The sequence below is a fragment of the Zalophus californianus genome, chromosome 1, assembly GCF_009762305.2.
Source record: "Zalophus californianus isolate mZalCal1 chromosome 1, mZalCal1.pri.v2, whole genome shotgun sequence".
NCBI lineage: Eukaryota > Metazoa > Chordata > Mammalia > Carnivora > Otariidae > Zalophus > Zalophus californianus.
The window spans coordinates 143,783,263-143,927,441 of record NC_045595.1 but is presented as its reverse complement, the minus strand read 5'-3'; the positions used below and the strand labels follow the sequence as shown (position 1 = coordinate 143,927,441).

Here is a 144,179-nt window from a genome sequence, read left to right as displayed (position 1 = left end):
CACGAGGAGCCTGCAGTACGGTGGGTGCTTTCTGTCCTCAGCAGAGGATCAGGCCACCAGGTCCTGCTGATGGGAGTTTTTGAACGCTGGTGAGGTCTGGAGCCGACAGCCAAGAAAGAATTCTTAGGATGGGGGCGCCTGGGTGGCTCAGCCGTTAAGCGTCTGCCTTCGGCTCAGGTCATGATCCCGGGATCCTGGGATCAAGCCCAGCGTCGGGCTCCCTGCCCGGCGGGAGGCCTGCTTCTCCCTCTCCCACTCCCCCTGCTTGTGTTCCCTCTCTCGCTGTCTCTCTCTGTCAAATAAATAAATAAAATCTTAAAAAAAAAAAAATAAAAAAAGATAGAGGCAGCAAAAAAGCAGCCCTTCACGGGGTCCCTTCAGTTTCCCTACCTCAAGAACCTCAACACACTTGGACCCCAGCAAGGCGCTGTCCTGCCAGGAGGGCCTGGAAAGCCAGTTGTATTTTGCTCTTTCTCTGCTCAGTCAGTGGACTTTATTGCAGGAACTGCTTTCCTCTCTAGCCAGGCACAGATTTTTCAGAATGTCGGAAAATAATCGTTTCCTTTTGTACTTAACTTGCTATTGACAGTGACTCTGCATATAGTCACTTGCTGTCTCCAGCTCCCACCCTTAAGGAAAGAAACAATGTCCTGGAAGCACCTCTGCTTCCTTTTACATCATGAAATGCATCACCTTCCTTTACAGAAAAGTATATGCACAGTTTAATAAATAATAAAATAAGCACCTGTTACCCACTAATGTCGGAAGCCCAGATGGGCGCCTCTCCCCAGTCTCTGCCTCTTCTGACCGCCCCCATCAACCCAGGAAGCACTGTCCCGATTTTATGTTAATCATTCTAGTTTCCTTTACAGTTCTGCTCCCCAGGTTACCTGGCCCTAAACTATCTGTCTCTCAGATCTGAATAACACAAAGCCAGCTGTGTAAAGAACAAGCACCCTTGCCAGTGTGAGATGAGATGGTCCCCAAAAAACAAGCTGAAGAGAGCCACTGGGTTAAGCTGCAGCTTTCCTGAGTTTTCAAAAGCCTCTTCTGGGGAATTGAGAAGGCAGTTATGAGTAGAAGCAGATCTAGGATTTGCGGGGCCTAACCATTATGTAACCGGGGGGACTCTTTAAGAAGATTATGAGTTCAGGGGCACCTGGAGCATGCGACTCTTGATCTCAGGGTCAAGAGTTCGAGCCCCACGTTGGGTGTGGAGATCACTTAAAAAAGAAGTTACGAGTTCAAAATTACAAGTACTGGGGCGCCCGGGTGGCTCGGTCTGTTGAGGTCGGCCTTTGGCTCAGGTCATGATCACAGGTACCTGGGATCGAGTCCCGCATCGGGCTCCCTGCACAGCGGGGAGTCTGTTTCCTCCCTCTCCCTCTGCCCCTCCCCCTTGCTCCTGCATGTGAGTTCTCTCTCTCAAATGAATAAATAAATAAATAAAATCTTAAAAAAAAATTACAAGTACTGAACTGGGTACAGGGCCTTGGGTGGGGCAATTATAAGTAAGGAACTTAAGTTTATAAGGTAAGTCAGTTTCTAGCAATGAGGGCTCACCTGTGTCTGGGCATCTGGGAGATCTGCAGTACGGGCTAGGTGCTGAACACCTTAGAGAAATAGAGGCAGAGGGAGAGCGATGCTTTGTATTATCTGCTTCTAAGCGTACCATAGCCTATTTGCAGCTCTCAAGGGTAGGTCAAAGCAGAACACTTCAGAAGTGGGGATTTTTTTGAAAATTAGTGTTCTCAGCTAATACTAGCAGCGAGGCATAAAGAGATGGGCAGGAATTTCCTTAATACATGGTGAAGCCATGATAAACCCAGATAAACCTGTCCTCAAGTTTAAATGAGGGTATAATGTTAGTGGGGATTTTGGTGGTGAGAGTTCCTACAAGATTTGTTTCTTGAGCCACACGTCTCCAAATGCAACTGGTTGCTCTCTACATCTGGTACACAGCTATTATGGGATTTTCCCTTCACCATCCTCCTGGGAAATCTCTTTTTCTCTCTCCTGTTTTGGATCTTTCTCCTTGATTTACTTTATTTTTTGTCCAGTAGCTTTTTGAGAAAGGGTGCACAATAGGAAAAATTGGGACTTTATATACTTGAAAAACATTGATTTTACTCTCATACTTGTGCAAATTCAGCCTCTTTTTCTTTTTTTTTTTTTACAATTTGGGTAGTTTTTTTTTAAATTTAAATTCAATTCATTAACATATAATATATTATTTGTTTCAGGGGTATAGGTCTGTGATTCATCAGTCTTATATAATACCCAGTGCTCGTTACAACACATACCCTCCCCAATGTCCATCACCCAGTTACCCCATCCCCCCACTCGCCTCCCTTCCAGCAACCCTCAGTTTGTTTCCTGAGATTAAGAGTCTCTTATGGCGGGGCGCCTGGGTGGCTCAGTCGTTAAGCATCTGCCCTCGGCTCAGGTCATGATCCCGGGGTCCTGGGGTCGAGTCCCGCCCTGGGCTCCCTGCTCTGCGGGAAGCCTACTTCTCCCTCTCCCACTCCCCCTGCTTGTGTTCCCTCTCTCACTGTGTCTCTCTCTGTCAAATAAATAAAATCTTAAAAAAAAAAAAAGAGTCTCTTATGGCTTGTCTCCCTCTCTGGTTTCATCTTGTTTCATTTCTTCCTCTCTTCCCCTATGATCCTCTGCCTTGTTTCTTAAATTCCACATATCAGTGAGATTATATGATAATTGTCTTTCTCTGATTGACTTATTTCACTTAGCATAATACCCTCTAGTTCCATCCACATCGTTGCAAATGGCAAGATTTCATTTTTTTGACGGCTACATAGTATTCCTATACACACACACACACACACACACACACAGACAGACACCACATCTTCTTTATCTATTTATCTGTCAATGGGCATCTGGGCTCTTTCCATAGTTTGGCTATTGTGGACATTGTTGCTATAAACATTGGGGTGCAGTTGTCCCTTCAGATCACTACTTTTGAATCTTTGGGGTAAACATCCGGTAGTGCAATTGCTGGGTCGTAGGGTAGCTCTATTTTCAACTTTTTGAGGAACCTCCATACTGTTTTCCAGAGCGGCTGGACCGGTTTGCATTCCCACCAACAGCGTAGGAGGGTTCCACTTTCTCCGCACCCGCATCAACATCTGTCATTTCCTAGCTTATTAATTTTAGCCCTTCCGACTGGTGTGAGGTGGTATCTCACTGTGGTTTTGATTTGTATTTCCCTGATGCCAAGTGATGTGGAGCAATTTTTCATGTGTCGGTTGGCCATTTGGATGTGTTCTTTGCAGAAATATCTGTTCATGTCTTCTGCCCATTTCTTGATTGGATTATTTGTTCTTTGGGTGTTGAATTGGTAAGTTCTTCATAGATTTTGGATACTAGCCCTTTATCGGATATGTCATTTGCAAATATCTTCTCCCATTCTGTCGGTTGTCTTTTGGTTTTGTTGGCTTCATACTTGATTGAAAGTGTGGCTGTGTATAGATTTCTAGATTGGAAATGACATCCTTCAGAATTTCAAAGGCTTCATTGTATTTTGGTTTCTAGTGTTGCGGATGAGAAATCAGAAGCCATTCTGGTTCCTAAACTTTGTATACAACCCACTTTTTTGATCCTCTCTGGAAGCAGTGAAATCTCTTGGTCCCTAAAATGGTACTGGCCACTTAGGAGTCCTTTAATCTGGCAGTCCTTCATTCTGTTTCTGAATTATACCATTGATAGTCCTCCCCCACCCCCTTTTTCCTCTTCTCTCCTTCTGAAAACACTGCAATTTGGATGCAAGAACTTCCAAACTAATACTCGAATTTCTTACCTTTTCTCTCCTTTTTTTCTACCTCTTGCTCTATTTGCTGGAAAATTTCCCCAATATTATATTCCAACCATTATGTTAGTTTTTTATTTCTACCTAGGCAGATAATATTCCTTTCAAAATCCTTATGGGTTTTTTTACTGACTACAGAGGTATTATGTGTGCATTATTTAAAAATTAACTATTACAAAAATATTTTCCATAGAAAATACAAGGTTTCTAGAGTTCCATCTAGTAGATCATGGAATAGACTAGAGTCCAGAAATAGACCCATGCATATGTAGCTTAAGCCTTTGTATACGAACCATGTTGTCTATCTATTTTTGACAAAGATGCTGTGTAGTAAGAAATGTGCCTTCACAAAAGAGGTCTGGCTTTTGTCCCAGTTCTGTGAAGCAACCTCTAAACCCTTGGAATTTTCTGAGCAATAAGGGTGTCTTTGTTATTCATGGCGACCCCTGGAACTACACCTACTATTTTATGCCAATAAGATGATTTGGAGTAAGGGCTGGCCATGCAAGAAAGGCCAACTATGTGATTAGAGGTTTGGGATTTTGGGTGCTGTGATATCAGGCCAACCTCCAGGGAGGGCAGAGCTAGAGATTGAGTTCAACCACATGGACAATGATTCCATCAATTGTGCCTGCCTAATGAAACCTAACTAAAATCTCTGGATATAAAGCTCAGGTGAGTTTCCGTGGTTGGCAATGTTCTGTGCATATCAATGCCAGTACGGTAACACATTCCTCATGATGACAGAAGCTTCATATTTGGAACCTTCCCAGATTTGCCTGTGTGTCTCTTGTTTTGGCTGGTTCTACTTTGTATGCTTTCACTATAATAAATCTGTAATTGTAGGAATAGAGCTTTCCTGAGTTCTGTAAGTCATTCGAGTGAAGTATCAAAACTGAAGATGGTTTTGGGAAACCCCTAAACTCGAAGTTGGTGTCTGAAGTGAAGGCAGTAGGGACTGACTGTTCCTATTGACCGTGCAGTTTGGCAAAGTCCTTAGAGTTTAGAAAATGGCACTCTCCCACAAGTGGTGCTCTAATCATTGATACCATATGTAAACAAACAAACCTCAACGCTTACCTCTTAGTATATACAAAAATTAACTTGAGGGCGCCTGGGTGGCTCAGTCGTTAGGCGTCTGCCTTCGGCTCAGGTCATGGTCCCAGCGTCCTGGGATCGAGTCCCACATCAGGCTCCCTGCTCGGCGGGAAGCCTGCTCTCCCTCTCCCGCTCCTGCTGCTTGTGTTCCTGCTCCTGCTATCTCTGTCTCTGTCAAATAAATAAATAAAATCTTAAAAAAAAATAAAAATAAAAATGCCTTTAAAAAAAAATTAACTTGAAGTGGATCATAGACCTGAATGTAAGAGTTGGAAATAAGACATTTCTAGAATAAAAAATAAGTATTTTTGTGACCTTGGGTTGAACCTATATTAATATATTAAATAAACCACAGAAAACAGGAAAAACGATGAATTGTACTTCATCAAAATTAAAAACTTCTCATCTTCAAAAGACGGTTGAGACAAAGAAAAAGTAAGCCACAGACTGGGGTAAAATATTGGCAAAACATACATCTGTCAAAGGGCTTGTATCCAGAATATATAAAGAATTCTTACAACAACCAGTTACAGTATAACCAGTTTAAAAAGTGGGCTGAAGATTTGAATAGACAATTCACCAAAGAAAACATATGGGGAGCAAATAAGCACATGAGAAGATGCTCAACCTCATCAATCATTAGGGAAATGCAAATTAAAAATACACTGAGATACCACCATGCATCCACTAGAATGGCTGAGTTTTAAAAGACTAGCCATGACAAGTGTTGGCAAGGATGTGGGGCAACTGGAACTTTTGTACTTGGTTGACAGGAATGGGAAATGGTACAGTCACCTTGGAAAGCAGTTCAGGAGTTTAAAAAATAATGTTAAGTATACACTTACCATATGACCCAGCAATTTTGCTCCGAGGTTTTTATCCAAGATAAATGAAAATATATTTTAAAAATCTGTACATAAGTTATAAAAGGAAAAATTGATAAATTGGACTTCTTCAAAATTAAACAATTTGTTCCGTGAAAGTTGCTGTTAAGGGGATGAAAATACAATCTAACAATTGAAGACTATTTACAAGCCACATGTCTGACAAAGAATTAGTTTCTAGAATACATGAAGAACTCTCAAACCTCAACTGTTAAAACAATCCAGTTAGAAAATGGGCAGCGACATGAACAGACACCCTAAAGAGGATATACAGATGGTAAATAAGCACATGAGAAAGGTCATCGTCATTAGCTGTTAGGGAAATACAAACTAAACTAAAATGAGATATCACTACACGCCTAGCAGAATGGCCAGAATAAAAATGACAACACCCAATAAATGCTAGAGAGGGTGCAGAGAAACGGAATCACTCATAAGTTGCTGGAGAGAATGTAAAATGGTACAGCCGTTCTGGAAACCAATATGGCAGTTTCTTTTAAAACTAAACACATAGGGCAACTGGGTGGCTTAGTAGGTTAAGCCTCCGACTCTCGGTTTCAGCTCAGGTGATGATCTCGAGGTTGCAGGATCAAGCCCTGTGTCGGGCTCCAAGCTCAGGGCAGAATCTGCATCAGATTCTCTCTCCTGGGGCGCTTGGGTGGCTCAGTCAGTTAAGCGTCTGCCTTCAGCTCAGGTCGCGGTCCCAGAATCCTGGGATCAAGCCCCTCTCTCCTCCCCGGGGAGCCTGCTCCTCCCTTTCCTGCTCCCCCTGCTTGTGCTCTCTCTCTCATTCTGTCGCAAATAAATAAATGAAATCTTTAAAAAAAAAAAAGATAAATCTTAAAAAAAAATCTTTTAAAAAAGGATTTTATTTATTTATTTGTGACAGAATGAGAGAGCACAAGTGGATGGGAGGGGCAGAGGGAGAGGGAGAAGCAGACTCCCATTTGAACAGGGATCCGGATGCGGGGCTCGATCCCACCTGAAACAAAGGCAGATGTTTGACTGAGCCACCCAGGCACCCCAATAAGTAAAATCTTAAAAAATAGAAAAAGATTCTCTCTCCCTCTCTCTGCCCCTCCCCCCACTCATACTCATGCTGTCTCAAATAAATAAATAAGTAAATCTTAAAAAAAAAACACCTAAACACACACACACACAAAAACAAACAAAAAACTAAACATACAACTATCATACAACCCAGCAACTGCTCTCTTGGGCACTTATCCCAGAGAAAAGAAAGCTCATGTTCACATAAAAACCTGTGCACAAAGATTCATAGCAACATTATTTATAGTAACCCCAAACTGAAAACAAACCAGATGCCTCTCCAAGGTGAATGGCTGAATACACTGTGGTACACCCACGCCATGGAACACTCCAGTAAATAAAAGGGAACAAACTATTGATATTTGCAAAGACTTGAATGGTTCTCCAGAGAATTATGCAGTGTGAAAAAAGTCAATTCCCCCCACATTATATATTGTATGATTCTATTATATGACAGTACTGAAATGACAAAATTATGGAAATGGAGAAGAAATTAGTGGTTGCCAAGGGCTGGGGAGTGGAAAGGGAGGTAAGTATGTCTATAACAGAGCAACACGAGAGGCCTTTTATTGTCTTACACCTCAACAGAGTTGACCACTTTAATTATGTATTATGGACTTCTAGCTTCCGGGCATATAGCTTTACCTTCTTTTCACAATAGTTTAATAGTATTTCGTTGTATGGATGCCCATAATCCCACAACGAATTTAATTAGTTCCCTTTTGGTGAGCATTTGGGCTATTTTCAATTTTTTTATTTTACAAATAATGTTGGGATGGTCAACCTTATCATATATCTTTGCACACTTGCATAAGTGTCTTATTGAATGGATTCCTAAAAGGGATATTGCTTGGTCAAAGGGTATACACACTTAAAATTTTAGCTGTAGGAATCAAATTGCCCTGCAAAATAAGGTTGTGTCAACTTGTACTCTCACCAATGGTGAATAAGAGTCCTGTGGTTGGTCTTTTTAAGCTTATTTATTTGTTCCTTTTCCCACAGCCTTTTCATCCAGTTGATGTTTACCTTTTCACAACTCCCAGAAGATTTCTGTAGCTCTGAGTTTTGATTGTTGATGCTTCGCCAGGGCTGGCAGAGTGACCTAGTTACTTGAGGACCATTCAATCAACAAGGAACTCATATGGTAGTGGGGAGACCCACATGAAAAGCAATACTGCATGGCATGATAAATGGCATGATACATATATAAGTATCGTATACTAATAATGATGAAAGAGAAGATGATGTTAGTGCTAATATTTATAATAATAGCTAAAAATTATCAAACACTTACTATAGTCCAGGAAGTAGTTGTCCCACAGCAACCCTCTGAGGTAGAAACTATTACAACTGTTCCCATTTCATAGATTCCTAGGCTGGGCATTGAAGGATGAATAGGAGTTAACTAGGTGAAGAAAGGTGGTGGCAGATTCAGTGGAATCCAGGCAGAATGAAAAGTGCACACAAAGACACTGAGGCAGAAGAAAGTGAGGTCTATTCAGGAGTCCTGTGAGTAATTTCAGATGGCTGCCCCCTGAAGAGGACTAGGGGAAAAGAGGAAGCTGGAGAGAGCTCATGAATGGGTGGATGTGGCTATTTCTCATTTGCTCTTGTCAAACACGCACACAGATGCTGCATTTGGTTACCCCCACCTTACTGATGTGTGGTTTCGTTGGAGTCTAGGAAGCGATGCCTGGGTTAAAACTCAAAGGTTGGGTAAGAGTCACCCAGACACAAAAGAGGAACTGAGTGTCCAGGCAGAGGAAGTGGCAAGAAATGTCTTGGCTGGCGTGCTTAATCCTGGAGGTGGCGAGCTATAAAGTACTAAGGGAAAGGAGGCATGAATGAGGCCAAAGAAGGTTAACTCATATAGGGCCTGTAGGCCATGTTAAGGAGTTCAAACCTCATGGTGATTACAAAATCAATCCATAGAAAAGAAATAATCAAGTATCCACTCCAGGCAGGCCCTGTAGATAGGGGCCCAGGGAGGTACAACAATGTGCACAGCCTCTAAGGAGTTCACAGAGTAGCTGAGAAAGTAAAACCTGAGTGAATATAAGGGAGCTAATCAAGGGTAAAAGGCCACATATAACAAGGAATACATATGCGGCGTTGAAGTATACGGGCGGGCGGGAGTGACAATTGGCTGGGGCAGCAGGGTTAGTCAGAGTGGGGAAAGGAATGGGGCCTTGAAGGATGGGTACCGTTTGGGAAGGAGACAGGGAGACAGCTTTCTGGATAGGACAGCCCAAGCATGAATAAATGGATCCATCAGACATATTCCGACAAGACTGAGTAAGCCCTCCTGGCCAGAGGGTGGGTACGTGCAGGGAATATGAAAGAACCTTAGAAAGGGTGCATAAGGTCAAATCGTGAAGCGTCCCACATGCAAGGCTAAGGAATTTGAATTTATTTACTTTTTATTTTATTTATTTTTTTAAAAAGATTTTTTATTTTTTTATTTGAGAGAGAGAGAGACAGAGCCAGCACAAGCAGGGAGAGGAACAGACGGAGAGGGAGAAGCAGGCTCCCCACTGAGCAGGGAGCCCGACACGGGGCTCAATCCCAGAACCCCGAGGTCACAACCCAAGCCAAAGGCAGACGCTTAACCGACTGAGCCACCCAGGCGCCCCGAGGAATTTGAATTTAAATCTCTGTGGGCAAAGAAGGGCCATCCTACCTTTTTCAGTGAGGAGCAACTGGATTAAGGTGATCTTGTTTGGTGATTAATCTGGAATAAAAGAGATAGCCAAATCAGGGCGACAATTTAGGGGAGTGCTCATGTGCAAGTTCTGAACAAGGTTGGCCATGTTAAAGAGGAAATGAGAGGTTAGAGGAAAGAAAGTGTGGCCTGCCATTTTCACCTTCGTGCAGGAAACTTGGGTCCTCCTCATCATACAGCTGGCTCTTGCCGGACACGTTTTCAAGGCAGTACAAATTTTTTGAGGAACTACAATGTGCCTGACATGGAGCTGGGCATGTGGGAGAGAAAAGAAAGATCATGAAGACTGCCTTGTAGGAAGTTTGTAGCCTGAAAGAAAGGAGGATGGAGGAGGAACAGATGTATATTAAAAAAAAAAAAAAAATCACACTCATAAACAACATCAACCATGTGTTAAAATAGACTGTGGGAAAGCTGTGGAAAAGGGAGGGGTACTAATTTTGCCTGGAGGCAGAACTTGAAAGGGGCCCTGAAGAATGGGAAGGAAGTTTTCTCCCCCCCACCACCATTTTCGCCATAGGAAGAGAGAATTCCTGGGTCCCTCTCCCCACCTCCACTAGTCTTATCACTTGGACTCCCTACCAGCTATTCCAAAAAGAGGAAGGTCAAAGTGTGTACAACCTTCTCTTCAGTAATGAATGGAAAGGGCTAATATGTGCCAAATGTTTTCCAACTGTCATCTCTAATTCTGATAACAACAATGTGCTGGTGAGCATTATCTCCATTTTACTGAGGAACGTAGGTTCACAGCTAGAAAGTGGCTACACCAGAAAAAAAACAAAGAAAAGAAAAGAAAGTGGCTACGCCAGGACTGAAGCTGAGTCCATTTTTTTTTTTTTTAAAGATTTTACTTATTTATCTGAGAGAGAGAAAGATCATGAGCAGGAGGGAAGGGTAGAGGGAGAGGGAGAAGCAGACTCCCCACTGAGCAGGGAGCCACTGAAGCTGTGTCCTTCTAACTTCAAAATCTACCTTCTTCCCTCTATGCTGCATGGCTGCTGTGGGCCTGTATTAAGGCTTTAGGATGGGACACCTGGGTGGCTCAGTCGGTTAAGCATCTGCCTTAGGCTCAGGTCATGATCCCAGGGTCCTAGGATCGAATCCTGCATCGGGCTCCTTGCTCAGTGGGGAGCCTGCTTCTCCCTCTGCTTGCTGCTCCCCCTGCTTGTGCTCTCTCACTCTCTCTCTCTCTCTGACAAATAAATAAAACCTTTTTTAAAAAGGCTTTATGATGTCATGTGGTACCCTCAAACACACATATATAGCAGACACTTAATACTTGTGTGGTGAACTGGGTATTTACCCAAAAAATACAAGAACACTAATAACTCAAAGGGATACATGCACCCTTATGTTTATGGTAGCATTATTTACAATAGCCAAATTACAGCAGCCCAAGTGTCCATTGATAGATGAATGGATAAAGAAGATGTGGTATACACAGACACACACACAGGAATATTACTCCACTATAAAAAAAGAATGAAATCTTACCTTTACAACAACATGGATGGAGCTAAAGAGTATAATGCTAGGCAAAATAAGTCAGAGAAAGACAAATACCAAAGACAAATATGATCTCACTTATGTGGAATTTAAGAAGCAAAACAAATGAGCAAAGAAAAAAAGAGAGAGAGAGGAGACAAACACTTTTACCTATAGAGAACAAACCGATGGTCACCACCGGGAAGGTGTGTGTGTGTGGGGGGGGGTGAAATAGGTGATAGGGTTTAAAGAGTACACTTACCCTAATGAGCACTGAGTGATGTGTGGAATTGTTGTCACCATGTTGTATACCTGAAACTAATATAACACTCTGTTAACTATACTGGAAATAAAATAAAAAACTTAAAAAAAGTTGTGCAGTGAATAAATGGATAAGAAAAAAGACTAAGCTTCCCAGGACGGGCAGCCACTAGGAAGTGAGTCCTGCATCCTGCAGAATGAATTTACCTTCCTTGCTGTGGCGGTCAGAGTCCAGGGCGCTGGGAGACACGCCCCAAACCAGAGAGAAACAGCACCTCTCAACGGGAAGCCAAACCTCCAAACTGCGTGAGTTCCTCAAATGGTTATGGAGGGCAGCCCGTACTTGGTGCTGCCGTTGAGCAGGAAGAATACTTTTCCTGAGTTTCAAGATCATTGACAGAGCTCCTCGCTGTGTATGTATGCCACCAATTCGATAGAACAAGTTCACTTGTTTGGTTTTGTCAAATTTGTTCAGTCCAAATTTTGTTTTATGATTTTCTCATATATTTACAAACATCCAAAAGAAATCCACCAAATGAGATACATTTAGAAAATGCTACCTTCCATCTAGTCCTCACTCTGGTCCCTGTCTCCTACGTATAACCTTAAAAAAAAATTGTTACGGTCTTTTTCTTTTCGTGTAACTGAATAAGCATATCTAATATATTCATGTATCCTTCCCTGGGGACAGCACGCCAGAATAAATTTCTTACCCTGGCTTTTTCCACGTAGCCATGGGCCCTGGCAATTCCTCCCCCGCAGGGTAGGAATGCAGCTCATCTCCCCGCCTGCCGAACCCTAGCGGATGCTCGGCGGCCCGTTCTGCACAGGGTGGGCGGTTTTCAGTCCTCTGCTACCGCCAGTAGCGCTGCAGTGAGTAGCCTGTGTGCATTGCTTAATTTCTGAATTTTTGCCTCTGTGTCTTTAGGACGGATTCCAAGGAGGGGTATTTCCGAGTCAGAGTAAAGGCCCTGGTAAAACTGTGGGCTATTGCCAGCCTCCCCGAGACACTGATTTCTATGGTGCAGCGAATTACAGCTGTGACAGTACAATGACAGGATGGTGAGGTGGAGGAGCCCCAAGGGCGATCCCACGCTCTCTGCAGCAGGGACCCCACCGTGACTCGTGGTTTGTTCGCGCTGCCGCTCCTTGCAGGCGGGGGCCCCTTGCAAGCCCTTGCCAGAGACCCGGTGCCACCTGCAGTCCGGGCCCTCTGCTCGGCTGCCCCACCCGCCCCGTGGAAGGAAGGCAGAGGACATGTGAAAGCAAAATCGGCCCCATTCAACTAAAAAGCTCAAGATAATGTAGCAATTTATTATCACCAAAGTTCAATCAGCTTTCTCAAGAAAACCGAGTCGAGGTCAGGAGACGGTGCCATGTGGACTTCATGTGCACTTGGAAGAGGACACCACAGGGCCGAGCTGGTCACCTCCCCTCGCTGGGAAGAGAGCAGTCCCAGTTTCTCTCAGGGTCGCTCTTTTGGCTGCTGGTGACATCAAGGATCTCCTGGTGGGGTCCTGACAGCTGGAGAGCGAGCAGCTCTTGTGTCTGACAGCCTCCCTTCAGCGGGGGTGTGTAAGCGCTCCCCCCTCTGCCCCCCAGCATCGCCCGGTGACACGTGGATCTGCCCAGCCGGAATCCTGGCCCGTGCCTGAAAGGTGATGGCACCAGCTGCCATCCGCTCTGCCCGGCCTTGCCATTGTCTGCCCTGGACGGTCACCCCATGTGGCGAGAACAAGGCTGTAGGCTTCCTGAAGATAGGCTCCCACCTGCATCACCACCCTGCTGCCCATGGTCCCTGGGACTGAGGACGCTGGTCGTCCCAGGCTTTCCCAAAGATTTATAGAGGCCGACTTGTGACTTGAAGCCCTTTGTAAAATCTAATGTGAGATAAAATTATTATTATTAGATAGGCACTTGATAAATGTTTAACAAGTGAGTAAACAAAGGGTGGTGTGGAGAGCGAGGATGTGGTGGGAGTAAGTGTTTCAGAAATTCAGATCAACGTGGGGGGAGGGGCCGCTGAAGAAGGGCAGCTGGGGTGGGCATATGGGAATGGGGACAATCTCTAGCCTGGAAACATTACGCCAGCACTCAGTTCAGCAACAAGCACCATTAGTCTGCAGGAACATCCTGATCAGAGGGGCCATGAAGAAGTTGTGAGAAAGAGGGCCCCAAAATAACTCGGTGATGGCTAACATTGATCAAGTGTCACTTTGTGCGAGGTAAGTGCTCTACCTTACCTAGCTCAGTCCTCACACAGCCCCAAGATATGGTTACCAGATCATCCTCAACCAATAGAGCAGGTAACTGAGACCCAGAGAAGTTAACTAACTTCCCTGAAGGCTAGTGAGAGCCCAGTCATTTGGTGCTTTGAATGCCAAATTAGGACTCTGAATTCCAGCTGTGGCAGAGGGGAGCCACTGAAGGTTCTTAAGCAGAGGAGTGACATGGTGCCTCAGAAAAAAGCAATAAGGCATTAGCAGTTAGGAATGTGGACTTTGACACCAATCTGGTTTTTTTTTTTAAATCCCAGTGCTGCCAGTTGCTAGCTGTATAATCTTGGACACATTATCTGACTGCCTGGTGCTTTGGTTTCCTTATCTATAAAATGCGGGTAATAAAAGCGTCCAGGTGTTAGGATTTTATGACAGCATATGAGATAGTAAAAGTAGAGCCCTTAGAGCAATGATAACACGTATGTGTATGACAATTGTCAGCCATTATCAGTGTGTTAGCTGTCTACTGGACTGGCTAGAGAGAGGTCAGAGGCAGGGAGGCCAGCAGGACGTAGGACTGAGGCATTGCTGCCAAGGGTGATAGCAACTGGAATAGAGAACGAGGTATTCTGAAGTAAGATCCAGTAGGGTTCACTCGCTGGAAATGTGGGATAAAGAAGAAAAGTTAGGGGCGCCTGGGTGGCTCAGTTGGTTGGGCATCTGCCTTCGGCTCTGGTCATGATGCCGGGGGCCTGGGATTGAGCCCCAGTTCAGGCTCCTTGCTCAGCGGGGAGTCTGCCTCTCCCTCTCCATCTGCCTCTCCCCACTGCTCATGAGTGCTCTCTCTCTCAAATAACTAAATAAAATCTTAGAAAAAAAAAGAATAGTTAATAAGGACTCTCAGGGGCGCCTGGGTGGCTCAGTTGGTTAAACGACTGCCTTCGGCTCAGGTCATGATCCTGGAGTCCCGGGATCGAGTCCCACATCGGGCTTCCTGCTCAGCGGGGAGTCTGCTTCTCCCTCTGACCCTCTTCCCTCTTGTGCTTTCTATCTCTCATTCTCTCTCTCTCTCAAATAAATAAATAAAATCTTTAAAAAAAAATAAGGACTGTCAGGTTCCCATTCTCATTAACTGGGAGAAAAAGGACTTCTGAGAGCAATAGAAAAACTAGGAAGAGAACTAGTACTTGGAAGGCAAGACACAATTTGGGAAGCATGGGAGTGATGTCAAGGGGACCTTGGGTTCCATGGTTAGCTCTGCCACCAGCTGGGCCATCACCTTGGCAAACGCCTCCTTCTCCCTCCGGGCCTCAGTTTTCTCATCAGTAAAATGAAACTTTTGCACTTGAGGTCTCAAAAATCTCTCCCAACTCAGGTATTTTCCATCCTCACCTGGGAATGCTCTAACGGGAGAATGATACTGATGACCTGGCTCTTAGGCTCTTTGAAGTTCAGGGTTAGGTGATAGGAGGAAGGCAGTAACATAAGAGGACGCCCCCTTTACTTCACACCCCCTTAACTGTTGTACCTCAGGCCCTGTGATAGCCCCCTCATCCAGGCTCTCCAACGCCGCCTGTCCCATAGATCCTTGCACCCGTCAAGGGTTCTAGGCACTGGTATCAGAGAAAGTGAAGTTCAATGTTTATTTGATTTAGCCGCACTCTCTTCCACTTGATTGGCTCCTGACTTGGGCTTTGTTTATCTACCAGATTAGAGAAGAAAGGGGAGGTTGTTTTTAAAAGTTCACTGTCCTTAGCGCTGGCGTCAGACTCACAGCCACGGTGAAACTGAACCATTGGTGGTGGCGGCTGACCAGGAGCTTGTGTTTATGAGTGGACGCCCCTGAGGGGGTGGAGCACCACCTGCCCAACTCGTGCCTGCAGCTGGTCTCCGGCAGGTGCGCGCAGAGCGACTTCCATTCAGGATGGCCCTGGGAAAATGAACAGCACTCTTCTGAGAAAAGCTGCATTTTGAAATAAGAGTTTCACATAAAATAGAATGACAAAACCAAGGCCAAATAATGGAAATGTTGAATGCGTGTCAATCCACTCAGATAGAAACAAACACCTGGGGAGACTTTTTTTTACCCCAGTGTAGGTGCCCACCCCCCATTTTAGCTGGCAACTGTGCCTAGATCTCTTTCCTCATGTTGTGACAATTTTTAGGAAATAAACTTAGGAATTAAAATTAAGTCTAACATCTGGTGATTGATAGTCACTTATGAAACCTTGAATTGGCTCTTAAACTTAGTAATTAGAGGGAACTTTGACATTAAGTAGGCTTCTTTTGGGTCACACAGAATCATCACTGTCGTTTGTGTCGGCAAATATTTACTGGGCATTTTTGTATTTAAAAAAATCTGGGGCGCTTGGGTGGGTCAATCATTAGGCATCTGCCTTCGGTTCAGGTCATGATCCCAGGGTCCTGGGATCGAGCCCCGCATCGAGCCCCGCATCGGGCTCCCTGCTCAGCGGGGGAGCCTGCTTCTTCCTCTCCCACTCTCCCTGCTTGTGTTCCCTCTCTCGCTGTGTCTTTCTCTGTCAAATAAATAAATAAAATCTTTAAAAAAAATCCTGTCTGTCAAAAGTATTTTATACAGTTTAAAGCACTATGCAAAGATGTTAGTGTGTTTGGCAGATTCACAGACTCCAGAATATCATGCCCTATGTCTTACAGGTAGGGAACCAGAGGTCCTAGGAAGCAAAAAGAATCACGAAACACCTTTCTCGGTTTTAAGTGATAGCACCAGGCTCTCATGAGTCAAAGAGACAAGACATGCAAATAACTGATGATCCAGCTCAAGAGAGAGGACACTGAGAAATTCAACCCACAGTGTTTGATTCTTCTTTTGTACTTCATTCGAATGGTGCACCCTCATTCCTCTGGGGGCGAATGGACCAACTGGGAGCCCAAGTGTTCCAAACAAGGTTGGAGAGACAGTAGAGAAACCGAAAAGAGAAGTGGGCGTAGACGTGACTAGATAATGGAAGCATATCCACAGCTCCCTGGAGAGAGAGTGCTGCTGCAGACAGCGGTGACGGACACCTGACACGAGTGCCGGCTCTCTAGGGGACAGCCAGGGAATTTATTTTAACCAGCACCTGCAGGGACTTCTATGATCTGCTAAGTGTCAACCTGGAAAACACAGGGGAAGGGTGAGGGGGGTGTGGGGAGAACCCTCCTTTGGCCAAGCCGTTCCATTGAGGTCAATCTCAGTGAAATAATCCGAAGTATGGACAAAAGGGGGGGGGTGCCTGGGTGAATCAGGGAGCTGGGCGTCGGACCCTTGATTTTGGCTCAGGTTGTGATCTCAGTGTCATGAGATTGAGCCCCACCTCAGGCTCTGCACTCAGTGGGGAGTCTGCTTGAGATTCTCTCTCTCTCTCTCCCTTTCCCTCTACCCCTCCCCTGCCATGCTCTCTCTCTTTCACTCTCTCAAATAAATATATCCTAAAAAAAAATGTATGTACAAAGGTTTATACACTCCAGAATGATTTATAACAGCCTCTGTTCTCCCCCATTTCTCTCTCCACCCCTTGTCCTGGTCATACTCTAATATTTGTGCTTCCCCTAAATGTGCTATAACCTCTCTCTTGTTGCTAGACCTTTATATATATGTGGCATCCTTCTATCTCCTTTCATTTTCCATTCTTCCCCATCCTTCTAGAATCAGCTAAGTGTCACCTCCATGAAACATTTTCTGTCACTAAATGTTTTGGGCTGAATTGAATTTATGTGAATTGCATTATATGTTGAGGCCCTGAACTCAAGGCCTTTGAATGTCACTGTGTTTGGAGATCAGGCCTTTATTTTTTATTTTATTTTTTAAATTGTGTATTTATTTAAGTAATCTCTACACCCAACATGGGGCTCGAACTCACGATCCCAAGATCAAGAGTCACATGCTCTCTGGACTGAGTCAGCCAGGCGCCCCTGGGGACCTCGGGCCTTCAAAGGGATGATTTAAGGTGAGTTCAGATGAGATGGTTAAGGTGGGCCCTAATCCATTCTGGGGGTGGTGTCCTTGTAAGAAGAAGACGTTTGGATGCACAGACACCAGGGATGCAAGCACAAAGAGGACGGACTGTCTGAGGCCACAGCCAGAAGGTGACCTTCTGTGAGTCAGCAGGAGAGACCTCAGAAGAAACAGACCTGCTGACATCTTCGTCTTCCAGACTCCAGAACTATGAGAAAATACACATCTGTTCTCTCTCTCTCTTTTTTTGGGGGGGGAGGGGCGGAGGAAGAGGGAGAATCTTAAGCAGGCTCCACATCCAGCATGGAGTTGGATGCAGGGCTCAATCTCACAACCCTGAGATCATGACCTGAGAGGCAATCAGAAGTCAGACGCTTAACCGACTGAACCACCCAACTACACATCTGTTCTTTGAGCCATTCAGCCTGTGCTACTTTGTGCGCTGTTTCCTCTTTAGATTACTGAAACCCCTTGAGCCTCCTTTTGTCATATTAATTGTAGAGGTCTGCCTGCCAGTCACTTTGCTTCCACCTTGGGAGCTCCTAGAGGCCCAGACGTACTCATTTCTATATTGTCAAACCCAGTACCCAATTCTTGAAAAGCAAGAGCTCAATAAATGCAGAATGAATTAATATGAATGAAAACAACGTGCAATGTAAACAATGAGCAATGGGGGACTGGATAAGGAGATTACGGCATATTGATATGGCTAAAACAATGCTCACAACCAATTTTTACTAATGTGGGGAAATGTTCATATCTTTTTAAAAAGATTTTATTTATTTATTTGAGAGAGAGAGAGAGTGCAGAGCAAGAGAGCGAGATAGCACAAGCCGGGGGGAGTGGTAGAGGCAAAGGGGGCAGCAGGCTCCCCGCCCAGCAGGGAGCTCAAGGTGGGACTCCATCCCAGGACCCTCGGACCATGACCTGAGCTGAAAGGCAGACCCTTAATCAACTGAGCCCCCCAGGTGCCCCTGAAGGCAGATGTTTAAACACACTAAACCACCCAGGTGTCCCGAAATGTTCATATTCTTGTATTAAGTGGAAAAAAAAGTCAGATGAAATATTACATCTTCAGGATAAGTACAACCATATGAAAACAAGTGAAAGTGACTGAAAGGAAATGTGCACAATGTGTACATGCCTCACCTAGGTCATGCCATTATAGATGTTTGTCTTCATTCTTAATTCCTATTTCAGAGATTTGTACCATGCTGTTTCTTATCGAAAGTCTCCCGTATGTAACCAGGAAGTTTCCACAACCATCTGTACTTAACTTCTTTGCTACATCTCTCTTTCTGTGTTTCAATTTCCTTGTTCCTTATTTCTCTGATTTACTACCCTAGACTACCAACCCCTAGGGATGGGAGCACTGTTTTGTACTATTGTTTCTCCAAGGCTTGGTACATTCTAAAACACATGGTAGTCATTCATGAAATAATTTTTCAACGAATGATGGCAACAACCACCACAAACAGAAGGTGGGTTTTTTTAATTTTTTTTTAAAGTTCTCATTAAACCTCTTTTCCCTATGTCTTATAATCCAGAAATAAGTGAGCAGAGGCGATGGTTTGTCACTGTGAATGAAGGCCCATAATGATTTGAGTAATCTTGCATGAAAAAAAAAGGGATGAGGGGTGCCTGGGTGGCTCAGTCAGTTAAACCTTGGCTCAGGTCATGATCTCAGGGTCCTGGGATTGAGTCCCACGTTGGGATCCCTGCTCAGTGGGGAGTATGCTTCTCCCTCTCCCTCTGCCTCTGTACGCGCTCACTCTCTCTCTCTCTCTCGCTCTCAAATAAATAAATAAATAAATAAATAAATAAATAAATAAATAAAAATTATTTTAAAAAAGGACGAGATTGGTCCATAGGGAAGAGAAGGATTTTGTGATTTGAGAAAACTGAGAGGTCGAGGTGTACAATATGCTGAAGGTGGGGAAAGAAAACCTGTCCCCATTTTGTCAGAGCTTTTCAAAATCCCTTACCAATTCGTCCATTTGCTCATCTGTAAATTGAGGTCTTGGTCAGATAACACATACATGTTTGCAATGAAAAGTTACTAGCAAAATATATGGAGTGTTTAGGTGCTACAAGCAAATACTTTTTCCTCTGACGTTGAGCCTCAACTTCTGGTGAAATTTAGCCATGAACACCTACATCTATCTGCACTTGCAGATGAGAGGGAACCTGTCTCCATAAATGTTAGGTCAGGGTCTCCTCCCAATGCTTGAAAACTGCTGTGACTGTTTGTGGGACCCACCACAGAGTCCCATCATGAGAGCAGCACTTGGGGTTCATCTGAGTTCTGCTCACAGACTCAGAAGAAGGTGAAGCCCAGGGGGCCCGAAGCAAAGGTGAGGATCTTAGAAAAACACAGCTGCAAGTCTGAGCTTGTGTGTCAGTGTTTCCCTGCATCATACACATGCTCTTCTCTGATTTGCTTGGCTCTGAAAGCTAAGTTTTCAGACTTTAAATTTAATCCCAACAGACCTGAATTGATGCCTCTTAATTATGCCTATGATGTAGTAAATCAACACCCTATTAGGGAGTCATTCAAGTATTAAATATTTAGGAACTTATTACAAGAGAATTGCAACATGTAAGCCCTCAGGCAGGAAGAGATGCTGCTAATCTCTTTCCCGTATACAGCTAGCTGACATTGTGCAAGACAGCACTGAGCTACTGCTCCAATACCCCTTCATGTATTTCATCAACCCCAAAGCCTACAGCCCATCTTTTAAATAATGAAAACATTCAGTATAACCCCTGTCCTCCATATTTCCTACCTTTTTTTCCCCTTGCCTCTTTGTGGTCCCTTCTAAGTGGAAATTAAATCCTGATTTGCAGAGAGAGAATATTCATTCAGCCCATGTTTCCAGTATTGAGTGCCTTCTTTGTACCGCTCCCTGCTCTAAGCACTTGGGATTTATCAGCAGATAAAACAAAGATCTCTCCTCCTGTGGAGCTTATTTTCTAATGGGGAAAATGGACCATAAACAAAAAGCATAATAAATAAGAAAGCTGAATAAGGTGTTAGGAGACGAGTGCTATGGGAAACATAAGCAGTTGGTCCAAGTATTGTTGGGAGTGGTGTGGGAGGAGGGGCTGCAGTATTTAACAGGTGGTTAGCCACAGGGAGTGTCTGAGCAGAGGTGGGGAAGGTGAGACTGTTAGGCAATCAAACATTTGGAGGATAGGCTGCAAGAAGAAGGAGCAGCCAGAGCAAAGCCCTAAGGCCGTGTGTGCCTCTTGTGTCAGAAGAACCCCAAAAAGACCATGTGGCTGGTGAAGAGTGAGCCAGGGTAGGATAGCCCAGGAGGGTGGGCGGAAGCAGGCCAGGAAGGCCTGTCCACGGATGTTTGTCGGCTTTTCTAGTCTACACAGAGAATGGAAGAGGTCAAGTGAGTGAACAAATGCTGGTTCTTGGAGCAAGCAGAGTGGAAACCTGGGGATCAGATTTATTTTTTTATTTTTTATTTTTTTTTAAAGATTTTATTTATTTGACAGAGAGAGACACAGCGAGAGAGGGAACACAAGCAGGGGGAGAGGGAGAGGGAGAAGCAGGCTTCCTGCTGAGCAGGGAGCCCGATGCGGGGCTCGATCCCAGGACCCTGGGATCATGACCTGAGCCCAAGGCAGACGCTTAACGACTGAACCACCCAGGTGCCCCTGGGGATCAGATTTAGACTTTGCTTCCCTTTCTACCACCAAGTTAATTCAGCTTGGGCAAGGCCTCTTTCAGAGCTGCCGTCACCAGGGTTGAATGAGATCATCCCTAAGGCTCCTTTCAGTTCAAAGATCCTGTGCCTTTGGGCAGCCATTTCCAACATGTGCCTTGAGCAGCCAGAAAATGTCTCCAAGTCCAAGAATCTCACACTGCAGCCACGAGACCTAAAATCCCCAGACAAGCCTCAAGGCCTTTCTGGAGTCTTGGGTCCCCTTTGAAAAAGATCAAATAGGAGCTATAGAATGTCTCCCTAGAGAAAGGTAGAGCCCCATCTGTACAAAAAATGTTGTTCACAGCTATAGGGGGTTCATGAGGTTCTTGAAGCATCATCATGTGCACCCCACCGAAAGTGATGTGTGGGTTACTCTAAAATCAGTGCATCAAGGAGCCTTGTTAATGTCCCTTTGACTTTCTATTATGAAAATATTTCATACATTCAGAGAAATGGAAAGAATAGTACAACAAACTCCTTCATGGCTTCCATTTACATTTATTTATTTATTTATAAAAAGATTTTATTTATCTATTTGACAGAGAGAGAGACAGCGAGAGAGGGAACACAAGCAGGGGAAGTGGGAGAGGGAGAAGCAGGCTTCCCGCCGAGCAGGGAGCCCAATGCGGGGCTCCATCCCAGGACCCTCGGATCATGACCTGAGCTGAAGGCAGATGCTTAACAACTGAGCCACCCAGGCGCCCCTTCCATTTACATTTTTAAAATGTTAATATTTTACTGTATTTTCTCTATCTATCTATCTATCATCTATCTTGTTTTGCTATCATCAACCCATTTAAAAATTGCAGATATCATGGCACTTTATCCCAAAATACTTTCCACATGTATCTCTTAAAAATAAGAACAACACCGTTATCGCATCTAAGAAAACTAAAACTGATTCCACAATCTTATATCTAGTCCAAACTCAAAATTCTCTTCATTCTAAGAATTCCTTTTATATATTACCAGGATTCCAATCAAAGTTCACACATTGCATTGGATTGTTATGTTTTGTTGGTCTATTTTATTCTAAAACACTCCCTCCATGGTTTTGTTTTTTGATTGTTTATTTTCAAGATACTGACTTTTTGAAAGAGTTCAGACCAGTTGTCTTATAGAATGTTCCCACTTCTGGATTTGATTGATCGTTCCCTACCAGTGTCTAACTCATTCCTCCATCCCCTGCGTTCTCTGTAAACAGGAAGTTGGATCTAATGGAAATTTGTGAGTTTTAATTAAAGTATGACATCATCTGGGAAGGGGTAATCTGTTTTCTCAGCATTGACTGGATTAAACGTTATTTTAATTGTTGGCACTTTGTAAACCCATCTTTAACCTTATAGAACTCCATCCCTGATGTTTATCCACCTAGAGCAGGATAGCAGTGATATGTGGACAGAAAGGGAGAGAGGGGCACCTTTTCCTAGCAGTGAGGGGAGCAGCATAAATTTGGAGTTTGGCCCTGAAGGTGATCATTTTCACTCTTCAGTTTCCTCCTCAAAAAATTGGAATAATAATAATTTCCTTTTTAATGGATCATTGGGCTCAAATGACATAATAGATCAGAAAATTATTTCCTTGTAAAATGGAAGCAGATCTGCTTTAGGAATTCACCCCAAGTGAAGAGATGTCCTAGATTTATCTCAAGTAAGTGATCAAAGTATGAATCTATGTATCTATCTGTGTATGTATCTATGTATCTATGTAACTGTCTATTTATCATCTATCCATCTGGAGTGATGAATTTCTGATACTTCTCAAGAGTTACTGGAAAGAGTGGTGGGGTCAGTTTTTTCCAATGATGGTTTAATGGCAGTAGTTCTCAGTTGAGAGCAATTTTGCACTCCAGAGGACATCTGGCAATGTGTCAATACATTTTGGCTGCTGACATTTAGTGGTTGGAGGCCGAAGGTGACCCTACATATCCTATAATGCACACAGCAACCTCCCACCCAACCCCCCCCTTCCAAATTGTCTAGCTCAAAATGTCAGTAGTGCCAATATAGAAAAACCCTGATTTAATGTGAGGCACAATTAAATATTGAACCTTAGTCCAAAATCCTGGACGAATCCTTCAAATAAATATTGGGATTTGAGGTGACTTACACCAAAATTCCATGCAATCAAATCGCAAATTATGAATAGAAGAAGAAAAAAATGGAGATAAAAATGTTAATTATTTCAATCAACATAATTGCTATGGTTCAACTGAGTTTCCTTCGAAGCTAAAAAGAAATTAAAATCAGTTGTGTAGTTTTGATTATTAGAAAAGATAATTCCTAAGGGACATTCCTTTTCCTAAAATAAGCTATAACATCAAATTTTCAAGGAAAAATAGTGGTGTGATGGTGGGATGGGCAATGTTCTCATTATTTGTGCAAAAAAGTGCAGAAGTAAGTTCTATGTGGCTATTATAAACTACAGGCAAAATATTCAGATGAAACTTTGTGAGGGTGATTGTGGGCAGTAAATTAATATGATTCCACTTGGAGCCTTCTGATGGTCTAATTCAACGAAAGAATTGAATTATGCTACCTGGGGGAATATAAGCTTTACGTAAAGTGCTGCTGAACCATGGCCTGTAGCCCTTATTATGTTATTTAAAACTCCGTAAATATACTATTTCTTTTGACATAACATCTTTATTAAGATATTACTCACATGCCATAAAAATCACCCTTTTAAAGTATACAGGCCAGTGGTTTATAGCATATTCAGAGTGGTAAAACCATCACCACTATATGACCGCGGAATATTTTTATGATCCCCAAAGGAAACCCTGTAGGCATCAGCAGTCACTCCCTATTTACCCTTTCCCTTGGTCCTGGCAACCCACCGTTGGTCTACTTTTTATCTCTATGGACTTGCCTGCACTGGATATATCATAGACAAGGAATTGGGGGCATCTAGATGGCTCAGTCTGTTAAGTGACTGACTCTTGGTTTTGGCTCAGGTAGTGATCTCAGGGTTGTGGGATGAGCCCTGGGTAGGGCTCTGGGCTCTGTGCTCAGGGCAGAGTCTGCTGGAGATTATCTTTCCCTCCCTCCCCCACCGTTGCTCCCCTCCCTGGCACCCCAAAGCACTCTTTCTCTTAAATAAATACAATGTTTAAAAAAAAAAGAAAAAAGAAAAGGAATCATATGATATGTGGCCTTTTGTGACTGACTTCTTTTACTTAGCATGATGTTTTCAAGGTTCATCCATGTTGCAACATGTATCCATATTTCATTTTTTTAATTGCCAAATAATACTCCATTGTATGGATATAATATATTTTATTTATCAGTTGATGAACATTTGGATTGTTTTCACTTTTTGGTTATTATAAATAATGCTGCTATGAACTTTGGCACGAATGTTTTTATCATGAAAAGGTATTGAATTTTGTCAAATATCTTCTCTGCGTCTATTGTGGTGATCATGTGGTTTTTGTCCTTTATCCTACTAACATGGTATATTACATTTACTGATTTTCCTATTTTTTTAAGATTTTATTTATTTATTTGACACATAGAGAGACAGTGAGAGCAGGAACACAAGCAGAGGGAGTGGGAGAGGGAGAAGCAGCCTTCCTGCTGAGCAGGGAGCCCGATGTGGGACTCGATCCCAGGACCCTGGGATCATGACCTGAGCCGAAGGCAGATGCTTAACGACTGAGCCACCCCGGCGCCCCCTATTTTTTTTTTTTGAGTGACAACTTGGTTAAGCTATATCTCCAGTTATTCAATAAAACACTAATCTAGGTGTTGCTATGAAGGTATTTTGTAGATGTTATTAATTCCAGAATCCATTGACTTTAAGTAAAGGAGATTTATCATAAAGAATATGGGTGGGCCTAATTCAGCCATTTGAAAGGCCTTAAGAGTAGAGCTGAGGCTTCCCTATAGAAGAAAGTCCATCTAAAAGTGCCCGTCTGTCGGTGCTGGGGACTAGCCCTGCAGATTTCAGCCTTGCCAGCCAGCCCCCACAATCATGTCAGCAAAATGCTTGCAATAAATCTTTCAATGTATGTCAATATATTCTTCTTCTACTGACTCTAATTCTCTGATTGATTCCTGACTCTTACAAGGAGGTCTGAATTTATTGAAAAATATGTTCAGAATTTTAAACCTCCTTCTCCTGCTTTTAAGGGTATAGGATAATTTATTTGATATTTATTGAGTGGTACTACCTCTTGGTTATTGTTCTAGTTTCTGGGGCTATAGGAAGGAATAGGATCAAGAAATTTCCTATCTTCAAGAAGGTTACATACCAACAATAGCAATTACTGACCACCTACTACTCTGGCCACATGTTGTGGGTAATAAAAAGGTGTATATGACTTTGCCTTCTCTCTTGGGGCTTGTAAATTAGTCTGTGAATATTTAGATTGGTATGGAGGAAGGTGGAGCTGGGCATGATTTTTATTTGTAGGAACACATACTTTCTTTTTTTAAATTAATTAATTTATTTCGGTGGGGGACGGGCAGACGGAGAGGGAGAGAGAGAGTCTCAAGCAAACATTGAGCTGAGCGTGGAGCCCAACGTGGGGCTCGATCTCAGGACCCTGAGTTGATCTCAAGACCTGAGCTGAAATCAAGACTCGGACTCTCAACTGACTGAGCCACCCAGGTGCCCCCTGAGTCTTCTTTAAATGTATGTATATACAAAAAAATGAAATTAAGTTTATAAATTTATTTAAATATACCTTAAAGAAATCACACAGCTTACAAAATTATAAAGGGAATGTTTAGTAAAGCCCCAAGAGGTTTTGCTTTGGTTGTCTTTACTGGTAATAATGAGTGACTTAAATGTATTTAAGGAGTGTAGTGACAAAGAACAGTGTGGAAATAGCGACACGTTTCTGGTGTTCTCCACCTTGAAGTCTTCCTCTCTCTCATTTTGTGCAGCTGTGTGGAGTTTGCAGAACTTCGAGCTGTTTGGACTGTGCTTCCTAGGCTGTATTAGATTACAGGTGACCTCATAGGGGAGGCGTGTTTTGGATCAACTCACTTTTGGAAATGTTTATGAAAGAAATTCTTTGGCAATGGGACTTTCACACAGGAGCTCAACCAGTGTCTCCTTAATTTACCCATTCCAGTGACGCATCTCTGCTTTGAGGAAAAAAAAAAACCTCAACCAGATGAGCACATGGGTTCTTTTTCTCTCTGACTATAAGGAAGCAACTGTTTTTTCAGCAGACAGAAGGTAACAGACAGCCTTCTGGTGATCTTGAGGTATTGACCCAAGGTTTATAGTGAAATGAAAATTTACCGACCCGAGTGGGGCAATCAGGCGCCCGTCTGACCTACAGTCCTTTCACTGAACAATTCTTTTTTGGTGCCAGGAGCCCAAAGGAAACAGTCGACCAAATGTAGCTGGGCTTGTTCCTCATTTACTCTGGTAGCCAGAACTATTAGCCCAAAACAGGTCACAAGTCACTAGCAGTCCCTGAGAGACTCATAGGAAGTAGCTGCAAAGGTCAGGGGAAGTTTTTAATGACTGTCCAGGAGGCCGGTGTGATAGGCTTTGAGAAACTTCTCTGCTTGGCATTTGGAAAGGACCATGTGGTGGAGATCCTTGGAGACAGAAAAACAGGTGTGGAGTTGTGAGCCTGAGGCTGGATCCTGTAAAAGAGGTGCCTTTGCTCTTCTGTACAAAAAGCCCAGGTCAGGGCACCTGGGTGGCTCAGTTGGTTATGCGTCTGCCTTTGGCTTGGGTCATGATCCTAGGGTCCTGGGATCGAGCCCCACATCGGGCTGCCTGCTTGGCAGGGAACCTGCTTCTCCCTCCTCTCCCTCTGCCTGCCGCTCCCCCTGCTTGTGCTCTCTCTCTCTTTCTGTCAAATAAATAAATAAAATCTTTAAAAAACAACACCCCCCCCCCAAGCCCATGTCTATAGAGGGGAATCATCTTGCAAGACTCAAGGGATGATCATGAGGGATTTCCAGCATTAACTTTGGAAACCTGAAACAATATCCCCAAGTGAAGAGTTGGGGTTGGGTTGAACAATCTGTGAAGTAATTCCAACCCTGAGATGCTGGGTTCTCATGAAGTCAGGTACATGTTTTTATAATACACATTTTCATGGATCATTTGTTACTGAAGCTTATATTTTAATGGGACTTCACTGATACAATTGTTATAGTACAAATGTTCAGGTGCAGTTACAGTCTTGACATGATTTTTCTACTTGTCTTATTGGCCCAGAACACAATTTCAGAACCAGCTTGACCCTGGGGACCACAGTCTCACCCCATTCAAACAGGCAGGATGCTATAGAGCAGGGGTCAGACTACTTTTTTTTTCTTTAATTATTATGTTATGCTAATCACCATACATTACATCATTAGTTTTTGATGTGGTGTTCCATGATTCGTTATTGGCATATAGCACCCAGTGCTCCATGCAGAATGTGCCCTCTTTAATACCCATCACCAGGCTAACCCATCCTCCCACCCCCCTCCCCTCTAGAACCCTCAGTTTGCTTGTCAGAGTCCATCGAGGTCAGACAACTTTTTTTGTAAAGGGCCAGATAGTAAATATTTTGGGCTTTGCAGGTCATATGGGCTTTGTCATGACTAGTCAACTCTCCTATTGTATCACAAAAGCAGCCACAGATAATATGTAAATGAATGAGCATGGCTATGTTCCAATAAAACTATTTATAAAAACAGGCTGGCTTTGACTTGGCATTCTAGAGGGTAAAAGCACGGACTCTGGAGCAGATTCAGATCCCACCTCTATTACTTGCTAGTTCTGTGACCTTAGAGAACTTAGTTAACTTCTCTGTACTTTGGTCTTTTCATCTCTAAATTCATCATAGTATTTACCCCACAAAGATTAAATGAGTATATTTAAAGTACTAAACAGTGTCTAGCAGATAGTAAATGCTGTTTAAATGTTTGTTAGATAATCAACCATCCTGTGAGGTGGGTAATGTTATTCCCATTAAAATTGAAATTCCAAGAAATAAATACATTACTGCTGAGAAGGCTAAGCCTTGAACACAGTTTTCCCATCTCCGATACAATTGCTCTTTTGTCATCAGAGATGAGATGGTTACATCTAAACACAGGGAAATTCCCTGTAATAGCAGATGAGGCAGGTCTTGTCCCTAAAGGGCTGTTTGTATTTTTCCTCTCTCCCCATCCACATGAGAAGTTCCTGTAAGCAGCAATGTGCTAGAGCTGGTTTGTGTTGGCTCATTAGAGCAGATTGCTAAGTTTTCAGGAATTTTGTGAGCAGCTTAAACTGTTGATAGCCTGAAACTGGCCATAGTGGGAGTATTTACACCAGGAAATTGGGAGGTGCTACAAATCCGGGCTTTTTTCCTCTTGGAGGACTGGTTTGCTAGCACATGACTGACTATATGCCATCAGTGAGCACTCTCCAGCAAGGGCCCTATGTTCCAAACAGTGAGTTAGTAAATAATATTCAGTGTCATGGTGACCTACTAGATCCTAGGGCAACATGGCCTGAGAAAAATGTGGGGCCCCTGGCTTTTGCTTCATGGCAGAGGCAAAAAAGATTATATACTCTGCTTAGCAATAGTAACAAGTCAGTAGGGATGCCTGGGTGGCTCAGTTGGTTAAGCGTCTGTCTTTGGCTCAGGTCATGATCCCAGGGTCCTGGGATTAAGTCCCACATCGGGCTCCCTGCTCAGCAGGGAGCCTGCTTCTCCCTCTACCTGCTGTTCCCCCTGCTTGTGCTCTCTCTCTCTCTGACGAATAAATAAAATCTTAAAAAAAAAAAAAAAGAAACAAGTCAGTGGTAGCCCCTGGACTCTGATTTCTAGACACTTGACTCACAGCTCTGTTCCCTGTTCCTGTTCCAACACACACACACACACACACACACACACACACACACACACACACACACACATGCCTGCATGGTTCCAGCTAAATGGGGACAGAATAGCTTAGGTGGAGCTTGTTAGGCAAACATCATAATCAAATAACTTTTTTTTTTTGAAGTAGGCTCCACGTCCACCATGGAGCCCAATGCCAGGGCCTGAACTCAGAACCCTAAGATTAAGACCTGAGCTAAGATCAAGTGTCAGACGCTCAGTTGACTGAACCACTCAGGCGCCGCATTGAAGAACTTTTAATGGACACTTTTTCTAGGAAAGTCAGTGAGTGCTGTGGTATTTTGTTTCAGTCTTTCTTAAGGTGAAATCTTCCTAATCTAAACATGTGTCCTCTAACCTTTTGGGGAAGCATCAGAGGAGATACAAAAGAGAGCTGGAGTCAGTCAGAAGGACAATTAGACAAGTCACTTCCTCTTGTGAAGTTGTGAAGCTAATTTTTCATCTCTATAAAATGGGAATCATAACCATTCCACTGCTAGTCTGACAGTGGTTGTGAAAAGCAAGAATCATTTGCTATCTATTACCTGGAATTTTTGTCACTGAATACCGTCATGTGCTGGGGCCTCGGCTAAGGGCTGAGGATCCAGAGATGGGTTAGTTAGGTCCTTGCTTACAAGGAAGTCAGAGTCTGGGTGCTTAATCAGAAAATCCAAAGTGTCTGGATCTTAGAGGATGAATCACTATGGTTTCATTTGGTCTTATTGGCAAAAAGTTTGGCCCATATCGGGAGCCAAGTTGCCTGGGTGGAATCCTGGCTGTCCTGTTGTTTCCTAGCTCTGTGAACCTGAGTGAGTTATTTCACACCTTTTCCTATTCTGTAAAATGTGATTTTATGCTTTCCTCAATTTCATTTGTAACCATAGAGATGATACTAGTACCTACTTCCTGGGATTGCTCTAAAGATTAAATGAGATAATCCATGTAAAATTTCCCCAGTTCCTTCACCTATAAAAAATACAGATAATAGTAACTACGACGTTTAGTATTGGCAATGTTGTTATGATCAAATCACACATGAAAATGTTTAGAAGCATAGAAACAAAAATATGAATACAACATAAACAAACAGAAGATAGAAACACTGAACAGATACTTATTCAAGGTTGTAAATGTGATTAAAAAAAAAAAAAGAAAAAGAAAAAGATGCACAGAAGAGGGATTCTTAGCCTGGGATTCAGGAAAGGCATTTGAGAGAGATGATTTTTTTTTTAAAGATTTATTTATTTATTTATTTGAGAGAACGAGAATGAGAGAGGGAGAGAGTACATGAGGGGGGGAGGGTCAGAGGGAGAAGCAGACTCCCCGCTGAGCAGGGAGCCCGATGCGAGACTCGATCCCGGCACTCCAGGATCATGGCCTGAGCTGAAGGCAGTCGCCCAACCAACTGAGCCACCCAGGCGCCCCTAGAGAGATGATTTTTTTTTTATTTTTAAAGATTTTTATTTATTTATTTAACAGAGAGAGAGAGAGAGAGAGAGAGAGCTCAAGTAGGCAGAGCAGCAGACAGAGGGAGAGGGAGAAGCAGGTTCTCCACCGAGCAGGGAGCCTGATGCGGGGCTCAACCCCAGGACCCTGGGATCATGACCTGAACCGAAGGCAGCCGCTTAACCGACTGAGCCACCCAGGCGCCCCTGGAGAGATGATTTTTGAGATTGTGAATTCATCCACTCATTCATTCATTCATTCATTCATTCATCTGACTATAAAATTTGATTACCATATGCCAGGCTTCAGCTACTGCGGGGTATGTAGTGATAAATGAAATCAACTCAGTCTCCGCCGGTAGCGGCACCAAGAGATGGCTTGGGAGGGATATTTTATGTACCCCTTCCCCATAATTCCCAATGTCCTCTCCCCCATTTACAAAAACGGACAGCTAATACTCTGTCACTCTTAATTAAGTGCCACACAAACATAGTCTTGGGACAAACCCTCATTTCCTCTTCCAAAAAGATTGCCACTTTTAAGCTCCTTCTAGCAAAATTCTGGAGCTACAGCTGGTCCTCATCTTCACAGAACTTGAAGTCTGGTAAGAGAGACGGTGTTAAATACATACATAAACTCACATGTAATTACATTGTGTAATTAACGCTATTAATTAACATTGTGATAATGGTTATAAAGAAAATAAATGGAGGTCATCAGAACATAAAGAATGAGTAGCCAGGGAAGACCTTTTTCAAGAACTGATGTATACCTAAGCCAAGAGCGGAATTTGTAAGAGCTAGCGAGATGAGGGAAAAAGGGAAGAGAAAGAAAGAACAGGTTTTGCAAAGGCCCTGAGGCAGGAAAGGGTTTGGACTGTTTGGGGAACTGAAAGAAGGCATACTGTGGTTGGAATGAGGTAAGGTGGGGAAGCAGATGTGGGGTAAGAGGAGGGTAGAGGAGTGCCAGTGAAGGACGAGCAATAGGCAGACCACATGCAACACTGGACCTTGTAGGTCAAGGAAATTCGCATTTTATTCTCTGTGAAACGGGAAGCAATTGGAAGCCTTCATCAAGAGCTGTGCTCCGAGTCACACACAGTAATAAACTCTGGCTGCTGTGTGAGAAGGGGTTGGAAAGGAGTGAAGGGTGAAAGTAGGGAAACTGGCTGGCGGCTAAGGCAGTATCCCACGTGAGAGATGGAGGTGGCTCTTGGGTTATTCTAAGAGCAGTAGAAATGGAGAGATATGGAAGACTTTGAAATGGACTTGGTATTGGATTGGAAAGAATGACTCCCAGGTTTCTGGTTTGAGCACTGGATGGGTAACTGTCTTTTGCTACGGTTGAGAAACCTGGGAAAAAGGCTGGTTTGGGGAATAAGGGCAAGAGTTGAGTTTTGGATAAGTGGCTTTATGAGGTAGGAGTGAGACATCGTGTGAGGATGATAGGACGTATAGCCCAGGGACTCTGAAGAGAGCCGTGGGTTACAGGTATATGGTTGAGAATTATTAAGGTGCACGCAGATGTTAGCTACAGCCATGAGGGAGAGGCCACAAAGGGAGTTGCATGTGGATCAGTGTTCTTTTCCTTTTTTGGGTCCCAGACACCTTTAAGAAGCTGATGAAAGCTATACTTACTTCTTCCTTTAAAAGTTTTTGCATTGAAATTTAAGGAATTTATAGACTCCTTGAAGCCCATTAACAACTCTTGTGAAGTTGATAGATGACAAATTAAACAAAGAGACGATAAAACTTGTGTAGAGACATGCACCCAGACTGAGCCCGGGGGACCAGCACCATTTAGAGGTAGGTTAGAGGAAGCACCCACTCACTATAGGTTGACAGGGGGTAACCAAAAGGGAGGGGTGATTCCAGAAGGGAGTTAGGGAAACTAAGAGAAAAACGTTTCAAGAATAGGAGTTAGGGGTGCCTGGGTGGCTCAGTCGTTAAGCGTCTGCCTTCGGCTCAGGTCGTGATCCCAGGGTCCTGGGATCGAGCCCCTCATTGGGCTCCCTGCTCTGCGGGAAGCCTGCTTCTCCCTCTCCCACTCCCCCTGCTCGTGTTCCCTCTCTCGCTACGTCTTTCTCTGTCAAATAAATAAAATCTTAAAAAAAAAAAAAAGAATAGGAGATAAATCCTGAAGATAAGGTCTGAAAAGCGTCAGCTAGAGTTGGCAACAGGACTATACGTGTGAAGGGTGAGCTCTCTTGGGAGCAGGCACTGGCCCTCTGCCAAAACTGGAGTGAGGGAGAGCCACTGGATGCGGTTAACGTGTGGGTGTTTCCTCTTGGTGGTCCGAATGGTGAGGTAACGGTAATTGGGGGAGGCAAGCAGGATCGGGTTTGGAGGGTGGAGGAGATGCCTCATAGTCCTTGTGGAAGGTGAAGTTAGAGCTTACAGGGACGCTGTGATCGTGGGCTGGGTCTTAGCAGGATCAGAGGAGGGAGCGGCTGGGCCCCGTGTGAGCGGCTGCTGGGCCCAGAATCATCATACGTGGAGAATCAGCAAGCCTCCCAGTACTTCTCAGGACTTGCTCCACTCTTTTTCTACTCTACTTGGCCTTCTCCTCCTTTCCTGGCTCTCTTTTCTCTCAGCCCATAAACATGCTCAAGCCTTTCCTAGTGACTCAGCATCTCCTCCAGTCAGTGTCCAAATTCTCTTCTTTCATCCCCAGGACATCTGTAGCAGAGAATTTCTTGAAACGTTCAATTGCTTTTTGTCTTCTTATAGTTTTCCCGTGCCCGGCTGTGTGTTGCCTTGCCCTGGGAATTTTGGCTGCTTCTTGAGGTCCATGATGGGGTCTTTGAAAAGCCTCAGTGCATTGACAGGTTCATGCCAGATGCCTTGGAGGTACACAGGCAGCCAGAAGCCAGGGGAACTTCTGCAGCATTTTCTTTTTTAAAAGATTTTATTTATTTATTTGACAGAGAGAGACACAGCAAAAGAGGGAACATAAGCAGGGGGAGTGGGAGAGGGAGAAGCAGGCTCCCCGCCAAGCAGGGAGCCCAATGCGGGGCTCGATCCCAGGACCCTGAGATCATGACCTGAGCCTAAGGCAGACGCTTAACCGACTGAGCCACCCAGGCGCCCCTTCTGCAGCATTTTCAATGAGAGCACGTTTCAGGTAGTTCACTCTGGAGGCTGAGTGCAGGGTGAGTTTGTGTGAAGTCCGCTGTCAGGAGGCTGCTACAAAGGATGGCTGGAACCGTGCTGGTGGGAATGGAGGTAGGGATTGGAGGCTTATTGAGGAGGTGAAATAGATACGACTGGGTTACTGGATAAGGCAAAGGGCTGAATCAAGATTTCCAACTTTCTCGTTCTGATGACAGTAGGTGGTTGTAGGGATAGCTTAGGGAGAGGCCACTATGGAGCTAGTGGATGTGCTCAGTCTCTCCAACATGCTGAGTCTGGGGTACTTGTGTGATGTATCTAGATAGAGCTGCCAGGCAGGCAGGCAGGCGGGGATTTGGGTCTAATTTTTGTGAAAGAGGTCTGGGCTGGACATGGCTGACCCGGTAGTTGAAAACGTGAGGATGGAGGCAATCCCAGGAGAGTGGAGTGAGAGGAGCTATGGGGCTTATAGGGAATCTTGCATGTAAGGTGCTGACTCACGGTTGGTGTCACTTAAGGATGTCACCAGAGGAGGCACGGGCCTTACTTACGGAGACATGAAGAATTGGGAGAGTGCACTCCTTTGGAATCCAAGATAGTATTGAGATTCCAGAAGGTGAGAGTGATCTGGAGGTGTCAAAAGTAGCAGAGAGATCCGGAGAGATAGGCCAGAAGAGTACCAGCCCACTTTGGGAAAATGAAGGTCAGAGGTTACTCTTGCCTGAGCAGGGTTAGGGAAGGGTGTGTGTGTCGCGGCGGGGGGGGGGGGGGGGGGGGGGGCGGGGGGGAAGAAGCCAGACTGCCAAATGTTGAGAAATGAGGATGCGGGGGAGGTGGCAGGGGGTGCTGTGGGACAGGAGGACACACACACACCGTTGGAGAGGCCTGCAACCTGCATGAGAGGCAGAGAAGCACTTGGAAGCTAACAAGAGAGGGCAGGAGAGGAGGGCTGGCACCAGAGTTTGGTTTTCAGACTTGGGAGACCTGAACTCGTTTAAAGGCCAAGGGGAGTGCTCGCTTCTGCAGCACATACACTAAAGGTTGAGGGGACACAGCCTGGAGCCAAAGAGCCAGGAGAGGTGGGGGGAGGAGGCGTTGAGGGCTCAATCTCACCAAGTTAGCTTCTTAGAATTTGACAAACAGTGAGACTGTGCCCAGGGGTTGTGAAGAGAGATGTGGATCCGCTAGGAGCAGTGTGCTGTCTACACCACGAGAGGAAAAATGCGTGGAAACTGTTCAGCTCCACACAGCTTAGGGGGCCAGAAGCAGCGTGTTCCTGGCTCCCAGTGAGGTGACATCTGCGCCATGGACCAGATGAGGTTTCAGCATATGTCCCGGACCCGGGGCAGTAGCCCCAGGAAAGTGTCACCATGTGCTAGAACCAGAGCCTAAATGCTTTCCCGCTTCCTGGGAGGTGTCTCTTAAGTGAGGCGGACCAGGGGTGGGGCAGGGGTGCTACCTTCCCTTTCTCATGTTTAAGCAGTTAAGAGTTCTGTTAGCCGCAAGGTGTAACAATAATAACCCTGATGGCCGAGCTTCAAGGGCGCGGGCGCGGCAGGCTCTGGCAGAGCACGAGGCAGCAGGTGGCACCTCCAGTGCGCGTCGCTGAAGGGACACCGCGAAAACCAAACGCGCGATTTGTATATCCCGCCGGGGCCCTGCGCCGAGATAAAGATTCTTGCGGGTGGGGGAAGTATTTAATCTGCCTCCAGCGCCATCGGAAGAAACTCCTTTAGGCCAGAGACAGTGGGGTGGGCGCCTGGAAGCTTTCTCTCGCGTATGCTTCCCAGTCCTCCGCCCGAGGCCGGGTGAGCTGAGCTCGTTGTCAAAGGCGAATTACAGTTTTTTGTTTGTTTTTGGATGGGGGTGGTGCTGCTGTTAAGGAATGAAGGACACCTGGATTAAAGCTGGGATCTGGCTTCCTCTCCGTTGTAGCACAAGTTTCCTCCTTGATCTTGACTCTGGGCAAGTCTGTTCTAGGTCCCTCACTGGTCCTCAGTTTCCCTGTTCATTAAATGGGGATTTGTACCATGATCTTGTTTTTGCACGGCCAGGGTGGCAAATTCAACCTCCTCCAGGCCAAAAAAAACCACCGTGCTCCGTTGGTAACCTCCCCTCCCCAGCACCCAGCTATTTTGAAAGGTCCTCTCCTGCCCTTTCTTTCCTTCGCGGGTCTAAGGGGCTAAAGGCGAGGTGGGCAGGGCCTGCCCCATGGCCCCGCCCGTCTCCGCTGGACCCGCCCCCCGACGTCCCCTCTGCGCCCCTTCGCGCTCGGCGCTGGGATGAGGCAACCACGTGACCTCACATCCGGGCGCGGGAGTCCTGAGCTTGCAGCGCGCGCTCCCCCGCCCGCCGGCTCTCCCCGCAGCGTGATCCGGGCGCCACGGCGGAGGGGAGGGGGGTTCGCTTCGTCGCTGGCGGCGGGAGGCCGTTTAGGAGTGCACACCGCCCCCCTCCCCTGCCCGCCCACCCCCGCCACCCTCCCTTGTTCTCGCTGTGTCCCGGCTGTACGCCGCCGCCGCCGCGGGCGCTGAGAAGGAGAGCGCGGACGCCCCTGTGCCCGGCTCGGCCGGGGCCTGGCCGCGGCGCCTCCCTCCCCTCACCCCGAACGCAGCGCGCGGCGGCGGCGGCGGCGCCTCGAATCCGAGCGACCCGCGGCCGCCGGCGCCCGCCGAGGGCGATGGGGCTGGGCTGAGGCGAGGCGGCGGCGGCGACAGCGGCGGGCCCGGGCCCCGGCCCCCCGCGGTCCCTCGGCTGCTCCGGCCCGGAGGCCGCCAAGGAGACGGCGCAGCGGCGGCGGGTGAGTGGTCGGGTTTTCCCGCGGCGCCGGGGGGACCGGGTGAGCGGGGCGTGGAGTAGGTGGGTCGTGGTGGTGATGGTGGGGGGTTGAAGGAGGTGAAGGGTGTTGTCAGGTACCAGCTGAGCTTCTGGTCGGCTCCTTGGGCCAGAATCCCGCATCACTTCCCGGGGGAGGTGCGTGGAGTGGGGAGGGGAGCGCTTAAGACCGCGGAATGTCTGCCTGGGACAGGTGAGGCGAGAAAAAGGGATCCACGTTGTGGGTGCGAAGCTGGTTTGGACACACTGCTTGCGTTGGGAGTGGGATAGTGGTCCAGCCCTTTTGGAAAGTCCGGGAGATGGTGTGGTCGAAGGGCAGGACGCTTGATGTGTTTCTGCGGATGCTGCCTAAAGGCATCTTGAGTTCGTCCTTAACCTCGGGAGTAGTAAGAGCTTCTTGACATCACCGCATTTTATGGATGACTAAGTGAGGCCCAGAGAGGAAAAGTCACTTCTTTTAATTGGTTAAGGCCTCTTGACTCTGTTAAGTGAGGACTAGGAAAACCCCGGGGTCCTCTCCTCCAATACTTGAGTGCCACTCTCTTTATGGCCTTTACTTCTCCCCATTGCCTTCACAGGTTTAGTGGATGTATATTTAGCGGAGTTGTGGCCAGGGGAATGGATTGGGGATTGACAGTAACTCAGTTCGGGGCTTCCCAGTTTGGAAAGCTTTTGTGACAGGTGTTTATCATTTCCTCTTCCCATAGATCTGACAGAAACATCCTTGGATCTTGGTGTCTGGACATAGGAGGTATGAATCACTCACGCAATTAACTCCTTTTAATCGTCAGTGTCTTAGAGCTATATTTAGTGGTTACATTAGTGCAAAATGAATGGGTATGGAGTCGTAAAACTAGAAACAGAAACCTAGGTTCCCTATGTACGATTCTGAACTAAATAAGTAGAACATTTGTGTAATGACTATTTTAGTTCTGTGAGTCAGGAAGTTAGAATTTTTTTTTTAAATCCAAGAAATGCAGGAACGTTAAAGATGATTGCAAAATGAATACTGTTTTCTAAAGGCTTTGTTGCTAAAGGGAAGGTGTTCTGATTTCCTTGTCTTTTAAGGGGTGATTTCAGAGTTCAAAGTGCTCTGCCTTAGGTTAGATCTCAGCCTCCTACCAGGGCACATACATTTTGTTACACAGGAGTATGCGTGGAATTCTTTTCTCAAGAGGATTGTTGCTTTGCCCAATAGGCTACAGTTGCCAGAATAAGTGTATGTGGATATCCCATTCTGGTTTAGCAACCCTTTCTTAAATGCAGATCAGTTCCTGGAAGTTCCAAATAGTACCTATTATTAATAATTGTTATGAAAGTTTACATTTGCTACTGTCCTTTTGCATTATCCACTGCTAGATCAGGTGAGCCTGAGACAGCTAAGTGAGATTTTTGAACATTGTTAGAAGCACAGCAAAGCTTGTATTTGCTCAGGACATCGGGTAGGAAAAGCGATGATGCTGGTTGCCTCAGTTTATAAGTAGTATAGTTATAAATGAAAATATGAAGTAGCCGTTTATTTTGAAAATACAGTTGACAGGCTTCAATTTGATGCAGTGTTCAAATTATGTAGTAGGAGGGCTGATTTCTTTGCCCGGGTCAACCAGAATGCTTTATTTGGGGTATGCTTGGTAATTAAAAATTTAATTTATAACTGATTTGAGATAAATATAATAAATTCCTACATAGAGAGGAAAATAGTTTTACGGTAATTAGAACAAAGCTTTGTTAAGCCTGAATATCTAAACATTGTCTTCTGATAAGTTTCTGTGTGGTTTTGCTTATTAGATTTTGGAGCTAAAATACTTTTCTTCGTTTAGTTAGCCCTTAATAGTTCTCTTATTTAGGTAACATCAGTTTCCCACCTATGTCATATTTCAAATATGGATTCTTATATGGATAATAATTGTGTGTTGGTAGCTACAACATAATGTATTAGAAAAAGCGTGGACTTGGGAAATCAGACTGGAGTTTGATTTTTGACTTTTCGTAACTAGCTGTTTGACTTTGACCAGTGCTAATAGTTATTGAGTAAGCTTATTACATAGTAGGCTTTGGATTAAACACTTAACATGGATTATCTCATTTAAACCATATTTTACAGATGAGGAAACTTGAGGTTCAGAGATGTTAAGTTGCCCAGAGTCATACACAGCTGACTTGGTAAACCTAGAAATAGAAACTGCTTGTCACGTACAGTAACAGAGAGCTAAGATTTGGGCTGTCTTCAAAGTCCCTTATGTTGTAAGTTGCTTAACTTCCCTGATCATCAGCGTCATCATCTTCTAATTCTTTTTTATTGAAAATGAATACTAATACTTATCTCAGAGAGTTTTGAGGATTAGCTGAGAACTTATGTCCTCCCTTTCCCCCTTCTATTCCATATACTAAATCAAGCTCTGCTTGTATAACATGGTGGTCTTGTAACCACTGTGAATATGAGGTTTTAAAATGTGAGTATATTTTATTCCCAAGATTAATAGTCCTAGGAGATGGGCCATGATCAGTGATATGGGGGCATCCTGTGAGACTTTGTCTTTATTCTGTATTTTTTCCCAGTGGTCTGGGTGATGGTGGAAATAAGAACTTTATACTTGAATGACAGTGTGATGGTTGTAATTAGTAAAAATCTGGGAAGACAGAAGTAGAATTTTAAAATGATCCTGATTACTTGGTTTATCTAATGCTGGATTCTGTCCACTGGTATACTTGGTAACCTAAACTAACTATATACTTAGTAAGTGGAAGACTTTGTGAATGGAACATAAGTTGAATAGGAGTTAGCAGCTTATCACTTAATGAAAGATAACACTCTTAAAACAATTTATAGTGGTATGCTAAAAGAGGATACATCTGGTGCTTGACATCTACCTGATACATCAGCAGAAGGTTTGTTCCAGTGATGAAATGCATTCTGAATGTGCTGTATAGCCATCTGGTTAAATCTCCAACCCAGAGATAGCTGATGGGATTTAATCTTTGGTTTTGTGACATAGTTTGTGTGAAATGAAGGTAAGTGAATTATGGAGAGAATAAATCTGTAGTCACTAAAACCATGTTCTAATTATTAACCCATCTAACTAGTCCGGGAAACATGCAAGAAGCAAGGAAATAATTGTTAGAGTCTTACTTGAATTTTGTTGACTTGATATTTTGAGATAGAGAAATAAGAGGGCATTGGAATTAGAACACATCTTTTAAGAGGGGTGCCTGGGTGGCTCAGTCGTTAAGAGTCTGCCTTCGGCTCAGGTCATGATCCCAGGGTCCTGGGATGGAGCCCTGTATCGGGCTCCCTGCTCCGCGGGAAGCCTGCTTCTCCCTCTCCCACTCCCCCTGCTTGTGTTCCCTCTCTCCCTGTCTCTCTCTCTGTCAAATGGATAAAATCTTTAAAAAAAAAAGGACACATCTTTTAAGATTTATGTAAAAAAGCTAAAGGTTCTGGGTTTATTTAATCTGGAGAAAAGTAGGTAATATCTGCATGGTAGAATGTCCTGGACCTAATCGTAACTAGTGATTATATAAGCTATGAAACATTTGTATTAGTGGGGTGCCTGGGTGGCTCAGTTGGTTAGGCGTCCAACTCTTGATTTCGGCTCAGGTTGAGCCCTTTGTTGGGCTCTCTCTCTAATTAAAAAAAAAAATAATAAAAGAACACAAGATTTGTATTAGTAAGATTAAAAATAGAGGTGCTGTGAAATGTCATGAATGAATGGTAATAAAAAATTATCACTTTTGTAATCGTGAGTTAAAAAACGGCATTAGTAAGTAGGGAGAAGAATGGAATGAAGGAAAGGGAGAGTTGATCAGGTAATCAAATGTCTGAGAATAAAGAAAGTTGAGGGTGTGGATTGCTGAAGAGTTTCCATAGAACAGTTCTCCAGAGAGAACTGTCCCAACACCAGATCTGGTAACATCTTAGACCCAAAGCCTCATAATGGGGCCTTTGTTAGGTCTGAGTTGTAAAACATTAACTCAAATAGCAAACTTTAAGACTGCCGAATTAAAAAAAGGAGTTATGTACCACAAGGCATCTCCCCAGGGAAAGAGGCCATATAGACCTTTGAGAACAGAGCTCCACAGAGACATGTTTCTTTGAAGGTGCAGGTGAAGATACATCTTTTGCATTCCTATCACCCAAGACCACTAATACTAGTATGAACTGAGAATGCAATAAAAAGTACCGTGTGTTTGGGGCACCTGGGTGGCTCAGTCGTTAAACGTCTGCCTTTGGCTCAGGTCATGATCCCAGGGTCCTGGGATTGAGCCCCCTCCCTGCTCAGCGGGGAGCCTGCTTCTCCCTCTCCCACTCCCCCTGCTTGTGTTCCCTCTCTCGCTGTGTCTGTCTCTGTCTGTCACATAAATTAAAAAAATAAAGAAATAAAAATAATTCAAAGGCCAGAGAAGTAAAATAAAATCTCAAATTTTCCTTTTAAAGAAAAGATGTAGACACATTTCACTAACCAGTATTTTCTATTGTTTTATTATTTTTAATTTTTTATCATTTATTATTTTTTACTAACCAGTATTTTTAAATGAAAATAAGGCACATAAAATTCCATTAAATCAACCTAATTACACATATTTTTACATTTTATAATGTGACCAGGGAGAAAGAGAATGGATAACGGTAACACAGAGGATGGGGGAATGACACACCCAGAGACAGAAAGGGAAAGACAAAAATACAAATAAAATGTACATTAGAGATACATGAGGTTAACAGCTTGAGCCTTTTAGGACGTTGTTCCCGAAGATGCAAAATCATGGTATCTTTCTATGAAAAGCCTGAATACAACATTATGTCCTTACTGCCTGCTGCTCTAGTTAAAATAAAACAGGCGGCAGTCCTCAGTCCTGCCCCCACACATTCTCCTCTCTCTCTCTCCCCCCCTCCCCCCACATACACACTCACGATACTTGTTTTGAATATGGTAAATGTTATTAAACCAGTCATAGTATATTACCATTTATTGAGCCTCTTATCCTCACAGTCCTCTAAGGTAGCTTTTATTCCCTCCATTCGTCAAATGAAGAAACTAAAAAAGGTTAAGTGACTTGAACCCGACTACAGAGCTAGTAAGTGATGAGGCTGGAGCTCAAAGTCACTTGTATATGGCTCTGAAGCCCACATGTTAACCACTATACCATGCCCACTCCCGAGGCATCTTTGGCCACCATTACTTTTTTTTTTTTTTAAAGACTGGTGTTTTTTACTGTGCTATCCCAAGAGTAATGTTAAGGTTCAGGTACTTTAAATTTCATGAAAAACATCAACAACTTACTTAGTTTTATTTATCTGTTATTTTATTTTTAAGTAAACTCTGCACCCAAGGTGGGGCTCAAACTCACAACCGCAAGATCAAGTCTCATGCTCTAGTGACTGAACTAGCCAGGTGCCCCTATAGCTCTTTCAAAATAATGCAGATTTTGGGCGCCTGGGTGGCTCAGTTGGTTGGGCGACTGCCTTCGGCTCGGGTCGTGATCCTGGAGTCCCAGGATCGAGTCCCGCATCGGGCTCCCTGCTCAGCGGGGAGCCTGTTTCTCCTTCTGACCCACCCCCCTCTTGTGTACTCTCTCTCTCATTCTCGCTCTCTCAAATAAATAAATCTTTAAAAAAAATGCAGATTTTACTAGGAGTAGGGAAGACATTAACTAACATTGAATACAGCTGAGTATCAATCCAGAATTATACAAAGTACAAATGGTTCCCCAATACTCCCAACTTTATTACCTAGCCTTTTAATTATGCTAGATTCTTTGTGTGGTATAAAATACCCAATGTAACCCTGGAGAAATAACAGATTTTCAAAGATACCTAATTTCTTTCTCCATTATTCACATTGTGGACTCTCATCATACATGCATTTAACTATACCCATTCAACTATCTGTGCTACATGAAAAAAGAAAAACAAGAAAAAAATACTTTAAATAATGATGGCAGGATGCCTGCCTTTACATCCTTGTCCCAGAGAATGCAATGAAGACTATAAATTTGCTGTTCCTCAGCCAGTCTATAGTCCCATTCACCTGTCAAAAGGTATCTTGCATAGCCAGTTATGATCCAGCTCACCAAAAAAGTAACCTATTCTAAAAGCTGGAGGAAAAACTGGCTGTTGGAATTGAAAAACAGTATGTCAGTTAAGAACCAGTTTTCAAACTGGTATCTTCGTAAGGGACCTTTTCAACAGTAATTTTGACTATACAGGATTTCTACCTTAAATGAGAATTTAGGCCCAAAGCCCCCACATAAAAGGTGATTTCACTTTACCCAGCTCTTTAGATTACAAAGAATTAGGAACTCAAACATTTGTCTTGTATATCAAAATAAGTTAATTAGTAATGCATTATTTATCCTATTTCACAAATGGGAAAAAGCAGAGCAACAGGGATGCTGTTAGAAGAAGGCACACTTGGGGCGCCTGGGTGGCTTCAGTCAGTTATGCGTCTGCCTTTGGCTCAGGCTGTGGTTCTGGAATCCCGGAATCGAGCCCCGCATCAGGCTCCCTGCTTAGAGGGGAGTCTGCTTCTCCCTCTCTCTCTCTGCTCCTCCCCGCCCCCATGGTCGCGCGCTCTCTCTCAATCACTCTCTCTCTCAAATAAATCTTTTTAAAAAAGAAGAAGGCATGCTAGACATATGGGAACTGTTCCATGACTTATTAAAAATGTAATAAAAGTCTGTCATGTGGGGCGCCTGGGTGGCTCAGTTGGTTAAGCATCTGCCTTTGGCCCAGGTCATGATCCCTGGGTCCTGAGATGGAGCCCCACATCAGGCACCCTGCTCAGTGGGGAGCCTGCTTCTCCCTCTCCCTTTGCCCCCCCCCTTTTCGAGCTCTCTTTCTCTCTGTCTAATAAATAAATAAAATCTTAAAAAAAAGTCTGTCACGTAATCAAAAGCAATCCTTAACATTGGTTCTCAGTAGAAAAAAGAAAAAAACAGTGAGTTCTGAGATGAGCCATTACCACAGTACAAAACAAAGGCAAGAGTGGAAAGACAAAATCTACTAACAGTAGTTACTGACAAAAACTGTCTAACCCCAGATCCTTTACTGGCATGCTATTGCTTACTCTCCACACGTTTCCTTTTCTGTAAAAAGAAGGGACTAATCTATCACCTGTGACAATTCACGATTATTGTTTTCCAGTCTCACACTTCATTATTTCAATGTCCAACTCTCAAATTCCTTGTGAAGAAAATAGGTAAAAACTAAAATAGGAGTCAATTAATATAGCTTGCTATCAGAGGTAGAACTGTCTTTCATATCACCACCCAAAAACAGTTACAAATATTTTTATTTTTTTCAAGATTTTATTTTTTTTAACTATTTGAGTGAGAGAGAGAGAGAGAACATGAAAGGGAGGGGGCCGGGGGGAGAAGCAGACACCCCACTGAGGGGGAGCCTGATGTGGGACTCGATCCCGGGACTCCAGGATCATGACCTGAGCCGAAGGCAGTCGCTTAACCAACTGAGCCACCCAGGCGCCCCAAGATTTTATTTTTAAGTAATCTCTACACCCAACCCGGAACTCAAACTTACAACCCCAAGATCAAGAGTCGCATACTCCACCAACTGAGCCAGACAGGCATCCTCAAATATTTTTATTTAAAACTTTTGAGAAGGTCTACATACATCATCAAGTTCCACATCGTGTAATCGGTAAATTCTACTTTACATAGTTAACTCACTTTTCTCAGCAATTCAGTTTCTTACCTAACTAGTATCTGCGTATCAACAGATCATTTAAAAGCAAGATCCACAGGGAGTGAGAGAGCAAAACAGAAATTTCAATTAAGAGATTGATTACAACTCAGTTCATACACGTACACAAATAGACTTTAAACATAGGGTATTTTTTTTTTTAAGATTTGATTTATTTATTTGACAAAGAGAGTAAGAGAGGGAACACAAGCAGGGGGAGTGGGAAAGGGAGAAGCAGGCTTCCCGCTGAGAAGGGAGCCGGATGCAGGACTCAATCCCAGGACCCAATCCCAGGACCCTGGGATCATGACCTGAGCCCAAGGCAGATGCTTAACGACTGAGCCACCCAGGTGCCCCTGGATTGATTTCTTTAAATGTGGGTCACCAGTTCTTCAAAGACCAAAGAGTTTTCATCCATCTCTAGATTATGCCTTAACTTCCTTTTTTTTTGTAAGATTTTATTTATTTGAGACAGAGAACGTGCATGTGCGCACATGTGAGCGAGTGTGCGCACAGAGAGGGAGAAGCGGACTCCTTGCTGAGCAGAGAGCCTGACTGGACTGACATGGGGCTCCATCCTAGAACTCTGGGCACCCAGGTGCCCCAGTGCCTTAACTTTTTTTTTTTTTAAAGATTTTCTTTATTTATTTCACAGAGAGCGAGAGCAGGAACACAAGCGGGGGGAGTGGGAGAGGGAGAAGCAGGCTTCCCGCTGAGCAGGGAGCCCAATGCGGGGCTGGATCCCAGGACCCTGGGATCATGACCTGAGCCGAAGGCAGACGCTTAACAACTGAGCCACCCAGGTGCCCCAGTGCCTTAACTTCTTAAGCCATCAGTTTTCTAAGCTCATTTATAATTTAGTTTCAGCTGTGATTTCCTAAAGTTTCCCTTAAAAAAATTTTTTTTTGCCTTACTGTTTCACCAAGCATAAGAGATGGAATCCTTATTTACATGTCAATTATAATAATGTGATTCAGTTTGCTAAGTTAAATATAAGGTACTGCAGTCAAGTTGCCTAATTTGGTCTGGAGCACTTAAATTATTTGAAAGAATAGACTAGGGGCACCTGGGTGGCTCAGTCAGTTAAGCGTCTGCCTTTGGATCAGGTCATGATCCTGGGATCGAGCCCCATATCGGGCTCCCTGCTTAGCGGGGAGTCTGCTGCTCCCTCTACCCCTACCTCCCCACCCCACTGGGTGCGCACACAAAAATAAATAAAATCTTTAAAAAAATTTGAAAGACTAGACTAACCTAACAAATTCTCAGTTAAAATAGATTTTTATTTCATGGATCCTTTTGATATGAAAATAAGCTTTTTATAGTTGTTACCACTGCCTTAGAGTTCATTGATGAATGAATTTTAGCTAACCCATGGTTGTTTTCTGTTCAGTTTTTGGTGAGAAGAACAGAATAAAGTGCTTAATTTAGTTAGGTTCAGAAGCATCTTAATGTGTTTTTTTTCCCCGAATCCTTTCTTACCTCTGATACAGCCCATGGTGAATGACCTTTTTTCATGTTCCCTTAAAAGTTGTGGCAGTTACCAATTATTTTGGTACATAAGAGTTGTGATTTTTATAGGCAGGCAGGAAGGAAGGAAGCTTGGTTAGGGCCTCTTGGTTAGGCCTCAGGATTGTGGTGGCAGATTTAATGATTCAGTACTTTTTTAGTTCCTGTATGTGCCAAGCACAGGGCTAGATGTTGGATATATGTTGATGAATGAGTTTTGCCATCTTGAAGGTAAACAGTCTAGCAGGTGAACACAGTGCTCCTGCACTGTACAAGTCCTGAAGACACCATTCACACTGTATTCTTTGGAATGTGGCCCTGTGGTGTGGGCTTTAGTCTCTTTCAGTTGAAGAAGTTCAGAATCTCTATCCCATGCACGTTAATTCGTATCTTTATCCTATCAGGCAAGGCCCTTCATCATAATCTGATCCTGTCCCAGGTTTTTAGCTCCCATTTCTAGCTGTTCCCTAGAGGCTACCCTGTGCTCTAGCTGGTTTAACTTGTATTCATGACATTTTCTAGGATTTCTCACCCTAGTACTTTTTTTTTAAATTTTTATTTTAATTCTGGTTAGTTAACATACAGTGTTATATTAGTTTCAGGTGTACAGTATAGTGATTCAACAGTTCCATACATCATTTGGTGTTCCTCATGGCAAGTACACTCCTTCATGCCCATCAGCTCTTTAACCCATCCCCCCAGCCGCCCTCCTCTCATCTCAGTACTTCGGCGTGTGGTAATTCCTCTGCTTGGATTCCATCCCTCTGTTATTTTCCCTCTTTTTGCTGCCTGTTTGCCTGATGAACTTCACACCTTTCAGGTCTTAGATCAAGGGATATAATCTCCAGCATTTAGCACAGTACTTGTCACATGTAGACAGTGACTTTTTTTTTTTAAGATTTTATTTATTTATTTGAGAGAGAGAGAGAGAGAGCACACGTGGGGGGGGGGAGGGGGGCAGAGGGAGAGGGAGAAGCAGGCTTCCACCAGAGCATGGAGCCCAATGCGGGACTCGATCCCAGGACCCTGAAATCATGACCTGAGCTGAAGGCAGACACTTAACTGACTGAGTCACCCACATGCCCCAGACGTTGACTTTCTAAAACATGACTTTTTATGAAATCAGAAATGGTGATAAGCCATAATGATTTTTGCTAAATGCTAATTTAATATTTACAGATTTATCCTGAATTATTAGGACACTTGGACAACATTGGTTTTTTTCAACTAATTTGCCTTTTCCTAAATCCAGCAATGGTATAGGGTATATTTGAAGATCCTACCTGGCTAGGATAAGGGCACTGTTTTAAGTTCATTGGAGAACATGTTAGTGAGACTTTCCAGAATGATGAAAAATTGGTCATAAATGGTCTTTCAGCTGAACAAAGCTTTTCAATCCAAGAATGGGTGACCTAAAGGATGGCAGTAGCACTAGTTCCAGTTCTCTTTCTGCCGGTAGTGCCCAGTGCTGCTGCTGTGCAGGAGTGGATGTAGTGGAGAGGTGAGAACCCTTGAGGGAAGCCCAGGCAGGAATACTCCGAGACTTTTCCATGGTAAAACTACGATGCCCACTCGCCACATCTCCTCTGTACTTTTTTTGTTTTGTTTTGTTATTTGGAGATTTATCTTCTATTTCTCAGCTTTGAGAAGTTATAATTTATTTATGTATTTTTTTAAAGATTTTATTTATTTATTTAATTGACAGAGACAGCAAGAGAGGGAACACAAGCAGGGGGAGTGGGAGAGGGAGAAGCAGGCTCCCCGCCGAGCAGGGAGCCTGATTTGGGGCTTGATCCCAGGACCCGGGGATCACAACCTGAGCCGAAGGCAGACGCTTAACCAACTGAGCCACCCAGGCGCCCCTAACTTACTTATGTATGTATTTCTGAACAGAATGACTCTTCATGAAGAAGTAGTGGTTGATACTGAAGAACGTGGTGTTGTAGATGGGGGGTGTGCAAGGTTACATGAAGTCACCATGGGACCTGGGAGAGAGCTGGTACTGAGAGAGTTGGAAAAGCACTGGGATGAGTGTGGGAGCCTGCCAAAGACAAAATGTACTTGGTTGTGAAATTTAACCCAGAAAAACTGGAAGATTTTACCCTTCCCTCACACCCCTTGTTTTGCTCTGTCTCGTTCATTCTCCTCCATTGCTGGGTGCTCGCCTGGTTTTCAGCCTTTAAGGTTTTTAGTCTGTAAGTCCAACATTGTGGGACAAATGTTCTGATTCTTACAAGGAGAGACAAAGATGGGAGCTATCCTCTGCTGGACGGTAGAAAGGACAGTCAAAGCATGGTGGAGAACATACTTGCCCAGGGTCTGGAAGGACTTGTAAGAATTTTTCAACCAGACTGTTAGGGAAGGGCATTCTTGGCAGAAGGAACAATGTATGTAAAGGAATGGAGTCAAGAAACAGTAGCCCTTAGAGGAACTACAATTGTGTTCTATATAGATGGGATGTAAGGTTTGTAAGAGGTGAATGATAACCATTGGTGAAAGGCAGGTGGTCTTGACAACTAGGAAGGGCCACATTCTGAGGAGTATTACATGTCTTCCACTTAGTTGTAACTTTGTCCTTGGAGCCCAACTGGGCCTTTCTTCTACTTTACTTCCCCATGGTAGGGAAACACATAGAATTGTGCATTTTAAGACTTTTCAGTTTTTTTTTTTAAAGATTTTATTTATTTATTTGAGAGAGACGGGGAGAAAGAACATGAGCAGAGGGGAGAGGGAGAGGGAGAAGCAGACTCCCCGCTGAGCAGGGAGCCTGAACCGGGACTCGATCCCAGGACGCCGAAATCACAACCTGAGCCGAAGTCAGATGCTCAACTGACTGAGCCATGCAGGTGCCCCTAGACTTTTCAGTGTCTTGCTAGTAAGAGGATTGTTCAATTTGCTTAATCCAGTGTATTTCTTCAATTTACATGAGCAGGGGATGCGTTTTTAAAATTTTTATTTTGGAGGGGCTCTTACCAGTTTGGGAAATGCTGCTGCAGACAATGGGAAGCTATTCAAATTTAAAGCAGGGAAATGATCATGTCTGGATTATATAATGATATGAATGAGGGAGACTAGAGGGGGCATCAGGACCTGAGTTGAGGGCAGTGCCAATGGAGATAGGGCTTGGTGAAGTGGGTGTGAGAAAGGTAGAAATGATGACTAAGTGCCTCCTTGTGGATAGGAAGGAGTCTAGGATGACTTCCAAAGTCCTGGTGTGTAATTTTAGCAAATCATACTCATTTAAGGAGTAGAGGGAATAGTTCGTGTTAGGGGGTGGGATTGGAAGAAAGATAAAATGAATCTATTGAATTTTAGTTGTATGTAAACATGTATGGTTGATGTTTAAATCTGTGGGTCTGGAGCTGGAGAGAGATTAGTGCCAAAAATACTGATTCGCAGCTATTGGTAGCTTTTACCATAGATGGGTCAGTGGAGCCCCTCCTGGCCCTTTGTGTTGTTATAAAGAGAGAAGGCCAGAGAATATTAATAATTAAGTAGTGGGCAGAGGATGTGGTGGCTTGGGGAATATTAATAATTAAGAAGTAGGCAGAGGAAGTTAAAAACTTCGTTACCTGGCTGCCTGCCCCATGACCCAGGCTACTGTAATATGAAGTATAATTTAGCAGAATTGTGGGAGGTAAAAAGGTCATTGTGGGCCATCTTGGGAACCTAGTCAGTACGTCAACTACATTTGACTTTCAAATGAATTTTTGAGAAATAGACCCTTGAAAGATGGTGCTGTCTGCATGCTAATTCCTTAATTTGTTTGTAAGGCTTTTTGATATAAAGTCACCCCATGCTTGACTTTGTGGGAAAGTAAAAAAATGCTAATTTTGGTCAAGTGAAGATTATTTTTTTTCCTGTTTTTAAAAGATGATATTGATTGAAAACTGGTAAGTAGAGTAGGAAAGGCCTGTAAAAGTGTTTTGTAAACTAAAAATCCCTGTATTAATGTCAGTTACTTTTGTTATGTTTGGCATAGTACCCAAATGCATTGATTTTTTTTTTTTTTTTTAAATCCTGGATAGTGGATTACAGAATGACCATAGGAAATGAGAAAGTTCAGATTTCTATGATGATTGTACCATGAGTAAGGCCATTATCCTCCTCAGCAGCAATTTTAAAGTGTGTTTTTGAAGTATTTGTTGAATGCAGATGTTAAGGGCTTTGCACTTCCTTTCTATGCTGAGTCAACATGGGTAGGTTTCAAATTACGGAAAAGGAGTAAAAGTGGAAAGACAAATTTACGTAATTTTAAAAAGGTGATCGAAGTGCCTATCAATTATAATTGTAAATTAGCAGGATTGCACTTTTTGTACAGAATTGCTTCCTAGTGATTTTGTGCTTCCTTTGTGGTCAGGTTCAGGTCTTCATAATGTCTGGAAGAATAAAATGTGAACCATAGTGTAGTACAGATGATGAGTAAAACTGATTTTGCTTTCTTGCCAGCACAATACAGTAATCCTGAAGTGAACCATGCTGAGTTAATAAAGAAAAATTATTTTGGGTTTTGCTGTTAATAAGTAAAATGAACATCCCTGGATTCTGTGTGTAACTTCTTAACATACTACTTAAGACTTAGAATATAATTTTCCGTAATGTTTTCTTCCCGCTCCTCCCCCCACTTCTTGACTATTCCCTACCCACCCCCACCCCTTCTCCTCCAAGCCCTTCCTCTGCACCTTGCTGCTCTGTTTGGGTACCTGTCTGTGCACACTATTACTTTTTGTTTCAAAATGCAGCTACAGTGTAATCTTTTTGAATACCTTTAATCAACAATTTCAACTCAGCACTGTAATACCAACAAAGTACTTTGCTCAGCTGAAATGACACAGTACTATGAAAAGTGAGACCAACTTCAAGCAGTGCATGCAATGACCACTGCATAATAATGGTCACCTGCCAATAGCAACTATAAGATTTTATCTAAACTATATCCTGGTTTCTGTGCAAACATGTGGATAGTATGAGTCTTAGAATTGGTGACTTGAAATTTTATTTATTATTATCATTAGTTTTTAAAGTAAGCCCTACACCCAGTGTGGGGCTTGAACTTAAGACCCCAAGTTCAAGAGCCATATGCTCCAGGCATGCTCTACCAACTGAGCCAGCCAGGTGCCCCTGAATGTTTAAATTTAAATTTTATTTATTTATCTTTTTTAAATTTAAAATTCAGTTAGCCAACGTACGGTACATCTAGTTTTTGGTGTAGTGTTCAGTGATTTATTAGTTGTGTATAATAGCCATTGCTCATCACGTCATGTGCCCTCCTTAATGCCCATCACCCAGTTACCCCATCCCTCCCCTAAATTTTAATTTTAAATTGCTGATTGAAATGTCAAGTTACTAGGGATTTGGATTAACAGTATTACATTTTAGAAGAAATAATCACTAATTTGCATTAAAATGGAAGAAACATTCATTCATATATTACTTAACAAAAATCCTTTTTAAAAGTGTAGCTTTTATTTGGGCAGTTAAGCTCACTTACCAATTTGGGTTGTTTATACAAGCTGTTATTAGAACTCTAGATTTGTCAGTTCCTTACTGTATTAAATGCCAGAGAACACTTTCTTTAGTGCTTGCTTTAAAACTTGTTTCAGTTAGGTTTTTCTGCTTGTAAGTACTCCTCTCTACCCCCAAAGCACAAAACTCATATTCTCTATTTCATGAATTTGAAGAAACAGTTAGTGGTAACATGTATGTGTATGTACATGTGACATGCCTTTCTAATTGGGATTGTTGGATCAAAGTGTTGGAGTATTAAATTCTAATATACTGTTGGTTTTCCAAAAAGGTAGTACAGATTCACTCTTTTTTTTTTTTCCCCCTTTTCTTTTGGAGGGGGCAGTGGGGGAAAGAGAGACAATCTTAAGCAGGCTCCACAAATCCAGCATACAGTTTGATGTGGGGTTCAATCTCATGACTGACCCTGAGATCATAACCTGAGCCTAAATCAGGAGTCGGACGCTTAACCAGCTGAACCACACATGTGCCCCCAGATTCATTCTTAACAGCAGTGTATAAGGGTGCTCCTTTTTTTTTCCAGTTTAATGGGCAAGTAGTGTTTTACCACATAATTTTATACTTTACCTCATCTTGTTCTCTAATAGGTTCATGTGCTCTTTAAATGTTACTCTTCTCCCCTCCCTTGCTTCACAACATTATAAGATCCCTAAATTCTAATTTCAGACAATTGTGAACTTGGGAGTGATCTTTGTAAAGGCAATAACATACCTGCCTTCTCTCCCCTCCATCACCATTATCATTTGTTTTGTGTTTGTGTGTTATTTTTCCATTGAGACACCTGAAACAGAGGCTGTATTATTTAGCCAACTCCTGCTTTCCCAGATTAGTACCTCCAGTCATACTAAACAAAAAAGTCTTAAAACTTCCCATAACCACTTTTGATCAGCTTTTCTATTAAGGCTACTGAAAACTGTCAGCCCTTTTCCTTACCAATGTTGGAACATCACCTAGTGGTGAAAGAGTGCAACAGCAAGATGCGTACAGAGGCAATACTTAATGTAGGTAAAAACTTTCATGGTTGGAATGAATCATACAGACTATTACAACTGTCTCATTTCAGTGGAGAAGAAATTGAAACCATGACAGGTGAAGGAACTTGCAAAATAGTTCATGTTGAATTGCCTTTTAAAAAACAAGTTAAAGCTCACTCTTGAGTTGTGTGCTCGTTCGTGTGTGTGTGTGTGTGTGTGTGTGTTTGGGGGTAAAGTAGTTTACCTCCTACAGTTGCTAATATAGTAATGAACGTGGTATATATGCTTACTTAACGCTTGTAGATGGATTAATTTTTTTTAGATGGATTAATTTGATTAAATAACTTAGGATTTGCTGCTATTTTATGCTGTGTCAATGGCTACTGCTTTTCCTCAGTGGAGCCAAAATGTGGAGGGGATGTAAAAGTAAATATAATCACATTCTCGCTTTCTAGAAATGTATTTGTTAAGGGGGCCTTCAAAATGACCACTTTATCTTGCCTGGGGTAAAAAAACCTAATTAAGAGAGATCCAGAGAATCAGGAGAATGGTTTGATAGAGCACCATGAAGTGTTTTGCAGGTTCCTACAAGTTCACACCCAAGGTTGGCCATGCATTGTAAAATTAGAAGTTTATACATATGCTCAGCCTTCTTTCTTTAACTATTTTAAAATATTATTACATGTAGATGGTAAAAAACATTGAAAAAGCACTAAAGTCTCTCACTCTCACTCTGCAATACACTGCCACCACTAGTAGCCACTGTCTCCATTTGTTTTGGTTTTTGATTATCTTAGGGGTAGATGCCAGTTTTCTTTCTAGGCCTTTTTTGATTCTGCCTGTTTTGAATATTTAGTCTGTAGGACTGGTCTTATTGCAGTGATCCTATCTACTATTTCCTATTGCCTGCTGCAGCACTTTTCATAATAGATGCTAAAATTTTGAAATCAGTTTATCAGTTATAACACTTTTGTAACTCTCAGTCCTTGAATATGAAGTTTTGAAAAGTTATATACATGAGGAAGATTTAAGAGGAAATTTAAAAGTTTTAAGATCAAAGTAGCTTCGGGGCGCCTGGGTGGCTCAGTTGGTTAAGCGACTGCCTTCAGCTCAGGTCATGATCCTGGAGTCCCACATCGGTCTCCCTGCTCGGCGGGGAGTCTGCTGCTCCCTCTGACCCTCTTCCCTCTTGTGCTCTCTGTCTCTCATTCTCTTTCTCTCAAATAAATAAAATCTTTAAAAAAAAAAAAGATCAAAGTAGCTTCAATTAAATGAAAATCTCTCATTCATGTAAGTAGACATTTTAAAAATGCAAACACTGTATTATGTTGTATTTAAAACAATTTTTACAATTTCCATATTTACAGAGCAAAAGTTAAAACATAGATACCAGTTGTCACTTCAGAGCTACTTTTTCCCATTTTTACTAATTAAATACTTTGCAATTGATTAATAACTCAAAGCCACTGTTTTGCCTAATGATGACACTCTTACCACATGGAGTTTTCTCTGAATAAAAGAGGGTTGATTTGTTAAATAGAGTATTTAGTAAAAGTGATAAAAATGTATGTAAATAAGTACGCTGTAGTGTGGGCTGAGTTGAGCTCTTAATGTTTCTAATATTGATCCTAAGACAGATAATTACATTATTTTTCCTAATTATAACTTATTTTGTTTTAGCTATCGCATTGTTTTGTAACATACAAAAAAGTGTCATACAAAGACTGCACTTTACAAATGTAAATAGTCTTGGTTTGGTGTATATTGGATACAATGGTCTTCCTTAAGCCTAAACACAGAAACAAAAGCATGTATTATAAGAGAAAGTTCAAGATGGGAAGTGATAAAATGGGTATTCACTAGAGCTTTGTTAAAATTTAGCTGGTATCCTTGTAAAATTTCCATGTATTCATTAAATTATATTATGTCATTCTTATTGTTAGGAGCTGACTTGAAGTGTTAAGTTTTGCCCTCATAAATAGTTGTGACAGTTTGGTTTCTGTAGTTAGGAGATCGAGTTTTTTAAAAGCTTCTTTTACACAAATACCTGTATAGCTATTAAAATTGAAGTTGTTCAGTGAGTAGATTAAGGATTTTAGATGTATTAGGGTATTTTATATTTCAAAGGGAGAACTTGCTTTTTTTTTTTAAGATTTTTTTAAAATTTATTTGACAGAGAGAGACACAACGAGAGAGGGAACACAAGCAGGGGGAGTGGGAGAGGGAGAAGCAGGCTTCCGGCAGAGCAGGGAGCCCGATGTGGGGCTGGATCCCAGGACCCTGGGATCATGACCTGAGCTGAAGGCAGACGCTTAACGACGTAGCCACCCAGGCGCCCCGGGAGAACTGCTTTTGAATTGCAGAAGGTTATCTTAGTTGCTGTGGATGCTACAGATTTGACAGTGAAATAATATTCTGAGTGCTGGCTGAACTGTTTATACTTCAGGATCTTTAAAAAACCTTTTGCTGAGTGGTCCTTAAAGATGGGTTCGTCATATTTTTATTTAACACGAGTAGGCATGTTTAAGTCTCAGGAAAAACATCTAGAACTACAGAGCCAAGTAGGATGATTCATTCTGTCTTTCAACTGTGCAGGGTGGCCCAAAAAGTTTTTTTTTTTTAAGATTTATTTATTTTTTTATTTCAGAGAGAGAAAAAAAAGTGCGCGCATGCGCTAGCTAGCAGCGGGGAGGGGCGGGGGTACAAGGTCTTAAGCCGACTCTGCGCTGAGCGAGCTGGATGTTGGGCTCCATCCCATGACCTTGAGATCAGGACCTGAGCTGAAACCAAGAGTTAGACACTTGACTGCGCCCCGCGCACCACAAAGTGGCCCCAAAACCTAATGCAGTTTTAATTTCTAAAACTGCAGAGTATATGTTACAAACTTATAAAAAACATTAAGAATTTCTTTTAGAATAACTTAGTTTTGTGAATTTTGAGTAATACATTTTTAATTTTAGTTTTTTACTTCCATCTCTTTGAACTTGGCAAATACTGAAGTAAAAAACTAAAAATGTGTTATTCAAAATAGCTTTCCTTGAAGTTTTACTCGAGTTTTACGAAATTACCAACTTTGTAATTCTGGGTACATACGTGGAATATCCTTAAAGAAAACCTCCCACACACATACTATTATAAAACTGTTGTTCCAACTAATAAGAAATTCAGGTTTGAAGCAAAGATGGCTTAGAGGTTTGGGGATTTCTGTGCCTGTTAGGCCAACTCCTCTTGTTTTAGGAAATGAGATATGACTAACTCTTATCCTAGAGCACTACAGGTGATTCTTAGTAATTATATAATGTGAAAAAAATAAGTAAACTTCCAAGAATTCGCATTTGATTAGTGAGATTTATTCCTGATAGCTTCACTTTGTCTTGTGCTGCTGTTTTTACTCACATAAAAAATCATGTTCATTGTAAATGCAAGGAAGGGTTTGGTTAAGCACAATAGCCTATGAGCTCCTTGCTATTTAGATAACATCAAGGCTGAGGCATGCACTGTGGAATTGGGACTTCAGTGTGCTCTCTAGATGTGACTTATTCAATAGTAGCTCTACCAGTGGCACAAGGGTATATCTTCTGAGAACCCATTTAAAGTCAGTGAATTTAAAAATCCTAAATTTTAATATCTTAATCATTTTGAAAACAGTTCAAAAAGAGTCAAAACAATATTTGGCTGAAAATTCTCATCTGAATGGATTTTTATGCTTAGTTTTATTTTTATCAATAGCCAGCTTTTGAAAGTGCTGCTGATACAGCAGTTGGGAAGAATGATGATATAGTGCTTTTGGTAAGAAAAATTTCTTTAATTTGTTTCCTGTGATCTAGAAATTGATTTGATTAAAAAACATACACTCCTGCAAGCTACGATAGTTATATTATGAAAGTTAAATGGATTTTAGAAGTTTGATATTAATGCTTCAAATGTTCTAATTAGATATATGGTAGAATAGCTTAATATGTGTTTTTATCTTTAATAGGCAATATAATTTAAAATATATTTATAGATTTTTATCCTTATAGAGTCATAGAAATATTAGAGGCTTTCTATTATGTACAAGTTTTTAAAATTTATACATTTATAATATATATTTTAAATGTAAGCTGTTGGAATTATTGTCTCATTGGATTTTATTAAAAGTTTATGTGAAAGTCTTGGTGAAGTCTTGATAATTTCCTCTGTGGTATAGTATGCTTAAAGAGAATAATAACTGATGGTTTTTAGAACAACTTTTTATTTAAATTATTTAAATTATTTTTAATGCCTCAACTTTGGTAAAATTTGGTAAGACAATAATTTGCCTTAAAAAGTAAGCTAAATTTTAGAGCAATAACACTTACAAAAAGAGTAATGAGATAAAATGGTCAAGAATTGAATTTATAAGTATGAAAAATAGATTGTTATAGGCGATGTATAATAGCTCCTTTAAAAATTACTGCAGTATTTTTTTGCTGTGGTCACTTTTTAACTCTAGAAGATGAGTTGATAATGTAGCTGTGTTAGACTGAGGTGAGCTCTGTCAAGATCTCTTTGGGGAAAAGGTTTTAAATAATTGTAAGTACATGAAGTTAATGAACACATTGAATATTAACGATAATTTTTCTAAAATTTTAAAAACATGCTTATTCATCTAATACATTCTTCATTGAAAAATTAGGATTTACAAAAGTGGGGAAGTACATCTCTATTTCTAGGCAATGGATAAAAGACAAAAGTGAAGAAGAATGAGAGTCAAAACTCAGCAGTAAGAGACTATGGATAATGCCTGGTATATGATGTTGGGTCAGTGGATTTGGGATTTATAGAGGCAGATTTATGGTCTTTGGTGCCAGTAATGAGTATCTTCTGAAAATGTTTTTCTATCTAAAATCTTCAGATGGGTGACTTTTATTTATTTCAGAACATTTTCGGGCGCCTGGGTGGCTCAGTTGGTTAAGCGACTGCCTTTGGCTCACGTCATGATCCTGGAGTCCCGGGATCGAGTCCCGCATCGGGCTCCCTGCTCAGTGGAGAGTCTGCTTCTCCCTCTGACCCTTGCCCCTCTTGTGCTCTCTCTCTCTCTCATTCTCGCTCTCTCAAATAGATAAATAAAATCTTTTAAAAAAAAAACATTTTCTATTACAATTTTTACATGTTAAAAAACAGTAGGACGATTAGTATAATAATGAACTCTCATGTACCTACTACACTCAGCTTTTAACTCAGGTGTGGCAGTTACTAACTTGTGGCCATCCCATGACTGATAAAAATGGAGGTTTTTTAATTTTTAAATTTTTTTATTTGGAAGTAAGTTCAAACCTGTAGAAAAGTTGATGTATTGGTGTAAAGTGTTCATTAAGTTCCTTGATGATATTTCTGATGTCTGCAGAATCTGTAGTAATGTCACCTCTCTTATTTCTGATATTGGTAATCTGTGCCTTCTCCCCCGCCCCCGACTTTGAGTCTGACTAGAAATAATCACTTTTGTTGATCTCAAAAAAAAAAAAGCCTTTGGTTTCATTGATTTTTACTACATTTTACTGTTTTTTATTTCATTGATTTCTACTGTGAATTTCTCTTCAGGGCTTACTATGGGTGTAATTTGCTGTTCTTTTTCCACTTTTTTAAGGTTGATGCTGAAGTCACGATTTTAGGCATTTCTTCTCTTCAGATTTTGGAATTTAGTGCTATAAATAATTTCTAAATACTGTTTTAGCTGCATCCCACAAATTTTGATATATCTTCATTTTTTATTCAGTTCAGAATATTTCATAATTTCCCTGTTGATTTCTGACTCATGGATTTTTTTTAGAAGTGTATTTTGTTTCCAGATATTAAGGCTTTTCTACTTATCTTTTTGTTATTGGTTTCTGATTTAATTCCATTGTTTTTAGAACTTAACTTAGTATGACTTGAATCTGTTTTATGTCCTGGAATGTCATCTTTCTTGGTAAATGTTCTGTGCACATGTTAAAAGAATGTATATTTTGGGCGCCTGGGTAGCTCAGTTGGTTAGGCAACTGCTTTTGGCTCAGGTCATGATCCTGGAGTCCCGGGATCGAGTCCCGCATTGGGCTCCCTGCTTAGCGGGGAGTCTGCTTCTCCCTCTGACCCTCACCCCTCTCATTCTCTTTCTCTCAAAAAATAAATAAAATAAAAAAGAAAGAATGTATATTTTGCTGCAGATGAGTAGAGTGTTCTGTAAATATCAGTTGGGACCAAATTGATTGATAATGTTGTTCAGATCTTCTATGTCCTTTGTGTATTTTGAAGATCTGTTAAATATATACATGTATAGGATTATTGTTTTATGTCTATCACGTTGACCCCTTTGTCTTTATGAAATGACTTTATCCCTGATAATATTCTTTTTTTTTTTTAAATCCTTGGTAATATTCTTTGCTTTGAAATCTACTTTGCCTGATATTAGTACAGTTATTCCAGCTTTAATTTGAATAGTACTTGCATGGTATATTTTGTTTTAACTTTTAGCCTACTGTGCCTTTATTTTAAGTTGCATTTCTTATAGGCAACATATAATTGTCTGTAGTCTTGCTTTTTTTTTTAAGATTTTATTTATTATTTTAGAGAGAGAGAGAGAGAGCAGAGGGAGGGGCAAAGGGAAAGGGAGAGACTCTCAAGCAGATTCTCTAATGAGCATGGAGCCCAAGGCAGGGCTGAATCTTATGACCTTGAGATCATGACCTGAGCTGAAATCAAGAGTCAGACACTTAACCAACTGAGCCACCCAGGTGCCCCTGCAGCCTTGCTTTCGAAAAATAAAACTACAATCTCTGCCTTTTAATTACTGTTGAGACCGTTCATATTTAATGTGATTATTGATATTGTTTGGTTTAAATCAGCCATCTTGCTATTTGTTTTCTCTTTGTCTCATCTCTAGTTTCCATTTTCCTCCTTTTTTTTTTTTGCCTGTTACAACAGTTTAGTATTTTTTATGGTTCCATTTAATCATCCTTGTTGATTTTTTTAGTTGTGACTCTGTTTTATTTGAATGGTTACGTTAGAGTTAATAGTGTACATTTCTAACTTACTAAAGTTTACCTGCAAGTAATACTAAACTCATTCACATATAGTATAAGATCCTTAAAAGACTATACTTCCATTTCTTCGTGCTGTTTTTACTACTGTTATGTATATTTACCCACATATATACCATGTCTGATGCCTTTCATTCCTTCGTGGAGATCCATATTTCCATTTCCATTTTTCTACCTGAGGACTTCCTTTAACATTTTCTTTTTATGGTGTAGGTTTGCTCATGATGATTTTTTTTTCAGGTTTTGTGTCTAAAAAAGTCTTTATTTCACCTTTGATTTTGGAAGATATTTTTGCTGGGTATAGAATTCTCTGAATATTTTTTTCTCAGTGCTTCAAAGATGTTGCTCAGCTGTTCTCACCTGCATTATTTTTAGCAAGAAATCTGATGTCATTCTTACCTATCTTCCTTTGTATATGTAACACATCATTTCCTCTGGCTCCTTTTAAGATATTTTTCATCACTGCCTTTTGTTTTTGAAAGATTTTATTTACTTGACAGAGAGAGCACAAACGGGGAGCTGCAGGCAAAGGGAGAGGGAGAAGCAGGCTCCCCGCTGAGCAGAGAGCCCAGTGTGGAACTCCATCTCAGGACCCTGGGATCATGACCTGAGCCAAAGGCAGACACTTAACCGACTGAGCCACCTAGGCGCCCTTCATCACTGCTTTTGAGCTGTTTGATAATGACATGCCTTGGTGTAATTTTTCATTGTTCATTTGCTTAGTATTGGACGTTTTGGATCTGTAGGCTTATAGGGTTTTTCATCTTATTTGGAAAAATTTTGGCCATTATATCATCACATATTTTTGGTCCTTCCTAACTTACATGTATATTAGGGTACTTGAAGTTGTCTCATGGTGTACTGATGTTGTTATGTGCTTTTCTCCCTTTTAGTCTTTTTTTCTGTTCATTTTTCTTTTTTTTTTTTAAAGATTTTATTTATTTATTTGAGAGAGAGAATGAGATAGAGAGAGCATGAGAGAGGGGAGGGTCAGAGGGAGAAGCCGACTCACTGCTGAGCAGGGAGCCTGACGCGGGACTCGATCCCGGGACTCCAGGATCATGACCTGAGCCGAAGGCAGTTGCTTAACCAACTGAGCCACCCAGGTGCCCTCTGTTCATTTTTCATTTTGAATATTTCTGTTATTTTGTCTTCAGGTTCATTAATTTTTCTTCTGCCATATTTAATCTGCTGTTAATCTCATCTAGTAAATTTTTTGTCTCAGATACTGTACTTTTATAGTCAAGTTGGTTTTTTTTATATCTTTCATGTCTGTACTGAATGTGTTCAGTCTCTCCTCTTGCTTTTTGAACATATGGACTACAGTTACAACAGCTGTTTTAATGTCCTTGTTGACCAGTTTTATTATTTGTGTCAGTTTTTGGTCTTTTCCTACTGATTAATTTTTCTCATTATGGGTTTTCTCTTCATACCTTTTAAGTTTTAATTGGATGTCAGATATTGTTACTTAATTGGGACTAGATATTTTGTGTTCTTATAAATTCCTTGAGCTTTATTTTGTGAAGCTGTTATTTGGGAACAATTTATTTCATTTTTTTTTTAAGATTTTATTTATTGGCACAGCTGGGTGGCTCAGTTGGTTAAGCATCTGCCTTTGCCTCAGGTCATGATCCCAGGGTCCTAGGCTTGAGTCCCGCATTGGTCTCCTTGCTCAGCAGGGAGCCTGCTTCTCCCTCTGCCCTCCCACTCCCCCTGGTTGTGCTTCCCCACCCTCTGACAAATAAATAAAATCTTTTTTTTTAAGATTTTATTTATTTATTTGAGAGAGAGAGTACATGAGAGGGGGGAAGGTCAGAGGGAGAAGCAGACTCCCTGCCGGGCAGGGAGCCCGATGTGGGACTCGATCCTGGGACTCCAGGATCATGACCTGAGCTGAAGGCAGTCGCTTAACCAACTGAGCCACCCAGGTGCCTCAATAAATAAAATCTTAAAAAAAAAAAAGATTTTATTTATTTGAGAGAAAGAGAGAGAGCACACATTCTCAGGGAGAGGCAAAAGGAGAGCGAGAAGCAGATCCCCCATGGAGCAGGGAGCCCAACACAGGGCTGGATCCCAGAACCCTGGGATCATGACCTGAGCCAAAGGCAGCTGCTTAACTGACTGAGCCACCCAGGCACCCCTATTATTTCATGTCTTAAGAGTTTTGTTATGTAGGACCAGAGTAGCTTTTAGCTTAGGGCTAATTTGATCCCACTACTGAAGCAACACCCCTCTGAGCGCTCTTCCTGAATCCTTGTGATTAATGAGGTTTTCCACTGTGGGTTGGTAGGAAGGAACAGGCATTCTTCTCAGCTCTGTGTAAGCCCTGATGAGTTTTTCCTCTTAATCCTTTTGGTTGGTGCTTTCTCTGGCCTTCAATAGTTTCCTCACACACGTGCGCTGAGGTACTCAGCTGGAGACTTGAGGGGGACCATCTGGATATTTTCGGTGTTCTTTCTCTGTACCAATGTCTTTACTGATAATCTGCCTTGCAGACCTGTCTACTTTGGTGTCTCCCCAGACTCAGTCAACAATAGCTGATCTTTTCTGCAGGGAAAGAGGTTGGGCTTGCTCATTCTCCCAGTAGTCTATAGCAGTAGGTAATGGCTCTTGAGAATAACTGCCACCTCAAGTCATATTGATTTGATGAATCAGGCTTACCATGGTGGATTGACTCCAGTAATATGCTTCATAGCTGTAATACTCCCCTAGACTGAGAAGCAATTTTTACTAAATTCCTCACAGGGTTTTGTACGATGATGTGGCTTATTTTGGGGATGTTGGACCAGATACCTCTAAGACTTCATTTCCAAGATGGCGTGTGTGTGTGTGTGTGTGTGTGTGTGTGTGTGTGTGTGTGAGATATGTTACATATAACGTATTATTAATATACATAATATATGTAACATAACTTACATATTACACACACACACACACACACACACGTATATGTAATCAAAGTTTTGTGTTTTATTTCTGTAGAAATGCCACTCAGCCCTAACCCCTATCTCCAGGGCTACCAGAAGGTACAGAAGCTTCGAGTGCTTGTGCAGGAAGCATCAGTATTTTTTACTGGTCATTTTGTTGATGATATAAATCAAGAGATTTCAGTACTCTTATATATGGATTTGTTTAAAAACATTCTTTTTATTAAAGATTCTATTTATTTTTTTAAAGATTTATTTATTTGAGAGAGAGAGAGAATGAGAGAGAGAGAGCACAAGAGGGAAGAGGGTCAGAGGGAGAAGCAGACTCCCTGCCGAGCAGGGAGCCCAATGTGGGACTCGATCCCGGGACTCCAGGATCATGACCTGAGCCGAAGGCAGTTGCTTAACCAACTGAGCCACCCAGGTGCCCAAGATTCTATTTATTTATTAGTGAGAGAGAGAAAGCACAGTAGGGGGAGCGGCAGGCAGAGGGAGAAGCAGGCTCCTCGCTGAGCAGGGAACCCGATGTGAGACTCAATCCCAGGACCCCAAGATCACGACCTGAGCCAAAGGCAGACGCTTAACCGACTGAGCCACCCAGGCGTCCCTAGATTTGTTTAAAATTCTGCAATTGGTTTTACTTGGCTATTTAACTCATTTCATGTAAACCTTAAATAACTATGGCTATCTTAGCACAAAATCTTCCTTACTTCATTTATTCAACAACTACTTTCTGAGTGTCTGTCATGTGTCAGACCTGTGCTACATACTGGATAGACAAGTAGAAAGATGGCATCTGGAATGAGAGCAGTGTAATATTCCCACTGTGTTCTGCAGAGATCAGCCTAGCCTACAGCAGTGGCTATTTGGTCTCAGACTTTTATTTTTTTTTAAATCAGATAATGTGGGTTTTTTTTTTTTATATTTCAGCTTTGTTCCTTTTTTTTTTTTTAAAGATTTTATTTATTTATTTGAGAGAGAGAGAATGAGAGATAGAGAGCACGAGAGGGAAGAGGGTCAGAGGGAGAAGCCGACTCCCCGCCGAGCAGGGAGCCCGATGCGGGACTCGATCCCGGGACTCCAGGATCATGACTGAGCCGAAGGCAGTTGCTTAACCAACTGAGCCACCCAGGTGCCCCTGGTCTCAGACATTTTTATAACCTTGAAAATTATTGTGACCTCTGAAGAGCTTTTGTTTATGTGAGTTATATCTGTTGATACCATATTAATTAAAACTGATATATCTTTAAGCATATTAACTCAATATTAATAAAGCATAACAGTAATAAGCTTATTACAGATTAAATAATACTTTTCTGAAAAATACCTATTTTCCAAAAACAACAAAGATCACAAGGAAACTGGCATTGTTTTACATTTTGCAAATCTCTTTAATGTGTGGCTGAATGTCTAATATTTGAAGCTAGCATCTTTTTAAAAGGATTTTATTTATTTATTTGAGAGAGAGAGAAAGTGTGAGTGAGAGAGCGCACAAGCCAGGGTGGGGAGAGGCAGAGGGAAAAACAGACTCAGGGAGCCTGATGTGGGGCTCCATCCCAGGACCCTAGGATCATGACCTGAGCCGAAGGCAGACGCTTAATGAACTGAGCCACCGAGGCGCCCCTCCCGTCTCCTTTTTTTAATACAGGAAAAAAATTTGTCAATGAGCTCAATGAATTTTCTCCTAGACAAGCATCATGGGTAGTCAAACAATTAGAAGATTGCTTAGTGGACTTGGAATAGAATGGGGGAGTGATCTCTAATAAGGGTACACCTGCTTTAGGAATTGACTCTTGGCCAGGGATTACCATTCATGTAAAAGGTGCTCAGTAAATATTTGTTGGATGATTAATTTAATAATCATGGAGAGGTTTTGGGGTTGGTTTCACTGCTGGTGCTTTACCTTTTCACTATACTTCAAGCAATAAATTGAGTTGTGTGAAGAACTTTTACCTCAAGATGGTTAAACTAGATTTGTTATCTGAGTCTGGGGAATGAAAAGGGAAGATTATGTAGTAGTTTCTCGCAGAACTTAAATTGTTTTGTACCAAGGCTATTGCTAGTATAAGTTAATTGATGAAGTATGCCAGGTTTTGTGATGGTATATATCAGAACTAGCACACTATTGAAAATGTAATTAAAACCAGTCAGCACTTTAGTGAGTACTTAAATATCAGTTAAACTTTGATACATATATCACAACAAAGTCTTACAGTATGAAGTTATATAGTCTACTAAGATACAACAGAATTCCCTAATATTTGTTCTTCTTTCCCGTCAGTTGTCTTCAACTGTTCTGAAGCACAAGACCTATCAAACCACTGTAGATATGGACAAAGAAGAAAGGAAGACTATCAACCAGGGTCAAGAAGATGAAATGGTAACCGGTTTTTATAACTTATTTGTCAAGTGTGAAGAATTTATCTTTGTAATTTATTACTCCAGGGAAGTAGAAAAGTACACAGAACAACAACAAAACACTAAATCAATGTGCTTTCCTCATCCCAACTGCATTTTTGAATTGGGATTATGTAACATCTCTATTTGTTGGTTTTAGTATAATTCCTGTTTGAACTGTAATACTTAGAGGAGAGTAGTATGCTTCATTTTTATTTGACAATTTAAGAAGTTATGTTAGTTAATGTTTTAAATATAATCCCAAATGTAAGATTTCTAATTCTGATTTATAAAAAATGTAAAAAAACCCCCAACTTTTCAGCTCTTTGTGTGTAGAAGGGGGGAGATAAGGTTGTCAGGTATAATATAAGATACCCCATTAAATGTGAATTTCAGATAATCAAGGAATAATTTTTTTATATAAGCATGTCCCCAAATATAGCATAGGGCAAGCAGAATTAATTTTTTATGGAAATTTAAATTTAACTAGGCCCTCTGCATTTTCATTTGCTAAATTTGGTGACCCTTGTGTTATGGTGGGGGAGGCAGTAACTGAAACAGTTGAAATAATTGGCCTCAAGAAGTCAAATTGATCAGTCACAGTCGTATTGAGACAATTAGCTAATCATTTGGGAGAAAAAGTTAAAACTTACTTCATCTAAATGCAGTGTGATATTATGGCTTATGTCCTGGAACAGAAATAAGACAGTGGAAAAACTAGTGAAATTCTAATAGAGACTAGGTTTAGTTAATAGTAATGTACCAGTGTCAATCTCTTGATTTTGACAAATGTACCAAGTTAACAGGGCAAACCAGAGGAAGGGTATACAGGAACTTTCTGCAAATCTAAAATCATTCCAAAATTAAAAGTTTATTTAAAAAAAAAAGCCTACCTTTTATATGATAAGACTGTTAATACTTACCAGGAAAACAAAAAATTTTGGCAGTTACCTCTCCTATCATTTGATATTCAATTGTATGATCACCGTGTCCATGCAGGAGATTTATGGCTATAATTTGTGTCGCTGGAAGCTTGCCATAGTTTCTCTAGGAGTGGTTTGCACTGGTGGCTTTCTCCTCCTCCTCCTCTACTGGATGCCCGAATGGCGGGTGAAGGCGACCTGTATTAGAGCTGCAATTAGAGACTGTGAAGTGGTGCTGCTGAGGACTACTGTAAGTCCTTGTATTTACTGGGAGCTGATTATTCAAAAAGTAATATAATGCTTTTGTGTGTACTTGGTTCAAAATAATATATGAGGAGAATATCACTGATGGATATAATCAGGAATACTAATCCTAAAAGCACTTGTGTTCTAAGTGATAGTGATTAGAATATAAAAGAATCATAAGGATGATTGTATCAACCCCTTCCTTTTATAATTCTTGATGCACTGAGAGATTAGGTGCTTGTCTTTCAAGGTCACCAAGCCAGTTTGAGGACTGTATCAGATCTGTTACTCACTAGACCAACTGCCTTTCTACTATGTCATATTGCTGCTTCTCTTTTTTTTTTTTATCTTAATTGGAAGCATTTTATCAGAGGCTTTAAATTTTTTTCCTTTTTTTTTTAGTTAAAGAAATCGTTTTTATTGAGGTATGGTTGACATATGACGTTTATTAATTTCAGGTATACAACATAATGATTCAATATTTGTGTAGATTGCAGAATAATCACAGTAACTGCAGTTAACATCTGTTACCGTACACAGTTAACAGAAATTTTTTTTTCATGTGATGAGAACTTCTAAGATCTATTCTCTTAGCAACTTCAGATATACTCTACAGTATTGTTAACTATAGTCACCGTGCTGTACGTTAGATCCCCTTTTGACCTTTACCCATCTCACCCTCCCTCAACCCTTACCTCTGGCAACCATTTAATCTGTTGTCTTTATGAGTTCGTTTTGGGGTTTTTTTGTTGCATATATATTTTAATTGAAGTAGAGTTGCCGTAAAATATTATATTAGTTTCAGGTAGACTACATAATGACTTGACATTTATATACATTATAAAATGCTCACCACAGTGAGTGTAGTGACCATCTGTCACCATTCAAAGTTATTATATTACTATATTCCCTGTGCTGTACTTTTCATCCCCATGACCTAATTCTGTTATGCCGGAAGTTTGTACGTTTTTTTCCCTTTCACCTATTTCACCCATTCCTCCTTCCCCCTCCCTTTTGACAACCACCAGTTTGTTTTCTGTCTTTATGAGTCTATTTCTGTTTTTGTTTGTTTTGTTTTTGGTATTTGTTTTGGCTTTTGTTGTAGTATTTGTCTTTTTCCTTTTGACTTATTTCACTTAGCATAATACCATCTAGGTCCATCCAGTTGTTGCAAATGGCAAGATTTTATTCTTTTTTTTTTTTTTTAAGAGTTTTTATTTATTTAGAGAGAGAATGGGGGAGAGAGAGAGCACATGAGAGGGAGGAGGGTCAGAGGGAGAAGCAGACTCCCTGCTGAGCAGGGAGCCCGATGCGGGACTCAATCCTGGGACTCCAGGATCATGACCCGAGCCAAAGGCAGTCGCTTAACCAACTGAGCCACCCAGGTGCCCCAAGATTTTATTCTTTTTTATGAATGAGTGGTATTCCATTGTAAATATATACTACATCTTTATCTGTGGATCAGTGGGCACTTAGCTTGCTTCCCTATCTTCTTGGCTCTTGTGAGTAATGCTGCAGTAAACATAGGGGTGCATATATCTTTCTGAATTTGTGTTTTTGCTTTCTTTGGGTGAATACCTGCAAGTGGATTACTGGGTCTCTTAGTATTTCTATTTTTAATTTTTTGAGGAACCTCCATATTGTTTTCCTTAGTGGCTGCACCAGTTTGCATTCCTACCAACAGTGCAGCAGGGTTCTCTTTTCTCCACACCTTTACCAGCACGAGTGACTTCTTTTCTTTTTTGATACTAGCCATTCTGACTGCTGCAAGGTGATATCTCACAGTGGTTTTGATTTGCATTTGCCTGATGATTCATGGTATTGAGCATCTTTTGTTACTTGGCCATCTTTATGTCTTTGGAAACAGGTCTATTCCATCCTCTGCCCATTTTTTAATTGTGTTTTTGTTGTTGTTACTGAATTATATGAATTCTTTATATATTCTAGATATTAGCCCCTTATCAGATATATCTTTTACATGTATCTTCTCCCATTCAGTAGGTTGCCTTTTCATTTTGCTGATGGTTTCCTCAGAGGCTTTAATTTCTAGTCTCAGTATGTTGATGGTTAAATTAAGAAATTACTCATGATCTTGCATGGGATATTGTATTAGTGAAGTATGTCATAAAATGGTCAATGGAAAGCATTTATACATCTTCATGAAATGGTTTAACATTTAGTGAGTAGGAAGTGATGCTTTCTCAGAGACAAATCAATAATATGTAAAGAATGGGAATTAAAAGTGTATATAGGCCGTTATGCAATGTACATAATAGACTTTTTATCCCTTTCTGTCTTGTAAGGATGAATTCAGAATGTGGTTTTGTGCAAAAATTCGCTTTCTTTCTCTGGAAACTCACCCATTTTTGAGCCCCAAATCTGTGACTCATAAAGTTTCAAATGGCCATGCTGTTCATCTAACTGAAAATTTGGCTGAAGAGAATAGGCATGAAATGAGTAAATATTCACAGACTCAGCCACAGCAGGTATTGTGATCTTAATGTCAAAGTTTCTTTGAAAACCAGAATTCTTACATTTTATACCATCATAGCCTATAATTTTGTGCATGCAGTTATTTTTGTTTGGGATAAATTCATACACATATAAAATATCTATTATTATATATAACACAGTTTAGGTACACTAGAAGAAGCAGATTGCATTTGTATGTGATCACTTTAATTTTAATAGATAATATATTTGTGTTAGTAAACTTAATCATAAACAAGTGATGATAATGCTTTTTGATGTAACGTTTATGTGTGTTCTACAGGTCCGTTTTTTCACCCACCACAGTGTAAAATACTTCTGGAATGATACCCTTCACAATTTTGATTTTTTAAAGTAAGTATTTTTCTTTTGTTTGGATTATATAATGAATGTCTTGAAAATGTTCTAGATAAAAAAGAATTAATTGTAGTGTTACATAAAATCAAAGAGGTATTTATTGCATAACTTTTATTCACTTATTAACAACTCTCTAGTGTTACTTGAATACTTATTAACCATTATAGGATAAATCCTACTTGTAACTTGTACCTTGGCAAAATTTACATTAAAGTTTGAAACAGTATGATTCTCCAAATCCACTCTGAGTCTGAGTTCTTTTCTTTTTGTGGGTTCATCTCAAAGTGAATTTCGAGTACCCTTTATAGCCTGTCAGAATATCTGAATTCTCATTTCCCAACTTGCTGACTGTTCCGTCTATTTGTCCTTGAGGGATGGAGTAATAGACAAATAGAAATTTAACTTTACTGTGTGGATTAAGATTCAGACATTGTCAAATGTGTTAAGCCTTGAGTATGACAAATTGGAGGAATCCCTTAAGCTTTATTTTTTGTGGAGGCTTCAAGTTATGTGAGTATAGATTAATTAGGATTCTATTTTTATTGCTATTGTTAAAGTGATTATTATAAACACTCATTAAGTATCATTACTTGAATGCTGAAGGAATTCTTAATATTAGCAATACAAAGAGAATCACCTTATGAACATTTAAAATATTCATGCCTGGATTTTTTTCCTCAGACACTAAAGAATTGGAATATTCTGGAATAGCCCTGGGCATTTCTACATGCCTAGTTCTGAAGACCATTCCTAATTAAGAACTGTTGCCTTATAGAACACTGCCAGTGACCTGCCATTTTGTTTTTTAAAAAAAGACTTGGAGCTGATCCTTGCTGCTTTTGGAGAAGTTACCAACTAAAGTGGGGAAAAAATGTCAAACCTGTTTGCCATGTGGTGTTTGCCAACTGTAGAAACTTACAGAATTTAAACTTATCCCAATGATAGCTGTTAATTATGGAGCTTAGTTTTTCTAACTGAAAAAAGTAGAAAAGGATTGGAGTTCAGTGATGTACAAGACTCTCTTTAGAGTTCTATGGCCAGTATCTCAGTTAAAATAAGCATAATTAAGACATTTTGGGGGAAAAGTAGATCTGTTGGTTGAATCCAGTTAGAATTGTTACAGATTTTAGGCAATGCCCGTGACTCATAAATTCTGTACTTCTCTCCTAGGTTTATATTAGAACAGGGACAGATTTAGATGCTTTTGTAGAAAGAAAAATCAATGAATAGGATTTCTTAGCATGAAGCTTAAAAAATTGAAGAGGGAAAACTATATAGATAAAAAATTATTTTTAGTTTGGAATTCTCAAGTTAGTCATACTTTAGTTTTATTAGTTTAATTATTAGTTCTTACAGCTTTGGTACAGACTTAAAGGATAATAATATTATTATATAAACTTGAGTATTTAGAGCCATCTTATCATGTGATAGATACATTGGATAATTTAGAATTTTGCATATTTGAGACTTAGAACTTTCATTATTGTTTATCTTAGGAATTTGAGATTTAAAAATTCTCATTCATTATCTCAGTTTTTGTTAAGGGTTTCTATTTGTAAGGAAGTCACGCTTTAAAATCAGGAATATAGAAAAATGAGGCATTAAGACATTTGGATATTTTAAACTTTGTTTAAAGTAAAAACTTTGGATTTATTTAGGGGACTGGATGAAGGTGTTTCTTGTACGTCAATTTATGAAAAGCATAGTGCAGGACTGACAAAAGGGATGCATGCCTACAGGTAATTTTTATCCAACTAAAGTTAGATCTGTTATCAAAATTCCTAAATAAAGTAGTATATATAGTCCACCCTTTTACCATATAGTTGTACATATTAACAGGTATTTATTATAGACATAGTAGTTGACAACTTACTCATGTTTTATTTGGGTAAGACTGTCTCTTGGTTTAAGAATTACAAAAATGTTAAAGCTGAAATTTTGAAGTTGATATCCCTGAAAATATACCATATTTTATCAATTCTGAGGTGCACATTTTCCCACATTTTAACATATTTAAAGGAGGGATGTGTCATATTGGGTGGAGTGTTATCCTTTACTTGAGAGCATTTTTATCTTGATGGCATATAAAATAATGAGTATGTCTTACAATTGATAGCATCTTAGATTTTCTGAAATGTATTGGGAATTGTAAGCATGAGCTAAAAATTTACCACAATGAGTATTTGTAAATTGGAATGCATAATCTTTATCATGTTATTCTTTGCTACAGTATAAAAATATACCAGTGTATTACATATTTTGAGAATAAATGTCATTTTCAGATTAAATTGGCAGTTTTTTTATACTCCTGTAGCATGTTTTTTCAACGGGTTAGGATATTAAAAAATTAATTCATTCAGACTTAAATGTCATAAAAGGCAAGAATTGCTCATTACTCTTTCATATTGAAAGTACTACCAGGAGTTTAAGTTGGAAGGATTTAAACAAGTTTTTGAAAGCATTTTTTTTTAAAAAGTCAAATGTACAGTTGTTTTTGAAATAAATATTCTTAGTGTAGTATTCTCATTAGAAAAATAGTACAGGACCCCTCAAATATATTTTAGTCTCTTGCAAAAATTAGTTGCAGTTCAAAATTTTTGATTCCTGCCGTGTTCAAGGATGAAAAAGAAGGCGTTTGCAGACATGGTTATTACAGACTAGTGGGAAAGATACTTGTCACACAAAAAGATATGAGGCTATCCAGTATTGACTACTTTGATTTAAGTACTGTAGGTAGAGAATTGAACTGTAGAAGACAAGTATGTAGAAACATGAATGTTTAAGTTCCAGATTTAAGAGCAATCTGTGGTTTGAACCTTATCTAATGAAATGCCATCCCTAAATTATACTATTATTATATAATATAATGTAACACCATTATTATGTTTTCCTGTTATAGAAAATTGCTTTATGGAGTAAATGAAATTACTGTGAAAGTGCCTTCTGTTTTTAAGCTTCTAATTAAGGAGGTAAGACAACATTTTTGATCAATGGAGTTGTCAATTTGAAAAGAGCCATGATTTAAGTAATATATTCTTGGTTTTCTTTTTCTTAGTTTCTGCCTCACTCTTTTTTTTTTAATTGAAATGTAAAGGTAGTAACTCTGGTAGAGAAATAATTTGGGGGCCTAAATTACCTTTTTTTTTTTTAAGATTTTATTTATTTGATAGAGACACAGCGAGAGAGGGAACACAAGCAGGGGAAGTAGCAGAGGGAGAGGGAGAAGCAGACCCTCCGCTGAGCAGGGAGCCCTATGGAGGGCTCGATCCCAGGACCCTGGGATCATGACCTGAGCCGAAGGCAGACGCTTAATAACTGAGCCACCCAGGCGCCCCCTAAATTACCTTTTTATTAATTACCTTATTAATTTGTTTTGCTTTTCTTGTCTGTAGAGTTTTTTTTACTCTCAGTATGTTGCACATGTAAATCTTGCCCTATCTTACAGATGTATACACCTGTCTTTTCTCTTTTCTTCAATTTTTTTAAACAATTTATCATATTTATTCTTAGAAAGTCTAGTTTGTAATATAATTCCATCAGTAACTATCTTTGATCATTAGAAAACCTTTCTGCTGTTCTTTTATCTTTAAAATTGGAGTAAGTTCTTTCAAATTATCTTGTTTAATTTTAAAGTAAAATGGGACTGTATATGTGAAAGTGCTTTGAAAAGCATACAAGCATCAATTTTAAGACATTTGGGGGAAGTTATTGAAATTGGTAGAATATTATGAAATTTGGCTAAACAAAGTCCATTGCCAGGATTCCCTTATCTCTTTTTCTTGTTTAGGTTTTAATCCTTAATTATTTCCATAGAGAATGCAAAACAGTGTAACTTATTATCTCATATTTGTCTTCCCTGTAGACTCCAGTGAACCTTTGACTTATAGGATAATTGGTATTTGGAGTTCATAATAAGTAAACATTTGTTCCATTTAATTAAGAGTTTTATATCCTTTAGTAGCCCAGTAATTATTGGAAGTAAATGTACTTTATTGCTAAAGCAGAGTGAAGAACAGCTAAATACACATATTTTAGCTATTTCTAGCTGAGTCTATATTGGGTTTAGTATGTACCTAAATGGATGCAAATAATTTAAATTAAGCTTATTTAGCCAAATCCTGGTAGGTTAGTGGTAAAAAAGTACTATGCTAACATCTTGCCCTACTTTTTCGGTAGTACATGTTGCCCTAGGGTACTTACAGAGCTTATCCTCTAAATATCTTGTTTTATTTCTTAAAAGATGGAACATCTGTATGGTTATAAATTTGACTTAAAAATCTTGTTTTTTAGGTTCTCAACCCATTTTACATTTTCCAGCTGTTCAGTGTTGTACTATGGAGCACTGATGAATACTATTATTATGCTCTAGCCATTGTGATTATGTCTATAGTGTCAATTGTAAGCTCTCTGTATTCCATTAGAAAGGTAAGTCCAATTTATTATGGCTTTCACAACTGTATTTTGTAGTAACAGTGTAAAGTGTGTAGAATAGTACTTGGTACAAAGTAATACTCAATATAGTTATTCTTTTGGGTTATATGAATATGTATTCCTTTCCCTCTCTTTTCAAGGTGGGGGAAGGTGGATGCTTTTTAGAGTTAAACTACCACTTGATTGCTTAGAGGCCATAGGGTGCTTACCACAGACTAGAATACTGGAGGGTTTATTTTACTGTTTTCAGGACTGTGTCATTAAAGTGCTTCTTATATTGTCTTGAGCTAATCATTGAATAATCTTTGAATCTTTTAGTCTTGACATTTTTAATGGCAGAGTAATATGCATTTACCATATTAACTTACCTTATTTTATGGCACCCTTGCTTTTTAATGTCTTGAAGAGTGGGTTTATATTAGCTAGTTTTTAAATTTTTTTTTTTTTAATTTCAGCAATATATTATGTTGCATGACATGGTGGCAGCTCACAGTACAGTGAGAGTTTCGGTTTGCAGAGTGAATGAAGGTAAGTACTTAAGGTAACTCTTGGAAAAATAAACCAAATAAGATACCCATTAAGCACTAATAACTAAAGCAAGACTAATATACATATACATTCATTTTTTTTTAAAGATTTTATTTATTTGAGAGAGAGCGTGTGTGTGTGTGTGTGTGTGCATGAGTGGGGGGAGGGGCAGAGGAAGAGGGAAAGAGACTCGCTGAGCGGGCAGCCCCATGTGGGGCTGGATCCCAGGATCCCAAGATAACGACTTGAGCCAAAGTCAGACGCTTAACTGACTTGAGTCACCCAGGCCCCCTTGCACCCCTATACATTCATTTTTTAAGAAGTAAAAATAGGTGTTTGGATTGTACTGCTTTCTGTGATTGTAACTGATTCATTCCTGTAAAATGGTATTTTTATTTCTTACTATGTGACAGGTACTATGGTTGGCTCTTGAGATGGAGTGGTTACGAGATGGACACAGTGCTTGTCATCATTGGACTTCAGTCTAGGTGGAAAGGCATAGTAACAAAGTGTGACAAATGCTATGATTAGGAGAGGTCAGAGAATTTAGATATTAGAGCTCATTTACTATAGGTGTCAGAGATGGCTTCTTGGAGAAAGTATTTTTAAGTGGTTGAATTAGTCAGATAAGAGGTAGGTGGGGGGGGGGGCAGTGAGAGAGGGAGAGAAAAGAGTTTTAACTGCCCGGTCTTCTGGAAATGAGAGGGAGCTCAGTCATTGTAATAACTGAAAGGAATTCAGTGTGCCAGATGCAGCAGCTAGATGATGGACAGCCATCTAAGGCATATTAAGGAATTTGACCTCATTCCAAAAGGCAATGGAAAGCCATTGAAGGGTGGTGTTTGCCTTTTTGCAAAAATCATTCTGGCTGTTGTGTTCAGATGGGTTTAGAGGAGATTAATGTTGAAGGCATGAAATGGATCAAGGTGAAGGTTGTGGAGATGGAGAGAAATGAGATGGGGCTGAAAGATACTTAAATGTGGGCATTGAACAGGATTTAATAATTGATTGGATGTGAGGTGATAGAGCAGTGTCAGGCTTGAGGGATGGGCATCGGTGCCATTTAATTAAATGAGGAACACTGGAGGAGAAGCAGTATTGTAGGAAAGGGTAATGTTTTGGACACGTTAGTCTGGTGTGGTATTGAAGAGGTGGTAAAGGACATAAAGGAGAGACAACACAACAGCATGGGCCTTGGAGGCAATAGCCATTTTGATTGATTGAGAATACTAAATTGGTCTCCATTCTCTTGGCTCAGTACACTACATCCAAGCATAAACACAGTTTGGCCTGGCAGGTGCTTCCTTCTCAGTGCTTCCTGGTCACTTGCTGCTTTAGTTGGGAGTATCTCTCTTCTCTGTTGGTGCTCATCCTCTTACTGGTCTGCTGCTGCTGAAGGCACTGGGGATGCCAGGACATTGCATTCAATTCGTGTCTTCCTTACCCCTTTGTAAAGTCCTAACAAGTCATTGGTATTTTGTTTCTTGGTATACCTGAGAGGAGTAGACTTTCAAGTGGCATTAAAGTTTTGAAAGAGTCAAAGTTTATTTAAAATGAAAAGTATTATACCTAGTTTGTGCTTAATATCATTAGAATTCTTTAGAAGTTGTTTCTTCATAGGTTAAAGGAAAAGAAAGGGAAAGAGTTTTTGTCCTACAGACTAACATCACAAATAATAGTTTTCTCTTTACTTACCAACTACCAGAACTCTCTTCTGAGCATAGTATTAAACCTAAGGGAGGGAAAGAATGAGAGTCTAAATGGAAGGTAGTCTTAAAGAAAAACCTCCTTTTGGGAAAACCTTTTTAAAAAGTGTTTAGCTAAATTGAATATAATGTACAAATTTCTAAGGAAATAATGAACCAGGTAAAATATTGCAATGTTTATTTTGTAAATTTATTTAAAATAGATCTAAAGTATTAGGACTGTCTTAGGAATACTGAGAAGGATTGAAATGTTATGAGTTATAAATAGTGCCAGGGAGAAAAAGGGTGGTGTAAAAAAATTGCTGTTAAAAAAGAAAATACACTGGGGTGCCTGGGTGGCTCCATTGGTTAAGTGTCTGCCTTCAGCTCAGATCATGATCTCGGGATCCTGGGATCGAGCCCGGTGCGAGCCTGCTTCTCCCTTTCCCTCTGTTCCTCCCCCCACCATTCATGCTTTCTTTCTCAAGTAAATAAAATAATAATAAAAAAAATACACTAAAATTTTCAATGCTTTCTCTGTTTCCAAGGAGTTCTAGAAATCTGAGCTTATTTACCTATTGCAGGGGATCTCATGTGTGGACTTACTGTTTTGTAAGAGGGCTGTTGTACTGAGTATTGAAGTCCAGCCACCTGTTTGGTCAGAAGGGCCTTGGCATCACCTGTGTGCAGTTGGCATCCTATCAGGGACAAACTGCCTGACATACTTAAACACCATGCTTTGTTACCCTAAGGCATAATAATCTTATTTGTTTTATTTTCATGTATTGAGATTGTCCTATTTAACTACATTATATTTCTGACTTAGTATTGAGGTCAGGTGACCTTCAGGCAAATCTTTTATTTACTCTTTTTATTTCAAGTTAAAGAATATTCAGACTTCTCTTTTTCTTTCTTTAAATCCAGAAATAGAAGAGATCTTTTCTACAGACCTTGTGCCAGGAGATGTTATGGTCATTCCATTGAATGGGACAGTCATGCCTTGTGATGCCGTTCTTATTAATGGTACTTGCATTGTAAATGAAAGCATGTTAACAGGTAAACTAAATGAGTAAAAATCAGATCAGTTGTTTTTAATGATACTAAGATCTAAGTAGTTACTGATTAAACTATTTAAAAACTATCTAGTATCTATAACTATAAAACTGTATTGCTTGTATTTACTCATGAATGTCATGAATGTGATGGATAATGAAGATTTTTTTTTTTTTATTTTGAGGGGACCAAATTCTGCATTATACCCAGTTGTGATACTAAATCATTATGCTGGTGTTCACTACATTTTGTGGCATACTTCTTTTGACATGAGGAAATATTTTATAGTAAGAGAAGAGGAAATAAGTCCTTTGCCTGCAGAGAATGGCAGCATATTTACTTCCCTATTTGATGTGTAAAAAGTGGGAATAAAGATTTTATATTTTCCTTAAACTGGGGGGAAGTAGACTTTGAAATGACTTCCCTTTGGAAATTCATAATCTGAAGGTAGAGTTTGATACCTTTTTATCACGTTTTCTTTATTTTTTGTCAGAGTCAATCTGGAAAGAAGTGGTTGCTATGTTTTTAAACTGTTAAGAGTCTTCTCTTAAAACACAGTCACACAAATATCCCCACATACTTGCCACCTTTGAAACAAGAAATGTGAATGCTACAGAGAATTAAAATTTAATGTTGAAGAGAGTTTGGCAGTTTGTTGTTGAGAGAACTATCATACTACTTATTTTCTCCACTCCCTTTCCTAGATGCCTTTTGTCTTTCTTCTGTGTGTGTGTGTGTGTGCGCGCGCGTGTGTGTGGATAGTGGGGGTTAGGAGTATTTCTTCACATCTCTGTGCTTGAGGTTGCAGAGTACTTTCCAGTTCAGTTTTTGGGGATAAGTGAACAGATGCTGGGGCTGTGGCAGCTACCTGGTCTTTTTATCTGAAATTTGACAAAATCATTTCCAGATTATTACCTTGACTCATAACTCACTTTCAGGACTTATTGTGAGAGACAAGACTTGATATTTTGGGGCAAGGAAATCGGTAGACAGAAAGCTAATTGAGTAAGCTTTGTTATCCACATATGAGAACTCTTAGTAACTATTAAAATAGTATAATAACATTTAGGTTATTTAACAATTCAAGGTTTATGTGTTTGATACTGATTTCTGTGCTTTAACTTAGGTTTTTTTTTTTTTTTTTTTTAAGGAGAGAGCGTTCCAGTGACAAAGACTAATTTGCCAAATCCTTCAGTGGACATAAAAGGAATGGGAGATGAATTCTATAGTCCAGAAATACATAAACGACACACTTTGTTTTGTGGGACTACTGTAATTCAAACTCGTTTCTACACTGGAGAACTTGTCAAAGCTGTAGTAGTTAGAACAGGTAGGGCGCCTGGGTGGCTCGGTTGGTTGGGCGACTGCCTTCGGCTCGGGTCATGATCCTGGAGTCCCGGGATCGAGTCCCACATCGGGCTCCCTGCTCAGCGGGGAGTCTGCTTCTCCCTCTGACCCTCTTCCCTCTCGTGCTCTCTATCTCTCATTCTCTCTCTCTCAAATAAATAAATAAAATCTTTAAAAAAAAAAAAAAGAACAGGTAGAAAACATTTCATCTCTTCTTGCATGGGTTAGCGTATTTGATGCCTACTGAATGTTTAAAAAGAGATTCTGTTTTGGGAGATAATTCTCATTTTCTTCTTTCAACTTTTTTTTAAGGATTTAGTACTTCCAAAGGACAGCTTGTTCGTTCTATATTATATCCCAAACCAACTGATTTTAAACTCTACAGAGATGCCTACTTGTTTCTACTGTGTCTTGTGGCAGTGGCTGGTATTGGGTTTATCTACACTATTATCAATAGCATTTTAAATAAGGTATGTAAATGGTAAACTTTTAACAGGGTTTGATTCTTAATGATGGCATGTGACTGCTGAGGGTTTGAAATGTGGCTAATGAGAATGAAGAACTAAACTTTTGATTTAATTTAAATTAACTATATGAGGGTGCCTGGGTGGCTCAGTTGGTTAAGCGACTGCCTTTGGCTCAGGTCATGATCCCAGAGTCCTGGGATCGAGTCCCGCATCGGGCTCCCTGCTCAGCAAGGAGCCTGCTTCTCCAGACTCTGACCCTCCCCCATCTCATGTACTCTGTCTCTCTCATTCTCGCTCTCTCAAATAAATAAATCTTTAAAAAAAAAAATTAATTAATTAACTATATGAAACTAGTAGATGTTATTTTAGAATCAAGTACAGATATAGAACATTTTCATCATAGCAGAAAGTTCTTCGGACAGCTCTGGTTTAGGTGGTCTTTTTCTTGTTCTCTTAACGACTTAAAAAAGGGAGGGGTGACCCCATACTCCCCAAAAGCTTTGTTTTCTCTCTCTCTCTTTTTTTTTTTTTAACTTCTGGGATATACAGCATTAAAGTTATTTGTGATTACTTAATTGAAGGTACTTCTAAGAGACCTCGTCAAATTTTCTTTTCCATCCCCTTTAGAGATGGGCATAGTACGGTGCTGATAGTGAGAATCAATATCTGATAAATGTGTATTGAACTTTGAAGTGTGTAGCGTGTGATGCATGTAGAGCTCTTAAAATGGAAATTTCCTTTAAAAATAGCTTTCATTCCACAGTGCATTGACAATTCACTGAGCCGCCTATTTTGCAGCCTCTAAAGGGAAAAGAATTGTAAATGGTTGATGAATATAACTATATACACCTTGATATATAAAATTGAAAATGGTTTATGGATTCTTCACTAAAGAAATACCCACGTTAGATGAGTAAATATTTGATATGGGGGTGGTCCTGACATTTATTTTGTGTTAATTGTAGGTAGAAATTGGGGTAATAATCATTGAGTCTCTGGATATCATTACCATTACGGTGCCACCTGCACTGCCTGCTGCGATGACAGCCGGTATTGTGTATGCCCAACGAAGACTGAAAAACGTTGGGATTTTCTGTATCAGTCCCCAAAGGATAAATATCTGTGGACAGCTGAATCTCGTTTGCTTTGACAAGGTTGGTTCAGTTTTGTAATCATTCTCAGAAGTTACTGTCAGAGCTTTTAAATACTTTGATTAAGGTTTTCCGTATGTATTCTCTACCAACCAATTTACACTCACTGTTTAGGGTTCTGATATTCCTCTTTTTCAGCTTTCTTGGCACATGCATCATTTTTGTATCTTTTTTTCACTGTTTTTTCTTTTTTTCTTTTTCAATTTTTAATACTTCGGATATTGGTTATTTGCCCACATCTGCAATTGCCTAATCATTCATATCCAGAATTATGCCTTGTAGTAGTCTTAAAAACTATATGATTTTTTATGTTTTTAACAGAGTAAGCTCCGTACAGATACATTTACTGGAATTGTATTGCTATTATGTATATATATTTAAAGTTTGCTCTGTGATTTTATTGAATATGTTTCAAAATTATGAAGGTCACTGATTTTACGGTTTGATGTGAAAGTGACAAATTATGTACCTGTGTGAAATATTACTTGCCTCTTACAGAGAGGGTTTTCCTTTCCTTTCCTTTCCTCTGCTGAAAATAGTTTTCTTAAAACTTTTATTTTGAGAATTAAACATTGACCAAGAAACCTCCCGTCAGGCTCTTCTTGGTAACTGATATGATAGGTATATGATTTTTGTGCATGTTCATTATTGAAGGAAAAAATGTGAGACATTTGGTTTTTTTAAAAAGTCATATTCTGGGGCACCTGGTTGGCTCAGTCGGTGGAGCATGCGACTCTTGACCTCCAGGTTTGAGTTCGAGCCCCACGTTGGGCATACAGATTACTTAAAAAAAAAAATCATATCCCATGACTACATTTCATATTTATTTGTTTGGAAAATTTCACTTACGCCTTTTTGGGAAACATTACTGTTAAAAATTTTAAACAGTCAAAAAAGTGGAGAAGATACAAGTATAAAATGCCTTCATTTACCCATTGCCCAGCTTTAACAGTTAATCAGCATTTTGTCAGTCTTACTTCATCTGTCCCCTCATTTTGAAGGTGGCAGCGTCAGACATTCTTTCACCCAGTATACCTCAGTTTTATCTCTAGAAGATGTCAAAAAAAAAAAAAAATTACTGCAGTACCATTATCTTACCCCACTTAACAAAATTAATAATTCTTGGTGTTATCTAATACCCAGTTCTCATTCAGATTTCCTCGTCTTTCACAAAAAGTCCCAAATTTTACAATTTGTTTTTTTCTGTCAGAATCCAAATAATGATTGCATTGGTTATAATTAATCTATACAATTGCTTTTCTTGCCCCTTGTCCTGAACTATCTTATTGAAGAAACCAGGTCATTTACATCCTGGATTTAGCCGATTCCTTCCTCTTGGTGTCATTTAACTTGTTCCTCTTCCCTTTTTGGCTCCCTCTGTTCTAATGTTTCCTTCCTGTGTAGGCCTTTATTGATTGATAGATTGATTGGTGCATTGTTCTGCTTTTTTTCATAATACAAGAACATAAACATATGATTCTACACATATGCTCCCTCTACCCGTCCAGAGGAACCATACTGTAAGGAATGTTCTGCACCCTTCCCTAACTTTAGTTATTTCCTGGAAGTTCTTCTTTATCAATATACAGAGATCTTACTAGTTTCCTTTGTTGACAGCTGTATTCTATTTTATTATGTATATGTAGCGTAACTTTTTGTGATTTCTGTTTTTGGAGGCATTATTCATACTTTGTACATGTGTGCTTTTTTTTTTTAAAGACTGGAACTCTTACTGAAGATGGTTTAGATCTTTGGGGGATTCAACGAGTGGAAAATACACGGTAAATATTAGCTAGATTTGATCATTTATTAGTTATTACTTAATAAGTATCTTAATATATGAAACATTCAACCGTAAAGTAATAGGACAGCTGTGTACCCAACACCAAGATTAAACAGTTGACATTTTGCATATTGGCTCAGATCTCTTTTAAAAGATTTAAAATATCGCAGATACTGCTCAAGTCTTAATGTATCCCTACGATCATTCTGAAGTGTTCTATTATTATCTTTGCATGTTTTTATATTTTCTCTACATATACATCTGTCTCTAAACAAGACCTATCTGTAAATAAACATTTGTAACTGATATACCGTACATGTTTTTGCTGTTTCTTTGCCTCTTTAACATTGTTTTCAAGATTTATCCAGGTTGGTATGTATAGATCTAATTTATTAATCATAACTATTGTTTAATATTCCATGATAGGATTAAACCATAGTATCTCTTCTATGAAGGGGCAATTTCATTGTTTTCTCCCTTTCCCCTTTCACAACTAGGGCTGCAGTTGCAGTTCTTCTACACAACTCCTGGTGAGCATGTGGTTGAGTTTCAGTAAACTAGCTTCTTAAAGATGTCAGTGCTGGGTTATATAGCACCTGCATGGCTACAGGTTTAGTAGGGACTGCCTAGTTACTCTCTAAGTGCTGCTGCTCATACTTTCTCCTTCAGTACGAATGAGATCCTGTTGCTCCAGGCTTGCCAAACTTAGTATTGTCAGAGTTCTCATTATTGCCACGTGGATAGATACAAAATGGTCTTTCATTGTGGCTCTTTGCAGTTTCCTCAGTACTTAATAAGCTGATCTTATTTTCACCTTTTTGGAAGGATGGTCATTTAGCGTTCTTCTGTGTATTGTCAGTTTATACCTTGACACGGTTTTTCTTTTGTGTTCCTAGTCTTTATCTTACTAATTTATTACCAAAGTCCTTTGTATTTTTGGGTGGTAATCTTTTTCAGTACTATGCACTGCAAAAATATTCCAGCAGTCTGTCTTTTTACTTTTGTTTTGTTGTCTTTTGATGGCTTAGTAGTTGTGTTTATGTAATTTCCCCCCCCTCAGAAGTCTGTGGGTTTTAGGTTTATAGTTGGAGAGAATATTGTTTGGTTGATGTAATTTCAGAGTTGTTACATCTTCTTGATAAATAGTGTTGTGACATTGTGACCTTATTTCTCCCTAATGCATTCTGCCTTCAATTCCATTTCATCTTATATTTCTGTGGTTACACATACTAGCTTTCTTTGGTCTAATGTTTGCTGAGTGTGTTTTCTTTTCCATTGCTTTACTTTTTAATCTTTCTGTGCCATTGTATTCACATTTGTAATTTCAGATATATTGGAACTTATTTCTGCAATTCTTGCCCCAGTTCACACACACATTTTCTCAAATTTCTCATATTTTCGTACATTTTCTCAGAATTTATACATTTTAATCTTTTACTGCTTGTCCTTAAACTATTTAATGGTTGTATTTAGAGTGTAAAGTTCATGGGTGTCTTCACTGGGTTTCTAAACCCCCCAGGAAACCCATGGATTGTAGAGTACTTTTTTTATTATTCCCCTCCCTTATTTATATGTATTTGTTGCACAGCATTTTATGATTAAGACTTAGGTTTTATACTGTCTGCATGCTGAGATTCCCTAGGTTCAGGACTATCTTTGCCAACCACTGCTGCTTCTGTCCCACTCCCCTAGACTGCACTGCCCTCTTCTGCAGCTACATTTGTTAGTTTTATTTTTCCATTTTCACTTTTGAAGGACGGCATAGCTGCATAGCTTTCCAGGGTGTCAGCTGTTCTCTCAGCGCTTTGATGGTGTGATTCCGTTTCTCCCTACTCCTTTTCTTATTGTTGTTTTAAGAGTACTTCCTTATCCTTGATTTTTGCAGTCTCTTTTTATTTGTGTAGGACTCATTTGCTTCTTGACTCCAAAGATTCATGCTTTTCTTAAATTCTGGAAGAATTGCAGCTTTTTTCCTTATTTATTTATTTATTTATTATTTCTTTATTTATTTATTAATTATGACCTTTCCTCCATTCTTTGTTTTCTCCATCTGGGAATCCTGACCATAGGTCAAAAAGGAAACTGCATTTGGTTCTTTCCAAGGCTGCCTCTCCTCCTTTCCCCCCATGGTATCTTGTTCTTTTTCTAAGTCTTTAATTTAAAGGTGCCTTTTTTTGCACTCTTTCAGACTGCCATTCTATTATCTCAAATTTATGGGATTCTAATTCTGTCTTTGTTGTGTCTTTTGAGCCATGGGAATGTTTCCCAGTGCATTTTTAAATTATGGACTTAGGCTTAGCAGGATTTTTCTGTGAGATTTCTTTGTGGTTGTGTTGTGGGAGCTCCTCTATGGAGAGTTTTGACTGTGCTTGGCCAAGAGTGGTATCAGTAGTGCCAGATGAGCTCTCATGTTACTTTCATAACCTGAGGATTTCTGGACCTGCAGCAGTGTGTATTCAAACCCGGATCCTATCCTGAGTAGTGTCATGGTTCGGAGTCGAGGCCCTAAAGCCAGACCTTCTGTGTTTGAATCCTTGCTCTGCCACTTAACGGTGTTGTGTAACCTTGGAAACTTACTTCGCCTTCTGTTTCAGTTTCCTCATCCATAAGATGGGGACAGTAAAACATCTTCCTGTGGTGTGAGGAGGACATGAATCAGATATGTTTAAAGTTAGTAGAACAGTGCCTAGCGCTTAATAAGTATTGTACAGATACTAACTATTTTCTTGAACCTTGGGTGGGGGGAAAAAAGAGATAAGCTTATTCTTAGTTATGCCTTTGGGTCTGTAGGTAAATTATTTTTCATATATTCTTTTTCCAAGATGCTCCATTCTTTTATGTAGTATATCCTTTTTTCCAAGGATGCTCTTCAAGAGCACTGCTATTTTTAGTGAAAGAGATCCTCTCAGTGTGAACTCCCCACTTTATACCTGGCCAGGACTTTGTCTTCTGTTTCTGTGTGGGTATTAAAGCCCCGGGGCCTTAGGGCACTGACTTGGCTCCCTTCCCTTCTTCCTTCTCCCTCAGGCAGTCAGCATCACTCAGGTTCACACTCCTCTGGTTTTCCTTTCCTTCCATTTCTGGCACTTGAACATTTCCTTTTCTTGATTATGAGCTTGGTTTCCCCTTGAAAAGATTATGTGTTAACACATTCATTTTGTGTTTTTACAAAAGAGATTTTTATGTATTCTTACCTATCATATGCCCATAGGCAGGAGTTTTAATTATTATTTGGTATCTAGTATGTTCTGTGTTGGTTTGTCTAGTGTAGTTATTCAGAATCTTAGGTAATGTGGTATTTTAGTTATGTATAATTTACATGGAAGAAAACGTTTTTGAATGCCAAAAACTATAGAGAAAATGGAAACATTTTATTTCCATTTTTTAATTTTATAAAACCTGAGTATGTATAGAATATTTATTGTCTTGGGATTTATGAATCTAATTCAGTGCATTTTCTATTTAGTTTCCTTTTGCCAGAAGAAAATGTTTGCAATGAGATACTGGTAAAGTCTCAGTTTGTTGCTTGTATGGCTACTTGTCATTCACTCACAAAGATTGAAGGAGTGCTTTCTGGTGATCCCCTTGATTTGAAAATGTTTGAAGCCATTGGATGGGTAAGTTCAATATTTTAAAGCACAAGTAACTTTAAGGAAAATAATAGTAAAAATTACCTTGCAGAAGGAGATTGTTTCTGCTAGTTGTTTTGATGACAAGTCTATCTCGTACCATTAAAGGAACTGTGGAATTTCTAAAGATACATCACTGGAAAAAGTTATATAGTTCTGTAAAAAAGTGTCTGTTTTAGTTAAATTAACTCACTTAAATACCTTTAATAGAGGATGACCTGCTCACGCGCCTGCTTTATGTTTATAACAGAAACTGGCTATCACCAGCATGGGGTAGTGGGCTTGAGTCAGTAAGATGATCTTTAGCAGCAACAATTGTTGACCATAGGTGAAAAGTATAGCCAGCCGTGTGTCTTCAGTGTTCTTTTGTCCCCATTTTCTACTTTCTGTGTTTACACACACACACACACACACACACACTTATTTGTTTATAGCTTTGTATTTGTTGTCATTGATCATTTTAATTTAGTGCTTGCTGTGTTTTCTGGTTACCATTTCACAGCATTGAGTTCTTTCACAGATGCAATAATAACTTTGTTTTTAAAGTTCTCTCCTGGTTTCTGAATTAATTATTTTCTCTGGGTCAGTTTTCTTTTTCCCTCCCTATACTTGGTTTTTTTCCTTCATGCTTTTGGTTTTCGTTATACATCTGGATGGTACTTCCATATTTAAGAATGAAGGTTTGGTTTGATTTGATAATTCTGGGTAGCTACAGTCAGGTTTTTTTTTTTTTTTTTTAAGATTTTATTTATTTATTTGACAGAGAGAGACACAGCTAGAGAGGGAACACAAGCAGTGGGAGTGGGAGAGGGAGAAGCAGGCTTCCCGCGGAGCAGGGAGCCCGATGCGGGCCTCGATCCCAGGTCCCTGGGATCATGACCTGAGCCAAAGGCAGACACTTAATGACTGAGCCACTCAGGCACCCCCAGTCAGGTTTTTATCCTTGCCTATAGTGTGTTAGTCTTTTTTCTTGAGATGTGCCTCCCCTGAGAGGAAAGGCTGACCAAGGGGAGCTCACTGTGTGCAGAGGGTGAAGTCTCTTCAGCGGGCATGGCTCAGTCCAGAGTTGCAGAGTTAGCATTTTAGGTTGCTCTCCTCATCTGCTCCCACAGTGCTTGCCTGGGCAGAGCTGTGTTCTGGAGTGCTGACCTTCACATTAGCAGCCTTCCTCTCAGGTAGGTAGTTCATATCTCTATAGACAGTGACCCCTGGTTTTCTTTTTTGTTTTTTTTTTTTTTTTTGCTTAGCTCCACTATTCTGGCTGTTAAGAAATATACCTCCTATATGTCTGCCTGTGTTTACTCTGAGCTGTTGCTATATCCATCAATATGTTTCAGTTTGCCTTTTATATTTGAAATCCTTTTCCTCTTTTTACTTTCTGTTTACTTCTGTAGGTTTATTTATTTATTTTGTATTTGGTTAATGTTTTGACAGGGAGGGAGATGAATGACTGGATTAGTGTTTGGCCATCTTCTGATAGCCCAAAATAAATACTTTCAAATTTAATTCCCAAAAGGCCTGCAGAGAAAAATTTAAGAGTAAGGCAAAATAAGACTGATCAATTTTGATGTTCTCTAAATTTTCTCTAGCTGAACAGATTTTCAGTAGATTTAGTGTTTGTGGGTCTTAAAAAAAAACAACTGGCTTTATAATTAAGTTTGTATAATAGCATGTTTTTTTACTATGAGATGCCTTGATGCTTGATCTTACCACAAAGTATCAATGGAATGTTTCCACATAACCACACACTGCTGTTATGTGCTGTGATCGATGCCATATAAGATATATCTCAATTTCAGAGATGTTAAAACATGTCTTAGAATTGTATCCAGGGCGCCTGGGTGGCTCAGTTGGTTAGGCTACTGCCTAACCAGGCTCAGGTCATGATCCTGGAGTCCCGGGATCGAGTCCCGCATCGGGCTCCCTGCTCGGCGGGGAGTCTGCTTCTCCCTCTGACCATCTTCCCTCTCGTGCTCTCTATCTCTCATTCTCTCTCTCTCAAATAAATAAATAAAATCTTTAAAAAAAAAAAAGAATTGTATCCAGTTGGCTAATTGGACACACTTCCCTACCCAATCATTTAAATTAGTTTATTGTTTCTTGCATATGTGTATTTAATACAAGTTTTTGCTGGAATTCTTTGGCCAAAAATAAGTGTTTTTAAATTAAATTTCAAGCAGTTAGGGTAGTAGTATCTTAACCAGAAATGTTCAGTCTGAAACACTAAACTCAAATCTTTGTATCTCAGTGTGTGTTTAATCCAGCGGTTCTACTAACCATATCTGAGTTCCATGTACTTTTATTTTTTAATTTAAATCCAATTTAGTTAACATATAGTGCATTATTAGTTTCAGGGGTAGAATTTAGTGATTCATCAGTTGCACATAACACTCAGTGCTGACTTATTTCACTTAGCATAGTACCCTCTAGTTCCATCCATGTCATTGCAAATGGCAAGATTTCATTCTTTCTGATGGCTGAGTAATATTCTGGGGTGTGTGTGTGTGTGTGTGTGTGTGTGTGTGTGTGTGTGTACCACATTTTCTTGATCTGTTCATCTGTCGATGGACATCTGGGCTCTTTCCATATTTTGGTTATTGTGGACATTGCTGCTATGAACATTGGGGTACATGTTCCCCCGATCCACTGTTTTTTTATCCTTTGGATAAATACCTAGTAGTGCAGTTGCTAGGTTGGATAGCTAGCAACTATCCAACCTAGTTGGATAGTTGTATTTTTAATTTTTTGATGGATAGCTGTATTTTTAATTTTTTGATGAACCTCCATACTGTTTTCCAGAGCGGCTGCACCAGTTTGCATTTCCACCAGTAGTGTAAGAGGGTTCCCCTTTCTCCACATCCTCGCTAACATCTGTTATTTCCAGAGTTGTTAATTTTAGGCATTCTGACTGGTGTGAAGGTGGGATTATCTCATTGTGGTTTTGATTTGTATGTATTTCCCTGATGTCCAGTGATGTTGAGCATTTTTTTATGTGTCTGTTAGCCGTTTGTGTCTTTGGAGAAATGTCTGTTCATTGTCTTCTGCCCATATCTTGATTGGATTTGGGTGTTGAGTTTGGTGAGTTCTTTACAGATTTTGGATACTAGCCCTTTATCTGATAAGACGTTTGTGAGTATCTTCTCCCATTCCGTAGGTTGCCTTTTGGTTTTGTTGACTGTTTCTTTTGCTGTGCAAAACCTTTTTATCTTGATGAAGTCCCAATAGTTCATTTTTACTTGCCTCTGGAGACGTGTCTAGCAAGAAGTTGCTGTGGCCGAGGTCAGAGAGGTTGCTGCCTTGTTCTCCTCTAGGATTTTGATGGATTCCTCTCACATTTAGGTCTTTCATCCATTTTGAATTTATTTTTGTGTATGGTGTAAGAAAATGATCCAGTTTCATTTTTCTGCATGTGGCTGTCCAATTTTCCCAACACCATTTGTCGAAGAGACTGTCTTTTTTCCATTGGATATTCTTTCCTGCTTGGTGAAGATTAGTTGACTACAAAATTGAGGGTCCATTTTTGAGCTCTCTATTCTGTTCCATTGATTTATGTGTCTGTTTTTGTGCCAGTCCTATTCTGTCTTGATGATTACATCTTTGTAATAGAGCTTGAAGTCTGGAATTGTGATGCCTCCAGCTTTGGTTTTCTTTTTCAACATTCCTTTGGCTACTCGGGGTCTTTTCTGGTTCCATACAAATTGTAGGATTGTTTGTTCCAGCTCTATGAAAAATGCTGGTGGTATTTTGATAGAAATTGCAGTGAATGTGTAGATTGCTTTGGGTACTATAGACATTTTAACAATATTTGTTCTTCCAATCCATGAGCATGGAATGTTTTTCCATTTTTTTGCGTCTTCCTCAGTTTCTTTTATAAGTGTTCTATAGTTTTCAGAGAACAGATCTTTTTAACTCTTTGGTTAGATTTATTCCTAGGTATCTTACGGTTTTTGGTGCGATTGTGAATGGGATCAATTCCTTGATTTCTCTTTCTGCTGCTTCATTGTTACTATATAGAAATGCACCAGACTTCTATGCATTGATTTTATATTCTGCCACTTTGCTGAATTCATGTATCAGTTCTAGCAATGTTTTCCTGGAATCTTTGGAGTTTTCTACATAGAGTATCAAGTCATCTGTGAAGAATGAAAGTTTGACTTCTTCTTTGCTGATTTGGATGCCTTTTATTTCTTTTTGTTGTCTGATTGCTGAAGCTAGGACTCTGTTGAATAACAGTGGTAAGAGTGGACATCCCTGTCGTGTTCCTGACCTTAGGGGAAAAAGCTCTGTTTTTTCCTGTTGAAGATGATATTAACTGTGGGTCTTTCATACATATATATGGCTTATACGATGTTGAGGTATGTTCTATCTATCCCTACATTGTGGAGGGTTTTATCAAGAAAGGATGCTGTACTTTGTCAGATGCTTTTTCTTCAGCTATTGAGAGGATCCATATGGTTCTGATCTTTTATTAATGTCATGTATCCCGTTGATTGATTTGCAGATGTTGAACCATCCTTGCCCAGGAATAAATCCCACTTGACTGTGGTGAATAATCCTTTTAATGTACTGTTGAATCCTATTGGCTAGGATCTTGGTGAGAATTTTTGCCTCCGTGTTCATCAGGGATATCAGTCCATAATTCTCCTTTTTGGTGGGGGTCTTTGGTTTTGGGATCAAGGTAATGCTGGCTTCATAGAATGAGTTTGGGTTTTCCTTCCATTTCTATTTTTTGGAACAGTTTCAAAAGAATAGGTATTAATTCTTCTTTAAATATTTGGTAGAATTCCCCTGGGAAGCCATCCAACCCTGGACTCTTGTTTTTTGGGAGATTTTTGATTACTGATCCAGTTTCCTTGCTGGTTATGGTTCTGTTCAGGTTTTGTTTCTTCCTGTTTCAGTTTTGGTAGTTTATATATTTGTAGGAATTTATTCATTTCTTCCAGATTGCCTAATTTGTTGGCATATAATTGCTCATAATATTCTTTTATAATTGTTTGTATTTCTTTGGTGGTGGTTGTGCTCTCTCCTCTTTCATTCATGATTTTATTTATTTGGGTCCTTTCTCTTTTTGATAAGTCTGGCTAGGGGTTTATCAATGTTGTTAATCCTTTTAAAGAGCCAGCTCCTAGTTTTATTGATTTCTGGTCTAATCTTTATTATTTCTCTTCTCCTGCTGGATTTAGCTGGATTTATTTGCTGTTCTTTTTCCAGCTCTTTTAGGTGTGAGGTTAGTTTGTGTCTTTGAGACCTTTCTTATTTCTTGAGGAAGGCCTGTATTGTTATATACTACCCTTGTAGGCCTGCCTTTGCTGCATCCCAAAGGTTTTGAACTGTTGTGTTTTCATTTTCACTTGCTTCCATGTATTTTTTAATTCTTTAATTTCCTGGTTGACCCATTCATTTTTAGTAGGCTATTCTTTAACCTCCATGTATTTGTGGTCCTTCCAAATTTTTTCTTGTGGTTGACTTCAAGTTTCATAACATTGTGGTCTGAAAATATACATAGTATGATCTCACTCTTTTTGTACCAGTTGAGTCCTAATTTGTGACCCAGTATGTGATCTGTTCTGGAGAATGTTCCATGTGCACTTGAAAAAAATTATGTATTCTGCTTTAGGATGAAATGCTCTGTATATATCTGTTAAGTCCATCAGGTCCAGTGTATCATTCAAAGCCCTTGTTTCCTTGTTGATCTTCTGCTTAGATGATCTGTCCATTGTTGTGAGTGGGGTGTTAAAGTCCCCTACTATTATTGTATTATTATCAATGAATTTCTTTAATTTTGTTATTAATTGATTTATATATTTGGTTGCTTTTCCAAGTTAGGGGCATACATGTTTGCAATTGTTAGATCTTACTGGATAGACCCCTTTATTATGATATAATGTCCTTCATCTCTTATTACAGTCTTTGGTTTAAAATTTAGTTTGTCTAATTTAAGGATGGCTACTTTTGGATGTCCATTAGCATGATAAATGCTCACTTTCAATCTGGAGGTGTCGTTGGGTCTAAAATGAGTCTCTTGTAAGCAGCATATCGATGGGTCTTGTTTTTTAAATCCATTCTGATATCCTATGTCTTTTGATTGGAGCATTTAGTCCATTTACATTCAGAGTAATTATTGAAAGATATGAATTTATATGTATCAAAAATGGATCTAAAAGCACTCTGCATTGGTTATCAGATATGGATGGACCTATACTTTTCCATGACAGCATTTGACCACTGAAATCCCAGACCACCCTAGGGAATGACTGCATTGGGCCAAGAACTTTTGCCATATCCATCACACTCATCTGACCTTTTTTCAACAGATTACCACCTCTTTCATCATTTGGAACTCTAAGAAACAGAACATTCTCTAATAGAGAACAGTAATTGAAGGATTTGAATAAATTTTAACAATGCTAAATTTTATAAATATATAATTGGAGAGATTTGTCATTGGGGAAAGCAGTTAATGCTAACTTTTGGTTGGATAAAACTTCCTTTTTCTAAAAGAAAAAAAAAGAAAGATGAATTTAGTACTTTTGTATTACCTGTAAAATCTCTGTTCCTGTAGATTGTGTCTGTTCCTTTCTAGTCTTTGTTACTTTTGGTCTCTCTGCTTAAAGGGTCCCCTTTAATATTTCTTGCAAGACTGGTTTAGTGTGCACGAATTCCTTTAGTTTTTGTTCGTCTTGGAAACTCTTTTATCTTTCCTTCTATTCTGAATGAAGACTTCCTGGATATAAAGTATTCCTGGCTGCATATTTTTCCCATTCAGCATGTTGACTATATCATGCCAGTCCTTTCTGGTCTGCCAGGTCTCTGTGGACAGGTCTACTGCCAGCCTTATGTGTCCTCTTGTCTTGAGCTGCTTTCAGGATTTTCTCTTTATGGCTTTGTAATTTGCAAGTTTCACTTTAGTAATCTGTTTTTGTTGATTCTGAGGGGAGGTCTCTGTGCCTCTTGGACTTGAATGCCTGTTTCCTTCCCCAGATTAGGGAAGTTCTCAACTATAATTTAAGTAAACCTTCTGCCCCTTTCTCCTGCTCTTCTTCTTCTGGGACCCCTATAATATGGCTATTATTTTGCTTTATGGAATCAATGAATTCCCTAAGTCTTCCTTTGTGATCTAATAGTTCTATTTCCCTCTTCTCTTCAGCTTCATTATTTTCCATAATTTTATCTTATATATCACAGCTTTGTTCATCCTCATTTTTGTGGCCTCCGCTTGGGACTGCATCTTGGTTATAGCATTTTTAATCTTGGCCTGACTGGATTTTAGTTCTTTTATCTGTATAGTAAGGGATTCTCTAGTGTCTTCTGTGCTTTTTTCAAGCCCAGCTAGTATCTTTATAATTGTTTTAATTTCTAGTTATGTTAGACATCTTAGTTACGTCCATATTGATTAAATCCCTGGGTGGTTATGAGTACTATCTCTTTTTCTTTCTTTTGGGGTAAATTTCTCCATCTTCTCATTTTGTCCAGAAAAGAAAAGAAGAAAAACAACAACAACAATAACAACAAGAAGGGGCGCCTGGGTGGCTCAGTCAATTAAGCGGCTGCTTTGGTTCAGATCTCAGGGTCCTGGGATTGAGCCAGCATCTGGCTCCCTGCTCAGCAGGGAGTCTGCTTCTCCCTCTCTCTCTGCCCCTCCCCCTGCTTGTGCTCTCTCTCTCAAATAAATAAAATCTTAAAAAAAAATAACAAAAATGTCAGGAAGTGTTTCTGGTGTATGCTGTGTGCACTCTACTGTTGTGTTTTGGCTGCTCTTTCCCACTGGTCTGTCCTCTACGGAGTTCTTTGCTTGTAGCGGGGAGTGTTTGGATCTTTAATTTGCTGTGCTTTGATTTGTTTGTTAATTTGAAAAGAAAGAAAAGCCTGATCCAGGACAAGAGAAAAGGAACAGAAATGCAAACAGACAACAAACTATAAGCCTGATTCCAAAGAATGAGAAAGAAAGAAGGAAAAAAGTAAGGAAAGAAGAAAAGAGAAAAAAAAATAAGAGGCCTGTTCTGAAAAATAAGCTAGAAGGAGACAAACCAACAAATGAACAAAAAATTTATAAGCCTGATACCCCCCAAAAAAAGATAAAGAGAAAAGAAAAAGAAAAAAAATATACATATAAAGTAAAAGATAAAAAAGTAGAAATGGAAAAACAAAACATTTAAAAAATTAAGGAGAAAAAAAAGAAGCAAGCCTGGTCCTGTTTCCACCAGAAGCTGACATTTTGGAGTACTCTTTTATCAGTAGACTTGGTACATGCGGAGGCCAGTGTTGGTCTTCTGAGGGAGAGGCCTGCTGTGCTGGTTTACAAGCTGACTTGCCCTTATAAAGATGCCCCTGCCAGGCCAGGGGCACCTTTAGTGTAGGGGACTCCAGCCTCCAGGGAGGTGCCGTGCTTCTCTCTGAAGTCTGACTGAGCTTGGGGTGGGGGGCGCGGAGGGATGGATGGTGGAGGAGGAAGAATATGGCATCATCCTACCCTCTTGTCCCTGGGGAGGGGAACTCCTGGCCACCGCTGTTCAGGAGGCCCTCTCAAAAAAGCAGATAATCTCGGGATGCCTGGGTGGCTCGGTTGGGCGTCTGCCTTCGGCTTGGGTCTTGATCCCAGGGTTCTGGGATCGAGTTCCCTGTCGGGCTCCCTGCTCCGCGGGGAGCCTGCTTCTCCCCCTGCTTGTGTGTGTGCGCTCTCTCTCTCTCTCTCTGACAAATGAATAAATAAAATCTTAAAAAAAAAAATCTCTTGTGTCCCGGGCCTTTGTCATTTCCCTGTTCTTGACCTGTCCCCTGGCTGTTGGTATGCCTGGTGCCACAGATCTTCTGTATTTTATCTCTGCCCGGTGGCTGGGATTCAAAACTCCCAAGTTTTAAAGGGCCTGGCAAGATACAGGCCCACTCCCCTACGCCAGAGGAGAAACTCGTGGCGTGCCCAGCACCATCCTCTCCCAGAAAAGTAGTCACCCAGTTAATACATGCCTGCTAGAGTTTATTGTGACGTACAGCGAAAAGCCGCAACTCAGTCCCCTACTCTGTTGTGTCCCAGAAGAGCAGTCGCACAGAGGCTGAATCTATTGTGGCAGACAGCGAAAAGCAGCGGCCAGGTTACCTGCACTTGGTGGTTTAGGTCTATTGTGGCTCACAGTGAAAAGCTGCTACAAGGTTATCTGCCCTCTGTGCACACCTCTGTCCCTGCTGTTGAGCTCTGCTCAGTGGCTACCAGCTGGCCTTTTGTCCTTGGAGAGGCAAAATATGTTCTTCCAAATGTACGATGGGAAGGGGGAGTGATCTCTCCCACATGTGACCCGGGGGATCTCCTCACCTCGGCTTATTGTGTGCTTCCCACCTGCTGCGTCCTTTCCCACTCTCTCTCTCTTCCTGACTTTGACCCATGAAAAGGGTTCCCTTCCCTTTGGGTCCCCTTGGCTTTCCTCTCCCCCAGTTCATGGCTCCAAACCTCACATCTGCCACGTCCTCTCCCTCCAACTGTGCAGATTGTTTTTTTTTTTTAATAAGATTTTATTTATTAGAGAGAGCACGTTAAGGGGGGGAGGGTCAGGGAGAAGCAGACTCCCTGCTGAGCAGGGAGCCCGATGCGGGACTCGATCCCGGTACTCCAGGATCATGACCTGAGCCGAAGGCAGTCGCTTAACCAACTGAGCCACCCAGGCACCCTGTGCAGATTGTTTTCTCCCCCCCCCCACAAAGATTTTATTTATTTATTTGACAGAGAGACAGCGAGAGAGGGAACACAAGCAGGGGGAGTGGGAGAGGGAGAAGCAGGCTTCCCACCAAGCAGGGAGCCCGATGTGGGGCTCAATCCCAGGACCCTGGGATCATGACTTGAGCCAAAGGCAGTCGCTTAACCAACTGAGCCACCCAGGCGCCCCTGTGCAGATTGTTTTCTTAATCCTAGATCGTATTCCTACTTGTTCAGAATAGTTGGATGTTGATCTGGCTGTGTTCGAGGGACGAGGCCAGCTCAGCATCCCCCTACTACTCTGCCATCTGAATCCTTTCCTGGTAGCAGAAAATAATCCTTGGGTGATAGACTGAACGTTTTTGGTATTGCAAGAATCTTCTGTTTTTTGCCAAGATTGTCTAGATCAGCAGGTTGTAAGCAAAATGAGAAGTTTTTCTCTGTTTCTCTGGTTCTTTTTTTTTTTTAGTATTTATTTATTTGAGAGAGACAGAGATAGTAAGAGAGAGCTCGAGCAGGATGGAGGGGGAGAAGCAGACACCCCACAGAGCAGGGAGCCTGATGCGGGGCTCAATCCCAGGACCCTGGGATCAGGACCTGAGCCGAAGGCAGATGCCTAACCATCTGAGCCACCCAGGCGCCCCTTTCTGGTTCTGTATTCCACTTCTAACCTCTGCTTCTCATTTTTCCGTGGGTTGCCAGGACTTTTAAGTTTGCTTAAATTTTACTCTACTTATATTAATGATCTAGTAGTGCTCATTTATTCCTTGGGCACTGACTTTTTTTTTTTTTTATTACTGAAGATAGCCATAATGTTTTTTGTTTTGTTTTGTTTTTAAAGTAGAACGAGTGAATTGAATTTTATGAAGTAATGTGTTGGGTATTTTCCTTTCAGATTCTGGAAGAAGCAACTGAAGAGGAAACAGCACTTCATAATCGAATTATGCCCACTGTGGTTCGTCCTGCGAAACAGCTGCTTCCTGAATCCACACCTGCAGGAAACCAAGAAATGGTACGAAATCACGTGAAGTTGGATAATACTGTTGATGCTCATGCTTAATCCTCATTTTGAAATGTTGCTAGAAGATGAAATCACATGTCCTTTATTTAACTCTTACGCAGATATGCATATTTTAAATGCATTTATCCAAAACTACACACCTGGTGTATTGCAGGCCCTAGTTGTATAAAACATTAATTAAGATTTAATTCTCATTACATTACTTTTCCTTCCTATTTATTGAGCAGCTTAGTGCCTTGTGATTTAGGTACATGGTGGTTAATCCTTTTAAATTGAAACTGTATTCTTAGGATTCAGTAAAAAGAATATGTGAAAGGCTTTATTTTTAGGTGAATATCAAATCATGTTCCCCCTTAGTTTATTTTAGTACTTAATATGTTAACATTTTAGGATAGCAAAATATTTGAAAATATTCAAGGATATATTTTTATTAAATGAGAGGTAGTAGAGAAGCAGTCTTGAAACCTGACTTTGAAATAATCAAAGCTCCTTGCAATTTTTTAAGTAATGTTTTGCAGATGTATCAAGTTTTTTTTTTTTAAACTTGAGTATGTTAATGGACCTAATCTGTACTACTGCTTCTTTATTCTTCTCCCTTTGTTTTACTTTTAGGAGCTGTTTGAACTTCCAGTAAGTAAAGAAAGTTTACTTGTTACTTAAGTGTACTTGCTTTAATTCTAAAAAAATAGTAAATGCTTTGTGCATCTTTTGAAATCACATAGGCTATTTATGAGATAGGGATTGTCCGCCAGTTCCCATTTTCTTCTGCTTTGCAACGTATGAGTGTGGTTGCAAGGGTGCTAGGGGATAAGAAGATGGATGCCTACATGAAAGGAGCACCTGAGGTCATTGCCAGTCTTTGTAAACCTGAAACAGGTAAGGAAGCAACTAGGCTTTGAGTGAAATTCTGGTATTTGTGTGAGCTTGTATTTGCAATTTTAACAATGACATTTATTTTTTCCTTTTTAAAAGTTCCTGTTGATTTTGAAAAAGTTTTGGAAGATTACACTAAACAGGGCTTCCGTGTGATTGCTCTTGCACACAGAAAATTAGAGTCAAAACTGACATGGCATAAAGTACAGAATATTAGCAGGTAAGGTTGATCTGTTTTGCTACAACTTATCCAATAATGTTTGTTTATATAAGTCATATACAGCAATTTATATGTTGTATTTATTAAATATTTATCCAATGTATGCAACTATACCTAATGCAGTGTTTTGTTTTGGGTGATTGAGATACAAGTACAGCTCTTCAGAACTCCTATCAGTTTGTTAAATATTTATTTAGTGCCCACTGTGTGTCAGGCATGTTTTAAGAATACAATTATGTTTTAAAATGTAAACATAATTCTCTTGTATTTTGTTTTTCCCAAATAACCTACTTGGTTTTGCCCAGTGGTTGGAACGAAGTATTATTTTGGTCAGAGTTTCATGAGGCACAATAACTAATTATACCAGTCTCCCCTTCCCAACTCTCAAAGGTCGAATGACATTGCCATCATCACATTCACTTTTCTCCAGTCTTCCTCTCTCCAATTTGTGTTCCACAGTGCCTCCAGAGAGCTTTTTAACATTCAGATCTAATAATACCAGTCTCCTACCTGGAATTCTAATAAATGGCTTCCCATCATCTACTGGAAGAGTTCACCATCAGGAATATGCATCAGGAAAGAAACAAAACATGTAACACTTAATTTGAAAAAGGGAAAGTGATAGAAGCAGATAAGAATCAGAAAAAGGCATACAGGGGTGCCTGGATGGCTCAGTCAAGTGTCTGCCTTTGGCTCAGGTCACGATCCCAGTACCCTGGGATCGAGCCCCGAGTCAGGATCCCTGCTCAGTGGGGAGTCTGCTTCTCCCTCTCCCTCTGCTCCTCCCCCCTGCTTGTACTCTCTCTCTCAAATAAATAAATTAAATTAAAAAAAAAAAGGCATACAAATGGCCAATGAACACATGAAAATGGTAATACACTTTAGTTTTTTGGGGAACTACAAAATAAAACCACAGTGAGACATCACTTCTCTCCTGAGGTTGGTGAAACTAAAAAGATTGATAATATCAAGTGTTAGTGAAGGCTTGAGAAAATTTTAACAACATACTGTTACTATACTATTGTAGATTCATAATAAACATGTGTAATACCTATCAAAATTTAAATTGCTTAAACGGTTTGACCCAGCAAGTGCAGTTCTAGGAATCCAGCTTGAAGAGCTATTTCTACATGTGCATAAGGTCAGATTTAAATAGTGTCAATAGCATAACCAATAGGGCAGTGGCTAAATTATGGATTATTAACACTTCTTTTAGAATTACAGCTTTTCCCACTATGCAAAATTAGAGCGTTCCTGTGAAGCTGTTCGTAAGCCAGAAGGGCTTAAAGTGAAGAAACAATTACCATTTAATTTATTTAGAAAAAATTCTGAGTGTTTCCAGACCCCAGAAATAATCTCCCTTAAGCTATGATACCTTAGGACACATCTTGCTAATGCAGGCACAAAATAAATCAAGATGGAGCAAGATGCTCACAGACACAGTTCAGACCTATGTGGCTTGACGCTGAGATGCTGATTGTAATCCCCAGGGAAGGAGCTTGGGAGTGCCGCTCTCAGTGCTTGGGAGTGCACTGCTTCTGAAATGGCTCACTGCAAAACAAATGCTGAATGCTATTTTTGCCTTTTGCCTTTTTTTCTTAATGAGTGAAAAGTCTTCGGATTTCCTTGGGTTAGTGAAAAGAAGTACTAATGTAGGTCTTTCATAAAAGTAAAGTGGCCTAATGCAAGCTTTTGAAAAGTGGGAGATACCTAAGTGTAAAGAGCTAGGGCAGTGTTTATAGTACAATCCTGTTTTTCTGAATGAGAACTAAAGGAGTGGAGTGGATAGCCAGCCAAATAACTAAAAGGAAGAGCTATGTTAGGAATTCTGCCTATTCACACAGAATGTTTGGGAGATGTGGTTTAAGTATGAACGTTTCAAAAAAAAAAGAAAAGCAGTAGCCAGATGTTGTGATGGATATGCATGGTTGGGAGGTATGCATGTAAAATACTGTGTTCTAATTTTTGTGAAGGGCATATCAGCTTCTTTCTCTAGAGCTTCACCTTTTGCCATTTTTCCCTTAAAGACTAACTATTGATTTGTCTGTAGTTCTTGAGCCTGTCCTATTCAGACATCCTTCTGTGCCCTTGAATAGGCTATTCCTTCTACCCATAATATCTATCCCTGTCAACTTTTCTCTCTTTCTCTACTGCCTTTCCATGGCATCCTTAAACCAAGACCTTCACCGTCTTTTCATTCTATCTCATAGGGGCAGGTTTTGGCATTTCTCTTACAGCTTGAACCTTTATATCTTGAGTTGACTATTGTTCATTCATTAGGGGACAAAATTTCCATGACCTTTGTCATTCATTGGAAAGTTAAGAAACCATTCGCAGCCAGAAACTAGCAGGTCATGGAAAAATGGCAACAGTGCTTGGACCCCAGCGTTTCACATTGGTAACGCTTTGTTCCTTGAAATGCATTTTCAGACTTAAAGGCTTATTTCTCCTATCACCACGAGCAGTATCATTTGTATTGTTTCCTAACTGTTCTTTAATACATTACCACCCATAGTTATAAATTATATTTCAAAGATTGTTTGGGTTTTAGTGCTATGTACTTAAAGTGCCTTTATTGAATTTTATGTCAACAAACCACTTGTTATTTCAAGTTTGGGATTTTGGTCCCTACCCTCAAGTCTTCTTTCTCCATTGAAAAAAAAACATTTCTGGGGTGCCTGGGTGGCTCAAGTTGGTTAAATGTCCAACTCTTGATCTCAGTTGAGGTCTTGATCTCTGGGTCATGAGTTCAAGCCTCACATTGGGCTCTTTGCTGAGTGTGGAGCCTACTTTAAAAAAAAAAAGAAAAAAAATCTGTGATATAATTTTGGTAGCTTGAGATTTCTTAAGAATGCAACCATCTCCAGGGTGCCTGGGTGGCTAAGTCATTAAGCGTCTGCCTTCTGCTCGGGTCATGGTCCCAGGGTCCTGGGATCGAGCCCTGCATCGGGCTCCCTGCTCAGCGGGAGGCTGCTTCTCCCTCTCCTACCCACCCCCGCTTGTGTTCCCTCTCTCGCTGTGTCTCTGTCAAATAAATAAATAAAATCTTAAAAAAAAAAGAGAGAGAATGCAACCATCTCCATGATGATGCTGAAGCACATGTTATTTTTGCATGGTCATCTCTCTCTTTTAAAAGATTATTTATTTATTTATTTGAGAGAGAGTGAGAGGGAGGAGGGGCAGAGGGAGAGAATCTCAAGCAGATTCCGAACAAGTGTGGGACTCGATCTCACAACCCTAAGATATGACTAGAGCCAAAGTAAAGAGTCGGATGCTCAACCAACTGAGCCACGCACACGCCTCTGCGTGTATCTCTTTGTTGGCATGTCTGTTTTCCCACAAAAACTCCTTAAGGGTAGAGATCATACCTTTTCAGCTTTGACCTCCCAGTGACTAGTAGTACTACTTGGTGCAGAGTAGATACTCAGCTTTTGAAGGAATAGCATCTTGATAACTGTTGATTATTAATAAGCATTTTTTTTAAAGGAAAAAAATTTTTTTGTGCAGGAGGTGGTACTTTATTATCTAGGATATATTGGGAAGCCACTTAATATTTTTAGGCAGGTGAGTTATATTGTGTATTATTTAGAGCAGTGGCAGGCTGTATTGAAGGCAGCAATAGTTGAATGAGATGTTTTGAATTGGGGAGTAAGTGATCGCTTAGGACATTGGTTTTGAAACTGGTGGTTACCCCACACTAATTGGATTTCAAATCAGTATACTGGGTTGAAACCACTACAGTTTGTTTATTTATTTTTTAAAGATTTTATTTATTTATTTGAGAGACAGTGAGAGAGAGAGAGCACATGAGAGGGGGGAGGGTCAGAGGGAGAAGCAGACTCCCTGCTGAGCAGGGAGCCCGATGCGGGACTCAATCCTGGGACTCCAGGATCATGACCTGAGCCGAAGGCAGTCGCTTAACCAACTGAGCCACCCAGGTGTCCGGAAATTTGTTTTTTAAAGATTTTATTTATTTATTTGACAGAGAGTGAACATAAATAGGAGGATCGGCAGGCAGAGGGTGAGGGAGAAGCAGGCTCCTTGCTGGGCGGGGACCCATCCCAGGACTCTGGGATCATGACCTGAGCTGAAGGCAGATGCTTAATGACTGAGCCACCCAGGTACCCCAATATTAGTAAATACTGTAAGAGCCCCATCTCTGGGACCCATGTAGATCTCATTGTCAGACTGCTAAATAGTTTTTGTATCACACTTCCAGGATCAAGAATTTGATCAAGAGTCTAGGGACGCCTGGGTGGCTCATCAGTTAAGCATCTGCCTTTGGCTCAGGTCATGATGCTGGAGTCCCAGGATTGAGCCCCATATTGGGCTCCCCACTCAGCAGAGAGTCTGCTTCTCCCTCTGACCCTCCCCCTTCCTGTGCTATCTCACTCTCTGTCTCTCTCAAATAAATAAATAACATCTTTAAAAAAAATTTGATCGAGTCTTCTAAAATTCATCGAAGGCTTGATAATCCAGTATAACTGTATTGAATGTGCTTATTGTCAAGTTTTTCCCTTTTCTCTTAACATTTATATTAGGGTATATTGTATGGGGGGATATTAAAGCATAGATTCATTTATGCTTATTCATTTTGTGGGTAGAATACAAGATGAACATTCTTTAGTACTACAGGTGTTTAGTGTTTTACAAAAATAACATTTCCAAATTATCCTTATTTCTCACATTTCAGAGGGTAAAATTTTATTTCAAAATATACCTCTTGGGAATTATTTTTCCAGATATAAATTTTTTGAGTTATTGAACACACACATTTATGGCTTATTCAGCATATAAAATGTTTCAATTTGTAATGGCTTTATTAATATAAAGAGAATCGTATCTGTTCTCTGGACTAAACCATTATGTGTTAAAATATCTTTTTCTGCAGAGATGTCATTGAAAACAACATGGATTTTATGGGATTAATTGTAATGCAGAACAAATTAAAGCAAGAAACCCCTGCGGTACTTGAAGATTTGCATAAAGCCAACATTCGCACTGTCATGGTCACAGGTTAGACTTTATAAAAGGACACAGGAAAAATTGAATGTGACTCTTAAAAGAGTTCAGGTTATAGGATATTGTGGAATGATCAGTTAGTTGTAAAAGCATATAGTGGCTCCTTCCTACCTTGCCCCATTTCAACTCAAAAAGTTTTTTAAAGGTATAAGATAACTTTGCAATACTCTCTTAAGGTCTAGCAAATTCTGTTTATAGAAACAGTAAAATGGTGAAGAGCATATTCTAAAAATTTAGATTTTGCTCCTTTTTGTTGCCCCTCTTTAATCATACATTTTTTATAGCAGTTATTTTGTGTAAGCTATTTGTAGATTTGTTTTCTCTACTAAAGCATAAGATTCTAGAGGGTTAAGAGAATGTTTTGTTCATTTTGGGGTCTTCTGCAATTTTTAGAACTGTGCCAGATGCATGGAAAATGATTAATAGATATTTGTTAGAATTACACTTTTATGTGTAAGAGTATGTTTATTATCATTGCCTGAATGCATACTAGTGAAAATAGCCATTGTTTGATTGGTTTTTGATTTCTGACGACTATACCCAAATGATTCTCCTGGTGTTATTGTTGATATTAGATAATTCCCATTCCTTAGTGTGAAATTATGGCAGCTCTAAGTATTTTTTTCTTAGTAAATAATCAGAATTAAGATAATCATTTTATGGCTCTTCTGTGTTCACTAAGACTTACATGGAAAAGGCAATTGACATTTTTTTTGTTTCAGACTCTGAGATCCATCTAATAGCATACTTAACCACTATGTAGCTCAAGTAAAGAAATGTATTAGCATCCCAGCAATTCCTTGGTTCTAATGATTCCTCTTTCGAAGCACTTTCCATCTCTGTCTCTTCCCTCTCTTTCCCTGCCATGACAGACTGTGGCCTGTGTCCCATGGGGGTCTGTCTGGTCACAGGATGACACTGCTGGAAATAGTGTGTGGGAATTGGGGGAAGAAATCCTATTGCCCTTCAGTTCTGGCAGTGGTGGACTTCCCAGACCTTTGCCTGCCTCTCACATATGTTTATATTTTCTTGATCCTGTCCTTACAGGGCTTCTTTTCATTTCTCTCCTCCTCGTGACTGAGAGGATGTCTGTTTTCTCTTCATATCTTGTAAAGATTGTATTATTGTTACCTTGCTTATCGTTTTGCTTTTGTAATCCGGTCCTTTTTTCCTGTGATATTAGGTATTCTTGTACAGATCACCAGTCACTTCTAAGTTATTTCAACAAATATTTTTTGAGCACCTATTTTGTGTGTATGTAGCACTGTGCCAGGTGTCGATGGGTATTACTAGTGCATAACTGAAAGAGATTCACAATGTATCTGGCTTTAAAAATTACAGTTGAGAAGGGTCTGACTGTTCAGCATATGTGTGCTTGAATTATTTGAGGCTTCCTTTGAAAAGTATGTTTTGATTTTTGTTACTTTTAAGATACAAGAGCAATACTGTGCATTATCTTCATTTTGCCAAGCCCAGTCATGGGGTAATAGATATTCTTGATAAGTATTAATTGTTGAATACATTTATGTTTCCATTTTAATTGTAATGTATTTTCAATATTTTGAAAATTAGGTGACAATATGTTGACTGCTGTTTCTGTGGCCAGAGACTGTGGAATGATACTACCTCAGGATAAAGTTATTATTGCTGAAGCATTACCTCCGAAGGATGGGAAAGTTGCCAAGATAAATTGGCATTATGCAGACACCCTAACACAGTGCAGTAATTCATCAGCAATTGACTCAGAGGTAATGTCAAGAACAATTTTCCCTTTTGAAGCTTGCTTATTTGAATTTAGTCTGAAAAAATAAAAGGTGGTGGATGCATTAAATAGCACAACACAACAGAAAATAAATGAAAACAGATGCCTGGGTCATCGCCTCAGAGATTGATTCATTAGGACTAGGTAAGACCCAGGTACCTCAAATTGTGATATTTAGTCAAAGCTGAAAAGAACCATTTTAAAGTATGAGAATCCCAGATATTTATTCTATTTTAATTGTTTAAAAAGATTTATTTATTTGAGAGAGGAGAGAGAGTGTGCGAGAATGGGGGGAGGGGCAGAGGGAGAGAATCCCCAAGCAGACTCCCTGCTGAGCTAGGAACCTGATGCAGGGTTTGATCCCACAACCCATGAGATCACGACCTGAGCCGAAACTAAGAGTGGCCGCTTAACAGACTGAGCCACCCAGGTGCCTCTATCCTATTTTGAAAGTAATGATAAAGGATGCAGATGGTCCATAGTATTTAGTCCATGCATTATTTCAAACCGAAGCTGATATTTAGCCTTTTTTTTTTTTAAATAACGACTATAGGTAGATTACCTTAAAACTGAATTCCTTTTACTTTTAATAAATGTTAAACTTTCATTGTTTCATGTAAAATATCAAATGAAAGCATTTAGTTTTAGATCAAATACATATATATATATATATTTAAATATTTTATTTATTTATTTGACAGAGAGAGTACAAGCAGGGGGAATAGCAGGCAGAGGGAGAGAGAGAAGCAGGTTCTCCTGCTGAGCAGGGAGCTGGATATGGGGCTTGATCCTAGGACCCTGGGATTATGACCTGAGCCGAAGGCAGATGCTTAGCCAACTAGGCCACCCAGGCGCCCCAGATCAAATATATTTAAAATAGGATTGTATCACTTGTTCTGGCTTCCTAAATATTGTTTTGAATGTCTCATACACAGGCTATTCCAATTAAACTGGTTCATGATAGCTTAGAGGATCTTCAGGTGACTCGTTACCATTTTGCAATGAATGGAAAATCATTTTCAGTGATATTAGAACATTTTCAAGACCTTGCTCCTAAGGTTAGTGACTTGGGCTTATGTATGTGTATGTTCACATGAATATATTGCGAACAATATTTTAAATTCATATTTTTTCCAGTTGATGTTGCATGGCACTGTGTTTGCTCGTATGGCACCTGATCAGAAGACACAATTAATAGAAGCATTGCAAAATGTGGAGTAAGTATTGTTTTTTTTATTTTTATGGATTTTAATTTCATTTTCAAAACCAGAAAGGTACTAATATTTCATGTATATAGAATTGCCACCTATCAGATAGGTGAGAACTCTAAAGTGCCTGTTTAAAAGAGGCTCATGTGCTCATTTATTTAGCTAAAGTACAATATCCACAATTCCTCTTCCATAATATCTGTAAGATAGAGTTCATTTACTCAGCTTGTAGAGGTGACTTCATAGTTTTTGTATTAAAGACTGTACAGGCCCAGGACCTTTGCTCTAAAGATTAGGAAATTGAAATACCAGATGAAAAACTGACATGCCCAGCTTGTGACAGAAATGGGACAATAACCTAGGTCATTTGACTTGCAAGCTGGTGCTGTTTGCAGAGCAACACGCCTGTGGTCCTTGTGATAAAAAGATTCATTAGTTCCAGTGGGCAGGTCTCAGTCTGTTAGCTCTTCATAATAACATATTGGAGAAATCTTAAGTTAAATGTTTGTTTTTAAAAAGTAATCAAAATCTTAATGTAATTTTTGTTTCTCAGTTACTTCGTTGGCATGTGCGGTGATGGTGCAAATGATTGTGGTGTAAGTATGGTTTTTGTGATTTATAGTTCTTTCTTTGCCTAAGTCACATTTACAAAACTTAATCTCTTTTCTTCTTCAAACCATTAGGCTTTGAAGAGGGCACATGGAGGCATTTCGTTATCAGAGCTCGAGGCTTCGGTGGCATCTCCCTTTACCTCCAAAACTCCTAGTATTTCCTGTGTGCCAAACCTTATCAGGTAGCACAGATTGAAAGTGTTCCTATTATCTCTTCATGGCGTGCTCTATTAACATAGAAAAAAATTATAGAAATCAGTATGAATTTGTTGTAATGATAGTATATTCGATCTCTAACTTCATTAGCAACAGGTTGCTCTCTTCATCTCTTTTAGTTCTGCTTTGGTTTAGTTCTTTTGGTAGAAAAGTGCTTTGTCATAGCTGTTGAATGTTGATGTTCATCTGTCAAGATATAATTGTGATTTGGAAGAGGAGTTGAAAATGCTGAATACATGCCAACATTTGTTTTCACAGGGAAGGCCGTGCTGCTTTAATGACTTCTTTTTGTGTGTTTAAATTTATGGCTTTGTACAGCATTATACAGTACTTCAGTGTTACTCTGTTATATTCCGTAAGTACCGACATTACTTATAGAGATGGTGCTTTTGTTAAGGCATTTAAACCAAAAAATTGAGTATGTATGCATCCACTAATTATGGAACTTATGTAACTAGCTTCTATAAATTTTCCTTTATTATATTTTGAGTAGCAGATTGAAAATCTTATTAATCTGGAATAGCATTTTTCTTTGAGGCTGACAACTGTGGCTAAAGCCTTGTGAATAAAAGATGATTGTATTCTCTTTTTTGCCTTTAGTGCAAATTGGGCATCTTTCTTAGAACTCTCAAAATGTCAAGCTGTGACATATTTCACATTTGTAGGTAACTCTGCTATACATTTACAGAAAAAAGCCAGAACGAGAAAGATGTTTCAGCAGTAGGTTGTAGGACTTTATGCATTTAGAGAGTAAGTGTAAACAGTGGGTCCATGGGTACTCCATCAGATTTTATAATTGAAGTGATCTCACTTTAGAATTTTCTCAAAACAGTAGTGACATCCCAGGGAGTTTTTATGAAACTATCCCTTTTCTACCATTTGTAGAAAGGATCAGGAAAGGATGGTGTTAGGAAGCTTTGAGATACTAATTTCCAAGAGTGTTGAAAATTATGAGTAAAAGCTTGTGTTTTCTTTTTGTGAAAAAAATTAAAAGATTTTTATTGAATGAATTTTTAGGAGATGCCTTTTATATTAATCAGTTGTATCTTTGCAAATATATATTTCACTAAATATCAAAGGCAAATGTATTTTAATTTTTAAGCAAGTCCAAATGTCACTTTAAAGTTGTCATTATTGGTGGGGGGGTGGAGTGGGGAGACCAAAACCAAGGAGGAAAAATCCATAACCAGGGGAAAAGATACAAAAACAATTTCTGAAAACTAATTATGTTTTAAAAATTACTTCTGTAGATCTTAAGTAACCTAGGAGACTTCCAGTTTCTCTTCATTGATCTGGCAATCATTTTGGTAGTGGTATTTACAAGTGAGTAAATCGCTTTTATTATTGATTTAAAAGCATATGAAATTCTGATGTAACTCATTAAACTTTGGTAAATTTATATCAATAATTATAACACAGTGCATACTTCTTCAGATTCCCTGTAAGTGCATTCTTGTACTACTAGTTGTTTTTATTTGCCCTAGTTGTTTTACTGTTCTTTCTTCATCTTTTTCTCCCACTGAGCAGAGAGCCCAATGCAGGGCTCCGTCCCAGGATCCTGGGATCATGACCTCAGCTGAAGGCAGATGCCTAACCAACTGAGCCACCCAGGCATCCCACTTTAGTCTTTTGAAATCCAGAATATTACATCAGCCTCTTTGGGGGGCATCTTGATGTTGACATTTATGAAAGAAGAGAAACCAGTTACATGAATTTGTCTGGTCTGATGTAGTCTCATTAGACTCAGGCTGTGAATTCTTGGCAGGAATATGGCAGAAGTGATACCATGTCCTAGGTAGCGCATATGAGGAGACAGAAGATACTGGTTTATTTTGGTCTTGGTGATTATATTAAAATAAATAATGATGTAATGGGATATGACCCGTTTAATCAAATAAAAATTCACAAGTCCATATTAGAAATAAGTAGGGAGAGAAGAGAAAGCTCTTCCTTAAAGTGCAAACTAATAAATATAGAAGGAGTGATGGATACAGACCATGGAAAGACTCTGATCTGATTGACCTTTTAAGCCAGATACTTCTTTTCTGTGCACTAGAGGATGCTTATCAGGATCTTTGGTCTCTGCCTGCTAGATGCCAGTAACACTCCCTGTTTTGACAACCAAAAATATCTCCAGACATTGCCAGATACTCTCTACGGGGCAAAATCATGTTGGTTGAGAACCAGTGAGTTAGACAGTCATTGGGGGATATTAAAACTAGCAAGTGAAAGTTTAATGAAGAACAGGTTTTTTACATATCTTTTTACAAATTAATTACAAAGAGAAAAGCAGAAATGTTATAGTAGAGAAACTTGGTGTGGATATCACCTTAATAAGTGATCAAGGCCTTTTTTGGTTACTGTTTATATAGCTTTCAACCTTTGTTAATGTCTTCTTTTTGTGTGTGTGTTACTGTCTTCATAAGAGGGAGAAATATGTATTTTTACAATAGCTTTTCAATTAAAGAATCTGACAACTTAGTTAAACATATAAGGATGGTAATTAATGTTATAGTTTATATGTTTATGTTTAGTATTCTTTTTACTTGTATTTCTCTGAAATTCAGCAGGCTAATGCAAAAGTACTTGGGCACTTTTGAAAAAGCCTAAATTGTTTACTTTTACAGATGACTTAAAGATGTATGGCATCTGGCTTGCGTTTTGGACATTTTTCGTATTAAAGATTTGTTAGACAAAAATGAATTTAAGTTCCTAAAGGAATCTCATTATGTATTTTATAGCAACTAATTCAGATAAAAACTTCTCTTTTTCTCCTCAATATAGTGAGTTTAAATCCTGCCTGGAAGGAACTCGTGGCACAAAGACCACCTTCAGGTCTTATATCTGGGGCCCTTCTCTTCTCCGTTTTGTCTCAGATCATCATCTGCATTGGATTTCAATCTTTGGGTTTTTTTTGGGTCAAGCAGCAACCTTGGTATGAAGTATGGCAGCCACAGTCAGAGTAAGTTGGTCAATACATTTAAAAAATCTTTGTGAAATGTGTGTAACATATATACATAGTAAAAATAAGTTTTAGAATTTATATAAAAGTTTGCAGGCAGCTTGATTAAACAATTAAAATTATTTGGCCTATATTTGACTTTATATCATGGTAACTCCTTTTATTTTTAGAAAAGATGGTTAGGCAAGGTCCTCATAATCATTACCAAGGTAGTAATGATATCGGACCAGTTTCTTAATTAGCTACTGAGCCTTGCTTTCTTTATCTGTAAAACGAGAAAGTTGAAATTAATCAATAGTCTCTTCTAAACCCAGAATGTTTGTGTGTCTAAATTTTCTACCCCAAATTTAGGAAATAACATTTTAAAACCTAAAAAAACTTGTAAAAAAGCACTAAGTACTTCTCTTATTTATGGGTAGAGTGTGCTATCAGTCACAAATTATGATGACATTAGTTTAATTAATTAAACATGTAACCCGGGGTGCCTGGGTGGCTCAGTCAGTTAAGCAACTGACTCTTGATCTCAGCTTAGGTCTTGATACCAGGGTCGCAATGCAAATTGAAGCCCCACAGTGGGCTCCACGTTGGGTGTGGAGCCTACTTAAATTAAAAAAAAAAACCACCACCAACAAACCGCAAAAAACATGTAAGCTATTCACTGAGGTAATTTTGTAGAATTATACTTTTAGATGCAAACATTAATTTATAGTTTGCTTGATGAAGGGAGCAAAAGTTGTCTTGAAAAGTTTTAGGAAACTTTGAGAAATTTAACATTAATGTTTGCCTATATGTACATATAAACACTGCACATGCAAAGAATAGATGGAATTGTTCTGGAGAAGCTTTCCAGAATTCATTTGTAGCAGATTAACATTTTGTTAGTACTTGCCTGTGCTTATGTAGTTAATGTTTTAGTAATGGGTGTGATATATGTTTGACAGTCCTGCCCACCTGGAAGTAGAGCTGAGAGAGCACCACAGCCAGAGAATACTGAGAGTCATCTCAGTGCTAAGTGCTTTGCTAGGCATTTCCATGAGTCGTCTTGCTCATTCCCCACAGAAACCCTGTGATGGTGCAGGTGGTATCCACCCTTACACGCCAGGAAATGGGGCTCAAATTTAATATTTCCTCAGTTAAGCTAAAAGGTGGTAGAGCTAAGGTCAAACCTAAGGTCTGTGAACATTTACTATGTTAAAATTACTCCCAAAATTTGGTTTCTTTTTTTTTTTTAATTTTAATTCCCGTATAGTCAACATACAGTGTTATATTAGTTTTTTTTTTTTTTTTTAAGATTTTATTTATTTGACAAAGAGACAGCGAGAGATGGAACACAAAGCAGGGGGAGTGGGAGAGGGGGAAGCATGTTTCCTGCTGAGCAGGGATCCCGATGCGGGGCTTGATCCCAGGACCTTGGGATCATGACCTGAGCTGAAGGCAGACACTTAATGACTGAGCCACCCAGGCGCCTCTACTTTCATCCCCAAGTTTAAAAAGTAAGAGGGGCTTGTTAAATATGAAGTTTCTTCTAGTTTTTTTAACTGATTGGAATGTGACTAAGGAGAAGAGACCCTCAACACTCTATTGGCTGTTCTATATATTTTACCTTGATATTGTTGGATCTTTTCCTGTAAAAACCTTATTTCTGTTAATGAAAGTGATTCAAGACAGTTAAGGTAAAATTGGTTTCTTTTGGGAAATGAGTATTGTATTTAGTAATGTAAAAATGTTTTGTGTTCTAGTGCTTGTAATACAACAAGAAGCCTATATTGGAATTCTTCACATTTGTACAATGAAACCAATCTTGATACACATAATATACAAAATTATGAAAATACCACAGTGTTTTTTATCTCCAGTTTTCAGTACCTCATAGTGGCAATTGCCTTTTCAAAAGGAAAACCCTTCAGGCAGCCTTGCTACAAGAATTGTAAGTTTGGCATTTGTGATTTTTATCCTGCTTCCTTTCTTTAAAAATAATGTAAGAAGAGTAGAGTTAAAACTGTTCTTTCAAAGTGAAATAAGTCTTCACAAATAGAATGAACCTAGTGATTTAGATGTTTACAGTCTTGTTTTGTTCTCATGGTTGCTGCCACTCTAAAGTTGAAAATTGAAGCCACCAGTTCTAAACATTCTTGGTTTTCACATCCTATTGCTTCTGGCTCCAGCTTTTATTTTTACAGCCCATTGCAGACAGAGTTAGAATTAGAAATAGGAACAGAGGTTCTTCAGTTGGAACAGTGGGTATTATACTTTGCTTCTGGGTGGTCTGCACAGTACCAGCTGTCTTTTTCATCATTTTTGACACTGGTACAGACATTATTCACCTGGAATTCTTGTGTGTCACCTTTGCATCCACTGCTGAAAGGGTCAGTTGAATGGAGTCTTGACTCATCGAACTATGGCAGTAGGAGATAGCATCTTGATTGATCAAAATTAGGGTTTACGGGAAAAATCAGTTACTATATATAAATTGCTAATTTTTAAAAAATTGAGAATATACTAATTAATATGTGGGATAACTTAATTATTTTCATAAAGAACTTTCGATTTTTGCGGTATCTTAGAATGAATAGTAGTTGAGTTTACAAAGCATTTTCACATTTATTTATTCTACACTACCTGGTTTGTAGGTCACATTTTATTACTTTCTATTTTGGACAGGTAAGACTGTACAAGTATCAGTAATATTGAAATCTGTTTTTCCTGTTTTCTTTTTTAAAAAAACCTCATATTGGGGAGCCTGGGTGGTGCAGTTGGTTGAGCCTCTGACTCTTGGTTTCAACTTGGGTTGTGATCTCAGGGTCATGGGATCGAGCCCCACATCAGTCTCCGCGGAGCGTGGAGTGTGCTTAGGATTCTTTCTCTCCCTCTTTCCCTCCCCCTCCAAAAAAATAGATGTTGGGAAAAAAACAAAACAAAACCAAAAACCTGGTATTAGCTAACAAGTAGAAACTGTATTACTGAGAGCCATATTGGAAGCATGCTTTGGGACAAAAAGCCTTCCATAGAAGGTCAGTCACTTCTTCTAAGAGTACTTCATAACTAAAGTTAATTAAAGTTGACGTACATGTTTTAGTTTTAGTTCCATATTTTTAAATTTCAAGAAAATATTTAGCATGCCCAAGGGTAGCTAAAACATCTGTCAGAGAATAATGCTTTCTTTATATAAGAAAACTGGTGTTCAGACTGTTTGATAAGCAAGACAGCCGTGTCAGTAAAGTTAATTTTAGAGATCTAAGTAAATCTACCCTATCCATGCTTCTCCAGTTAAAAAAAGATTATTAATTGCCTGTTTTTAAAATGTATATTTGGTATTATTTGGAAAACTTCAAAAAATATTAAAGGCTTTGTACTCCCATTTAATTTTGTATTAAGATACTTTGTATTTGCATATAATTTCAAATTGAAATTTGAATAAATAATAAACTGAGTGATCACTGGACTATTTTTTTTAAAACGTAGTATAAAAAATTGTTTTAGTGAATATATAGCCACAAAACCTTTGTCCTGCATCTAAGCAGCTTGTGTGTGTTTGTTGTCGGATAAACAGAAGTGCACGCTGTCTTAAAACATGCCTCCTGAAAAATAAAATAGGAACACTAAACACAACATAAACGTATTTTGCTAATTTTCATATCTTGTCTCTTGGTCTGTCATTGGAGCCCCTTAATCTTGGAGTAACTGATGAATAAAGAAAGGTAGAAAAAAAAAGTGACAGAAATAAAGTCTAACTGTATAAAGTAATATACAGTATAAAGTATAAATAAAGCTGGGAATGAATGGGGAAAGGTTAAGGTTACTAGAGCTGACAAATAGCTTTTCATTTTCTCCTTTAGAATTGACAGCAGTTCTTTGTTAGGACTTGCTGGTTGCTGTTCTCTGTATCTAAACAGTGAAATGTATTAAACCTATATTGAGATTATTGTCTTTAAAAATTAATCTCATTCTTAGGCATTTCAGGCATTCTCGTCAGAATGTTTTTGTTCTCTTCTACTGGTTGGATTCTGAATCAAACTGAATTTCAGTGTGCGGTGACCCACTTTCAGCTTTAGCTTTTAGTCCAGTTATATTTTCTTCTTTGACCATGCTATCATTTCAAGGGCCATGATGATATGGACTCAGTTCTTACACTGTCATTTAACTAGATGTGATCTCTTGGGATTTGGCTTTGGTTTTTGCTACACTTTCTTACTTGCCTCCTATAACTTCGTGCGTGTGACATCCAAGTCCTTTATCCGTCTGTGAAGATACCACTACTGAACTGCCAGTATCTCCTCATCTACAGGGTCTATGCATTTTTTCGTGTTCCCCTGCCATGCCTGAATTGGTTGGAACAGATAACCTAGAGGCCCTACAGGATAAGGTGGCCTTTCAAAGATAAACTGAGTTAGGAAGTTGGGTTAGGAATACAAAGATTTGAAACTTGTGGTTACAGGTCAGAAGACCCCAGTTCATATTTTTGAGGAAGAAACAGCAAGAGAAGTATATATCAAAATCATGAACGAGTATTGTAGGTTTATTTAGCCTATGTAAGGTTTTATTTTTGAGTCACATACTAAGGGGAATATAAAGGAAATCCTTTCTGGTGCCTGGTTTTGATGCCATATTCCATCAAAACTATCTGGTATCATTAACAAATCTGTGATACCATAAGCTGGGACATATTTAATAATAACTTGAATTTACCAATACTTTGCATTTTAAGGACCAAGTTCGTATGGTATCCTCATCATATCCCCATCTTATTAGTTAAAATACCTTGACTCCTAAGGACTTGTTCATGTTCACATAGCTTTGTGGTAGAATATACATTTTTAACTTCAGGAACATTCTCCCCTGGTCTCCAATCACCACCAACACAGAATTTGTTTTGATTGCTGTCTTCTGGTGGAGAGTATTACTTATACTTCAGTAGCATTGCTAGGACAGTCTAGGAGCGGAGAGCACAGTCTACTAGAAACTCCATAGCTTTCGAAAATGAATACCTGTTTTTCCCATTCTTCGTTTCTCTACTGATCTTTTCATTTCAGTGGGTATATACATCTGCCAGCCATGCACAGTCCCTGTCAGACTCCTTTGAATAGCTCCTCTTTTTCTCCCCTGGCTAAACAAAGGAGAGGTTTAATTACTTATTTAATTACTTTTCTGCCTTACGTGGAAATCTTGGCAGGTTTTTGGAGGTGTGATCAAAGGAAGTGGCTCTAGGAGAAAGATGGGAAAATTTGAGAAACACTGTTGAGGTCCATGTAAGAAGTTTGTGAGCCTGAGTAAAAAAATGTTTTCTGGCAACATGTCAGGAACTAGATTGCAAATCTGTTTTGCTTATAGCTGTAAAAATGCAGTAAGATTTGGAAAACATTCAATATGGGCTATTACTATTTTGAAATAACTTTTTCTGTCTCCATGTCTCTCTATTTGTATTCTGGCATTTGTATTTTCTGGCTTTTGTATTCTGACCATTTCTTCTTGTCCTTTTTCTGATTTTGTCTTTTGTGTGTTTCTGTACTTCCAACTAGCACTTTCTAAACACTTTTTCTTTAACTGACCACAATAACTATTTGAATTAACTTACATATTGCTTTGGTTGCTACATTTATTGAACAGAATATTATATTTCCTGTTTACATTTTAGTAGTGTGGTTTAAAAAATAAAAGTCTTAAGAAGAACAAGTTTTTAAAAATCTAACATGGGTCCCAAATTTTTCATCCTGTTGGTCATGACTCATAATAAAAGTTTCCCCCCTTTGGCATGAATGTTAATATAACTTCCAGCCTAAGTTGTTAGAACAATAAATATGTATATTAAGTATATAAAGCAGTATATATTATTATGTTATTTTTACAGGACAATAAATATTGGCCTATGGTTTTGAACTGACATACTAACAGTGTTTATATTTATAAATGACTCGACTCTTACATTTAAAAATACTATGAGATCCCTCTTTTACAGTCCATAAAATAGGATATTAACTTCTTTACCCAATTTGAAGGCTTTATGATAAAATTTTGGTTTTACATGCTTTTAGTAAAATTTAAGTTTCAAGATGACCTCAAATAAGAACTTGTAAATAAATGTCCAGGCCAAAGAAAAAAGGGAAAAAAATTGGGGGATATTATAATGGGGAAGTGTCTGAGCCTTAAGGCTCATTATATAAGAGTATGCTTGTATAAGTGCAAATGTATGCATGTATGTACACAGTTAACAAGATGGCCATGAGCGGGGAGTTTTATTTTTGAGTTAGGAAAGTAATGCAAAGTACTGCTGGATTGAATTTACCATTCCTAGCTACTGGAGCACGCGGGTTAGTCCATGTTTAAAATGGTAAATCAGCTCAGTTTCTGGGTTTTAGCTAACATTTTCTGTGGAAATATTTTTACAGAGGAAGTCATTGAGAAAGTGGGATTCACTTAACAGAAATATAATCAAATTAGAATGCTTCTATTTAGGATTATAACATACCAAATACTGGGAAAAAATGTTATTCAGTACTTTTATAGTCAGCAGTAATTAGAGCATACATGTTTTAAATGATAATCTCATTTTGCTCTACATAGTCTAGTCTCCTGTCTTTGAATTATATATGGGTTTGATTATCTTATAAAGTAGCTGTCTATCTGGGAAAAATAGAAATAAGTGTCCATAAAGGTCTGTCTCATTTTTATAAATGCTGATTATTTCTATACCACATAAATGAATTCTTTGGGCCTAAATAATGTACCGTACTCTAGGAAATAACATAAAACACAGACTTTATATACTTCACCAACCTAAACAGATAGATTCAAAGCCAAATTTAAGATTGCCAGTATGCCAGTTGTATTATATGCATTTTTATTTAAAGGAACTTCTAATTTAATTGTTTTACTTTCTTTTTCAGATTTTTTTGTTGTGTCTGTGATTATTTTGTATGTTTTCATATTACTCATCATGTTGCATCCAGTTGCCTCTATTGACCAGGTTCTTCAGGTAAGGGTTCAGCACATCAATTACTACTGGTTGTCTGAGGGTGATAATAAGTAGGATAGCAGTAGTAAGACAGTAATAGAAAAATGACACGTTAGTATTATGTGATACTTACACAGCCAAATGGGACTTCTGGAAGTTTGCTAGGGCTTATGATCTACCCCCTCCTTTGCTCTCATAGTACTGGGGACAGAGATTCAGCTGTCAAGGTCTTTTTCCCCAGGATCTCTTCTTTCTGAATTTTCTAAGATGCAGTTATATTAACCCAAATATACCCTAAAAAGAATAAAAAACATAAACAGCAGCTTTTATTGAGTCTCCTGGTATTTTATGTTTCTTTCCTGTTTCTTCAGTCTTTGCTTCTGGTTTCATTTCCTTGTCTACAAACAAATGTTCCTTGGTCTTTAGAAATAAAAAACTTTGACCCTGTTACTTGATCTGTCCCTTCTCAACCTACTTCTTGGAATAGTCTGTACCTACTGCCTCTTCTTCACTGTCCACTGAGTTCATCTTTTCATTAAAAGCTTTATGAATGATGAAATACTTGTTTTGTATAGAAGAATATGCACACATATTTAAGTTATTAAGCATAATAGTAATAAAATAACACCCAGGAGTTCATTATCCAACCTAAAAAAAAGGCAACATTACCAATACCAGTAAGGCACTATAGCATACCTTTCTCCAAACACTCTGAGGGAACCACTATTCTAATTTTTTGCTTCATTGTCTTGCTTTTCAGTGTACACTTACCATGCTGTATGAAGCCATAGAGATAGTTTTGCTTGCTTTTGACCTGTATGACAGTGGTATCTTACTGTTTGTATTTTTCTGTGACTTGCTTTTTCCCATTAGCATTATTTTTAAGATGTATCCTTGTTGATACATACATTTCATTTTCACCACTATATAGTATTCCATTATAGGAGTATCCTTTCATTCATCTCTCCATTCTCTGTTGGAAAATAATTAGATTGTTTCTAGTATTTTCCCATGTTCAGGGTTGGTTTATCTCAGGTACAAGCAGCTGTGTTATTGATTGAACTTTGAAGAGGTTGACCATTTATAGTCTTAACCCGCAGTGTGTATATGAGTGTCTGTTTCCCCATTGAGGGATTTAGATAAGCACTTTAAGCAAAAGAAGAAAACAGAATACAACCCATTTTTGTTTCTCTCCTGCCTCTTCTGCTTCACAGCCAAATTATTTCTTGAAAGAGTGCAACATTCGATTCACGTCTCACATACTCATCAAATAGTTTGGCTTCTACCCCTGCCAGTGTAATGAAATTGCCCTGGTCAAGGCCATTAACAACTTTCTTCTTAAATCCAGTGGACTTGTCCTTTTAGTTTTTTTCCAACCTTACTTGACGACTAGGATTTGACAGGTTAGCCAGGCAATCATTCCTGAGACTCTCTCTACAATTTTGTGATGCTGTACTCCCTTCTGATTTTTTCCTACCTCTGTGACACCTTGTTCTTATTCTCCATGATGGTTCCAGACTCTTGTTCCTTAAATGTTAGTGTTCCACACATTTCTGTTCTTCTCTCTCGTGTTACTCTGTGTATTTGGGTGAAGCCGGCTCATGTATAGTGCCGGCTTCACCCATAGTATCTTCTGTGTTGGCCTAGATCTCACAACTGAGCTTTAAAACTGAATATCCACTGACATACTGAATATTATATGCATGGTTCACCTATCAGTTCTCTCATTCAGCATCTTGATAGCTAAGCTTATCATCATGTTTTCCCTCAACCCTGCTTTCGTCTTTGTTTTTTTGGTACCACTATTTATCCAAGTCAGAAGTGTGTATATGTGTCCTTGTCTTCTTTTCTTTGCATAGTCAGTCAGTTGCTAGATTCTCCGTTTCCTTACTCTGAATCTATTTTAGTTTTGCTCCATCCCATTTGCCAGCTAGAGGGAAGCTATTGTTTCCTCTACTCACAATACTTTTAACACCAAATGTGTGCCCCACACCAACCAGTTCTCCAACTCTGGGAACCAACTGGGTATCTTACAGTTTGGTTCTTATACCAGCTACCTGGAATTAGCACAGACCCTCCAAGTTAAGGGCTCTGTCCGACAAGAGTGCTCCCCAACTTCAGATACCGGTTGCAAGTCCCAGGTCATCCCTTGTACTTCTGACTAATTAGTTATAAATCAGGGTTCCCAGAACTCTCTTCTCAGGTTTGATAATTTGCTGTAAAACTCAGGTTAACACTTATGTTTAGTGGTTTATAATAAAGGTACAGATGTACAGCCAGATGAAGAGGCAGATAGTCCAACGTCTGGAAGGGTCTTGAGCATAAGAGCTTCTGTCCCTGTGGAGATGGGATGTTCTACCCTCCCAGCACATGGATGTGTTGGCCGAACCAGAAGCTCTCTAAACCCTGAAGTTTAGGGATTTTTTTTTTTTTTTTTAATGGAGGCTTCATCATGGTCATGGTCAATTATTAACTCAGTCTCCAGCCCCTCTCCCTTCCATGGAGGATGGGAGAGTGAGGCTGAAAGCTCCAAGCTTCTAATCATGGCTTAGTTTTTCTGGTGGCCAGCCCCCATCCTGAAGCTATCAAGGAGTCCACCAAGAGTAGCCTCATTAGAATAAAAAACATCCCCAGGAAATTCCGGGGGATTTAGAAGCTCTGGGTTAGACATTCCTGTTGCCACCATCACTCAGGAAATTACAAGAGTTTTAAGAGCTCTGTGTCAGAGACCAAATAAATATTTATTATTTTGTGCCCCCATCACTAGTTTTGACTTTCATCATTTCTTGTCTTGATCACTATAGCAGTCTCCACCCCTGAAATCTTTTTTGCTGGACTCATAGGTGGTTTTTCTAAAACATATTAGATCATATCACTTCTCCACACCTAGCACAGTATTTTAGGTACTCAGTAAATATTTGTTGACTAATAGGAGAATGCATGAATGGGATTTTTTCTTTTTCTTTTTTTTTTAGATCTTAGAAATTAACCAGATTTTAAAGTGAAAACTTAGGCTGTATTTGTTAAATTGATTTGTATAGTTCTTTTATGAATTTGTCTTTGTAACAATATATAGTGTTTTGAATGATACTTCATTAATCAGTATCTGCTTCATTGTTTAAAGACAGGATTTTATTTTAAAAATAGGAAATTGTTAGAAATTCGTGAACCTAGTAGAGAGCATTGGCTTTTCAGTCTGAGTAAATAGGATTTGACTCTAAGCTCAGTCACTTTACCCTGTTCTTTTAACCGTGAGTTACACTTTTGAGTTTTATCCTTTGAAAGTGGATATACCTTGTGGCATTGTTAAGGATTGAGTAGATAATGTATGTGAAGGTGCTTGGTATGTAATAGGAATTCAGTAAATTTTGAAATTTTGATACAGTGCTGTAATATCAACTGCATACTACAATTTTAACTTAATTTTTGTCTTACAGATAGTGTGTGTACCATATCAGTGGCGTGTAACTATGCTCATGATTGTTCTTGTCAATGCCCTTGTATCTATCATGGTGGAGGTAAGCATTTCAGATAATCAAATGGCTACGTTGCTGCTGTGGGATTCTTGGTGATTTATTAGTCCTGGGGGAAGAGGACAGGTAACATTATGGAAGCCCACAAAGAGCTTCAGTCTCATTTTAGTTAAATTGATTTAGCTCTGTCTTCTGACCTTTTTCATGAACTGATAATTGTCATATTAAGGGATATGATGTAGCTGCACTCTTATAGATAGGAGAAAATAAGCAGTGAGATAGCAAAAATTAGTGATCTGTAGAAAGGGGAGAAGATGGGTGTTCAGGTGGCCCCTAAACTAGTAAACCAGTGATATGAAGTCAGGGTGGGTGTGTACAACCAGAGACCTGTGATTTACAGTAAAATCTCCCATTTAAGGTAGGAAAGGAAGGAGGGGGCTTTCTCCATGAAATGTAGTAAATTTTAATAACAGTTTATTGAAAGTATAAAATAATGACCGCTGTGAACCTAATGGCACTGATTACTGGAACTTCTCCTTGGGTATTTACTTGTGAGTTTGCTCTGGAGGTCTGAAGTCCTCTTTGATCCATTGTATATTATATAGTTATTCTCCTATTAGGATTGCCTTTAAGTTGACTTCTATAAAAGGAGCTAGTGACTTCTCATTTGCTGCTTATTAAAAAAATTTTGTCTGTTCTCAGAACTATTATGATTCACTCCTACAGTAGCAATATATGAAATGGAAGAAGGAGATACAGTTGTGATTTTTAAGTGAAGGGTTTCTTCATAGGGCAGGCTTTTAAATTCAAACTAGGTAATTTGTGGGAAAATGTGTATACTTTGGTGATAATAGTTCTCGACTTGGAAATTGTGCTTAATTTGTTATCTTTCTAAAAGATGACTTGGTATTTAAATTTGGTCATAGGCAGCGTGGATATTAACATAATATCTTTCTAAGTTGCCCAGTGGAAAGTATTTTTGCTATTTAATGGACACTAGAAAGCACATCGAAGATACTAAATTTTAAAAAGCTTTCCTTTTTCTATAGTATAAGTTCATCTATTCACATAAATGTTATTTAAAATAAAATTTAAAGAAAAACAATTTTTAGGGAATCCTCTCATAATCTCTTAATTTATGATTCTTGCTTACTATCAAAAGAGTTATTTGTATTGGACTCTGATGAAGTCATACTCATTTATAGATACAGAATTAATATTATGTTAACTCAATGAAAATAATTCATTGTTAAGAAAAAAGACTCAGATTATAAGCATTATTTTAATTATGGGAAAAACCCAAGGATTTAAATAAAAGCCATATTTTGTGGAAATTTTAGGGGTCCCATTTTATCAAGAATTTTATGGTGACTGACATTTGTTACAAAAGTTTTCTTATAAAAAAAAAGTTCTGTTGTTATCCTTATCCTTTTCAAATATTAACTGAAATTGTCTATATGAAAACCAAGTCATGTTTTTCACTAATGATGCAGCATTGTATGAGTCTTTTAAAATGTGCATATTAATAAAGAATGACTTAGTCATTTTTAATTCTTAACTCACTGGAATATCTCTCAGAACTTCTTCCTTGACATGGTCCTTTGGAAAGTTGTGTTCAATCGAGACAAACAAGGAGAATATCGCTTCACCACCACACAGCCACCACAGGTTGGAAATCAGCACTTACTCTCAATTCTTCACGTGTATTTAGGCTCTTTTAGTTGTGTGCTCTGCCTTATGTAGGGTGGTGTTCTGTTGTGTGTTGCCTCAACCTTTTTCCCTGTGCCTGGCATTTCATTCCCTGTAAGGAGTCCTAGAAAATTCTTGGCAAACATTTGTTACAGGCTTTTCAGGACTTCAGAAATTTCATAAGTCTCTTTTCCATTCCAATCCTTATCTTCGCTGTGTATAAAGGTCTTGTTCTCAGTGGTGAGAGTTGAGTTTTCCATTTTCCTCTGGTGTCTGTGTTTACGGTTTTCATGAGTCCCGTTAGAACCTAAATGGGATTCATGTAAACATAGTTATGAAATGGGAATTGTTCATGAGTCAGAATTCAGAGGCCAAAAGTTTGAGGAATTATTTCTGATCTCTTGTCGGCAATTACTGTGCCTTAATTTTTGGGTGGATTTTTGGCTTTTTCAAACATAGGTTTCTCTTCAGAAAAATTTTCAGAGACCATGCATATCTTCATAGAAATCACGGCTTAGGACTTCTGATTTTCTGGATCCATTAGTAACGTGTTATTTGAAAGATATTCAAGCTCCATAGTAAGAAGAGAAACAGATGAATAAAACCCATTTCCTGGTGTTTGGATGTTGAAGTATAGTTACATGCTATAACATACAGTCCTATAGTATATAACTAATATATGTTATAGAGTATGTGTAGAAGCACGTGTATGTTACTTACACAACATACAAGGTAACATATAAGGTGGGTCTTATTTTTTTAAACTGGTACCATTGAATCAGCTCTGATCCAGCCCATTTGGATATAGAGAACTTGACAATACATTGTCTCCCCACCTCATCATCTGACCCATTGCTGTTTGTAGGTAGGTGATGCGCTTTTTTTACACATATAAGTTCTAAATCTTCCGTTCATCCTGAGGCGCAGGGAAAGCTTTCAGAGTTCAAGAGGATTCCCTGGCATTTCTGAGTTGGGCCTCTCACTTATTTTTAGCCTTCTTTTACCTAAGTAGCAACTTCCTGAGCTTTATTTTGGTAATTCAGCAGGCTTGATGCCCAGAGTAATGTCACAGATTGCTTTCTTTATAAGAGGTCCCGTGGAGTGCTGTTTCCTTTTCTGCTGCTTTATGATGAAGAATGAGAGTTTGTGGTAGTGATGGGATGAGTCTGGCTTCAGCTTCAGTTCCTTTTTCTCAAAGCAGTGTAGTCATATTGCCACAGCTGTATCAGGGGCTTGTGTCCTTTAGCTAAATCTCCTCTGTGTCCAAGTTTTTTCCCTTTGGGTTACCTCACTACATGACTTCAAAGTGTAGATTCTGGCTCATATCGTCAGTCATCATATGAAATGTTTGTACTGGCAAAGGCCCGGGCCAAGGGAAACATTGACATTGAGTTTTCAGCATCTCCAAAGAGTTCTCTAACTGTTGATCTAAACAGGAAATGCAAGGGCACCTGGCTGGCTCAATCAGTATAGCTGCCGACTCTTGATCTTGGGATTATGAGTTTGAGCCCAACGTTAGGTGTAGAGATTACTTAAAAAAAAAAAAATCTTTAAACAGAAAATACAGGTTCTGAGGAGGCATTATACCCCTATTTAGTTAAAAGTGGGTATCATAAGCCTCCTTTAAAATATTTGAATTGGAAATTTCTCCTCACTTTTCAACCAAAATTAAATAGGAGAAAATTCTATCATTTTCTAAATCCCTGTTTTTCTAGAAATTTGTTAGTATCTGTCCTCATTTTTAAGAGTTTGTGTCTCTCATGTAAGTCCTACCTCTGAAGTATTCAGAGGAGAGAGTGAAGGTAGAGTGGTTTAGCATAGGCAGTTCCAACATCCCCTGTGTTTGCCACTTTGTTCTGAGAATCACGGAGTAGACAAGAATTTTAGTCTTCAATTTCTGTAGTCATGATTAAGAAAACATTTTTTTTTTTTTTAATTTCTGGCTTTAGAAAAGGGTTCTTGTAGGGGCACCTGGGTGGCTTAGTTGGTTGGGCATCTGCCTTCGGCTCAGGTCATGATCCTGCTGGGATCCTGGGATCGAGCCCCAGGTCGGGCTCCTTACTCAGCGGGGGGCCTGCTTCTCCCTCTTCCTCTGCCGTTCCCCCTGCTTGTGCTCTCTGTCGAATGGATAAATGAAATCTTTAAGAAAAAGAAAAGAGTTCTTGTAATGTTTTAGCACAGAATGATACACTTTCATCTTCTGACACTTCTACGTGTAATGTGGTTTCACTGTTCATATTTGTGACCCTTCAAGAACCAGTCAGCTAGTCATATACCATAAGGTTATGATTCTCAGTCAGAGACAGTTCTGTTTGCCCCTCCCCACCCCCGCATTTGCTGGTGTCTGGAGACATACTTGGTTGTCACAATTGGAGGGGGGAGCAGTTGCTACTGGCATGTAGTGTAGGTAGAGGCCAGGGATGCTGCTAAATAAACTTCCTCCAATAGTAAGCAGGACAAACCCCTCACAACAAAGATTTTGTTTGTTTTTTGTTTGGAGAGAGAGCAAGAGAGTGTGCATGAGTGGGGGGAGGGGCAGATGTAGAGGGAGAGAGAAAATCCCAAGCAGGCTCCATGCTCAGTGTGGAGCCTGACATGGGATTCGATCCCAAGACTCCTGAGATCATGACCCGAACTGAAATCAAAAGTTGGATGCTTAACCATCCAGGAGCCTCACCACAAAGAATTTTGAGTCCAAGATGTCACTAGTGCCAAGGTTGAACGTGAAAAAGAAAGTAGAGGTGGGAATAACCTGCTTTGTCAAGGACTTCCGTGGCCACTGTAATTCTGCTCTGCCACAAACTCTCATTCCATGTCTGCCTGCTCTGTGCTCTTTTCTTCCAAGAATCCCATGGAGCTTCTCAGGCTGCAGCTCCCAACCATCTATATTAATTCTGGGGGGAAGAAAAACCCTATTTCTTTTTTTTTCCTTCCTTACCATATAGACCCAAGGGCCACTGAGTTGGGTTGAAAGTTCCAAAGCTAGAGGCCGTGGATTAGGCACCAGGTCTTAGACATTTGGATTGGGAAGTCAAGAGCCCTATCTGAAAATCTCTCGTTAACTTTTTCTAAAATATCTGGTGATCTACAAGGCACACTGTACAACACCTCTAGCATCCTTCCAAATCTTAACGTATTTCTAACTTCACTTTTTTTTTTTTTTAAGATTTTTTTTATTTATTTGACAGAGATGCAGTGAGAGAGGGAACACAGGGGGAATGGGAGAGGGAGGAAGCAGGCTTCCTGGTGAGCAGGGAAGTGGGGCTCGATCCCAGGACCCTGGGACCATGACCTGAGCCAAAGGCAGATGCTTAACGACTGAGCCACCCAGGCGCCCCTCTAACTTCACTTTTATACATAAAGAAGCAACATTCAGTTGACTTGCCAAGTCGTTAAGCATCTGATGAATGACAAGAGTTGGGAGTTGAAACTCAGGGTTTCTGATTTCAAGAAGAGTTTTCTATAAAGCTTTACCCCTGTTTAGGAAGATCTGTGCTGCATATTATCTTACTAAGAAGCATTTGTTAGTATACTGTGTCTGGTAAACTGAGGCCACTTAGTGGTAGATGTGGACCTAGGATCATGTCATCATGTAGTTTAATCCTGCCTGAGGATTTGTGCCTGATTATGTTTTCCTTTTGCAGGGAAAAGCAAGTATTAGCTGTAGTCTTTATGGCACTTAGAATATTATTTGAACTTATTTAGATAGAACGCTAATTCTGATTATTGTCTTTATTTTACATTCAGGATTGGTATGGAAGAAGACTATTAAGAAAACCGCAGTATCATTGCAACATTTTCCCACAAGCATGGCTTTATATTTTACATGCTACCCATGAAAACATTTCCTAAAAGTAAACTGGCATTGGTATTCTAGAATGAACAGTTTGGAATGGTCTCAGAAGCAGGAGAATTTTAGCTGTAGATCTTTTTGAAAGTTCTTTGTGGTCCCTCTGCTGGACTGTGGTAGCATCTTCCCCATCTTTGAAGGACATGCGTGGTTATTTAACCATTCCTTTTGGGAGCAAATGAGAAGGTCCAGTTGCTATAACTATAGTGTTCTCCTGCTTCGGGGACTTCGGCCAAGATGTTTGGCGAGACCTGAGTGTTCATTCTAGGCCCTGTGATGCTCTACCTTTTCGCCTTCTTGTGACACAGAGCTTGCCTTTCTCTTCTTACTGTCATCATCTCTCCCTTGGTTCATTTCTCATTCTAGCATGCCTGTAGCCCCTTTTCTTTTCTCTACCAATGAATTTTATTGTATTTGAGGATGTATGTGGTATGTTTGTGTTTGTAAACTAACAAACCTATGCTTGCCTATAGTGTATTTGATGTGTATGATATTTGGGGTAGGTGAGGTACAGGAACAGGATGTTTCTAATTATAGTGGAAGGGGGATTCCCTAGTGTTTCTTATGACTTAATTTATTTTTTCTAAATTACAGCAAGTGTACTCATTTTTAATGAGGAAATGAGGATTTTTAAAAAAATATGCACCTTAATGTTAAATGATTTCTATTGTGATTCTGTTTGCAATGAAATCAGTTTTAATTTTATTGCTTGCCTCACTTTCTACAGGTAGGAAACAGTGGACTTAGGCGTGTGTGTCTTAAGTTTGAAGACACTGGGCTGTGACTTTCCTTAACTCAGCCTGCTGTGCACTGTCTCATTGCCCTTCAATCTGGACAGACAAGACCTATATGTTTTTGCCTTTTTTTTTTTTTTAAGTCAGCATTCACCATTAGCCTTTCCCTGTGGTCCTTTAACAGTGCTACAGGCTGTAAGATAAAAAGTGACAGCTTTCAGATTGATTTAGGAACGATGATCTTTTCCACAATTACATTGAAGAATTTAAACACCTTGGGGAAAAGATAGATCCAAGAAGTGAGTCTCCTCTTAGGTTAAATATTAAGGTGTACTGTGTATGTGCCTACATGACATGTGTATGTGGACGGGAATTACAGTTGGCCCTTGAACAACACAGGTGTTAGAAGTGCTAACCACTCCCTTCCCTTCGCAGCCCCAAATCTGTGTATAAATTGTGACTCCTCAAAAACTTAACTACTGGGGCGCCTGGGTGGCTCAGTTGGTTAAGCTGTCTGACTCTTGATTCAGCTCAGGTCATGATCTCAGGGTTGTGAGATCGAGCCCTACGTTGGGCTCCCCTGCTTCACTCGTGCTCTCTCCCCCCCTCAAGTAAGTAAATCTTAAAAACAAAAAAACCCCTTAACTACTGATAGCTTAGTGTTGGCCTTACTGATAACGGTAAGCAGTCAGTTAACACATATTTTGTATGTTGTATGTATTACATACTATATTCTTACAGTAAAATAAGCTAGAGAAAAGAAAATGTTACTAAGAAAATCATAAGGGGAGCGCCTGGGTGACTCAGTAGGTTAGGCATCAGCCTTCAGCTCAGGTCCTGATCCCAGGATCCTGGGATTGAGCCCCACATCGGGCTCACTGCTTAGCGGGGAGCCTGCTTCTCCCTCTCCCTCTGCCTGCCGCTCTGCCTGCTTGTGCTCTCTCTGTCAAATAAATAAATAAAATCTTTAAAAAAAAAAAAAGAATCATAAGGAAGAGAAAATACATTTTCAGCACCATACTGTATTTATCCAAAAAAAAAAAAAAAAAAAGATCTGCATAATTGGGCTTGCACAGTTCAAACCCGTATTGTTCAAGGGTCAGTTGTGTTTGTTATTTGGATTACCTGAAGAATCCTATTATCTAGTCTCTTTTGTATCTTAATGTCAGATATTTTCTTGTAGACTTCTTTTAAGGTGATGATTACTCTTTTTAGCTATGACAGTAAAGAGGCTACTAGATAAATGATCTCCAGTGCTCTCCCTCTCCCTCCCCCAACCTCATACAGCTTATTTTTGCCTGTGAATTCCTGCTACCACTGCAGCTTGTGTTTTGTTGACAAAATAAACTAGAAGATCTTTAAAAGTTTTAAGGAGTTTTTAAAGTATTTTTGGTGTTCTCTCCTGGCTGATTTAGAAACATGTTTCAAAACATGTTATAGCAAATTTGCCTTCCTTGATGATGAAACCATTTTGGCTATCATCATTAGAATGCCTACCTCAGTTATGTTACATTTCATTTTGTGAGATTACTTCAATTGAGATTAAACCTAGTTTCAGCTTGAGTTATATGTTGATGGCACAACAAAACAACCTAGGATTTAAATTTTGCTTTGAAGGAGCAACAGCCAAAATAATTAGAAATTGACTTTTCTTCAGAGGTGAATATAACTAAGGTCTCAGTATAGTCATTTTAGTTTTATCTTATTTCAGTGTTATTTAATATCTCAAATTTCAATTAAATTCTTGAGGGCCTATTTTGGATTTACATTTTTTTAAATTTTATTTGATGTTAGTCATCATACAATACTGAATTTACATTTTTGTATAATATAACTAGGGACTACCTTCTTGTTCTTCAAAGATTATTTATCTAAGATCACTATGCATTAAAAACATCAGGATTGATCCAGAAAGATTTTAATGCCAGCAGAGCTTTCTATAATGAAATAATACTAAGAAATAGTACTTGATTTATATCTTTCTGTGTACTTCTTTCCAATAGTGGAACACCAGGGGAAACCATTTATAAAAAGAAAAATTCTTTATGTGAATGAAAATATGTGAAGTGATTGACAGTAAACATGATCTTAAGTTCCATTTTTGACCTAACAGTATTTTCATCATACTTTATTTTTTGAAAGATGACATTAACAGTAATAATAATATTTTTACACTGCTTTCTTGCAAAAATGATCAGCTGGCTAAATTGCTAGGAGCAATGGTATAATCTGGGAGAGAATATGAGGGTTTCCATATTAAATATTAAAAATGTGTTCTTTCTGAATACTTTAAAGTTATTCTTAACACATTGGATATTTTGTGTTGTAGAGTCATAGAATCCAGATCTGCAAGTTATTTTAAAAATGTACACAAGAGGATAGGTACAAAGAACTAAATAAAATGAAATTGCATTGATAATTTAAAAAATCTAATCTTAAAAAATATGTTCCTAAATAATTGAAAGCTGACTTTTTTAAGTTGGATTTTTTTCATTTATTTGTTGTATTCAAAAGTTTCCTCTTACTTTTCTGTGTTGATGTATTACGCTTTAAAAAAAAACTTGTTAAAAACAAGCAGACCTTAATCTACTAGTGTGTTCTTTTTTTCCCTTATTTTCTTAGGAGTCAGTGGATCGGTGGGGAAAATGCTGCTTGTCCTGGGCTCTGGGCTGTAGAAAGAAGATACCAAAGGCAAAGTACATGTATCTGGCTCAGGAGCTCTTGGTTGATCCAGAATGGCCACCAAAACCTCAAACAACAACAGAAGCTAAAGCTTTAGTTAAGGAGAACGGATCATGTCAAATCATCACCATAACATAGCAATGCATCACTCTCGGTGGTATGCTAGTAGCAGGAAAATGTAATTTTAGGACATTCTGATCCTGTGTGTCAGAATGGCACCATTTCAGTTTATGTCCCTTCTAATATAGTAGCTGATATGAGAGCTTTTTTTTTCTAATAAACGGAACAAAACAAAAAAGATTGGCCCATCAGTTAAATTAATAATCATTCTGTAAAGTCCTATATCTTCATTCAGTAACTACATATTATATATATTTCCAGAATTTTCTTGTTACCCTCAGTGAAACTCTTTATATAGGGTACAGAAGAAAGTTGGTATTTGATAGGTTTTTAGACATTAGCTTCTGAGACTTGGTTTATCCATTTAAATTTATTTTCACAACCCCCTTATTAGAAAAAGTCCTTGTTTATATACTCGCCCTAAATGTGTGATTGGTAAATAAAATGGGTGTTAATTAGCCTCCAGTGAAAATAGGTAGAGAGCCTGTTTTCATTTGATTCCAAAATTTCTTCCAAAGAATTCCATATATACATACACCAGTTCCCTTTGATAGCCTAGGAGTTTTACGGTGTTGCTTATAGAACAACTCAGGTAATTTCCATTTATGGTTTTATATTTTCTGTACAAACTGCCTGGGTTTTATTTTTCTAATCAGCAAGGTGCTTCACTGCCTTCAGATGTCCCTCAAAGCTATTAAATGGATCTTGTGGTATGTCTGCTGTCAGTAGTATAATTTACTTCACTTAAATGTTGTAGAACCATTTTCACTAGGAAAAAAGATTATTTTTTTTTGGCAGTAGTTGTAGATCTGTCTAATATCTCTTCATATCTTTTTTTTTCTCTCAGGTTTTATATCATTTTAAATATTTTTATTTTCTATGTTTTTAATTAATGACATAGGACAATAGTGCATTGGGTTTTGTTTTGTTTTAGTTTTTTGAGTTAGACTTTAACCTCCTAAAGTTTTTAAGGGTTGATACATGTCTCTCCTGTAAATAATGAGGCTTAAAGGTGAATGAGTGGTTTTGAGTGACTGCTTTTTCAAAGCAGTATGAACTTGGGTGAGTTTGTTTTATGCCATTAGGTGGCGCCAGAGGTCAGAGCTTACCTTTTTAAGGAGATGTTTACAAAGGAGCATTATTTGGTTGTAAAAATTTCTGGGAGGAAGAAAAATTGAAATAAAGTTAAATAGACATTCATTGAGCCAAAAGAAATGTGAAAAGTATTTTTCACCTTTCTCTTTTGTCTGGTTATGTTTAAATTTTAAACAAAGTAACTTTAAAAATGCCTTTCTAGGTAAGATCCAGCAGTTTGGCAAAAGCCCAGAGTTATAATAAACAAGGAAACTGATATTGCTATAAAATGGACACTAAACTCCTAAAACTATGTGATCTTATCCTGTGTTCTTCCTTAACTGGTAGCAGGCTTGTGCTTTCCACTTCAGCTGATCTTTATTTTCCTGATAGATATTTACCAGTTTATCAGATGTTAGCCAGAACTATAGAACCACATGGTTCTCTTTTTTTATGCTGCAGAGACCTGAATGATGTTAGGTAACTATAGGAAAATGTAAGTAACACTCAGGATCACTGTTACTGCTATTGCCACTGATGATTCTTACAAAAATTGAAGTTTTCCATCAAAAAGTATAATATGATATTAATACACATTAGATAAGAACAATTGTTCCATGAATGATTCTATGAAGCTATGCATCTTAGACCTCTTGAGCTGTGAATTAGCACTGTTTTCTATAGTTACTTACTCTCTTGATCATTTTCTAATTTCCACATTCATTTTCAATATGTACAAGCATTATTCTTAAGTGGTTTCCCAGAATTGTAAATTTTATTCTTTGATTTAAATACTGAAGCATATAATTAAAGTAATTGCTAAGTAGCAGCTTAAAAATCCAGTTATCCGTTTGTATTTAACATCTTTAAGAGCATGATCATAAAGAGCTATATTTTTTACACCCTTCTTTTTTTTAACATTTAGATTTTATAAGGGTTTTATATCTCATTTGTCCATATTGTTTTCAAAGGAATGAGGTTTTTAGGTAGGTGGAAGAGCATTTGTAGGAAGTTGGATTTGAACATAGACAAGGTGGGTTGTTCAAGTTGTAGTTGATGGTTTCCAGAATGTTATTTGAAGAATGTCTGTGAATCCAGGTGTGAGTCCTACTCAGTGCCATAGATAGACTGAGTTCTCCCTCTGTAGGTCACCGTTACATAGTAATTTTGATTCTGAACTTCACATTAAATTATTTGAGTGTATACAGACCTAAATTTAAAAATCTGTACATATCTTATTTTGATGTATTAAAGATTAATAAATATTGCCGATTTAAATTTTATTTATGCACCTACTTAAAGGACAGAAATGTCCAGGGAAAGTAATTGTTAAATAATGATATGTAACTTTTTAACTTTTTAAATAAATAACAAGATTTTTAATGTGTGTCTCCCTCAGGGTTGTTTAAAGTTTTTTTCTCCCTCAAATATAAATAGTGGTAACTATATGTTTTGTATCTTCTAGCACCAACTGCTGTAAAGCAATGCTGCAAATAATGCTTGAATAAAAGTGGCTAAGCCAACAACAAAAGAAATACTTTTTATATTAGTTTTATAATTCTTACATTGGAGAGCTTTCCAAATTGCACTTGCATTTAAACAGAACTGTTGCAGTCTTAACTGTATTTCTTTTGTCTCCCATGTTTGTGAAGATAACTGCACAGTTTCAGAGGCATGGTAAATAACATATCAGTGTTTATGTAGTCTGTTCCCCAAATGGCTATAGATAAAATATCCAGAAAAGAGCAAAATTCAAGCTTTAGAAAACATTCTAAGATCTCACGCATGCGATTTTGACATATCTGAAAATAGGTTTTTGTATATTTATGGTGGGAGGTGGTTGGGAAATTTTGACAAAATGTGGGATGTTAATTTTTGTACAGTCTGTGGGCATTTACACATTTTTAATGTAATAAAATTTGGTAATTATGTGCACATTAATAAGGTAGTTCGTGTTATGATTTGTGAATTCCCTAAGACTTTGGATTTTTTTTTAAGTAACTTTATATCAGAAATGATACTGCATCTTTATATTTTTTAAAATGTATTGCTGCTCAAGAATGGTACCCTGATGTCAAAAAGGCATACATTCATAATTGTACATTCAGCACTGTAAATAACCTTATGAAATCTTTTTTTGGATTGAAGCTATTGAAAATAAAAATTTAAATGAATGAAATAACATTTTCTTTCTGTGTCCTTATACATTTATTTGCCTTTTAGCCAAATGCTGCCCTTCTGGATTTATTTTTCTACTTCATACTTTCGCATTTCCTTTTTTTAACTTTGGATTTTTGAAGGAAATAAATACCACATCCCACATAGATATCACATCATGTGTGTGACCATCCTGTGGAAACCCATTCATTAGATACAATGTAGAACCAAATGTTAAGTGTGAGGAGGTCTGAGGGAAATTCTGAAATGTTAAGACTAGAGGCTTATATAATCTATTAATAGTTGGGAAGATCAAATGCAGAGCTAATGCCATGTAACACATTGTAAGTTTGAAGTGAAGTGGCAGCCGTGGGTGCAAAAGGGAGCACTCCCAAGGAGAGAAAAACTGTGGAACTAACCACTGGTCCTAGAAACCGCTGAGAAGGCAGGACTAGTGTTGCCTTTGTGCCGGGGTGAGAGGTCCTTCTGGGTATCACGGGTCCTACAGGAGGCGTGCCTCCTCTGCTGTGGCCTATGGGGCTGGCTGTGGTGGGATGTATTGGGTGGTGTTAAGAGTCCCAAGTTCTGGGGCACCTGGGTGGCTCAGTTGGTTAAGCAACTGTCTTCGGCTCAGGTCATGATCCCGGAGTCCCGAGATCGAGTCCCGCATCTGGCTCCCTGCTCAGTGAAGAGCCTGCTTCTCCCTCTAACCCTCCCCCCTCTCATGTGCTCTCTCTCATTCTCACTCTCTCAAAATAAATAAATCTTTAAAAAAAAAAAAAGAGTCCCAAGTTCTTCCCATTCACTGTGGTTTGTGTAACAAGTGGTGGGGGCACAGTTCTGCATGTCTCCCTCTCCCCCGCATGTCACTGCCAGGTGCGGTGTTTCGAGTATGTATTGCAGGGAAGGTTGGAGTTGGAGGAGTTTGGATGAGACCGTCACCGTTCAGAGTTGGGAGTTGTGGCTGCTCTGCGAGTGCACAGAGGTCCCTCCAGTGCCCTGGCCTCGGAGTCTCCCCCTCACTGAGGAGAAAAGTGTGTCTCATCCAGGTAGACAGCTCTGCTTTGGAAAGGCCAAACCTCAGAAGCCAGGGTGACTTGTACAGAAGTTGCCTCTTGGCAGATTTCTAACCTGCTACGTGAATCCAAAATTCAAAGGACACGGAAACATGGGAGCCATCGACTTCATTGTTCAAAATACTTCTGAACACCTCATCCAGTTTTTCAGCAAATGGACTCAACAGTGTTCCTCTACTGACTGCAACTTCCATACCCTTCTGGGCGTTCAGAATGTCCTGCTCTTTTCAAAGAATAAAAGTTCGAGGTCCTTCTGATCCGAGTGCTTCCTGGGGAAATAGGCCACAGAAGCTTACAACAATCTGACACGAAGTCTTCCTCTGATTTAAAATCTACACAAATAGAATCCCATCATATATGTGTGCTCTGCTGTCCTTGTTTTACATGGGTCTGTGTATCGGAGGAAGATGTCAGCATCTGCAGCTCATCCATTCTTTTTAAAGTCCACAAGCCATCCCATTGCATAGATGTTTCATAATTTTGGTGACAACTTCCCTGTCGATGGCCATTTCGGTTTTCTTGTTCTTTTTTCTTTTCTACTACACACAACCCTGCAGTGTTTTTGTGCACGGTTATTTTTAAGTAGGCTCCACACCTAATGGGCTTGAACTCCTGACCCTGAGATCAAGAGTTGGGTGCTCTACTGACTGAATCCCCAGGTGCCCCATTTTGTGCACAAATGTTAATGAGCTTAGACATAGGATGTATTTTTATCAGGGGACCTGCTGGACAAAGGATATGTGTATTTTTAATTTGATCGATGCTGCTAAGTTTCCCCCCACGAGTTGGCTCCAATGTATAGTCCACCATTGTAGTATGAGAATGTTTCTTCACACTTCTTAAAATGCTGGGTATTTTCAGGCTTTAAACATTAAAAGTTTATTCAGTATGGCGTTGGTGTGGGGATTATCAAATAGCCTGGAAACAGACCTGCACATTCATGAGATGTTGGCTCATGACTGTGCTGACATTGTAGCTCTGCAGGAAGAAGGGATTTGATTATACATATTTATATATATATATATTTAAATGGAGCTAAGACAGCTGGTGATCTTAATGGAAAAAAATAAAATTGGACTCCACTCACATACATCATACACAAGTATCAGTTCAATATGGATTAAGGACCTAAAAACAAAAGACAAAACTATAAAATTCAGTAAGGCATTATAGGAGAACTTTTTTCATTTTACCCAGGAGAAGAAAAGGATTTATTTCGATAACAAAAAACACAAATCGTAAAAGATTGATAACTTTGTTTATATGAAGACTTATGTCCCATCAAAAGACATCATGAAGAAGATGGAAAAGCAAACCACAAACTAGCTGAAGATACTTGACACCTATAACTGACAAGGGATTAGCATCCAGAATACATAAAGAATGCCTACAGTTCAGTTTTTTAAAAGACATACATATTTTGCATATAGGAAAATGGGCAAAAGAAGCCAACATTTCTGAGAAGATGAAGCACAAGTGGGCATTAAAAATACGAAAAGATGCTCAAGTTCATGAAATGGAAATGAAAAATTAAAACCACACTGACACAATGACTTCATATGAATGGTAAAAATTAAATTTAAAAAATCAATTCCAAGGATGGGCAGAGCTGTGAGGCACAGGGACTGTCATACACTGTAGGTGGCATCATACATTGGTACAGCTACTTTGGAAAGCAGCCGGACATTTCCTAACACCCTTCAACCCGGTGGTGCCATTGTCGGACACATTTGAGAATGTTTTTAGCCTTGTTATTCCTCAAAGGGGGAGAGGGGAACTGGAATAGAGAATTGGGGCAATGTGGTGGGAGAAGGAAGACTCGAAGGAAATGTGGTCCATCCGGGGGTATGGCTGCCACAATGATCCAACTGTGTCGCTAAGCTATCCTGGCTTCACAGTCATAGTGTGCCATCTTATGGAGAAACCTCTCTTCTGTTTTTATCATTCAGCTTTGACAGTAGGATTTAAGTTACATAGGGTCTCTTTCAGTTTGAAGCTTTCATTAAAAACCAGAATATGTCCTCTGAGATAGGGTCCTTTCCATGACTTTTATTCTGGTAAAGTCTTTATCCTCAGGATGCAAGGACATTTCCCTCTTCCTTTGGAAAGTGCTGAGTCACTGGCAAAGCCCTGAGCTGTTCAGTTGCTTTCGGATACGGCACCATTTCAGGTAAGGTCAAATACTTTAAAAATTACTATGGGCAACTGAGGGCTTGGTTAGTCTGTATGTGCATACATTATAAAATTTTGTACAAGAAGGGATTTGTGTAAAATTACACTTGGGAAACCTTGTTTTGGCAGATTAGCATTACTGTGTATATTTCATATGTAATTCAATGCCACGAGTTTTTTGTTAAGCATCTTAGAAATGATAGCTCCTTATTTATGACACAATCAGAAATACTATTCTCAAATTCTAGCTCTGTGGCCGTGGTTAAGTTACTTACCCTTTCTGTGCCTTAGTTTCATCATCCATTAACCCGGGTTAAGAATAGGATCTACCTCATAGGGTTAATGTAAAGATTGAATGAATTAATGTAAATAAAACGCTGAGAACAACGAATGGCATAAAATGATAGGTATTCCCTGTTTTTCTCACTGTGGCTAACGGAAGGGGTTCGCTCTTTGAGGGTGTTACTGTTTTTGTAGAATAAGTACTGTGCCTATAGCATGATTGTGGTGAAAGGAATCAGGTGGTGGTTGCTGTTGTTTTTCCAGACTTTGCTGTTTCCGTCCTGTTGGCTATAGCCACCGCTGGGCAGAGGCAAGAAGAGCAGGGCTCCTCACCGTGGGCACTGCTCAGTGATGTCTGTGAGCCTCGATGCTTGAATGATTGTTTTCATTAGTTGTATGTAAAGATTTTAGAGTACTGGCTTTAAACTATAGCTTGAAGACGCTTTAATTTCAGTGCTTTAAGCTGAGAGTAGAAAATTGGTAGAACAAAAGAATGAGACCTCTCAGTGTAGAACCAATGTCTTTTCACCACCGGGGGCAATCTGCACTCCTGGGAAAAGAGGGATAATAGTCAAAGTCAGTGATAACCCTGGCGAAAGGCTCCGGCCTTTGCAGGGTTACCAGATCGAATCCGAGCGTTCGCCCTGGAGTGGCGCCTACAGACCTCCCGCTGTTGCCTTTTCAGACATGCTGAGGAGCACCCTGCTGTGCGCGGCGCTGGGGCTCCTGCGCGTCCAGCCTTTCCCCTGCCCCCCGGCCTGCAAGTGTGTGTTCCGGGACGCCGCGCAGTGCTCCGGAGGCGACGTGGCGCGCCTCGCCGAGCTCGGCCTGCCCGCCAACCTCACGCATATCCTGCTCTTCCGAATGGGCCACGGCGCCTTGCAGAACCACAGCTTCAGCGGCATGACGGTCCTCCAGAGGCTGATGCTGTCCGACAGCCACATTGTCGCCATTGCCCCCGGCACCTTCCACGACCTGATAAAACTTAAAACCCTGAGGCTGTCGCGCAACAAGATCACGCATCTGCCGGCCGCGCTGTTGGATAAGATGGTGCTCCTGGAACAGTTGTTTCTGGACCGCAACGAACTGAAGGACATCGACCAAAACATGTTTCACAAACTGGTTAACCTGCAGGAGCTCTTTTTGAACCAAAACCAGCTCTCTTTCCTTCCCGCTCGCCTCTTCACAAATCTGGGGAACCTGAAACTGTTGGATTTGTCGGAAAACAATCTGACCCACCTGCCCCAGGGATTGCTCGGGGCACAGGCTAAGCTTGAGAAGCTCGTGCTCCACTCGAACCAGCTCATCGCCCTGGATGCGGGGCTGCTGAGTCGCCTGCGCGCCCTGAAGGAGCTGCAGCTGGACCGAAATCACATCCGTTCCATCGCATCGGGAGCCTTCGACCCGCTCCGGAGCCTGAGCTACTTGACTCTCTCCAGAAACCACCTGGAGTTTCTGCCCTCCGCACTCTTTCTTTATTCGCACAATTTGACATTCCTGACGCTGTTCGAGAACCCGCTGCAAGAGCTGCCGGAGGTGCTCTTCGGGGAGCTGGCCGGCCTGCGGGAGCTGTGGCTGAACTGCACCCGGCTGCGCACCCTGCCCGCCGCCGCCTTCCGCGCCCTGAGCGGCCTGCGGGAGTTTGGCCTGACCCTGAGCCCGCGTCTGAGCGCGCTCCCCGAGGACGCCTTCCGGGGCCTGGGCGCGCTCCAGGTGCTCGCCCTGCACTCCAACGGCCTGGCCGCTCTCCCCGGCGCCTTGCTGCGCGGCCTCGACGGGCTGCGCCGAGTCTCGCTGCGCCACAACCGGCTGCGGACCCTGCCGCGCGCGCTTTTCCACCACCTCCGCAGCCTGGAGCGGATCGAGCTCGAGCACAACCAGCTGGAGGCCCTGCCCGGCGACGCGTTTGCGGATCTGCCCCGGCTGGCGGAGGTCCTGCTGGGGCACAATCCTTGGCGCTGCGACTGCGGCCTGCGGCCCTTCCTGGCGTGGCTGCGGCGGCACCCGGGCCTCGTGGGCCGAGCCGAGCCCCCGCGGTGCCGCGGGCCCGGACCCCGCGCAGGCCTGCCGCTCTGGGCCTTGCCGGACGAGGACCCGCAGTGCCCGGGCACCCGCGGCCCGCCTCCCCGCCCCGCCCCAGCCCCGACCCGGGTGGCCCTGCCCGCGGCCCCCGGCCACACCGCCTGGATGCCCGACGGCTCGGAGCCCTGGGCCCGCACGCAGCTGGTGGCCCGGGGCCAACGCCAAGACCACAGCCTGTTCTGGGGGCTTTATTTTCTGCTTTTAGCTACCCAGGCCGTCATAACGGGGATCATCGTGTTTGCTATGATTAAACTCGGCCGGCTCTTTCGAAGATTAATCAGAGAGAGAGAGAGAGCTCTTGTTTGAGTCAGTGGGAAAACCTTGCAACTAATTAAAACGTGGCCAGAGTATTGTCAGAGGTGGCTCTAGGGGAGAATCCAGCCAGGCTGCCGCTGTCTTCCTCTCCCTTCTCCCTCTCCTCCCCTCTCCTCCCCTCTGCCCTCCTTCCCTCCCTCTCTCCCCCCCAATCCCACCTCCCAGGGTCCCTCCTTCTCCCTCCCTCTCCACAGAAGGAGTCTTTACATTTGTAAATTGTGTGTGTCTGCTTGGCCTTTGTGTACCCTTACACGGCGTGCCCCAGGGGCCATGGATTGTGTCTGGGCCATCCTTGGGTTGCACTTTCCCCAGGGCAGAGAGGGGTCTCCTCCCGGTGGAGGAAGGGTGCAGAGCCAGGTCTGTCTCCTGCACAGGGTGTCTGGTAAATGTTTATGAAATGAATGAATAAAATGAACTCGCTGGATCCCAGTGATGGTGGCTTTTCCCTGGGGGACAGGATGGAGTGTTCTCTTTATCTACGTTAGAAAAGCAGAACTCTTCCGGTTCTTTCCCTTGCCCTTTTCCTCACTTTATGTATCTCTGTGGGCTACTGGGGAGAGTGCTGGTTTTCCTTCCTTTGGCGGAGGAAGGAGGCCTACTGACATACAGAGCGCAAGGCCTTCCTGCCAGGAGCTCAGCACCCAGTGACAGAAGCCCCTGGAGTCAGTGGTCCCAGCTGAGTGCCAAGGAGTAGGAGGAGGGAAGCGAAGCAGAGACTTTTGGGAGGAGGAGGAGCTCACGGGAAGGTCGGAGCCTATAGGGGGTTGGGTCCCCATAGTCCCTGTGTGTGCCTGCCAGAGACAGCTCTGTCTGCATGTGTGCGTGCTCTGTAAGTTCCTCCTTGCTCCCTCCCTGGGTGAAGTATGTCATTGTGACACTGGGTTGGTTTCCATTTCCTGGAACTAAATGCTACCTCATTTGAAAGCATTTATGGAGTACCTAACATGTGACAGGTGTTCATGAATGTAATGATAAGCTTGGTTTCCATTTTATTATGGTGGCATCACGTTCTCATTTAGTCGCCCAGCTGAGAGCCATAAAGCCCTTGTTGCTTTAATTGTATGTCTGTGCTTGCAAGAAGCAGTGGTTTAAACATTGGCCAGAGAGGACAGCCGTGGTGTCAAATCCCAGCTCCACCACTTACTAACTGCATAGGGCTTTGGGCCAGACCCCGAAATTCTTTAAGCCTTGGTGTCCTCATCCCTGGAAAGGGACACATAGTACCTGCCCTCACAGAGCTTTTGTGAGAGTTAAGGGCAATAAATCATGTGCTGACTTCGCCCTGCATACAGTCAATGCTCAATAAATGTTAGCTCTTATTATTAAAGAGCAAGCAATTAGTCCTGCTGTCGTGATTGCAAAAGAAGAGCTTTGAGTCGGCTTTTCCTCTGTGCATGTAAAGGTGAGAGCAGACTTTCTCAAATGGGAGATTACATGAAATCAGCTTGTCTTCACCGGGGTTGGTCTCAGCCCTGCGTGGTTGGGCCCCGCGTGCTCATGGTCCAGAGCAGGGGGTCCTCTGAACAACGCCAATCGGATGTGGAGCAGGAAGAGCTGGGTTCCTGACATTTGTACATGGACTTCTTCCAGGCCAAGTTCAACTGGTAAAGCCTTCCCTGATGGCCCAGGCAGACTCGAGTGTTCCCTGCTGTGTACTCCCCTCTCAGGCTACCATGCACTAAGCACCCTCCTCCTCACTGCCATGTGGTCGGTTCACCCTTCACTTGGGGGCGGTGTGTGTGTGTTGATATATGCCCCCTGCACTGTAGGCTCCTTGGCCCTACCTTGTCTTGTTTATTTCCACTGCTGCACATTTTTGATGGACTAAAACCCAGACTTTTTGATGGAATGTGGACTCTAGTGCTAACCACTGTGTTCTTGGGCAAGCTACTGAGCAGCTCTCAAAGCCTGTTTCCTCACCAGGAGAGCGAGGAGGATGGTGGTCCATACGGTTGTTGCGAGGATGAAATGAGATAACCCAAGCCAAGTAGTGAAGTCGGCAGCTGGTGCATAGGGGACTCAACGAAGTTGGCTATTATTTTGACTGTGAGCTACTTAGTAACTGTGGTGTTCCACATTCCTAGTGGTGCTTTTAGACTCTTAACTACACAAGTCTACAACCCTGAACAAGCTGAAATAATGCTTTGCTAGTTTTTAAGTTGTCTATAAATGATGGGACTCTGCATGTAGCATTCTTCAAACTTCTCCCCTGGGCTCACATTTTTTTTTTTAAGTTTATTTACTTTATCTCTACACCCAACGTGGGACTCGAACTCATGACCATGAGATCAAGAGCCTCATGCTCTTCTGGCTGGGCCAGCCAGGCACCCCTCACATGTTTTTGAGATCTATCCTTATGAAGCATTCGGCTCGAGTTCATTCATTTTAATAGCTGCATAATATTCTATTGGATGAATTTTCCACAACTTATCTGTTCTCTCATTGAAGGATGTCTGTTCCCATTCTTTTGATTCCCCATTACTCCACATCCTTCTCAACTCTTGATAGTATTATAATTTTGAATTTTTTGTCAATCTGATAGGTAAGAAATGGTATCTCGTTGTTCTACCTTACATTTCCCTGATAACTAGTGAAGTTGAACTTCTTTTTAAATGTTTACATGTTTATTGGACTTATTTTTAAATGTTTAAACTTAAATGTTTAGATTCCTTCTTTTGAAAATTATCTGTGTATATACATGGGCCTATTTATAATGGAGCATTTTGTCTTTTTTTTAATTGATTTGTAGGAATTCTTTTTTTTTTTTTTAAGATTTTATTTATCTGACAGAGAGGGACACAGTGAGAGCGGGAACACCAGCAGGGGGAGTGGGAGAGGGAGAAGCAGGCTTCCCGCGGAGCAGGGAGCCCGACGCGGGGCTCGACCCCAGGACCCTGGGATCATGACGTGAGCCGAAGGCGGATGCTTAACGACTGAAAAAATAAATTCATTCTTGCAATCCTATAAAGTAAACCCGAGCCTAATCACACATTTAAAAAAATACATGTTGGATTCAGTTTGCTAATGTTTTGTTTAGAACTTTTATTATCTGTTCATTAATGAGATTCCTTTGAAAAAATTTTAAAAATAATATCTGACTAATTTTGACAGTATAATCCAAATCATACAGCCTCATAAAGTACGTGGGGACAATCTCTTTGGGAACAGTTTGTAAAGAATTCGATTACATTTTCCTTGAATGTATTCTAGAACTCCTTTCCAAAACCACCTTGGACGGGTTTTATTGTGTGTGTACCAGTTATCTATCACTGCATTAAAAATACCCCAAACCCTAGAGGTTTCAATTTATTTTCTCACAGTTTCTGAGGGTCAGAAATCTGGGAGCAGCTTAATTGGGTGGCGGTGACTCTGGATCTCTCATGCGTTATCCCTGAAGCTTGGCTGGGACTATAGTCATCTTGACAAGGGCTGGAGGGTCTGCTTCTCGCGTGGTTGGCAGTCCTTTGCTGACTGATGGCAGGATCTTTGCCACATGGCCCTCTTCACTGACCTGCTTGCGTGTCTTGAGACCTGGTATCCCCCAGGGCATCCCTCATCCTTCAAGAGAGAGCTATCGGGACAGAAGTCACAATGTCTTTTTTAGTTTAGCTTGGAAAGTCACAGTTCCTCCTCTGCACAGCACCCTCCTGGTTCATGTGGGTCCGCCCTATTTGGAGCAGGAAACACCTGTCCCCGGAGCGTGGGTCCCGGGAACAAGGACGTCGTGGGGGCCACTTTGGAGCCCGGCTCCTACAGTATGTGTACATGTGTGTGGCTTGTTTTTAACTACTGATTTCACTTCTTCTGGTGGTTAGTAATCTATTCAATCTTCTATTTCCCACTTTTGTTACATTATATAGTTTTTAGGAAATTGTTCATGTTGTCTCTAAGTTTTCAAAATTGTTAGTCTAACATTTTTCACATATTTTTATTTCTATTTTGTTTTAAAATCTCTCTTGTATGCGCAGCTGTCCTTTTCTCGTCCCCACTATTGTTTAGACCCGTCTTCCTCTTACTTGATCCATGTTGCACTATTTTTTCTATTTTATTAGCTTTTACTAAGAACAGACTAGGCTTCGGGACAGCCCTCTATGGTATGGTTGTTTTCCATCGCGTTCGCTGGCAGCTTTCATCTTTATTCTCTTCTTCTTCTGTTTCCTTCGAGTCTATGTAGTTGTTTCTTCCTCGTGACTTTGTAGGCGGGATTCTTAGCCCATTAGTTTTTGTGTGTTCCTCTTCTTCAGGATATCTGTCTTCCCGAGGTACTGCTCTACCAGCAGCTCCTGTTTCAGGCTGGGATATTGCTGTTCATGTTTGGTCTCCATATTGGCCCCTTCTGCATTTTCTCATTTCCACTGTGAGTTTTCCTTTGAGCTCACTTATTTAGAAGTGTGCTTTTTATTTCTGATTTTTAGGAAACTTTCCTGTATTGACTTCTAACTCAGTTGTGGTCTGTATGATCCCATACTCTGTCTCCATTTTTTTGTTGTTCTTTTTTAAAGATTTTATTTTTAAGTAATCTTTACACCCAACGTGGAGCTCAAACTCACGACCTGAGATCAAGAGTCGCATGCTTTACTGTCTGAACCGCCCCTGTATGATCCCAATTCTTTGAACGTTTTTGAGACTTGTTTTATGGCCTAGTCCATAGGCAATTTTTGTAAATGCCTCTATGTGCTTGAGAAAAAAAAAATTCTTTTAAATCAGGTTCATGGGTCGCCTGGCTGGCTGAGCCGGTGGAGCATGCCACTCTTGATCTCCGGGTCCTGAGTTCGAGCCCTAGGCAGGGTGTAGAAGTTACGTAAAAAATAAATAAACAAACTGGGTTCAGGGTATTATACCTCCATTAAATAAAGCTTTGTTGGGGCACTGGGGTGGCTCAGTCAGTTAAGCATCTGCCTTTGGCTCAGGTCATGATCTCAGGGTCCTGGGATCGAGCCCCACATCAGGCTCCCTGCTCAGCGAGGAGTCTGCTTCTTCGTCTCCCTCTGCCCCTCCTCCTGCTTGTGTTCTCTCTCTCTCTCAAGTAAATAAATAAAATCTTTAAACAAATAAAGCTTGTTACCTATGTGTTCAAGACTTCTGTAACCTTACTAAATTTTAGTTTGCTGACCTGCAGAAAAAAGTTTGTGAATTTCTTAAGTTCCTATTATAAGTCTATCAGTTTATATATATTGTATATATAATGCATATATAAGCATTATATATATATTATATATAATTGTATATAGCCACATAGAAATTTATTTTATTTTTTTTTAAAGATGTTATTTATTTGACAGAGTGAGACTCGGCGAGAGAAGGAACACAAACAGGGGGAGTGGGAGAGGGAGAAGCAAGCTCCCCACCGAGCAGGGAGCCCGATGTGGGGCTCGATCCCAGGACCCTGAGATCAGGACCCAAGCTGAAGGCAGACGCCTAATGACTGAGCCACCCAGGCGTCCTGCCACATAGAAATTTAAAATTCCTGATTAATTTAATGTTTTATAAGGTTATTTATGTAGTTTTTTTTAAGGTCCCGAGGTTTTATACGTTTTTTAAAAAGTTGTATTATGTAGTGTTAGTTTTTATCCCTATAGCATTTTCTTTTTAAAGTCTATTTTATGTGGGATTTTTTGTTTGTTTATTTGTTTGGTTTCGTTTGGTTTGGTTTTGTAGCGATACCAGTTTATTTTGGTTAGTACCTCTATGGTATATATTTTTCCATTCTTTATTTTCACCTTTTCTCTTTGGTTTTACTTTAGGTGTGTATTTTGTAGACAGCATATAGTTGGATTTTTCTAAATTTTATTTAGATAACATCTTTCTGTTAATAATTGAAATTGCTCTGTTTACATTTATTTTAGCTGCTCACTGATGTATTGTTACTGCAGAGTTACTCTATGTTTTCGATTTCCCATTTTCTGTCTTTGCTTTATTGCCCTTCTCTTTTCACACCCTCTGGTAGAATGATAAATTTATATTACTCTCTCTCTCGCATATATATATATAATATATATATAATATATATTATATATATAATTGTTCTTTTAGTGATTAATTTTTAACATGCATATTTAATTATAAAATTTTCCAACAAATTTTAAAGTATTCAATCTTTCTTTTTTTTTAAGATTTTATTTATTCAGAGAGAGCACAAGCAGGGGGAGCAGCAGAGGGAGAGGGAGAAGCAGACTCCCCACTGAGCAGGGAGCCCGATGTGGGGCTCGATTCCAGGACCCTGAGATTATGACCTGAGCCAAAGGCAGACACTTAATGGACTAAGCCATACAGGTGCCCCATCTTTTCTCTTTCTGAACATGCTGTGGATTTTACTGTCTTCACTCCCCAGTGAAACACACAACCATCTTCAGTATCTTGTTATTTAACTTTGGGTTTGACCCTTTCAAATTTGGTTAAGGATTTTTCTTTTTTTGTAATTGAACTTAATCTTTTTTTTTTTTAAAGATTTTATTTATTTATTTGAGAGAGAGAATGAGAGATAGAAAGCACGAGAGGGAAGAGCGTCAGAGGGAGAAGCAGACTCCCTGCTGAGCAGGGAGCCCAATGTGGGACTCGATCCCAGGACTCCAGGATCATGACCTGAGCTGAGGGCAGTTGTTTAACCAACTGAGCCACCCAGGCACCCTGAACTTAATCTTCTGATGTAGTGTAAATTTCTGCTCATATGTGTTAGGGTGAACCAAATGAAATTTCTGATATTCAACCATTTTTAACGTAAAAAACAACAGTTTCATGTGGTTCAACTTTAAAGTCCCAGCACCACATGCCGTTTTTCTAAAGGTTATGTTTGTACTTAAATTCCACTTTAGGGGCACCTTATTTGATAGCTTCTTAAGAACCGGGATACAGAGAGTATCCCCTTTTCTGAGTCTTTGCCTAAAATTTTCTTTATTCTTCCTTCACACTTGATCGCTAATTTAGCTGGGAATAGAATTCTGAATTCAAATGATCTTCTTGCACCAAGGTTGTCAGTGAGAATTTGTTATTATTTAGAATTGACTCATTGTTTCTTTTTAGAAGCCTTTATGATCTTCTCTATGTCCTTTATGTTCTGGGGTCCAGCGTGGGGCAGTAACATGCCTTTCTTTTCTTTTTTTTTTTTTAAAGATTTTATTTATTTATTTGACAGAGGGAGACACAGCGAGAGAGGGAACACAAGCAGGAGGAGTGGGAGAGGGAGAAGCAGGCTTCCCGCGGAGCAGGGAGCCCAATGTGGGGCTCGATCCCAGGACCCTGGGATCATGACCTGAGCCGAAGGCAGACGCTTAACGACTGAACCACCCAGGCGCCCCTATGTTCTGGTTTCAATATGATGCACCT

General features: G+C 40.0%; 2 protein-coding genes across 8 annotated transcripts; both read left to right on the top strand.

The window, feature by feature from the left end:
- The first annotated feature begins 35,950 nt into the window (after nucleotides 1-35,950).
- ATP13A3 (ATPase 13A3) lies at nucleotides 35,951-130,957 on the top strand. 7 transcript variants are annotated; one of them, XM_027587788.2, is made up of 35 exons: nucleotides 35,951-36,430; nucleotides 37,173-37,216; nucleotides 64,416-64,514; nucleotides 65,531-65,704; nucleotides 68,004-68,186; nucleotides 68,474-68,544; nucleotides 70,206-70,286; nucleotides 71,447-71,516; nucleotides 72,838-72,972; nucleotides 73,434-73,506; nucleotides 76,116-76,247; nucleotides 77,395-77,574; nucleotides 77,904-78,061; nucleotides 79,024-79,212; nucleotides 80,929-80,990; nucleotides 81,490-81,522; nucleotides 84,459-84,609; nucleotides 95,202-95,318; nucleotides 95,940-95,957; nucleotides 96,050-96,203; nucleotides 96,300-96,420; nucleotides 101,312-101,436; nucleotides 103,015-103,190; nucleotides 104,140-104,262; nucleotides 104,342-104,421; nucleotides 104,966-105,008; nucleotides 105,096-105,205; nucleotides 105,498-105,594; nucleotides 106,490-106,562; nucleotides 108,024-108,201; nucleotides 109,941-110,128; nucleotides 115,083-115,171; nucleotides 118,588-118,668; nucleotides 120,202-120,291; nucleotides 127,519-130,950. In XM_027587788.2, the coding sequence occupies exons 3-35, from the start codon at nucleotides 64,464-64,466 to the stop codon at nucleotides 127,714-127,716; spliced, it is 3,804 nt and encodes a 1,267-aa protein (XP_027443589.1). In that variant the 5' UTR covers nucleotides 35,951-36,430; nucleotides 37,173-37,216; nucleotides 64,416-64,463; the 3' UTR covers nucleotides 127,717-130,950. The 7 variants fall into 7 exon arrangements, with proteins under 7 accessions (XP_027443589.1, XP_027443590.1, XP_027443591.1 ...); XM_027587789.2 differs by lacking the exon at nucleotides 81,490-81,522 and having other exon boundaries at nucleotides 127,519-130,957; XM_027587790.2 differs by lacking the exon at nucleotides 70,206-70,286.
- A 3,181-nt stretch (nucleotides 130,958-134,138) lies between these two features.
- GP5 (glycoprotein V platelet) lies at nucleotides 134,139-139,661 on the top strand. The gene is made up of 2 exons (XM_027582171.2): nucleotides 134,139-134,175; nucleotides 135,145-139,661. Exon 2 carries the CDS (start codon nucleotides 135,147-135,149, stop codon nucleotides 136,845-136,847), a length of 1,701 nt encoding a protein of 566 aa, XP_027437972.1. The 5' UTR covers nucleotides 134,139-134,175; nucleotides 135,145-135,146; the 3' UTR covers nucleotides 136,848-139,661.
- The last annotated feature ends 4,518 nt before the right edge of the window (nucleotides 139,662-144,179 follow it).

Bases quoted from the DNA above. Each gene is read 5' to 3' on its own strand.
- GP5 (XM_027582171.2), top strand. From the start codon at position 135,147: ATGCTGAGGAGCACCCTGCTGTGCGCGGCGCTGGGGCTCCTGCGCGTC.
- ATP13A3 (XM_027587788.2), top strand. From the start codon at position 64,464: ATGGACAAAGAAGAAAGGAAGACTATCAACCAGGGTCAAGAAGATGAA. The intron at 103,191-104,139 runs GTAATGTCAAGA...TCTCATACACAG, and splicing joins CATCAGCAATTGACTCAGAG to GCTATTCCAATTAAACTGGT. The intron at 115,172-118,587 runs GTAAGGGTTCAG...TTTGTCTTACAG, and splicing joins CTATTGACCAGGTTCTTCAG to ATAGTGTGTGTACCATATCA.